At 31.8% G+C, this 112,628-nt stretch overlaps 7 protein-coding genes and 1 long non-coding RNA gene across 12 annotated transcripts; 3 read left to right on the top strand and 5 right to left on the bottom strand.

Moving 5' to 3' along the window:
- Positions 1-15,669: 15,669 nt before the first annotated feature.
- LOC109807800 (MLO-like protein 10) lies at positions 15,670-21,228 on the top strand. Its single transcript, XM_020370437.3, has 15 exons — positions 15,670-16,178; positions 16,905-16,962; positions 17,071-17,297; positions 17,676-17,792; positions 18,071-18,131; positions 18,263-18,351; positions 18,604-18,678; positions 18,762-18,850; positions 19,239-19,288; positions 19,378-19,418; positions 19,510-19,683; positions 20,084-20,119; positions 20,218-20,285; positions 20,518-20,578; positions 20,667-21,228. Exons 1-15 carry the CDS (start codon positions 15,972-15,974, stop codon positions 21,102-21,104), a joined length of 1,791 nt encoding a protein of 596 aa, XP_020226026.1. The 5' UTR covers positions 15,670-15,971; the 3' UTR covers positions 21,105-21,228.
- An 11,217-nt stretch (positions 21,229-32,445) lies between these two features.
- Positions 32,446-33,492, top strand: LOC109807793 (RING-H2 finger protein ATL80). Its single transcript, XM_020370430.3, has one exon. The coding sequence runs from the start codon at positions 32,727-32,729 to the stop codon at positions 33,372-33,374; it is 648 nt and encodes a 215-aa protein (XP_020226019.1). The 5' UTR covers positions 32,446-32,726; the 3' UTR covers positions 33,375-33,492.
- A 14,476-nt stretch (positions 33,493-47,968) lies between these two features.
- Positions 47,969-52,333, bottom strand: LOC109807792 (monosaccharide-sensing protein 2). Of its 2 annotated transcripts, none has more exons than XM_020370429.3 (5): positions 52,014-52,330; positions 51,218-51,778; positions 50,102-50,991; positions 49,113-49,300; positions 47,969-48,829 (listed from the first exon to the last, which is right to left on the bottom strand). In XM_020370429.3, the coding sequence occupies exons 1-5, from the start codon at positions 52,090-52,092 to the stop codon at positions 48,373-48,375; spliced, it is 2,175 nt and encodes a 724-aa protein (XP_020226018.1). In that variant the 5' UTR covers positions 52,093-52,330; the 3' UTR covers positions 47,969-48,372. The 2 variants fall into 2 exon arrangements, with proteins under 2 accessions (XP_020226018.1, XP_082922593.1); XM_083066467.1 differs by having other exon boundaries at positions 48,809-48,948; positions 52,014-52,333.
- Positions 52,334-60,327: 7,994 nt separating this feature from the next.
- Positions 60,328-65,181, top strand: PHT3;3 (phosphate transporter 3;3). The gene is made up of 6 exons (XM_020369872.3): positions 60,328-60,732; positions 61,345-61,694; positions 61,795-61,838; positions 62,358-62,572; positions 62,662-62,786; positions 64,772-65,181. The coding sequence occupies exons 1-6, from the start codon at positions 60,604-60,606 to the stop codon at positions 64,821-64,823; spliced, it is 915 nt and encodes a 304-aa protein (XP_020225461.1). The 5' UTR covers positions 60,328-60,603; the 3' UTR covers positions 64,824-65,181.
- Positions 65,182-73,564: 8,383 nt separating this feature from the next.
- On the bottom strand, positions 73,565-76,499 carry LOC109809202 (plant intracellular Ras-group-related LRR protein 4). 2 transcript variants are annotated; one of them, XM_020372446.3, is made up of 4 exons: positions 75,725-76,499; positions 74,664-75,577; positions 74,357-74,558; positions 73,565-73,984 (listed from the first exon to the last, which is right to left on the bottom strand). In XM_020372446.3, the coding sequence occupies exons 1-3, from the start codon at positions 76,332-76,334 to the stop codon at positions 74,403-74,405; spliced, it is 1,680 nt and encodes a 559-aa protein (XP_020228035.1). In that variant the 5' UTR covers positions 76,335-76,499; the 3' UTR covers positions 73,565-73,984; positions 74,357-74,402. The 2 variants fall into 2 exon arrangements, with proteins under 2 accessions (XP_020228035.1, XP_020228034.1); XM_020372445.3 differs by having other exon boundaries at positions 73,565-73,922; positions 75,725-76,497.
- Positions 76,500-78,525: 2,026 nt separating this feature from the next.
- LOC109807597 (AT-hook motif nuclear-localized protein 7-like) lies at positions 78,526-81,547 on the bottom strand. The gene is made up of 3 exons (XM_029273339.2): positions 80,348-81,547; positions 79,968-80,123; positions 78,526-79,819 (listed from the first exon to the last, which is right to left on the bottom strand). Exons 1-3 carry the CDS (start codon positions 80,456-80,458, stop codon positions 79,655-79,657), a joined length of 432 nt encoding a protein of 143 aa, XP_029129172.1. The 5' UTR covers positions 80,459-81,547; the 3' UTR covers positions 78,526-79,654.
- Positions 81,539-85,614, bottom strand: LOC145953158 (uncharacterized). Its single transcript, XR_014430712.1, has 2 exons — positions 85,125-85,614; positions 81,539-81,814 (listed from the first exon to the last, which is right to left on the bottom strand). It is a non-coding gene; the product is annotated as an uncharacterized LOC145953158 (long non-coding RNA).
- Positions 85,615-91,948: 6,334 nt separating this feature from the next.
- On the bottom strand, positions 91,949-108,533 carry LOC109807876 (uncharacterized). Of its 3 annotated transcripts, XM_083066573.1 has the most exons (16): positions 108,384-108,533; positions 107,905-107,981; positions 107,614-107,767; positions 105,466-105,604; positions 104,887-105,133; positions 103,429-103,609; positions 102,977-103,078; positions 102,321-102,647; positions 102,153-102,236; positions 101,860-102,018; positions 101,493-101,576; positions 100,009-100,146; positions 99,569-99,681; positions 98,761-98,924; positions 92,453-92,558; positions 91,949-92,244 (listed from the first exon to the last, which is right to left on the bottom strand). In XM_083066573.1, the coding sequence occupies exons 1-15, from the start codon at positions 108,516-108,518 to the stop codon at positions 92,488-92,490; spliced, it is 2,175 nt and encodes a 724-aa protein (XP_082922699.1). In that variant the 5' UTR covers positions 108,519-108,533; the 3' UTR covers positions 91,949-92,244; positions 92,453-92,487. The 3 variants fall into 3 exon arrangements, 2 of the variants coding, with proteins under 2 accessions (XP_082922699.1, XP_082922698.1); XM_083066572.1 differs by having other exon boundaries at positions 91,949-92,558; XR_014430588.1 differs by lacking the exon at positions 99,569-99,681 and having other exon boundaries at positions 91,949-92,558.
- Positions 108,534-112,628: the final 4,095 nt, after the last annotated feature.

The following is a 112,628-nucleotide window of genomic DNA, read 5'->3' as shown; positions in this document are numbered from 1 at the left end:
GACATCGGGATTAGCTAGACTTATTGTTAAATTATTATTATTTTTCTTTTGTAATTTTTATGTTATTTATGTTGAAAGTGTGTATTTTTGTCATATTATAATTTTACTAAAAGATTATAAGTTAATTCCTAACTAGGAGGCTCTGCCACCTTTACTGGGATTAATCTATAATCTTTATTTTATTATTTCTTGACAATTTGATACTTACAGTTTGAAAATTATGAATGTGCATCTTTTACCCAATGATACTTGAGATAATTATTTTATATTAGACTAAGAAAGAATTTATATATAGATGGTTTATATCTATTGTAATTATGTTGGGGTAGAGGGTGTCACATTTAGTGGTATCAGAGCAAGTCGATTTTATCAACCGTGTGTGTTATGTGCTTATCATGACTCTGTTGTGTACTCTGACTATGTCTTGTTTGTTGTGTACTATGATGATGATGTTCGTCTTGTGTTGATATTGTTGAGTTTGAGATTGTTAAGTTAGTTTGTAATCAGAGGAATGATAATCATGATAGTGTTAGCCAACTCGAATTATTAGAACCTTGGATGGGAGGTGATATATTGAGTGTACTAAGAGTTTATGATTGGTGAAGTTTCTGACATCTATAGTTGTAGCAGGTTGAATCTAAAGGTAGTTGTCTCTTTGGTGAGAGATCGAAATGATGTTAATTCCCTTAAGTGTTATTATTGGTATGTTAATTATTTATGGTTTAGGTAGCATGTGAGTTGTTTTGATTGAGAAAAGTAAGGAGAGACTTGAATGAGAAATTAAGTAGTGAATTTGGAAAAAGTTGAGGTATTTTGTGGCATTAGATATATTGATACATTATTGCTATTTGATGTCGAAAATATTTTCATTATAGTTTGTTATGATAGTATGAGTATTATATAGACAAAATTTATATTTTGAGGTCTTTATGAAGAATATGGCTTTAGATATTATCTTTTCAATAGAACTAGGATAAGATGAAACAAAAATCTAGAACTTCAAGTTATGACTGCCTTGGTGATTAGAAATTTAGTAAGCACTGAATTTATTAGTGGTGATATTTGAATCTTTAGCTAAAGAGATGATCTCTTGGAAATCTTATGTCTTCATAAAGAGTTGTAGCTTATTCACTTAACTTTCGTTTGAGATAGGTTTGAAATCACTTGGATGAATACAACTCGGTTTGTCAGGTAGATATATGCTAACTATATGATTCTATGGTTGAGGTATTTAGTGATCATAAGAACCTTAAATATATTTTGACCAAAGGGGTTGAATACGAGATAAAAGAAATAGTTGAAATTTCTTAAGGAGTAAAATTTTGATCTTACTATTTGGCTAAAGCCATTGTGGTGATTGATGTTTTGAGGAAATCTTTATCTTTCATTATGATTAGAGAGATGAATCTTTTTGGCTCAAATTAGAAATTTAAGTTTGGATTATAAGGTTACTTCTAGTATTGTGAGATTAAGTATCAATAACGAATGGATTGTTGAAGAAAATTATAGGAGCATAATTAGTTGATTTATTTTGGTAACAAGTTATAAGGCTATAGGTTAAGGTGATGGATATGATTATGACTTGGGTGAAGATGAAATGGTGAAACTTGAGAACTGATATGGATACCGAGTGTACATTATGCTTAGGTACCTGATCTTTAGAATTGATCATAGAAGAATTTGAATTGGTTGTAGATAGAGTAGTAAAATTAGTGATCTGATATGTGTATCTAATGCTTAGGTGTTGATGTTGTGGCAAATATCTGGATTACAATGATAACCAAATTATTATTTAAGGATTGAATTTGATTGCAGAATTTAGAAACTTATGCTTGATGTGTAAGATTACCATAGTAGCATTGAATTATTTATGTTGGAAGTAACTAATAGATGAGATTAGAGGAACTAGGAGTTAGATCCTTTATTAGTAACCCAAATAAGCAAGAAATTAGAAAGGACACAGTTGGATGTTTAGTTATAAAACTTGAAAGGACATAAGAGTACTCTTAACATTTATTTAGGAGTTACTAAAATGTATCAGAGTGGCACAGGGGAAGCGTGATGGTCTAATATGGAAAGAGAAGTAGAGAACTTGAATCAAGATATGGAGAGTGAGTTTAAATTTGGAGTGGATGGAGTTTTGAGATTTAAGGATAAGTTGTGCATTCCTAGTGTGCTAGAATTTAATAAAGCAATCCTAGAAGAAGGTCATAAGAGTATCTTTAGTATCCATTCAGAAACTACAAAGATGTACCAAAATCTTAAGAAGAAATTTTGTGACCTAAGATGAAGAGAGGAGTAAAGCAATTGTATATTTATGGTTAGCATACTAGAAGTTTTTAAGAATCTTGTAGCACTTAGATGCTCCATTTTGGAAGTAAGATGGTGAATAGATAGACCCTAGTGGAAGATTTGTCTAAGACGCTTAAGAAATTGATTTTGTTTGTGTTTAAGTGGATAAATTCGTCAAGATCTTTCCCTAAGCAAATCCTTTGAGGAAATTGATAAAAGTTGTACATCAACAAGGTAGTGATGTTGCATAAGAATTAGAAGTAAGAATGCGAAGAGTTTACCATTGCAAAAATTTCGGGGACGAAATTTCTAAAAGGAGGGGAGAATTGTAACATCCCAAATTTTATTTAATGAAAAGAAATATTTTTTTATGTATTTATTATGTGAATAAGTATTTTATTTATGTATTTTACTATTTACGTATACGTATTTTACTATTTACGAATACGTATTTATGAATAGTATTTTACTATTCATATGAATAGTAATTTTGAAAAAAAACGTAAAACTCAAATTATTTGGATGAATAGTATTTTACTATTCATGAATAGTAATTATATTATTATTTTAATGAATAGTATTTTACTATGCAATTGCACAGTGAAGGGGCGGCTGAAACGTGGGCTGCGGATTCTTTCCGTTTCAAAATTTTAATTAATTTGAATATAATAATGAATAGTGCATAGTGCATAGTAACTTATAATATTATTTTAATGAATAGTGCATAGTGCATAGTAACTTCAAAATTTCTATAAATAGGGACCTAAGGATTTTGAAAATTCATAACTAGAGAGAAGAAAAGTTTAGAGAGAAGGAATTCTAGAGAGATAGAAAGAGAAAATAAGAGAGAAGGTTCTGCCTAGGTTGTGAACAGAGGAGGAGAATAGAGAAGGTTCTGCTCTAGTTCCGGTTCCGGTTTAAGGAAAAAGAGAGGAGATTCTGCCCAAATTCCTATTTATCCAGGTAAGGGGGGGAGTGGGAAACCTTGCTTGGGGGTGTAGAAATAATTGTTAAATAGTCTGTTTGTTGGATTGGCTCCCGATCCCTTGCCTGTTGTTTATTTCTTTGAATATGTATTATTGATGTGTTTTGTTTTATATCTTATTTATTTACATATTAGAATCTGTTATTTGAATGGAAGGCTAAGCCTCCTAAGTATTTATAAATTTGTAATCTATTATTTAAATGGAAGGCTGAGCCTCCTTATTATCTTATATTACCTTTTAAGCTTCCTACTTTACTTAAAAGATCTTAATATATTATTATTGAAAAATATGATACTTAAGCAACCTCTGGATTGTTGGATTGTTGGATTGTTGGACTATTGGACTGTTTGGACTGTTGGACTGTTTGGACTGTTGGACTATTGGACTATTAAATTGGATTATTGAAATAATTCTTAATTATGAAATATGAATATGATATGTGTAACATGCTAAAGGTTGAGTCTGTGAATGTATGACATGCATCATATGCACATATTACTCCAGGTGTGCCGCTGAGGCCGTGTAATACCCATTTTATTATTATGGCATTTTCGTAAATTTTCAAAGGTATAGGGGTATTTTTGTAATTTTATTATTGGATGGCATTTTAGTAATTATCGGTGGCATTTTCGTAATTTTTATTAAAATTTTTGGGGCATTTTCGGATTTTGGAACGGGCTGTTCCAAAAGCGGAACGGGCCGTTCCAAAAGAGAAAAATGTGTGTACTGGGTTTGTGCAGTACAGGGCCGGAACGGGCCGTTCTCCAAAGGAGAACGGGCCGTTCTGCTTGGAGAACGGGGCGTTCCCCTTGCAGAACGGGTCGTTCTGCTTGGAGAACAGGGCGTTCTCCTTGCAGAACGGGCCGTTCTGAAAGGAGAACGGGCCGTTCTGCTGGGTTTCGAAACGGGCCGTTCCGGGGCCGTTCCAGTCGAAATTTTTACGTTGTTCTGAAGGGTTCAGAATGGGCGTTCCGTTTTCGGAACGGGCCGTTCTGGTTAGGTGGCGAAATTTTGCTATAAATAGGGGCCTTGGGGTGTTGGGAATGTATGCCTTGAGAGAGAAAATTCCTAGAGAGAGAAAGGGAGAAAGAGAGAGGAAAGAGGAGAGAAAGGAAGGAGAATCCAGTAGAGGAGATTCTGCCCGAGTTTCGGTTCTTGTTTAAGGAGAGAGGTGGAGGTTCTGCCCGAGTTTCAGTTCAGGTTTATACAAGTAAGGGTGGCATTTATAAAATTAATCTAGTATGCTAAGTAAGGGTGGCATTTATAAAATTAATCTAGTATGCTAAGTAAGGGTGGCATTTATAAAATTAATCTCGTATGTTAAGTAAGGGTAGTGCTTATAAAATTAATCTAGTGCGTATGACCATGATAGGAATAGTATAATTTTAATATGCTATTTTATGTGGAGATTTTCATTTCATATAGTATAATTTGGATCAATTGATGGTTGTTTTGGATATTTATATTATTATTATATTGACAAATTGGCATGGTTATGGTTATGTTTAATTATGGAATATGCTGTGTATGTGGTTTGGAAAAGTAAATAGGACTTAAAGGAGTAAGGTTATGGTATGGATTAGATCTCTTGGTGAGATCAGGATATAATCTTTGGAAAAATATGAAATTGGGAATCCCATGGTGGGGATTCCAATGTGGAACTTTTCCAAAGGTTATATGATAAACCACTTCAGATGTTAGGTGGATTCTGAAGTACTCCTTTAAGTATTCTATTTGCTACCGGTATGGGGGCCAGGCCGAGTCATACCGATGGATGAAGTGGCCATGATCACCAGGGTTACGTGACGACGTAATTCCAGCTGTATATTTTCCATGAGAGGTCAGGTGTGATTCCTGTGTTGCTGATATGTTTCAGCGTGCGTGTCAACACTTGGTGGATGGTGTTGAGGCCAACATTGTGAGGATATGTTGGTGTGAGATCATGGAATAATTATACAGTGGTGTGACTTTGTTTCTGGATGTGGAATATGTATACAAATGGTGTGGATTGTATGCATTGGATTTTAGATTTGATTTATATTTGGCATGGAAATAACTAATTATTAGGTTTATTTCCTTGGTGCGGATATATATATATTATGGATAAATATCTGTTTAATGATATTTTATCATGTACTATGGTTGGTTTTATATGTGCTAACCCTTGCATGTTTTCCATGTGGTTTGGACTGTGATGATCTCACTTTGTGGGGGAGCAGATCAGGTGTGAGGCTTGGGATAGCAAGAAGTCTTCTGATAGCTGCTTTGAGTAGTAGCAAGGTGTAGAGCTTGACCAGCACCTAGGGTGTCTATATTATATTATCTTTTGGATTACTGTATAACTTTACTAAGGATGATGACTCTGCCATAGCAGATTATATTATATATTTTGGAAACAATTTATATGTTATTGTATAAGTACACTCTAGCGTAGCTGGCTTTTGCTCTATTTTCTTTATTTTATAATAATTTATTTTGGTTGGTTATTGATGTGACGGCCTAGGGTGGGTCGTTACAATTTTGGTATCAGAGCCTGGTCAAGTCTCTTTAGGGTTTGTGGGAAATGGTCTTGTTGCATTTCCGTTGTGTGGAAATGAAAGGAACTTCATGAGTAACTCATGAGTTTCTTAATCTTGATTAGGAATTTCTTATGAGTTTAGTGTAAACTCATAAAATTCCTTGATTTTTTTTAGGATGGCTGGTAGGGGAAATCATTCTAATTCTTCTTCAAGCATGGATGAGCGGCAAATTGCTCAAGCTATGGAGTTAATTGCTGCTGCTATTGGACAACAGAATACTTTGTTAGCTCAGATGGAGACCAACCGGGCTGCAGCTGAAGCAGCTAGGGTTGAGGTACCTGATGAATATAGGGGCTTGTCAGAATTCAGAAAAGGGAATCCTCCTCAATTTACAGGTGTTAATGGACCTGAAGTTGCTGATCAATGGATTGAGGAGATGGAGAAAATTTTCATGGTGATGCAGTGTCCAGAGGAGAGGAAGCTAAATTATGCTGTTTATATGCTAGTGGGTGAGGCTAGCTTCTGGTGGAAGGGTGCTCAAGCTATGATGGAGGCTAGAGGTGAAGCGGTAAATTGGGATAACTTTAAAAAGGTATTTCTGGAGAAATATTTTCCAGATAGTGCCAGATATGCTAAGGAAGCTGAATTTTTGAGATTGCATCAAGGAAATATGTCAGTACAAGAGTATGTGGTCAAGTTTGAACACTTGGCTAGGTATTATTCTCAAGCTATCACTGAAGCCTGGAGATGCAGGAAGTTTAGTGAGGGTTTAAGATTTGAGCTGAGAAAGACTATTGTTCCTATGGAAATTATGGAGTTCCCAGTTCTAGTTGAAAAGGCAAAAACAGTTGAGAGATTTGAAGGAGGAAATAGAGTGGCAAAGGGTCCAGAGGGATCATCTGGATTTGGTAGGGGAAAACATCCTCAAAAGAGACCATCTCAGTTTCAAATTGGGAATGCTAATAAGAAACCAATGGGGACTACTACAGGAGCTGTTAGATGTTATAGATGTGGAGGCCCACATATGATAAGGGATTGTCCTACAAAGAACTATACGTGTTTTAAATGTGGCAAGGTGGGTCACATGGCTAAAGATTGCAATGTCAAAAATTTTCCAGCTAGAGAGAACCAGAAAGTGGATCGGCCTACTGCAGCAGGTCGTGTCTTTGCTTTAACAGGTGCTGAAGCTGAAACGTCATCTGAACTGGTAAAAGGAAAGGGCAAAGCTGATGGTAATGATATTTCTATTTTATTTGATTCTGGTGCTTCACATTCTTTTATTTCTTATGAATGTGTGAGAAGGTTAAATTTGGTTGTGAGTTCCTTGTGTGTGGATCTAGTTGTTTCTACCCCAGCTTCAGGGTCTATTTTGACTTCTGAGGTTTGTTTGAGATGTCCAGTGGAGGTGGAAGGACGTTGTTATAAAGTGAATTTGTTTTGTTTACCTCTATCCGATTTGGATGTGATTTTAGGGATGGATTGGCTTTCTACCAATAGGGTTTTGATAGATTGTTCAGAGAAGAAATTAATCTTTCCTACTGATGAACAGGAGAGATTTATTTCTAATAGACAGGTGGATGGGTTGTTGAAGAATGGAGCTCTTGGATTTATGATCTTATCTTTTATTAGTATAGAGAATGAAAAGTTGTTGAATAGTATTGATGTTGTTAGAGAATTTCCAGAGGTTTTTCCGGATGATGTTCCGGGATTACCACCAAAGCGAGAGTTAGAGTTTAATATTGATCTTATACCAGGGGCGGGACCAGTGTCCATTTCTCCTTATAGAATGGCACCAGCGGAGTTGTTTGAATTGAAAAAGCAGGTTGAGGAGCTTTTGGAGAAGCAGATGATCAGACCAAGTGTCTCTCCGTGGGGAGCACCAGTGTTATTGGTAAAGAAGAAGGATGGTGGTGTGAGGTTATGTGTGGATTACAGGCAGTTAAATAAATTGACAATCAAGAATAAGTATCCTTTGCCAAGGATAGATGATTTGATGGACCAATTGAGGGGAGCTTCTGTTTTCTCCAAGATTGATTTGAGATCTGGGTATCACCAGATTCGGGTAAAGGAAGAGGACATACCAAAGACTGCTTTCAGGACTCGATATGGTCATTATGAGTATGTTGTCATGCCTTTTGGAGTGACGAATGCTCCAGCTATTTTCATGGATTATATGAACAGGATTTTCAGACCCTTTCTGGATAAGTTTGTTGTGGTGTTCATTGATGACATTTTGATTTATTCTAGATCTATGGAAGAACATAGAGAACATTTAAGGGTAGTTTTGCAGGTATTGAAGGAGAAACAATTATTTGCAAAGTTGTCAAAATGTGAGTTTTGGTTATCTGAAGTTAAGTTCTTGGGTCATGTGATTTCTGCACAAGGAATTGCAGTTGATCCTACTAAGGTGGAAGCGATTTTGAGGTGGGAGCGTCCAAAATCAGTTACTGAAATTAGAAGTTTTGTGGGATTGGCTGGCTATTATAGAAGATTTATAGAAGGATTTTCTAAAATAGTTATGCCTTTGACACAGCTGACTAGGAAGAATCATCCTTTTATATGGACGGAGGAGTGTGAAAGGAGTTTTCAAGAATTAAAGGAAAAGTTGACTTCGTCTCCAGTATTGATTCTGCCAGATCCTAATAAATCTTTTGAGGTTTATTGTGATGCATCTCATCAAGGTTTAGGATGTGTTCTTATGCAAGAGAGGCAGGTTGTGGCCTATGCATCTAGGCAGTTAAAGACTCATGAACGAAATTATCCTACGCATGATCTAGAGTTGGCTGCGGTAGTTTTTGCTTTGAAGATTTGGAGACATTATCTCTATGGAGCAAAGTTTGATGTGTTCAGTGATCATAAGAGTTTGAAATATTTGTTTGATCAGAAAGAGTTAAATATGAGGCAAAGGAGGTGGATTGAATTTTTGAAAGATTATGATTTTCAGTTAATGTACCATCCAGGTAAAGCAAATGTGGTGGCAGATGCTTTGAGTAGAAAATCTCTTCATATGTCTTACATGATGGTTAAAGAGATGGAGTTGGTAGAGAAATTCAGGGATATGAATCTTAATGTTGTGATTGCCTCAGATTTTATTAGTTGTGGTATGACTACCATTACTAGTGATTTCTTAGAGATGGTGAAACAAAAACAAGTTCAGGATGCGAGTTTGAACAAGGTTAAGGAGTTGATGAGTTCTGGGAAAGCTGAAGGATTTGAACAAGGTACAGATGGAATTTTGAGGAACAAGAGTAGAATTTGTATTCCACAAGATGAGGAGTTGAAGAAGTTGATACTTGAGGAAGGTCATAAAAGTAAGTTAAGTGTACATCCAGGTATGACAAAAATGTATCAAGATTTGAAGAAAATGTTTTGGTGGAATGGAATGAAAAGGGAGATAGCTGAGTATGTTGCATCTTGTATTGTGTGTCAAAAAGCTAAAGTAGAACATCAAAAACCAGGAGGTTTGTTACAAATGATGGAGATCCCTGAATGGAAATGGGATAGTATAACCATGGATTTTGTTGTTGGATTACCAAGGTCTGCTAAGAATTGTAATTCTATTTGGGTGATCGTGGATAGATTAACTAAGTGTGCTCATTTTCTTCCGGTGAATATAAAGTGGTCCTTAGAAAGGTTAACTCAATTGTATATTAAGGAGATTGTTAGATTACATGGTGTGCCCTCCAGTATCATCTCTGATAGGGATCCTCGTTTTACATCCCGATTTTGGCAGAGTTTGCATCAGGCGTTAGGAACTAAGTTGAGACTCAGTTCTGCTTATCACCCACAAACTGATGGGCAGTCTGAGAGGACTATCCAATCTTTGGAGGACTTGTTGAGGGCTTGTATTTTGGATCATCTAGGGAATTGGGAAGAGATGTTGCCTTTGGTCGAGTTCACTTATAATAACAGTTTTCATGCAAGTATAGGAATGGCACCGTTTGAGGCTCTGTATGGGAGGAAATGTCGAACACCTTTGTGTTGGTTTAAAGAGGGAGAATCAGTGATGGTGGGGCCAGAGATCATCTTACAGACTACTGAAAAGGTGAAACAAATTCAGGAAAGAATGAGAGCTGCTCAGAGTCGGCAAAAGTCTTATGCAGACAAAAGGAGGAAACCTTTGGAGTTTTCAGAAGGAGAACATGTGTTTTTGAAAGTAATTCCTACCACAGGTGTGGGAAGAGCTATCAAAGCTAAGAAGTTGAATCCTAAGTTTATTGGACCGTATCAAATTCTCAAGAGGATTGGACCAGTGGCATATCAGATTGCATTACCTCCATTCCTTTCTAATCTGCATGATGTGTTCCATGTTTCACAACTGAGGAAATATATTCACGATCCAAGTCATGTCTTGGAATCAGAGGCAGTACAAGTTAAGGAAAATTTAACTTTTGAGAAACAGCCAGTTTCAGTGGCAGATAAGAAAGTTAAACAGTTGCGAGGTAAATCTATCAATTTGGTGAAAGTTATTTGGGATGAGATTACTAATGAAGCTACTTGGGAGTTGGAGGAAAAGATGAAGGATCAATACCCATATCTCTTTTAGAGTAAGTGAATTTTCGAGGACGAAAATTTTTGTTGTTGGAGAGAATTGTAATACCCATTTTATTATTATGGCATTTTCGTAAATTTTCAAAGGTATAGGGGTATTTTTGTAATTTTATTATTGGATGGCATTTTAGTAATTATCGGTGGCATTTTCGTAATTTTTATTAAAATTTTTGGGGCATTTTCGGATTTTGGAACGGGCTGTTCCAAAAGCGGAACGGGCCGTTCCAAAAGAGAAAAATGTGTGTACTGGGTTTGTGCAGTACAGGGCCGGAACGGGCCGTTCTCCAAAGGAGAACGGGCCGTTCTGCTTGGAGAACGGGGCGTTCCCCTTGCAGAACGGGCCGTTCTGCTTGGAGAACAGGGCGTTCTCCTTGCAGAACGGGCCGTTCTGAAAGGAGAACGGGCAGTTCTGCTGGGTTTCGAAACGGGCCGTTCCGGGGCCGTTCCAGTCGAAAAATTTACGTTGTTCTGAAGGGTTCAGAACGGGCGTTCCGTTTTCGGAACGGGCCGTTCTGGTTAGGTGGCGAAATTTTGCTATAAATAGGGGCCTTGGGGTGTTGGGAATGTATGCCTTGAGAGAGAAAATTCCTAGAGAGAGAAAGGGAGAAAGAGAGAGGAAAGAGGAGAGAAAGGAAGGAGAATCCAGTAGAGGAGATTCTGCCCGAGTTTCGGTTCTTGTTTAAGGAGAGAGGTGGAGGTTCTGCCCGAGTTTCAGTTCAGGTTTATACAAGTAAGGGTGGCATTTATAAAATTAATCTAGTATGCTAAGTAAGGGTGGCATTTATAAAATTAATCTAGTATGCTAAGTAAGGGTGGCATTTATAAAATTAATCTCGTATGTTAAGTAAGGGTAGTGCTTATAAAATTAATCTAGTGCGTATGACCATGATAGGAATAGTATAATTTTAATATGCTATTTTATGTGGAGATTTTCATTTCATATAGTATAATTTGGATCAATTGATGGTTGTTTTGGATATTTATATTATTATTATATTGACAAATTGGCATGGTTATGGTTATGTTTAATTATGGAATATGCTGTGTATGTGGTTTGGAAAAGTAAATAGGACTTAAAGGAGTAAGGTTATGGTATGGATTAGATCTCTTGGTGAGATCAGGATATAATCTTTGGAAAAATATGAAATTGGGAATCCCATGGTGGGGATTCCAATGTGGAACTTTTCCAAAGGTTATATGATAAACCACTTCAGATGTTAGGTGGATTCTGAAGTACTCCTTTAAGTATTCTATTTGCTACCGGTATGGGGGCCAGGCCGAGTCATACCGATGGATGAAGTGGCCATGATCACCAGGGTTACGTGACGACGTAATTCCAGCTGTATATTTTCCATGAGAGGTCAGGTGTGATTCCTGTGTTGCTGATATGTTTCAGCGTGCGTGTCAACACTTGGTGGATGGTGTTGAGGCCAACATTGTGAGGATATGTTGGTGTGAGATCATGGAATAATTATACAGTGGTGTGACTTTGTTTCTGGATGTGGAATATGTATACAAATGGTGTGGATTGTATGCATTGGATTTTAGATTTGATTTATATTTGGCATGGAAATAACTAATTATTAGGTTTATTTCCTTGGTGCGGATATATATATATTATGGATAAATATCTGTTTAATGATATTTTATCATGTACTATGGTTGGTTTTATATGTGCTAACCCTTGCATGTTTTCCATGTGGTTTGGACTGTGATGATCTCACTTTGTGGGGGAGCAGATCAGGTGTGAGGCTTGGGATAGCAAGAAGTCTTCTGATAGCTGCTTTGAGTAGTAGCAAGGTGTAGAGCTTGACCAGCACCTAGGGTGTCTATATTATATTATCTTTTGGATTACTGTATAACTTTACTAAGGATGATGACTCTGCCATAGCAGATTATATTATATATTTTGGAAACAATTTATATGTTATTGTATAAGTACACTCTAGCGTAGCTGGCTTTTGCTCTATTTTCTTTATTTTATAATAATTTATTTTGGTTGGTTATTGATGTGACGGCCTAGGGTGGGTCGTTACAGGCCGCATACCCACGACTAACAAGGTGTACCTTTGGGTCACCCACGATATGCTAACGAGGTGTATGAACACCAATGATAGGTGTACCTTAGGGTCACCGACAATTGTATAGGTGTGCCTTCGGGTCACCAGTGATGAATTCTGCAACTTCCGTATGGCGCCACATGCATACATTAGTGAGTCAAGTCAAGAAAATCATTATACATAAGCATATATGTGAGATTGATTATATATGTGAATTATATTGCGTGTGTGTGTGCTATTTAACTTTTATTTCTATATCTGCAACTGAGTGAGAAGTTTCTCACTCCCTTGTCATTTTTGTGTATATTTAAATTATGATGCAGATAATTAGCATGAGGCTGAGGATGTTGGTGGTGAAGCTTAGGCTTCTGTTTGGGTTTCGCTCTGATAGGATGTGACATCGGGATTAGCTAGACTTATTGTTAAATTATTATTATTTTTCTTTTGTAATTTTTATGTTATTTATGTTGAAAGTGTGTATTTTTGTCATATTATAATTTTACTAAAAGATTATAAGTTAATTCCTAACTAGGAGGCTCTGCCACCTTTACTGGGATTAATCTATAATCTTTATTTTATTATTTCTTGACAATTTGATACTTACAGTTTGAAAATTATGAATGTGCATCTTTTACCCAATGATACTTGAGATAATTATTTTATATTAGACTAAGAAAGAATTTATATATAGATGGTTTATATCTATTGTAATTATGTTGGGGTAGAGGGTGTCACACCTCCGACACCAAACTTTATTATAGATTAAAAGTATTAATAATTAATTGTCATTAAAAAAAACAATTTTACACTGTAAAATGTTTGAAAGATAAATTTTAAAACATTATAATAATTTAAAATTTACTTATCTTAAAAGTCACTTCAAACCTAGATAAATGTTGGACTAATCTCAGCTTAGGTTAGAAAAGTTTTAGCATGCAATTAATTGACCGAACAAACTAATATTTTGTTTACTAACAATGGATTGCCTTTAATAGTATTCATAAAAAAAAAAAAAGAAACTGATTTCTTCCTTGTATAATATCAATTAAGGTATTTTCCATATATTATATAATTAATTTTTGTAATATTATATTTATTAAATTTAACATGTATAATATATATTTATTAAATATATTAATTTTCATATCAATCTATATAAGTTTAAAAATATTATTAAATTAAAATATTCAAAAGACACAAATTAGTATCATATTTAATGTTATTAATATAATATTATATAAATATATGCATAACCAATTTTTCTTTGTATAATATTAATTAATTGATTGGTTAATTATAATGTAGCATTTAGAAAATAAAAATGATTTATTTTCTTCATTATATAGTGTAAATTTATTTATTTAATAAATATTATATATAACCAACTTTAGTAATACTATAAATATTATATTTATGGAATTTAATACGGTATCTATCAATATATAAAATAAAGTGATTTCTTCTTTATGCAGTATTAATTAATTAATTTATTAAATATTATGAATAATTAACATTAATAATTATAAAAATTTAATTATTAAATATCAATCTATAGAAAATTACACAAAAGTAAAAAATAAAATAAAATAAAATATTTAATGTTAGTAATAAAGTATTTATAAATCTACGAACTGACTAACTTTTCCTTATATAAAATTAATTTAATTAGTTAATAAATATTATATATAATTAAATTTGGTAATTCTTGTATACTTTTGATATCAATTGATTTTTATATTTATTATAGCAGAAAATGATTTTTTTCTTTTTGATCTTTTAGAAATTTAGGAGGAAAAACAATGCATTTGAATAAAAAATAAAGAAAATTTGTCAATAAATCCTTGTACTTATCTATAATGTTAGTAAATAAATTTTGTCTGTCCACCTAATATTTTTTGGGTTCAATTTTTATCTATATTAAAATATTATTTAACTGACAGAAGTCATATTCCACAAATATAAATTAATATTTAATTATAAATTTTAGGATACTATATGAACTATATCTATAAAAGAAAATATTAGTATTACATGAAAAACCTATTAAAAATTAAACTCAAATGGTGTGTGGAATATGTTATGGCCGATCCATGATCCACCCATAAGTTTTTTTTATCACAATACTAGTATGTCATTAATTCTTTAGGATGTCCTTTAGTAGTGGCTTACCATTTTTTTTTCTTCTTTTGATTTTATAACATAAATATATAATATATAATCTCACATCCCCTCTTGACCATGTTGCATGATTTAATCATCGAATCGAAATCCCTGCCATATAAAACGTGTCTAATGGAAGACACTTAAAAAATTCATTTACTATTTCAGTGGACTATCGCAATTAATTGAGTCAACCATTTACAAGAGCAAATCGATGAGATTGCTTCATTAATTTTTGTCAATAAATAATATCAGCACCAACCAATGAGCTAGTGTCACGTCAGTTTGAAGTTTCCTTAATAAAATAAAATAAGAGAAATTTTATGGTACCCATCTTATTTGAGTGGTACTGATACAGTTTTTTATATTTTATATTTTTAATAATTTATTTAAATAATATTTATGATATTTTATTCTTTTAAATTTTAAATTATTTAGTTATTTTATTTTTATTTTATATATTCTAATTTATTTGTAATAATATTATTATATATTTAAATAATTTAATTTTAATAATTTTTTAAGTATATTTTTATCTTTTCACTTAAAATTTTTGAATTTCTATATTTTAATTTTAATAATTTTTTAAGTATATTTTTTGTCTTTTTATCTTAAATTTTTGAATTTCTATATTGTAATTTTAATAATTTTTTATTTCTACTATTTATTATTATTTTTTATTTTTTTTTAATATTTTATAATATTATTAAAATCTTATAATTTTAATCTCTATAATTTTATCTTACTTTTTATTTTATAAGTATAATTTAGATTATTTATTTTATAATTAAATTATTTTTTTAAAATTTTTTATGAGTTTATATAGAAAAATGTATTGAGACTCCTCGATCTTTGAGGGTACCGTAACAATTTCCATAAAATAATACCTTACATAACGAATCTCACATACATATGATATGACTATTTAAAGTAAAATGTTATTAAAAAGAAAGGTAATTTCTCTAATAAAAAAGAGAAACATATTTTCTTCTTTTGACATCTAAATTTAAAATAGGTTATTTTTTTTAATTCATGAAATAAAAAAATGTTAGTAAAAAATTGAGAAATATATTTGTGAAATGAATTTTTAGTTTCCTTAAAAAATAACAAGGATGCAGAAACAATGGGGAAGCGTCTGAAACGGATATAGAAACCTGCGAGTCTGCGACTGCTCCAACGTCACATGGTTGTACCTTCCTCTCGATCTCCAAACACGCACGCGCTTCTCATCTTCTTCCGTGTTTTAAATCAACACTGTTACTTCCTACTTCCTACATAAGACCTGTTTCTTTTTCTTGTCTTGACAAGGGACGACACCGACACATAATTCGCACATAAGACCTGTTTCTGGGAACCAAGTTTTCCCTCATTCGCACATAGTTTTGTGGTCTCTAGTCTTGTCCATGAGTAGTTCAAAGTTGAGAAACCTGTTCTGGGGTGTGTTGTTTTCATGGATATGGTTTGGAGGTTTGGCCATGGCGGCAAGTGACAGTAGCAGCAGCAGCTCCAGAGACCTGGACCAGACACCAACGTGGGCCGTTGCTGCTGTGTGCACTGTTTTCATTTTGATATCCATAACATTGGAAAAGAGTCTCCACAAACTTGGCACGGTATGCAGCTGCAATCAATGAAACTTTTAACCTCTCTTTTTCCAATTATTGTTACTACTTCTTAGCATTAACTCCATCTCTCTGCGTTTCCCCATCAATTCAACTGTCTTCTCTCTTCATTTCACAAAAACGTACATGTCCCCTTTATTTTAATTGACCTTGGACCTACGGAGACGAATAATTTTCTCATGTTTTTGTTTCTTTGTGACAATTTTTTTTTTCTTCCAAATACTGGATGCTTTGTTGTTTCATTTGAATTGAAAATTTGTCCACTTTGAATGGTTTAATCGATTCATCAAATTTGGAGAGCTGTTTTGTTTCATTCAAATTAAAGACTTGTCTTATTCAATTCAAGGTTACTATCGTTCATGCAAGTTATTTATAACACTTGACTTTAAGATTTAAGAAATGTTAGAATTATGAAGAGTTTTGAATAAATTTCTTCAGAAATGCTTCTACGAAGAAAAATTAAAATAAGTTATATATAAGTTTAAATTAGCTTATGTATGAATTAAAAATAAGATTTCGGAGAAATTAATTCAGCTTATGGAGAAACTAGTTTCATTTTTTCTTCTTATTTTTTTCTTTTATAGAGAAATTTATGCAAACATGTGTTATATCAAGTTGAGGAATAGATGTAGATCTGCTATGTTGTTGGCAGCATGATATGTGTTAATTAGAATTATCTTGTGTACTCTGTCCCTCACCCTTTGAAATTTTCTTTAGTGGCTTGGACAAAAGCATAAGAAGGCTATGCTGGAAGCTCTGGATAAGGTCAAAGCTGGTAAGGATTTTAAGTCAAAGCCTCTTTTTAACTTTATGTGCAATAAATAATCATGTGTCATACATACTTTAGCCTATTTTATTCATTCGTTTTGTTTTTTTCTTGCAGAGTTGATGATTTTAGGGTTCATTTCACTTCTTTTGACTTTCGGGCAGAGCTATATTGTCAAAATATGCATTTCTGAAAAGATCGCATCCAAAATGTTGCCATGTCCATATAACTATGAGAGTACCGATAGTGCGTCAGATACTGAAGAGAACCATCGTAGGAAACTTCTGTCATATGAACGTAGATATTTAGCTGCTGATACTACCTCGTACAAATGCAGCAAGGAGGTATAACTGTGCTTCAGTGCTTCCTCATTCTTTTTCACTTATAAATTAAACTTTAGTTGTTTATCAGCATCTACTCTATGTTATTTTTTGAAAGCTGAGTAGTAGGCTAAACTTATAAGCAGTTGATGTAGGGTTTTTGTTTGATTCGTTGTTGATGTATGTTGAAACATTAAGGTAAGCTTGCTGTAGAGGATAATAATAGTTCTTTTGTGAATCCTTTATATTATCACCTCTTCTGTAAAGTTATAACGGTATTTGAATTTATCCTATTCATTTATGCAAGGACAATATATAAAAAAAATTATTTTTCACAGCCTGAATTTAATTGCAATTGTATCTCCTAACAGTAGCTGCTTATATAATTGTTGGTGATTACAGGGACATGAGCCACTTTTATCTGTCAATGGATTGCACCAGTTACACATCCTCATATTCTTCTTAGCAGTTTTTCATGTGCTTTACAGTGCTATCACAATGCTCCTTGGAAGACTAAAGGTCTGTTTGTTTTTTTAAAATTTTTGTCGACTAGTTCAAATATTTTTTCCACATGTGCAACTGCATATTAAGGATATTGAGTTGAGGGTTACTCAACCTTATGTATTTTTCTTCTTGCTTTGTTAGCCTACAAGATTTATATACTTTTGGTCATGTGGTTAGATCATTAGGTGATGTGCCTTAAATCGATTCAATTCAGACTTACCCTTGATGAAACCATAAATGCTGTCCTGTTATTGTTCCGTTAAAGTACCAAACTTAGAGTTTTCTTTCTGCAGATACGTGGTTGGAAGGCATGGGAGGCAGAGACTTCTACTCATGATTATGAGTTCGCTCATGGTATGAGTTCCAACAATGAATGCTTTTCTTCTCCTAGCGTAAAGATACTAGTATTTCATCAGTTTTACTTAGAAAATGCTATTGCCTGAAATCTCATGCCTATATTTGTGTTTTACTATTTATGCGTTCAGATGCTTCAAGATTTAGGCTTACACATGAAACATCATTTGTGAGGGCCCATGCAAGTTATTGGACAAGGATTTCCATCTTCTTCTATATTGTAAGACCCATCTTACTAATCTCTAATTTTGCTAACAAGATAGAGGCACCAATGTAGACATCTAATATTTCTTAAAGAAAAAGAAAGGTGGTAATCTAGTGGCATTGATTTGAATTATAAATTGAACAGTGATTTAGAAAATCAAATTTGTCTATTGTAGAAAATTTTGTAAGTCAAATGTTCTATTCCTTCTATTTCTCGTGCTTATTTTTAAATTCATGATGTAACATATCTTTTATTTTCCAATTTCAGAGCTGCTTCTTTAGGCAGTTTTATAGGTCTGTCCGTAAGACTGACTTCCAGACTTTGCGCCACGGGTTTATCAATGTGAGTCACACTCCCTATAGAAGAATATGTTGTTTACATTATTGATTTAAGTAACTTCAATATTAACAGTGAATTATGTATAGGTCCACCTGGCTCCTGGAAGTAAATTTAATTTCCAAAAGTATATCAAAAGATCATTAGAAGATGATTTCAAGGTGGTTGTGGGAGTCAGGTAACACTAACAACAAAACAGTGGATTCAATTACATCCTTATATTATTAATTATATGGTTCAATTACCCATTGGTCTCTATAATTTTATAAATTTTACCTTTAAGTCCCTATAATTAAAAATATTTTATTTTAGTCTATTATAGATATCATTTTTGTTTCTTTGTAGATCTTATAGTTTTGTAAACTTTATTTTTTAGTTCCTATAATAATAGAATACATGAACTAAAAAGAAACCAAAATGACATATAAAGGGACTAAAATGGGACATTTTTAATTATAGAAACTAAAATGTAAAGTTTATAAAATTATTGGGATTAAAAGGATAATTAAACCTTATTATACTATTCCTTGTATATTTGAAATGTGTGCTAACTATGTTGTTAACAGTCCTGTCCTCTGGGCATCAGTTGTAGTTTTTCTACTCATCAATGTTAATGGTAAGCAACTATGTTGGTCGGAGAGTCCTATGGAATTTATTAATTTTGCAGTTGAAAATTCAACTAAATTCAATTAATATATTTTCCAGGATGGCGTACTCCAATTTGGGCAGCCTTAATCCCTATTATTGTAAGCATTCTGTTGTTCTCTGTATATGTATTTCTCAAATTGAATAGGATCTACAATTATAATGAATACCATTTATTTGAATTGGTTACAGATAATTTTGGCCGTTGGAACAAAACTTCAAGCCATATTGGCCAGGATGGCTCTTGATATCACCGAAAGACATGCAGTTGTCCAAGGAATGCCTCTTGTCCAAGGCTCAGACAAATACTTTTGGTTTGGTCAGCCACAGTTGGTTCTTCATCTTATCCATTTTGCTTTGTTCCAGGTATTCTTTTAGCAGAAACTAGAACAAATGTTTTTTGATACGGAATAGACGATGTATAACTACTGAGATTAGAACAAATGACCATTTCTCTTGTATAATCTATAATGAAGAAGATAACATATGCTTACCTTGAAAACTAGTCTGTCTGTTCAGGCAAATCTTATTTTTTTTTTTATAAACAGCTTCAAAGTGATTAACTTCTTCAGTCACTTGAATTTGCAAAATTTAAATTGGCTGTATTCAATTTGAGATAGTTTGATGGATATCCTGTTAAAAATTATATCAAACTTCCTATATTAACCTTTGTTCTTGTGAGAGTTAAAATATTTATCTGAAAGAGTTTTATCTCCGTTTTTGTTTGTTAAAAGTTAGCAACTAACTGACTTTCTTACACTTGCAGAATGCGTTCCAAGTAACATATATCTTGTGGATATGGGTAATGAAGTTCATGACACTAAGTTGACAATTGGCTAATATGATTTTATTTTCTATATTCATGAATTGTATAAGAACAATTTCTTTCTTTTTTTGTAGTATTGTTTTGGGGTGAGAAACTGTTTCCGTACTGACTACAAGCTTGCCATGATAAAAGTAGCTATAGGGTAAGCCTTTCATCTGAAATTCTCTTTCCGGCCTAAGAATACATTTCATGTTTTAACTACTACTTTTATATGAACATATAGTTAGTTGAGGCTATCTCTTTGCTAATAAGAACAATATTAAAGAGAGGAGTCTTATACAAAATGTGTGTTCCTACTAGTATTTGTCTTAGAATTATTGACGTCCTCTAATAATATCATACGTTAATATGATTAATTCTGACGGGGTTTGCAGGGTTGTGATGCTATGCCTCTGCAGCTATATCACCCTTCCATTATATGCTCTTGTAACTCAGGTATATAACTAGATGTTTTTATTTGCAAGTTATGAACATTTGAATTGGTGTAATTGGTGAGTATGAGCATAAACATAAACACATGCAGATGGGTTCAAGGATGAAGAAAGCAATATTTGATGAGCAAACAAGCAAGGCTCTAAAGAAATGGCACATGGCTGTGAAAAAGAAGCATGGAGCAGTGAAGCTGGGAAAGTCGAGTGCACGTACCTTAGATAATGGAAGCCCCATTGGTTCAACAATGAGCTCCCCTGGGCCCACACTGCACCGTTTCAAAACAACCGGCCACTCAACCCGCTCTTCAACGTACGAGGATCAAGACGATTATGAGTCCGATGATGTTGAGGTGTCTCCCGTGTCGCAAACAACTAGCTTCATTGTAAGAGTGGATCCTGGTGAGCAACATGCAGAAGAAGAAGAAGAAGATCATAAACACCATAGTCATAGTGAGGGAGAAATCAACGATGAAGCTGAATTCACCTTCGTCAAACTCAAACCTCATCCTGGGCAAAGAACCACCACGTAGCATATATATATTCATTATTTTAATTAGCACTTTCTAGATTATGGTGTCTTTAAACTGCATGAATTTGTACATTATTGTGCATAATTCACGTGTCCGTAATGAAATCATTGCCATTGCATTATTATATCCATGCTTTTAGGGACGTTTGCTAGCAATTTTTTTTTAATTGAAAATTCAAAGGAATTATGAAAATTTGTTGATTATTTAGAAATTAAATTTGTACACTATATTAAATAAAACAAATAAAAATAATATAATATTTTCATTCTATATATGAAAACTTTATTTTTATTTTTAAAAAGTTAATTTTCACTTCTCATATAAATTTTGGGAATATTATTTTTTAAATAACAAATTAAATATAAGAAACTAACCATTTGATGTAAGATTTTCAAAAAGTAATTTTTTACAAAACGCCTTAATTTAAAGTTCAAGTAGAAAAAGGCTTTTGTAAAAAAATACTTGAGAAACTGAATTAATTAGGAATGTTTAAATACAGGTAAAATATTAACAATAATAAGGAATGAATTTTTGCTTTATAAGAATATTTTTATTGATGTCTTTAATGTGAATGAAACTGAATTCTAACTTTTAAGATTTTCTTATAGCATAAGAAAAAAATAATTGGAAAAAATAATCATCGATTGAATTTCTTGACAACTAAAAATTATCAACAAAACTAAATATACTCTCTCTCTCCCTCATTTTAAAGTATTTTCTTTCTTACCGTTAGGAAGAGATTCTATGTCTTGAGTTGTCTGCTGTTTAGTTTTCATTCTTTACAAAAAAAAAAAAAAGTATTTTCTTTCCTCTTTATAAATAAATATAAATATAATTACCTCAAAAAATGTAAGTTACATTTGAATCCCTTTTAATCTAAATTATTTTTTTAGAGTTTTTTTTTTCTTTGAAGTGATTTTTAACATTTTTGGCAGATAGTTTTAAATATTTATTATCAATTTTATGGCTTTAGGAAATAATTAAAATAATATTTTAGATAAAATTTCAGAATCAGATGTCCAAAACTAGTTATTGGTGACTCTGTAGTATATACAATTATGTGAAGTCGATAATAAGTAATAAAGGTAAATATTTAAAATTTTAAAACATCATACCTCAATGATATATTGTCAGCAAGTACTATACCTAATTAAATTCTTGACTTTTCTACGTAAATAAAAGATTCAGACTGATCCAAAAATATATAAATAAAGAAAAAGATAGATGTAAATTTAAGTTTACTTAAGAGAGGAAAACGTAATTTATTCAAAATATAATAAAAAAATATTTAAGAAAGAATTGATTGAATTGATTAATATTATTTGCTTATAGTAAAATAAATAAATAAATGAGAACATAAAAAATAGAAAAAAGTTTGAAAGCTTTAGTTTTGAAAAATAAAAAATGAAAACTCAGTTAATTTTTTATTGAAAAATTATTTTACCGATAATTTAAAAATATTCCATTAAGTTTGATATTGGTTAAAACAACTTAATTTGATACACAATTAATAATCATCATCTTCCAAAAAATTTAATTATCATCCAATTTTATGTTGACTATGAGTTCATTTAATAAATTTGATTGTATAGTTATAGTTATACAAAATGTCAAATATGTTGAATACAATATTATAGTTCATTAAGTATCATTATTAAACATTTTTATACTGGCATTGAATCAAAATTAAATTCATTCATATATAGTGCAGTAAATTTACAGTGTCTTACACCAGTGATCTACATAAGACGAGCACATCACCAAGTTTACACAATATCTTACAAATTTCGATTGATTTGCTTGAAACATAAAAATGATCATTAAAATTGTATTTGATGAAGTATCTATCAATATCATATGGGTGGAATCGTGTTGTGATTCCAATGATGAAGATAAAATGTCATAATATATTGACATTTTGCCGAATAATTAATATGTTGAACTGGGTGATACGTGGACAATAATATCTGCTATGTAATCATCACTTAATATCTTGTGACTTGTGAGATCGACGACGCCGTTGAAATGAGTGAACGGAGAAAGTCGAAAAGGAAAGGAAACCGTAACGAAAAATATCATCTCAGGTCTCAGCCCGCATGCGTTGAATTTAAAAACAAAATTAAGTGAACAATCACTTTACATGTTTTTTTTTTTTGGTGCACTGGAAAATTAAAAGAATCTACAAACGAAGGAAGGAACGTCCTCTAGCATCATCACGTAGAGCTTCACATAACGAATGAGGAGGAGAGCCAAAGACAACAAAAGGCCTATCAAGAGACCCCCCCATCTTTGCCAAGATATCTGTACAAGCATTCCCCTGACGCAGAATATGAGAAAGTGCTACCCTCCAATCACGCCTTAGCAATTCACGTATCTGCTGAATAACCACCCCAAAGTTGTGAAATTTGGGAACATGTGCCATAGACACCAGCCTAAAGGCTTCCAAAGAATCTGTTTCACATTGCACCTCTCTAAAACCAGCATCCCACGCAAGCAACAATCCATGTTTCAATCCCAATAACTCGGCCAGCAGCACTGATGTGGTTTGATGCCGCCCAGAAAACCCCGTCTTCCAAGTCCCTTCGTGGTCCCGAATAACTCCTCCAAAGCCCACGCAGAGATCCCCACTCTTATAACTACCATCTACGTTGACTTTCACCATTGGGGGAGTTGGCTTACACCATGTGACTTCCTGCACCTCATGAGAATGCACTTGCTCGCCTGCGAAAGCATTGTTCCAATCACACAGTGTGGAGTTAATCTTATAACGGACCTGCTCCATATTCCACTCTTCTCCTCCTAACACGTCCATATTACGCCACCGCCATGTCCACCACATAACAGCCAAGAACTTGCTACATTGATCGCTATTCACCCCCCTTTGAATCCAAGTTCTCACTTCATGATTGAAGAAGTTTATATTTGAGAAGCCAAACTGTAGCCAAAGCGCTTTACTGTACTTGCAGTCCCGCATGCAATGTAAAACCGATTCAGTATCCTCGCCACATCTAACACAAAGGGGGGATAGAGCCAAGCCACGGTTGAACCTGAACAAATTAGTAGGCATTGCCACATGAAGCATCAACCAAATTATGACTTTCACCTTCTCAGGGCACTTAATCTTCCAAATCCACAGCCACTCACCTTCAGCAGGCAAAGGACGGTTTTTGTTACACAACCACTTATAACCACTCGCTGCGGAGTATTCCCCATCCGTTCTAGCTGTCCAACTCCAAACATCTGGAACATTGCCAAAGCCCATTATATCAACCTGGTTTAGCATGTCCTTGATGTTATCTGGTACCAAGGTGTACAGGCTATTCCAATCCCACGACCCATCTTTCCACACGTCATTGATCTTCCTTTCAGTATCAGAAATATGCACATAAGGCACATGGTTACAAAGACGATCCATAGCGGACCATGAGTCAAACCAAAAGGACGAGTTACCATCTCCAAACCGAATCTTAAACCCATCCCTAATTTCATGTGTAGCCCGAACAATCCCTCTCATAATATTAGACATAGAGCCCGTGCTGGTTAAAGACAAAATACATCTCCCCCTTAGATACTTGTGTTCCAATATTTCCCGCCAAAGAGAAGGTTTACCAACAAGTAGCCCCCAAACAAGCTTCCCAAGTAGAGAGATATTGGCCATCCTGGTATCACGAATTCCAAGCCCCCCATACCTCCTTGGCGCTATTACTTTCTTCCAACTCACAAGGTTCAAGCTTCTAGTAGCACCCTCCTTCCCCCAAATGAAATTCCTGGACACCTTGTCAATGTCATTACAAATGGTTTGCGGTAACCACAAAGTTTGCATAGTATAAGTAGGCAAAGATGTCAGTACCGATTGAGCCAAACAGATTCTACCCGCCCTATTTAGCATATTCCTTTTCCACGATGCAAGTCTAGAATGAAGCTTTTCAACCATCGGCAGAAAATGACTTCGACCCATAATCACTTTACATGTTTAGATGCATGCCAACAATACCACCAAATATTTATCATAATATATACTCTTATAATTTTCATATTCTTTGAACATTATTTTATTCTTATACTAAACTATCTCTAATTAAACCACCCATACACCTTTCAATTACAAATTATTCTTATACCTTACATTTTAATTTAATCTAATTTTATATTTTAAATAAATATATAAAGACTAAAAGTATCTCTTTTCTCTTAGTATGTATAAAAAAATATTTAAAATTGTGTCCTAAAATATAAAATAGTGACTATTTTGAAAGAAGAATATTAATTTCAAATTAAATGTCCAAAATATTAATTTAAATGTCCAAAATAAACCAAAATAATTTTTCCTTTAAAACACCAAAAAATATATTTTTGCTATAAAAAAATAGATACTATCTTGTTATAAATATTATCATTCTTAAAAAACAAAATCTTTTATAAAAGATATATATGATGTTTGAAAAAATATCAGGTTTACCTAAAATAGTTAAGTGGAGCAAAAGGTAATAATTAAGTAAATAGGGTGCTAAAACCACCTAATAAAAAGCATGTGAAACTTTAGGTGAACAGTATTACAGTATGGAAAGGCAAAGATTATTCCTATTATATGCTAAACGGTTCATGATTATCTTCTTTCTTACCTTATGGATAATCATATATATGTCATAAAGTTACACCATGGATATCTATCTACATCATATTCATATCCACACTGTTATATTCACCTCACAATAAGGTTCCAACTGGCAAATTTTAGTCAAACAAACACAGCGGGAGGTGTAATACCCAGTCAGGAACCGTGTAATTTGGTGAGACCTTTCTTTAAATAATTTAAACTAGATATACTTTTAAATTCAACTATTACTATTAGCATTTATATGACCTACCACTTGAAAGTTTTTAGTTTATAAAAATTGATTTTATTCATATAAAAGATATTTATTAATTATATTATATTTTATTAATTTCATGCTTTTTTTATAATATTTTTTTTTGAAATTTTTCTTATTATAAATAAGAAGAAAAAAGTTACAACCAAGTTCGGATATTAAAAAAAAATAAGTTAAAAAGAGTAGTATTAAATGAAGTAAAAATAAATAAACTTTATATAAAACATTTTTTTATATAGAAAATAATATAAAGAGTAACACAATAACCAACTTATTGCCCATATGCTAATTAACATGCAGAAATGAGGAATAAAATCACAAAGTAATAGATGTAGGTAGTCGGATACGATGAATTTCAGACTCACATATCAAAACTAATATAATTTACTAGCTGTATTATTTAGATTCCAACTCCAACAAATGGTTTATTGATTTAAGCGAATTTCTATTTGAGAGGATCTTAATTTTAATGGGTGATTTTTTTATAAATAAAGATATATTAGACTTTAAATCATTTAATTGATTCAAGTAAAATTTTTATTTAATTTATGATATATATTTTTTAAAAGTTTTGTATCTTTATATATATAGTCATTTAAATATTATTTATTTTATTTAAATTTAAAATGAATAAAATTATTTAAGTTTTAAATAATTTAAATATTATAATATTTTTATAGGTACATGATACAAGGAAAAAGAAGTTACAAATTACATAATTTTTTGTACATCAATAATAAAGATTAAAGATGATATAAATAAGTTAAACTTTTGGGTTTGAAAAATAATTACTTTGACTTTTATTTTGTTTGGACGCTTGAGTTCAAACCTAGATAGATTCAAAACTCGAATTAAATCTAACAGAAATTAATCATTTTAAATTATTTTTTTAATCCACCTAAATCATTAATTTGTTCAAATTCATCCATTTAGCTTTTCTTTTTCTTCTATTTTTTTAATTTTTGGATTAGGTTTGAAGTTGGTGCTTACCCTAAAAATATGTTTCAAATCGTTATACTCAAACTCCAAGAAAATGACTAAGAGTATTTCCAAAACCTCATTAGAGATACTCTAATGAAAGAAATGTGAGGTCAATTTTATTATTTGTGATAAGTATGATAATAATTATATTATATATTATTTAAAATAATATTATATTACAAATAGATTTATTACTAAATAAAAGTATAACACAAAAGTAACAAAATTATAATATTAATTTATTATAAATTAATTTATTATTGATAACAAAATTATTTTATTAGCATATTATTTTATATTTATTAATTAGTAAAATTCCTAATAAATCTATTTATTCATTGTTATTTAGTAGATAAAAATAAATATTTATTAATTAATGTGTTATTTATTAGTATATATTAATTTATAAAAATATTAATTATGATGAATTATTTAATATTAATAATAAATAATGATATAAACTAATTTATTATTTATTCATAAATTAATAAATATAAATTAAATTATCGATGAACTTTTACAAAAATATAAATTAATAAATATAAGTTAACATATATTAGTAGAGCTGTAATAATAGACTACCAGATCTAGCCCATCACGGTTTGGTTAATGAGTGGACCAATCTAATTCGACTAACCTTTTAGCGAATTAACAAAAAATGAGTTTAGTCTGATTCATTATGGGTTGATTCACTTAATTTTGAAAAAAAAATATAAAAAATGTATTTTTTTAATGTCCAACCATATATTTTTTAAATATCAATTTTTTAAATTATATTTTTAAATATCTAACCAATTAAATATATTTAAAAAAAACTATTTTTTTAATGTCCAACCACACAATTTACTCTTTTTTTAATTTATTTTCTTTTTTTTTCCCATAAAGTGAGTTCCTAACCCAGTAAAATAATCCTTCTTGTGTGACATTTGGATGAATCAATAAAAAGGTTTTATATTTTAAATTTTCTTTGAATGGATTGTGGATTTTTAATTTTTTTTTAGTGGACTCATCACGGATTTATTTTGAGTGACTCATATTTTTAATGAGTCAGGTTAAATTTTCAATAATACTAAAATTGTAAAATATTTTGAGTCCAACCTGACTTAAACATACGGGAAACTTGATTAATTCATAAATTGTGACTCGTTTTAATAGTTTTATATATTAGTATATGTTGACAAAATGTAAATATATTTTATATGATATATATATATATATATATATATATAACAAGGTTAATTAAAAATGTTTTTATTTTAAACCTTTAGTTTTTAATAATTTTTAAAACTTCTATTACCTATTTTGTGATAATTCGAAAAATAATTGACTTAAATATTTGCTAAACAAATATTTATATAAGAAGAAAATAAAATATATTATACCTCCAAACTTATATTTTGCTCATATGTGTGGAAGAGATTAATACCTAATGCACTCCCAACTTCTTATGCCCAAAGGACACATTTGGTAAGAAGAAAATTCTGGTTTCAAAAGAACCTAAAGTTAGGAATGTTATTTTATTTTTCTTTTTATATTTTTATTAAATTTTCAGCGCTTACTTTTTCTTAACCACTATAGTTAGGATATTTATTTCATGAGTGAGAATTTGGGATATTCCTACGTACAAGTTTAATCTCCAAAATAATTTTCAATATAGAATTGAGTCACCCTTTAAATTCTTATCTCTTTCTAAAGATGTTTTGTGCGAGAATTAAACTTCTGTTCACTCTTTCAAGCTTAAGATATTTGTCACATGAGTCACACGTCACACCTATTGAAATTCAATACCTTTTACATTCTTTTCAATTTTATTTTATTACATATTCATATATATTTTTAAGGATTTTTCTTTAAAATTAAATTTTTTTTCTTCTTCTTTTAAATTTGAATCCTCTTTCAATTTCTTTCCACCGATCTTTACAATTTTCTTTTTATTTAAATGTTTTCAATTTGATTAATTTCTTTTAAAGTTCTACATTTTATTATAAAGTTCATTTACAATTAATGTCAATCTATACACTTGGTTTTCATTTAATTACTTTCCTCTTTTCAACTTTCAAGTTACATTCTTAATCAATTGCAGAATAAGAGTTTCTTTTGAAACTTTTTTGACTTTGCCATTTTAAGTTGCAAGTTGCAATTTTGATCAAGTTGAAAAGTAATTTGATTTACTTCAGGGCTGAATAAGAATTAAATTAATGCTTCGTGTACAAGCATTTATACTTATTAAAAATAACAACGTTGAAATAATCTAGTTAGATTATATTATATTTAGATTTGACTATTTAGATTTGACTAGTGTTAGGATAATATGTACAAAATCTTAAATTCAAATTTTATTTTTATTATTATAATTTTTTAAATAAAAACTGGTACTAAAATTCATTTGGATTAGTTATTAATGAGAGTCTTGATCAAATAAAGTGAAACAGAAAATGTTAAATTATACTTTTTATTTTTATTTTATTTTTAAAACTCATTTTAATCCTTTCCATTTTAAAATATTTGTTTTAATAACTTATTTCCTAATTTTGAATCAATTTGATTCCTTTGCAATAATAATTTTTTGATTAATTTAAAACTTAAAATATGTTTTATTTAACTCAATTACATGAAAACTATAAAAAAAATGCAATTCAAATTAAAAGCTATCATAAAAATTGTAAAAATTACATAAAAATAAGTCTAAAAATAATTAAAATTTTCAAAAATTTAATTTCGTATTATTTAGATAAATATTTTACATGATTTCACTATGTTTATAATCCTATTAAATTCAAATAATTGAATTTTATAATTTTCATATAAATAAATATAATATTATAAATTTTATATTTTGAATTAATTATTAAAAATTATTCAAAAATGTATCTGTAAATTAAAAATAAACATTATTTTGAAAGGATCAAATTTTATAAATATAAAAGATAAAGAATCATAATAAACATTTAAACAAATTAAAAATTAAAAATATAATTTCACTAAAAAAAAAAAAAATCTATTACCAAATATATATCTGATAAAAGAGAAGACTAATTGGTGGGAGAGATGGATGAATTAGTGAATTAGAGCAGCCCCTTCATGGGAATGAGACGTGGTTTCTCTTTAAACGCCATTGTGACCACCTTAAAAAGGATAAGCCATCGCAGCAACTTAAGGATTCATCTCCTTTCTTGTCTGTCCTGACCTTGATACATACTCGCTTGTTCGTTTATGAATGTTTCTTATCTGTGACTGTTCCACATAAAGTTTCTACCCTTTTCCCACCACTTAGTTCCCAACATGTTCCATAACGCTAACCAACTAAACAAAATATAACTCGACATACACCACATCCTCTACTAGATATTCTGATATATATTATTTATTTTTTTCTTATTGTTGTTTTGCTACCATGGACACATGCTCAATGGGGAAGCCATGCTTTTCTCTGCACTGTCACACATCCACTGCCGAATTGAGAAAGAAATGGGGCTCACGCTGCCTTTAATCTCTATCAATCATTGATTTGGGGATTGCAACATTAATTATATAACAAATGTTGTATGCAACTGAAAAGGATCGAGTTCAGACCTTACCCTACATTGTCAGACACTAGCACATGTTCATCGATCCTTAGTGGCTCACTCATCAAAGTAGTAGAAAAGTCTATAAAATAAAGCCTTCAAAAGACGCACTCTCTCGCCTTACCTGCATTAAATCCATCCATCCTCTCCTCCTACCCACTTTCTTTCTTGTCACTCCTAATACACATTTCGTCCTTATTTTATGGAACATTGTGATTTTTTTTTATAACAATAATATTAATATATACCAAATATTATTCATGGTCAAAATGACTAATAATAACACACATAACTTAAATATTTTTCTATTAATATAGTCTATTCCAAATCTAACTTTAATTTGGTTTATGAGATATTATGATATAACCGTTTTATAATTTCTAAACATACAGAAACCACTACGGGGACATTTTTATGTGCAATAAATTCCAGCCATCATTAAAGGTTTTTCTTTTTTCCCCTTAGTTTCTCCCAGAAAAAGGGGGGGATTCCTTGTATGAGAAAACGAATTTAGCTGAAGAGATGGGGTGGATTAATGTTGAGATTAGACATCTCTCTACTGGCCAAAACAAAACCCTGTAGTTTGAGGTGAAATTTCCATCAACTTTTCATAAAGGACAATACTTTCCATCTGTATCTAGATTCTATGATTTCCAATGACGGAAACATACGCCTATTGCTCCGGTGCCCTCTTATTTGAAGGGATTTTGGTGTCCCTCAGTACAAAAATTGGGTTTTTAGGAGCAATAAGGTAAATTGATCAATTTATCAATTTACCTTATTGTCCCTAAAAACCCAACTTTTGTACTGAGGGGCACCAAAACCCCTTCAAATAAGAGGGCACCGGAGCATTCCCCCAAACATATATTTCACGTTTGGAAAACAAATCACGAAAGAGAGCTTTATTTCGTGCTATCAATTTAGTGATGAAGGTAAAGACCGCGTTCTATTTTTCAGTGTCATATATTTTAAAATTTAAAAAAAAAATAACGATAAAAAACTAAAGTCAGGACACAAATCTTGAGGAATAAGGAATACTACGTACGTAAATATAGGTTTTCGTTGGTATGTACATGCAGCGTAGTATCAAGTGGCGAAACAAATTAAAACTATAGGTTATGAACAATGGTACTAATTGATTATGTCTTCCTCCAAGAAACACGAAAAGAGAGAGAGGGCCACTTGCTATTCTCGGTTCTTTTAAATTATCAACTCTCTTTTTGAAACTCTAAATAAAGGTATACTTGTGGTTTTGAACGCCCACAAGTTGCTAACACAATCAGCTGCGAAGATACACATACAGCAACAAACACGAAACTTAGAATTTAGTGGCACCATTGGCTGCGAATTCATATTTCTTTTCCGGTTAGAATTTTAAATACCCGAAATAGAGATTCGCATTTATTCGTTGATGATGGATGGGTTATATATTCACTTCGTGGTTCAGTTGATTTTCCTCATTCTCTTTCATAGAACGTATTTTTAATTCTTCACGTCTTTTAGTTCAAAAGATATATCCTAAAAAAAACAAAAAGAAGAAACTGCCATCTAGTATGTATCCTCTAGAGTCGAGAACCCTCCAAAAAAATTTACTTGTAGTTTACACTTACATTACATATACATGTTCCTATGTTGCAAATTTGTTATTGTTATCGTATATTTTTTTTATCTAAATAAAAATCAATATACAACAAAGAAAATGAAAGTATTAATTACTATCATAATTGTTTTGAAATGTAAAAAATATGAATTTATTATGGTTGCTTAACAACATAGTAGGCCTAAAGAGATAAGGTTAGAGCATTAAACAGGTTTGGGCAAGGGTAGAGTTAAGTCCAGTTTTGTCCCTTACCTCCCCACCCACTTGCCATAAGAAGGGTCCACATAATTGTATGTACCTACCAAACAAACAAAGTACGAGTACGCCTTTCTCTTTCTATCTCTACATCTCACTCTTTCTTTCTACTCATGATCTTGACTCAAGTCTTCTCACAACCCTTAATCCCTTATCTTCAACCGCACTAACCTCAATATTTCCCACTATCAAACCCCAAACCCTCCATCAACAATAAATACCTACCCCAATTATTTAAGCCCCCATTTCCACTCCAAAACCTAAAACCCCTCTTCTCTTCTTCACTCCCTCCCAACCCCAAACCCAACAAAAAATCACTATTTTTTTTTTTATTTCTTAAGATACAAACATGACGCGCACGCTCAGAATTCTGAAATCGGCGGAGAACGCAACCGCGGTGGCGGCGGCGGCGCCTCCGCCGGAGGCGGTGGCACTGGAGTCGGACTTCGTGGTGATTCTGGCGGCGCTGCTGTGCGCGCTAATATGCGTGGTGGGGCTGGTGGCGGTGGCGCGGTGCGCGTGGCTCCGGCGAGGGTCCGGCGGCGGAGGGTCGGCGATGCAGGCGGCGGCGGCGAACAAGGGCGTGAAGAAGAAGGTGGTGCAGTCGCTGCCGAAGTTCAACTACGTGGACAGCAACCCTAGCAAGTGGGTTGCGACGTCGGAATGCGCGATTTGCCTGGCGGAGTTTGGCGCCGGCGACGAGATCCGCGTGATGCCGCAGTGCGGACACGGCTTCCACGTGACCTGCATCGACACGTGGCTCGGATCTCACTCCTCCTGCCCTTCCTGCCGCCAGGTTCTCATGGCCGCGCGCTGCCAGAAGTGCGGCCGGTTCCCCGCCGCCGGCTCCTCCAGAACGCCGGCGACGGAGCCGGAGTTGAAATCTCGAGAAGACGACAATGCCGCTTCTAATAGTAACAGTAATCATAATAGTACCAGTGAGATGGAACATCATCATCATCACAGCCACCATGCCAACACTGGGTTCTTGCCCTGAATTAACATAGTTTTTTGTATTTATTAGCTGTTTCTTTTTTCTTTTTCTTTTTTTACTTTTTGTAACTTTTTTCCTTGTTATCCCTTCAAGTTGATCAAAGAGATCGGAATTTGGGCCATTTTTCTCTTTTGTGTGTATATATCTTGCAGAGATTAGATTGGTGCGTATTATAATTTTATAATATAATGATGTATAAAGTTGTAATTAGCCGAAATGTTAAAGTTAAAAGTGTTTTAAAAAAGTGAGGGTTTTTTTTTATTTTTTTTATTTTACCCTGTTAGATACTCCAGATGAGAGAAATGATTGTGTAAGAATGAAAAGTGAAAACTACTCCACGCATACTTGTATTGCTGAAATGATTGGAGTATGTTTTTTTGAGGAACAGGGTTTAAAAATAATATAGGGAAAAAGACAGCTTTTGATGTTGTTGAGTTTTTTTTTTCTTCTTTTAAATCATTATAGATGCTACTTTATTTTTTTGACGCAGATAAGTTTAGTAGAGAAAAGTTAATTAAATTAGAGATTTTATCCAAAGCTCGCTAGTTACCATCATGATTTAGTTTAGTGATAGAATAAAATAGTTAGCAAATAAATTATCATATGTAAGGATTTTCTGCGATTAGAATTTAGATGTTTTTATGAAATTGGATTAAAACTTGAAATCCATTATTATAGGGCGTGTTTGAATTAATGTGAATTCTTGCATTAGAATCTGAGATGAGAGTAAAAAGAAAGGCATGATAGTGTTGAATTTGATGATATGAAGAACCTTGGAGTTGCAATGGTGCAGCAGGAAACGCGGAGCATTGATTTTGTCGTTTTGACGAGGGAAAGGAGGAAGCACATACAAGTACTGTGACGTGTTTCATGTCAGACAATTTTTGAAGTATTTTTAAATTATTTTAAAAAATATAAGTGAGATATCATATCAATTGAATAAGTATTTTTTTACTAATAAGAAAAGTTACAAAATCATTACGAAAATCGAATCTAAATCCTTTTATTTCTACTTTATCTCCTTCTCTCTCAACTACCGGATTAACTTAGTAATCTTAATAGTATGTCATTTGATTATATAAATTTATTAAAAAATAAAAAGATTCATCAATTTAGTTAAAGTCATTAAATTTAGAAAAACAAAATATATACCAACAATATTGTAAGAGGAAATTATAGAGTCATTTAATTACAAATTAATATATGTTTGAAGTTTATTATACAGATACATATTTATTGAACTCTTATATTTATCCTAACATTTTAAAATTACCTTAGTATTAATAACATATATTCTTATTTTTATAAAATAGTTTTATTATCTTTAATTCTTTTTTTGTACATTATCTTTAATTCTTTAATGCTCGTTTTAACTAATTTATTACTATTTTAATTTGTATTAACTATACATGTGAAGAAACACAATTAAGAGTCGTCTGAATATACAATACAAATAAAGTAAAAAGAAATACAAAATGAAGCATATATGATGAAATAATAAAATATATAACCATCCGTACTTAACATCATCCATATTGAGCATTATGTATTACCAATTTCCTTCATTTATTATTCTCGTGTATTATCATTTTACTTCATTTATTATTGTTATACATTTATGATTTGTTTGGATAATGAAATATTTTAAGAAAAAAAGAAGTGAAGTAGAAAGAATTAGTAAAAAAGAGAGAGAACTAATTAGAAAAACAAATAAAAAATTTAAATTATTTACATTAGAAAAATAAAATAAAAACGTAGAAGAGAAAGAATATATATATATATATATATATATATATATATATATATATATATATATGTGTGTGTGTGTAAAGACATAAATATGGTAAACTATTTTTATTTCTAATGATGCATTTATATAAATAAATAAAAAATAATGTTTAATCAGTAGAAATTATATTTATTAAGTGTATATTAGTTGTTTGAAATACTATATGAATCATGTTTATAGACTTTAAAAAAATTAATTATCTAATGAGTCTACAATTCTTTTTTCTTTTTCTCAAAATATAATTATATTTGAATTTTTTTACGTGATTTTCACCAAAAAATTTTTTGGTATTTTTTCAATTTTCTTACTGTATACTTTGTTAATGAAAGGGATAGAAAGAAATAACAAGAAATAGTTGAGAAAATGATTTGATAGAAAATAAATATAAAATAAAATACTTTTTAATTATTTAATGAAGTAAAATTAAGTGAAAAATTAAAAAATATATTTTAAAATTGTATTTTATATATTTAAAATTTGATGAAAAATTAATAATTTAAACAATTACTAATTACAACTATCTAATTAAATTGTCTCACTCACCTCTTCTCTCATATATAAGAGCTATTTCCAGTATTCCAAATATAATATCAAGAAATTTAATCGAATCTTTCACTTCTCTCATATGTTAGTTTCTATTCTCACTTTCTTTTTTATGACTTTACCTTTTATTCATTTTTTTTTATATGAAACTTTAGAACAGGATTATTTATCAAAATGAAGTATGATATTTATGCAGTTGACAAGTCACATCAAAAGCATTTAAAGCAATCACGTCTCAAGAGTAATTAGAATGCTTAATCACCAACTTGACAAACAAGTTATGAAAAGGAAAGCATGTATGTTAGCCAACCAACCTTAACCAGCATCTCATCCCACCACCACACAGCCGTGGTTTTCTAATTTCCTCTCTTGTTTGCTCCCAATGTTAATTTTCTTACACCCTTTCCTTTCTTTTCCCTTTTTGTTCGCTCCTAAGTACTAACCATTGCCTAATAAGTCATGCAAGTACTCGTAGCATTTATTCCCATCACATTAATCATTTCCCTTAGTCAAAGGGAATCACTCAGTAACATGCATTATTCATTCACCCCAAGTGCTGACCCACGCAAGTCGCAACGCAACCCTTCTACTTGTTCATCAAGCTTCATTTTATTTCCACTATCCCCTCATTCTCTACCCGCCTTCATTTTAATACCAAAAGGAAAATAAAGAAACATTACTTTGATGGGGGCAAAATCAAAGTAAATATATAAAGGGAAGATAAGACAAAAGAGTGACATAAAGGTAGCACATGTGTGCATTTTTTTATGGGTTTGAAAGAAAATAAAGTTTTAGATGCCCTTTGCCAACATGGTCCTCTTCCGCATCTATCCCAATTCCCATCTACTCAACGAGGGACTATAACCATTGATGCCATTACAAAGATTTATTATTGATGCCATCTTCTACTTTTGTTTTTTTTTTCTTTTCATTTTGGTGGGACATGTGTGTGACTCGTTACGCCCCACACATGACACACCATTTATCTTCCTAGGTTTCACTTCTCCTGTCCTGGCCCACTGATAGTGTGAACAACTCAGCACAACAAATTGAAAGTTAATTAAAACTCCCAAAAGCTAACCATCAAAGATATGTGATTTTTCTTTTCATAACTATGATATTGATGTAAAGCATTTAGTTATGACTAATTTTTGTCTAAATAATCTATCTAATTGTCTTTAATAGAGTATTTTCTCTAACCACTTTTTTTACTATATATCTATATAAACTTAGAACTGGATATTTTAAACCACATGTTGTATTTCAATAAGACCCATGACTTTATATATGGGATTTGAGATTGAGTACAAAAGTTGGGAGATATTATATCCAGTTGTCACCATTAAACCTTAATTACAGTCGTGTTTTTTCAATCAAGTTGTGATGAACTTGGTAGCCACTTTTTGCAAAAGTTTAGTTTTAGTACGTGAAGGTGACTTATGAGAAGGTGACATCTCCGCGGGCAACTTGTTCGTTTGTAGTGTATTACATGCTTTGCTACCTACCTTTTTCTCCTCCTGCGAGTGTCTAAACAAACAGGCCTCAAATTTCAAACTGATTTATCCCTTTTAAGTGACTAATACCTAAATTCATGATGCCTTTCTGTCACGCCTTCCTCCATTTAATTATATAAGCTCCTACACTTGCTAATTAAGAAACACACATCCACCATCAACCATGAATAAGGTAACACGCATCTTAATTTTAAGGAAATTCTTTTTTACTTCATTTAGTATATGTGAGTTAAATGATCAACATACTTATCAATAAACAAAGAGTGTGGTTATTTGTGATTTTGTTTTTGTCCTATGAAAAAATTTGTTAAACCAAATCATTTAAAAAAGCATGCTTTAAAGTAAATAATGGAAGACGATGACTTTCTTTCTCAGTCACTAGATTTTAATATCTATAGAAAAGCCTGCTACCATGATATGGTTCTCCATCCCTCAATAAACTACTTCCTTCAGATTAAAATATTCCATACTCAGTAAATTCGATCTGAATAAGGACTAACAGAAAAATCTCCAAGCTTCAGCCTGAATTGGTTAACCTGGAATGGAATCTTTGTTTCCCATTCAAAATATCTCAAAGTTTCAAATATCAGTCAGTGCTTGCTACCCAATCTTGAAGTGCAGTTAGGAAGATAAATGCACTGCACATATATAATACAGAATATATCACATGAAAATGTCACTGCCGATGCATAATTATGCAAAACAGCTTTCTCGATGGATTAACTTTTTGAATTAAATGAAAAAAATACACTACTTTTTTATAAGTTAAAAACAATTTTATTTATTTGATTTTTATAAAAACTCTCTGGTTTAACTTTTTAAAAAATAAAGGTGTAATTATAAGTTAATTAAAAAAAATTGATTCATTTTGAAAATATGATAATGACAGCAAGAAATTCATGAGGAATTTATTGGATAGAATGGAAGGAACTGTGTGCGTTACCGAGCTACCAATCACGTTACGCCACATCGTTCCTTAATATGTATATATTCGATTACGTGTTATATACGTATGCACAAATTAACTAAAACTAATTAAAAAAAAACGTTTGAAGACTGAAAACAAAGTACAAAAGTTCATGACTAAACACATATATAATTCAATTTTCAATTAGATTTTTCAATTCGTATAATTTAAGGTAGTAAAAATCAAACCCGAAATTTTTCACTAAATACATTGTCGCCTTATGTGTGAGTACATGATATTTAACTATATTTCAATTTATCAAATTAATGTTTTTTCTTCTAATGTTTTTTCTTGTAATTTTTATTTGCAGGTAATACATTCGTGGATAATATATTTTTGCGAATTTTAAAATTTGCAGGAAATTTTTCTGCAAAATTTCTTGCGAAAAAAATGCGCAGGAAAATTTCCTGCAAAAAAAAATTTGCAGGAAATTTTCATGCAAAAAAAAATTCGCAGGAAATTTTCCTACAAAAAAAAAATTCGTAAGAAAGTTTCCTACGAATTTTTTCGCAGGAAAGTTTCCTACGAATTTTTTCGCAAAAAATTTTGCAGGAATATTTTTTATGAAAAAAATTTAAAAAAATTACAATAAATTCTATATTTTAAGAATTTATAATCTTTTATTTTTATGCCTCATACATAATCTTTTAAATTCTAAGATTGTAGATTATAAGTCTAACACTCAACCATACAATTCAACTTGTAAGGTAAGTGTTACTCCAACTTATATACTCTTTAATTATTTTATTTTCAATTGATGTGGGACTTGAAGATTTTTTAAAATATTAAACTTATGAATTTAAATTTATTTTTTTATTTTTCCTGCGAATTAAAATTTGTAGGAAAATCCGCAGGAAAAGTTACCTACAAAATTTTTCTACCATTTAGTAAACATTACTTGCGAATTTATTTTTGCAAGAAAATCTGCAAGAAACAAAATAAAATTCTTATAATATTTTCTACAAACTTTTATCATGGAAATTTTTTTCCATAATTATTAAAATTGTAGCAAAATTTGTAAGAAATATCTGTAAATTATTTTTTGCAGGAAAATTCGCAAAAAATTTCTGCGAATATTTTTTTGCAGGAAAATTCGCAAAAGATTTCTGCGAATATTTTTTTGCAGGAAAATTCGCAAAAAATTTCTGCAAATATTTTTTTGCAGGAAAATTCGCAAAAATTTTCTACGAATATTTTTTTGCAAGAAAATTTGTAAAAAAATAACACTTTTCTAGTAGTGAGGAAAGCATACAAAGAAAGGCACCCCAACCCAAATTTGACTGGGCTCTTAATATGGACTATGAAAATTCGGTGTTTATAGTTTATACCCTCCTTTCTCAACTTTTTATTCGAATTTGCCATTTTGATTCCAGATCGATGGCTCAGCCCAAATAGTCTGTTTCTAAAGTTAAGACTCCCCTTATAGGCTTTTTTATTATTATTACTATTTCATGAGTAGTCATTTACGTACGACAATTCATACTATTTTTTGTTGTTGTATATCTCTTCATCTTTAATAAATAGAGATAAATATATATATATATATATATATATAATATTTTATGAACAATTTAGTTGTAGAAATATCATTTTCTTGATTTGATGGATTTATGTTAAAGTTTTCACGTCGATTAGAGAAATGATCATATAGTTATTAGTGCATATAAGTGAGGAATAAACTTACTTTATAAATTAATTTTATAAAATTGAGTTAAGTTTCAATTCACTTTCGCAAAAATGGTATTAGAGCTCATTCTAGTAAGTGTTATTGTATCTATCAAGCACCCACTATTAATCTATTATTGAATCACTCACGAATGTTTAGTTTTGCAAACTTCATACTTAATATATCTCATCTTCAATGTGAGAAAGTGTGTTGAAGATCTCACATTAATTAGAGATAAGATCATAATATATAAACAAAGAATAATCCTTATCTTATAAATTAATTTTTTGAAGTTAAGTTCGATTTGATCCATTTGTTTTAGGATTATATTTTAGTGTCCAAAATTTGAGGAAAGGTTCAATTTAGTCTCAAAAGATTTTATGTTCCAATCCACTTGTCTTGCAACATCATGACCCATGCCCATGCACTATCATTCCTTGATTGATTTTGATTGTTAAGGGAAGGGAAAATCAGTGCTGATTGCCTGACTCACGTGATAAAAGCTTAGATGATCATGCTATGATAAAGGAGACAATGATGTCTCAATGAAAAGGTTTAATAATTTATAGCAATGGATGCATACCTCTTTGTGAGTAAAAAGGATATTCAATAGTTAGCTTAATAACCCTCTCTATTTGTATATAAATACACTTGTATTATGTTACTCATAACATACAGTCTCATATTTCAGATTCAATAACTCTCTTCTCCTGACTGCTCTCTTATATGGTATCAAGAGCTCCTATTTTCTTTCTCGGGAAAAATTTTTCAAGGCTTCCGGAACTAACAAACAGTTCATCCCACAAGCATTTTCAAATCCCATCTCGTCCAAACTCAATGAGGATAATTTTCTCACATGGAGGCAACAAGCCGAGTCCACCATAAGAGGGTATCGTTTAAAGAAACACATTCTTCGAGCCATTCATGTTTCAGCCCAGTACAAGACAGCAGAGGATAAAGCCAATGGAGTTCTCAGTCGAGAATATGAAGATTTCAATCAACAAGATAATCTACTCAAATCCTGGTTACTGGAGAGTATGGAACTGCAATTCAAGGTAAGGATGGTTGGATATGAGTGGTGTCATTAGATTTGGAACAACCTAGAAACATATTTTGTCTCGCAAACCAAGGCCCGTGTGAAACAACTCAAGATTTAGTTGAGAGGAATCAAGAAAACCACGGCCATAAATCAGTACCTTCTTGAAATTAAGAAAATTGTAAATAATCTTGCAGCAATTGGGTCACCTCTGAATACAGCTGAGCACATAGATGCTATTTTTGATGGATTATCGGAAGAGTATGAAACATAAAGGATATAAATGTTTTACGACCAATGGCAAAATTATTATATCCAGGAATGTGGTCTTTGATGAAGACACATTACCTGGTACATCCTATTTCAGCACTAACAATATTGTAGGACTGTCACCGTCTCACGTACCACAAGCCGTGCCATGTATACATGTTTTGCCATCTCAATTACTGGCACCCAATTCAACTACCATTGTTCCATCAGCTTCTCCATTTGATGAGTCCCTTCAAAATTCTCCACCCACTTCCACTACTGATACCTCACAGGATAACCTGACCACATCTTCTTCTCAGCTAAATTCACAACCAACTACCACAACAGTAACAGTTCAAGCACCACCTACAACAAAAACAACAAATCAACACCCTATGATCACTAGAGCTAAAGTTGGCATTTTCAAACCTAAAGTCTTTCTTGCTACATCTGAACCAACCAATGTTGTCCAGGCTCTTGAAAACAAGTACTGGAAACAAGCCATGCAAGATGAGTACAATGCCTTAATGAAAAACCATACATGGGATTTAGTCTCCTTACCACTAGGAAGAAAAGCAATAACTTGCAAATGGATATTCAAGAATAAGTACAAACAAGATAGCTCAATCCTTAGACACAAAGCTCGATTAGTAGCCCGAGGTTTCAACCAACAGCAAGGACTAGATTATATAGACACTTTTAGTCCTGTCATCAGACCTGTCAGCATTAGAGTAGTTCTTGCTCTAGCAGTTTTGAAAGGCTGGCCAATTCATCAAATAGACGTGGATAATGCGTTTCTAAATGGTGATCTAAAAGAAGACATCTACATGCTTCAGCCACAGGGGTTTCATAATGGAGCTCCAAATACAGTTTGCAAACTCAGGAAAGCACTATATGGCCTCAAGCAAGCTCCAAGAACTTGGTTCCAAAAACTCACTCTAACTCTAATTCGGCTGGGATATAAACAGGCTAGATCATATACTTCTTTATTTACCTTTACATCCAAAGTCAATTCTATATACATCCTCATATATGTTGATGATATTATTATAACTAACAACTCGCCTACAGTTATACAAACTCTGATTCATACTCTTCATAGATCCTTCCCTCTCAAAGATCTTGGCAGTTTGCATCATTTCCTTGGAATCGAAGTCAATTTCGATGGTGCAGGTGGCATTCATCTCTCTCAAACCAAGTATCTTGCAAATATTCTTAACAAACTCAACATGTCAAATGCAAAGTCTGTCAAAACCCCCATGACACTTTCACTCAAGCTAACAAATGATGGGACGACAGTGTGCCAGGATCCGAGTCTCTATAGGTCAGTCATTGGTGCCCTGCAATACCTAACTATCACCATACCAGACATAGCTTACACAATAAATAAGTTGTGTCAGTTCATGCATCATCCCCTTGAAAACCACTGGAAAGCAGCAAAGCGACTGCTCAGGTATCTCCAAGGTTCTCTACATCATGGATTACACTACAAGAAGTCAAGTGATACTGAAATACATGCATCTTGTGACTCGGATTGGGCGAGTGACCAAGAAGACATGAGATCGACATCAGGGAATTGTGTGTATCTAAGGCCTTATATAGTATCTTGGATGGCAAAGAAACAAAGGGTTGTATCTAGGTCTAGCACAGAGGCAGAATTTAGAAGTCTGGCAAGTCTAGTCACTAAGATTCAATACATTCAAAATATGCTTTCAGAACTTCACATCAGCAGCACACAACCACCTCTCATCTGGTACGATAATCAAGGGGCGGTTCTTCTATCCACCAATCCAGTCTTACATACGAAAACTAAACATTTTGAGTTGGATTTGTGATTTGTTAGAGAAAGAGTGGCTCGGGGACAAATTCAAGTCAAGCATATCCCATCAAGGTTTCAAGTTGCAGATTTATTGACTAAGGCTCCAAGTTCAGCTATCTTCCTAGATTTAAGGCACAAACTTACTGTAGATAAACAATGCACACTAAGTTTGAAGGGGGATAAAAAGGATATTCAATAGTTAGCTTAATAGCCCTCTCTATTTGTATATAAATATACTTGTATTATGTTACTCATAACATACAGTCTCATATTTTAGATTCAATAACTCTCTTCTCCTGACTGTTCTCTTATAGTGAGACGGTGTCTCATGGAGATTTTGGTAATGCAATGATTAAGAATTTATTTGTTTGATTAGTCAGATTTAGTTGGTTTTGTGCAGAATAGAGGTTGATAATGGGTAGTTTTATGGCTTCAAGTGGTTCACACTTCACAACTTTGTTAACAGTAGTCGGTAGTTGGGGATTATTTCAAGTTAGGCATGTTAACAGTTAGAGCTGTCAAAACGGGCTACCTGGCCCGGCCCGGCCCGGCCCACCACGGGTTGGCCATTTGGTGGACCAACCCAACCCGGCTCATTTATCAGTGAGCTCAAAAAAATCGAGCCCGACCCGGCCCACCATGGGTTGGTGGGTTAAACGGGTTGGCTCACATTTAAAAAAAATAATTTTTTTCATTTTTTTTTTCTTAATATACAACTAAAGCCCAAAAATTTAAACTTATTTTAAAAATCTGAGATTCTTAATTAAGACATCCTTAAATGAATTATTCATCCCAAACATTAAATGATAATTTTAAATACAATCAAATCAAATCTAAATAATCTCAAATAGATAAATATAATCCAAAATTATCTTAAACTTCAAATACAATCCAAAATCACAAAAATTACAAATCACAATCTAACATTAAATTATTATTGTCTCATGTTGGACTGCTCCATGACCCAATAATTATTATATTTTTTCAAAAAAAAATAATCACAGGTTGGTGGGCCAGCCGGCTCACCACGGGTTCAACCCGGGTGAGCCGGGTTGGTGGTGAGCCGGGTTCAAATTTGACCCGTATTAAAATTTTCAAATTTTTTTTAACCCAACCCGGCTTGAACCCGTGGTGAGCCGGATTGGCTCGCCAAACCAAGCCCATTTTGACAGCTCTAATAACAGTAATAAGTAGTTGGAAATTATTTCAAGTTAGGCATGGTGGATATTGAGTTTGTGTTGAGAACGATGTTCTTGTCCTTTTTTATAAACTATATGTATTTTCTACTATAGACAATTATATTCAAATAAAGAAAAATCATTATGGGCGGTAAAGAATTTTTCCGAATATTTACTTATTGGTTAAGATAGAATAATCTCATTCTAGTTAATCCATGATCACAAGAGAAGTTTTCTAAGTTCTGAAAAATATGATAATGACAGCAAGAAATTCATGAGGAATTTATTGGATAGAATGGAAGGAACTGTGTGCGTTACCGAGCTACCAATCACGTTACGCCACATCGTTCCTTAATATGTATATATTCGATTACGTGTTATATACGTATGCACAAATTAATTAGATCCTCATAAACATAAATGCCGCCAATACGTAATAATTCCGCAGTTATCATCTCTCTCTCTTGCAAACACCTCCATAGATATGTTAATTTTTAAGGATTAAACGTCAACATTTGTTGATTTTTTTAACACATTTTATTTAATTTATGCCTCTAAAATTTGTTTTTGTAAAAAAAAAAAAATTAACCATCAGATATCAAACTGTAAAGAAAAATAATTTAAGATTAAAAATAAAAGTTGACAAAAATTTATTAACTAAAACTAATTAAAAAAAACGTTTGAAGACTGAAAACAAAGTACAAAAGTTCGACTAAACACATATATAATTCAATTTTCAATTAGATTTTTCAATTCGTATAATTTAAGGTAGTAAAAATCAAACCCGAAATTTTTCACTAAATACATTGTCGCCTTATGTGTGAGTACATGATATTTAACTATATTTCAATTTATCAAATTAATATTTTTTCTTCTAATTTTTAATTATTTTAGCATAATTATTGTAAAATTAAAAATAAATAAATTTAAGAAAATAATCATATTAATTATATTTCTCAATTTTTATAGAAGAAACTTGAACGAAATTAAGAGAATAAGACCATCTAGTAAAATATAAAGACGATTGGTGTACAGGAAAGCACACAAAGAAAGGCACCCCAACCCAAATTTGACTGGGCCCTTAATATGGACTATGAAAATTCGGTGTTTATAGTTTATCCTTTCTCAACTTCTTATTATGCATTTAATTGTCGAGCATTGATCATATTCATATATCTTTGAAAAAAATAAATCATATCACAATTAATGGATATTAAAACTTTTAAGAAAATCAAAAATTATCAACCAAGTCATATATTTTTTATTTATTAAACAAGTCATATTATTAGTATAGGAGTTTAATTTCCTCCTATCACTTATGTCGAGGAAAAATCAAACCTTAATAAACAGAGCTTTTTTCTTTTTCTTTTTTCATATGATAGTCGCTCCGTTTATTTATACATATATATTGTTCGTGTAAATAGGCATGGCAATCTAACTCGTCCCCGTGAGTAACCGTCTGAACCCGCCCTGATTTGGACGGGGAAAACCTGTGTTTATCGAGTTTGGATTTTCCTCGATTGATAAAATCAGGAGCGGGAGCGGGGACGGGGATGTTAATACCCACCCCGCCCCCACCCCCATACCCGCCCCCGCTCCGCTTAATAATATAATTAAAAAATTATTTATATATATATATATATATATATATATATATAAACCAAAATTAGAAATATTTATACGTACAAATTTATATTATTTTACTTTTCTTTTATTTTTTTTAAAATTATTCATATTTATTTAAAAGAAAAAAGAAGAAAAAAAATAAGAGCTGGGGCGAGGGCGGGGCGAGGAAACCCGAACCCAGCGGGAGACGGGGATGGAGACCTAGATTTTACCCTCGGCGGGTATCAAAGGCGGGGGCGTGGGCAGTTTAAATTTGCGGAGTAAAACCCGCCCCCGCCCCGCCCATTGCCATGCCTACGTGTGAATACATGAAAATAAAAGTTACAGTGGAGTCAAATTGAAAATAAAACAATCAAAATTCAAATTTGCCATTTTGAGTCCAGATCGATGGCTCAGCCCAAATAGTCTGTTTCTAAAGTTAAGACTCCCCAAATAGTTATTATTATTATTATTATTATTATTATTATTATTTCATTTATTTATTTATTTATTTATGTACGTATCATCTGATGAATGTATTATTTCATGAGTAGTCATTAACGTACGACAATTCATACTATTTTTTTTTGTCTATCTCATCATCTTTAATAAATAGAGATAAATATAAAAAAATATATATATTTTCTGAACAATTTAGTTGGAGAAATATAATTTTCTTGATTTGATAGGTTTATGTTGAAGTTTTCACGTCGACAAAAGAAATGATCATATAGTTATTAGTGCATATAAGTGAGGAATAATCTTATTTTATAAACCGATTTTGTAAAATTGAGTTAAATTTTAATTCACTTTCGTAAAATGGTATTAGAGCTCATCCTACTAAGTGTTACTTTGTCTATCAAGCACCCACTATATTTTCTTAAAAAAAAAAAGCACTCACTATTAATCTATTATTGAACCACTCACAGATGTTTAATTTTGTAAACTTCATACTTAATATATTTCATCTTCGATATGAGAAAGTGTGTTGAAGATCCCACATTAGTTAGAGATAATATTATAATATATAAACGAAGAATAATTCTTATCTTACAAATTGATTTTTTAAAGTTAAGTTTGATTTCAATCCATTTTTTTTAGGATTATATTTTAGTCTCCAAAATTTGAGGAAAGGTTCAATTTAGTCTCAAATAATTTTATGTTCCAATCCACTTGTCTTGCAACATTATGATCCATGCCCATGCACTATATCATTCCTTGATTGATTTTGATTGTTAAGGGAAGGGAAAATCAGTGTTGATTGCCTGACTCACGTGATAAAAGCTTAGATGATCATGCTATGATAAAGGAGACAATGATGTCTCAATGAAAAGGTTTAATAATTTATAGCAATGGATGCATACCTCTTTGTGAGACGGTGTCTCATGGAGATTTTGGTGATGCAATGATTAAGAATTTATTTGTTTGATTAGTCAGATGTAGTTGGTTTTGTGCTGAATAGAGGTTGATAATGGGTAGTTTTATGGCTTCAAGTGGTTCACACTTCACAGCTTTGTTAACAGTAGTCGGTAGTTGGGGATTATTTCAAGTTAGGCATGGTGGATATTGAGTTTGTGTTGAGAACGATGTTCTTGTCCTTTTTTATAAACTATATGTATTTTCTACTATAGACAATTATATTCAAATAAAGAAAAATCATTATGGGCGGTAAAGAATTTTCCCGAATATTTACTTATTGGTTAAGATAGAATAATCTCATTCTAGTTAATCCATGATCACAAGAGAAGTTTTCTAAGTTCTGAAAAATGATTTTAGGTGTTGAAGTCTAGTTAGAAAGTAGAGGATGTGTTTTTCTTTTCAGTTGTCTTCTAAGTGACTCAATCTAGCAGTAGCTGAGGAAATTTTTAGTATGGTAGTTGTGACATGTGATTTTGATTTGGATTCTATACATGCTTCTAAATTGTACGAGATAGTGATGCATACCATAACTACCTTGATTTCTTCACTAAGTCTAAAGTTGAACCTAATGGTCCGTTTGAGTATCGTGAAAGAAAGTGAGGGAGAAGATAGACGTTTTAAATTTGAATTAAAAGAATTTTTTTCAAATTTTATTTTTAAAAGTCAACATTTCGACTACTTTCTTTCTAACTAAACAAAAAAAAAATGTCTATGTTTTCTTCCCCCCCCTACCAAACAGCCATAAGTTTTAATTTAATGCATATTGGGTATATTGCATAACATTAAAGTTGTCACCTATATAAAATCATAAGTTTAGATGAACACAGATACTTTAATATTACTAGCTAGACATCATTATAGAAGAACACAACCAGCGTAGTGATAACCTTTTCATACCTCAAAATTCACTAGAGCACATCATCCCCCTATGCAAAGCAAGGCGAAAAACCAAATAGCAAATGCTAAGGAATGAAAAGATAAAAGAATACAAGGAATACTCTAAATATGAATCATAATATTATAAATAAATGACTATTATACTCATTTTCTCCCAAAAGCACCAAAAGGGAAGTCGCTAGAGCCAAATAGTTTCAATCTTCAACCAAATCTTCTCAACTCAATTTAGGAGGAATCAAACCAACTGAACTTATATGCTTATTGATGATCTATGCTGCTACTTCTTATGGTGATGATGATATCACCATTCACCGAGGCATCAAACTTTGATTCCCAGTGTGGAAGGATCAGTGCCAGGCTTTGCACCAATAGCAAAAAACTCAATAATAACTTCTAAAGGCATGCCTTTTGTTTCAGGAACTTTCAAGTAGACAAAGATCCATGAAATGATGCAGCCAACAACAAATAATATAAAGACACCGGCGAGACCAAGAAGCTGGAGCAAGTAGGGGAAGATCAAAGTGACAATCAAGGTGCAACCCCAATATGTAAGAGAAGTCAAAGAAATGCAGATTCCGCGAACATTTGTTGGGAAGATTTCAGCACATATGATGTTCGGAATAACGCCCAACCCCATGCAGAACACACTTTCATAAACCACAACACTAACAGCACTGATCGCTGCATCGAGGACAGAATCGATCTCAAAGAACTGCTTGATAACTAGTACCAGGAGACAAACTATCAAAATGGGTATTGTGTACAGCATGATTGACCTGTTATGAGAAAATACGTAATGTCATTGTCACCAATTGTTGCATTTCAGTCCAATTTTTGTTTTGAGAATCTTGTAAAGACCAGTAGTTAAGCAAATCTTGCACTAATAGGACCCTGTCTACATTACAAATGCCAAAAGAATAGGATGAAACAATTGTGACTGTAGAAATTAAACAATCTTGTTTTGATTATAATTCTGTAATACGGCTATGGCTCTATACACGAAGCAGAACAGAAACAAGATCAACATGAAATTCAGGCCAAACCGTAGATTAAACATACCTCCTGCCAGAAATATCCATGAGTCTTATGGCAAGACCTATACAAGGAAGCATGCAGAAGGTTGTAACAATATTTACAAGAAAAGAAGAAGAGGCTGAACTAAGGCCCAAGTTTGATAAAAGAGCCCCTACTCCTGCCTGCTCAAGAATCTGGGGAGCATAGTAGAGAAACCCATTTATGCCAGCAGCCTGCAATACATGTTACATTTTCAGAATCACATAAGAAGCTGGAGTGTAGGAGCAACTCTTCAATGTGAATATCATATTATCCTTTGCTTCAGCTAATTTTAAATTGCAAGGAAAAGAACACCTAGAAACATGCATATTTTCCAAAAACTTTGTCAAAATTGTTAGAAAGATGAGATGGGGAAAAGGAAAGGAGAGAATACTAATAGTGCAAACAACTAAAGGCTTGTTTTAGTTTGTGAAAACCTTTTCTATTTCTATTTCCTATTTTCAGTAATTAACAAAAATTCTATGGTGGTTTTATTTTGTTTTTTGTTTTCAAAAGATTTTCCCAGCAAATGGTAGTAATTATTAGTAAAAACAAGAAATGAAAACATGAAACGTTTGCTTAAACTAGACAACTCCTAAGATCCACAAGGCATTATTGTGCAGTAACTGCAAAGTAAGAGTAGATTGTAATTTTGTATATTGAAGGATAGGATAAGGTACACCTCATAGCCAAGAGTTAAAGTGGGTATAAAGATATCCATTTGAAGTAGACTTGTAATTCTGAAATGATAAAATCAACAACCTATAGCTAAACTATAAGATTATTATCTTCACGAATATTAATCCTCTACCTCTATGATGTTGATACTGATAAAACATATGACAAAGTACAACAGACGGCAAATAACAACTTCAGAATAGGGAACTGGATAACCATTCATGATCCAATTTTTAGATGAATGCATGGATATCAATTATAAGAGGAGACAATATAGTCAAGTGATGCAATACTATTACAGTGCCAACTAATTGTACCTGTTGAAGAATTTGAAGTCCTATTCCAACAATTAATGCACGCTTGACTCCTGGTTCTAGCAGACCTCTCCATTTTGGGCCCTTTGCTGCAACTTCTGGCAAATGCAACAAATCATGAGTACCTATAACTGATTGGCTGACAAGAGCAGCTGCTTGGAAAGCTTCGCCACCATCTATCGGTATGTCATAGCCGGAAGTTGAAACAAATGAAACATGTTGAGAGTGAGACACAGCAGCAGGATCTGCGTGCAAATAAACCCTTTGGAGTCCTTCTCTTTTCCCACCCACAGCACCATCAGCTGATTTATACACCAACTGCCAACCTCCACCAATGTTTGTATTTTTGGGTGTTTCAACAGCAGTCCCATGAAAGAAACTACTATTACTTCTCAGGCTGCTAGTGCTCCTCATGCCTAACATGTCCTTAGATCCATAAGCCCTGTCCTTCTCCCCAGCACCCCCTTGGAATGACATCAGTGGAGCATGCAAGTTGTCACTGGTACCAAAGGGACTGGACTCATGCAAGTTGTCACTGGTATCAAAGATACTGTTGGCATTATGAATTAGCATACTGCGTGAACCTCCACTCTCAGGGAGAGTATTCTCATGCAAACTTCCAAAGAGATTCACAATAGGATCCTTAAGACCACCACCAGTCAGAGTTCCAAAGCTTCCTTGCTGAGACAACATACTACGCGATGCAAAGCTACCTTGTCCATTCACTGGCTGAGCAACCATTGCAACTCCCTCATTAGGACCATATAACTTGATATAATCTTTTGCTGCTTCCTGGTTAACAAGAATCTCATTAGCTGGGGCAACCATATACTCTTCTATGGAAGTGGCTTCACCCCCAGGACTGAGACCCTCCGCCAGCAACGCCAATTCCCCTACAGACCAAAGTTATCTCCTAATCAGCACAAAATGATGTTTCAACAAATTCGAACCAACAATAAGAGTCTGTTTGGATAAACTGTCACTCTCCAAGCACTTATAGGAGGAGTAAATATGAAGGAAAATTAAGTTAATTTTAACTTATGGAGAAACTAAATTCATTTTTTCTTCTAGAATAAGTACTTTTAGAAAAATTAATCCAAAGTACAAATTCAGTGTCACCTGAAACATCTTCAGCACCGCGAAGCCTTTTCAGAACCTTTTCAGCCTCATGTAGCCGGCCTTTGCTGACAAGCCACCTAGGAGACTCAGGAAGGTAAAACACAGCCAGCAAAAAGTAAGCAACAGCAGGAATAGAAATGACTCCAAGCATGAGTCTCCAACTGGGTGAATCCGCCAAGGACATTGAGAACACCATGATGTATGCCAAGAACATTCCACCAGAACAAGCAAACTGAGTAAGAGTGTTCAATTGGCCTCTGATATCAGCCGGTGCTACCTCAGATATGTAGAGAGGGGTAAGAGTAACGGCAAGAGCAATGGCAACCCCATCCACTATCCTCGCTAGCAGAACAACAATAACATTAGGAGTCCACAACATTATCAGACCGCTAAGGAAAAACATGACAGAAGATGTTATCAGCATAGGGCGTCTTCCAACCAAATCACACACTGTTCCAGAGAATATTGTCACAACAGTACCGGTTATAAACGACATGGACACTATTAGCCCTTCAAGTGTCGCATCCAAGTCGAATTCCTCCTTGATGTAGGTCATACCCGCTGCAAAAGGGTAGCAACATGTTTGTTCAGTTTCATTAACCAGTTCTAACACACCCTTTTGCAATTCCCATTCTATTAGAGAATTGGGGCAAGCAGCATCTCAGCTTCATGTCCCAATCCCAAATCATAAACACAGAATCATGATCATATCATACATGACCTTGAGATATATTTTCACACACAACATAATTAAATAAATAAATAAAAGTAGGAATGGATAAAAAAAAATACTAACCTGCAATGGTTGAACTATCCCAACCCATCAGAAGATTCCCAAGTGTTGCAGCAACCGCAACAATCACAACCTCCATCATTTTTTCTTGTCTGAGAAAAAAGAGAAAAAGGCCAAAATCCAAAGTGTATGAGCAGTTGAACTCAAATTGAAAGCTTTGTAACCCTTTTCAGATCTTCATATGTAACGTGAAAATTGAGAGTTGATGGGTACTACTGAGTGCTCCCTAGAAAAATGGTAGTGTTGTCCAGAGAATGGGACTACACACGTAGGATAGTGTGTTCGAGATGAGTACGGTTAGCATCAGTATGTCGGGAAAGCTTGTTTACTTCTTATTATATCAAAATAAAATCCTAAGTGTATCTAATTCAGGCTTAGCTGTACGAGGGATTTTTTTTAAATTATTATTTATCATCACATAAAACATCAACAATTAGTTAATCAAAAAGTCAAAGGAATGATGCCAGGCTAACCCAATTTTTATAATCACAAGCACATGAAATTGAATTGCTTCACTCAGGAGTCGCCACGGTTGCATCTTCCATCACGGTCATTACCATTTTAATTAATTAATATTAATATTGGTATGTGGGAGAATATATTAAGCAAGTTTGATTTTTTTGTTAAAACAAGATTGCTGGAGAATATATTTATTTTAATTTATTAAAATTTGAAAATATTATTATTGGTATGTGGGAGAATGTATTACACAAGCTTGATTTCTTTTTAAAAACAAAGTTCATCGGAGAATATATCTAGATGTATTAAATATGAGAACTTAAATTTAATCTTTGTTACGATATTTTTATAATTTTTTTATTTTTATAAAAAAATATCTATTCAAATTTGGAAATAATGTTATTGTTAATAAAATTTACTTGATACATTTTTCCTTTTTGGTAGGAAATAAGAGTTGATCTTTTTTTTTTTTTTTTCTATTTGAATGATTTGAATGGCAAACATTGCTCCTCCCACGTCTTAGTATTGACCGATCAATCGATGATTTGATGAGTTGGTTAAAATTATTAGATGGCCAGCAAATAAAACGATTTGATTAGGATTTTTTAAAAGAAAAAACGACAGCTAAAAAATAGAAGATATTTTATTACATGATGGAAAGTTCAAAATTGAAGGATCCTCAAACCCTAATCTTATCCAACCACGTGTTTCACAATCACATAAAAATCAGCGAGTGCTTTTCGTATAGAAATTTCAATTTTTTCAAATTGAAGTAAAAAAATAATAATAATAAATATATATATATATATATATATATATATATATATATATATAGAAGTACTTTAATCATCGATACCATTTCAAATTAAAGGTATATTTTATGAAAGATATTTGCTAATGACTATGTAAATATGAATGCCCACGGTAACAATATTGAAAATCTTGGCATATCAAGATTTGGAAACTTCATTAGAAATTTATGTGATAATTGATTCTTGAATTTTTTTTTATAATTTTAGGAATAGTTTCAGATGTTAGTTTATGGAAAACTAATTCTTGAATTACATAATTTCATCCAATAAGGTTATCATTCTAGACATACATACATAGTTCTCATTAATAGAATCAAATATGTTAGTGGACATCTTTAAAAAGTTTCATTTCATTACATCTTAAGAAAAAATAAATAAATACTTATTATAGATCAATTGATTAAATAATATTTTTCTTGTTCATATCTTTTTGTAATATGATAGACTTTTATTTAAAGTTAAATTTTATTACTTTGACTGATATTATCGAGGTAATTTTTCTTATACCTTAATTTATCTCGTACTTTTATACGGATATGGATTTTCCAATCTCCATTTGGCACTTGAGCATTTGGTAAACTAATTTTATTTAGTATTTTTTTCATTAAACTTCACACCTATCATAAATTCACAATTAAGGTGAAAATTTATCAAAATTTGTTAATTTGAGTAGTTTGACTAAGAATAAATTTTGTACTTTATATGAGTATTGGTCCATAAATATAAGAATAAAATAAAAATAATTAATTGAGATTTCCAATTTAATTGATGAAAAATATTTTAATTAAAATAATTAAAATTTTAATTAAAATACAAAAAATAAGAAATACAATCTATTTAATATCAATTATAGATATATTTTTTGTTTGTATTTAATGCTAACTAAAAGTAGTTTTTTATGCATTGCTAATTAAAAGTATTTAAATATTGATAAGACAAATAAAGGCGGAAAAATCTCATTTACTTGAATGATTAATTAAGAAAAATATATTAATTAGATTAAATTGAATGTTAGATATCAAAATAGATGTTTTTATTTATATATAAAATGTGTTTAGTAAAATTAGTTTATTAGTTGGTTGGAAGCTTAGCTATAAAATTAAGAATTAAAAAGTAAAAAAATTATAAATTAACTGATTAAATTAAAAATACTTGGTAAAATGGCATATGTTTGTGTGAAATGACATGTTTATTTATTTGATAATGAGTGTAGGAGAACAACACAAAATAATTTATAAATTAAAAATGATAATAAAAGGTTTTAAGTAAAATAATGAGAATAAAAAAGTAAAAAAAAATGTTTATAAGCTAACTCAAAGCCACTTTAATTAGCTTGTAAAAATAAATTTATGAATTAAATAAGTTTATTTTGGTTAAACTAATTTATAAATTAGTAAAAAGACTTATAAACTCATTAAATATAATGTGAAATATACTCATAATACAATAATAAAATTTAAATCTTAAATTAGTAGACTCTTCGTCACTAAATTAATCCTAGTATAAAGAAAAAGACATGTGCTTTTGTATAAGAATGAAAATATGATATAACTTTGTGAAATAAATGTTACCATATAGAAAATTCTATAAGAGTGAATTGTGTAAATATAATAAAATATTATAATAGTTAATCATCCATATATTGCCAATATAAAATTTTTTAGACTGACAATCAATCATATCCTTTAAATTATTTTATTTTATTTCTATTTTATTAAATAAATAACTGACATGACATTATTAAAAGATATGATTAATTATCAATATAAAAAAACTTTACACTAACAATATATAAAAATTTTACACTGACAATATATAAGTAATTAACTGATATTATAAACCCAATCATAACTCTATTTTTGCACGTAGATGAAAACTCAAACCAAACATACACCTAATTAAAGGAAGTTTTTAATGTAAAGAGTTAGAAAATGACATGTAATTATGACTTTCGCTGCAAATTTAATTGTCATGTAGTCGGTAAAATATTGGAATAAAATATAAATACACAGTGTAGTTATTTTATGTTTTAATTACATATTTTTAAATTAATTTCGAATGAAATTAATTTTGAAGTAACATAATTAATGTGTATTTTTTTTTATAAAAAATTTTCAATGATAGATGATAAAATTTGAATTCAAAATTTTATGTATTGTATTCTAATTATTTATTATTAGACTGACCTTAATACGTTATTTTATTTTTTATTAGTTAAATTGGTCCGATTAATTTACAAGTTTCTCCAAATATTTGCAAACATATTTAATGTACCTTATGCATGAAAATAAGTTAACTTACAAGTTACTAGTATTTTAGCATGTATAATGCATAAGTTAAATATTTATTATATATAATTAAATTTTAAAATAAATTTTATATATAAAATAATATTATATTTAAATAAAAAATATTTTTAAATATATAAATTATATTTAATATTTATAATAAATAATTTATATTGTAATGCAAATTTTTTTATTTATTGATAATTTATTTAAACAATATTAAAATTTAATTAATAAGTAATTATGATAAATTAAATTAAATTAAATATGAAGTTAAATTTTTTTAAAAAACTCTCCTATTGAAAAAACATCTCTAAAAATACTCTCGTACACGATAATTATATATGTTTTATGTATAGAGGTTGATCATTTTTTTATATTTTTACCCTTATTAATTATGTAAAATGTAACACCATGACTTTTATCAATAATGATTGATTTTATTAATTTAATTGACATTGTGATTAATTGTTTAACTGTTGTGAAATTCTAAGGATTTAGGAATTTGAATGAGTATTTGTTATTTTGAATTTGTTTTGATAGAAGGTTAAGTTGACTAGTTAGGGGAGGATGTATGAGGTCTTTCTTAAGAAATTGATTTCATAAGTTCATTTCTTTAGAAAACTTAAAGAGAAGTTAGAGAGAGAAACTTTGGAACTCAAAGAGAACCATCTTCTCTTTTGACTTCATGAAATTCCTCCACCCTTCCCGTGAGAGTAGATTTGTTAGTTGGAGATTCAAAGCTCCTAGAGTATAAACTTATAGTGTTGTAGTAATTATGCAGAGTTAGCTCGAGAAACTCTATTTCCTTCTTCTTCCTTTGTCTAGAGTGTTCAGAGGTGAGAGGAGCTTGTAATTTGTTGATTCAGTGTTGTCCTTGTTGATTTCTACTTGAATAATTCTTGAATTGATTGAGTAGATTTTGTTGATTGGAGTTAAGTTTGAGATTTGCTATTTACTCTTATGAGAAGTAAATTGATAATAGCTAATGATAGATGGTTGTATGTTAAATCTAAAGTTGAATGAGTTGCTTAAGATGTGTAGTAGTAATATCTGGTATTGCATGTTGGGATTTTTCCAAGTTTCAAGTGGATTGAGCCAAAATATGAATCTGCCAAGTGCAAAATTCAACTTCGCACCAAACACAACTTCGTAACGTTGAGCATGATGAAGGTCAAAGGCTCTCTACCCTATTAACATAGGGTGCAAGATCGATAGTGTCAAGCATGAGTTAGAGGAGAGCTATCTAACTTAGTCACGCCAGGCATGGGTTGAGGGGTGTCAAGTGTGAGTGCCTCGAGAACTCTTTGACTTGATGACATCGGGTCTTAGTTGAGTGACATCAGGCGTGATCAAGGCAATATATAGCTCTCTACTTAGACGACATTGAGGCTAGTGTTGTAACATTGGGCGTAAGTCAGATAAAGGCTTTTTACTTAAATAAGGCCAGACATGAAATTAGTCATGTTAGGCGTGACTGATACAAGGGTTCTTTATCTCATTCACATTGGGCATGGGTGAGCTACAAACTCTCTATCTCACTAATACTAAACACAATGAGAATGACACTGGATGCGAGATGTTAATGAAAATGTGTTGTTTATTTGGCTAAATGTTAAACATGTGGTTTGTAGATTGAGTTACTCACATGTTGTATATTGTTATATGGTACTAGTTTATTGTATATTGTTATAGGATGATGTATGTTGATATATAAGTTGCTTAAAGTGGTAAGTAGAACTATAGTGGAATTATATGTTGTGTGGTGTTGAAATAGCTATGTTGACAATGCTTATTGCATAGAGTTGAGTTACGTTGATTGACTTAGAATTAGAGAAGAGGTGTTTAGAAAATATGAATATCCCATTGTGAGGATATGGTGTTATGGTTCTCTATAATCCTAGTTGTTGAAAATCTTTCTTGAAAAGTTGACTCTTAAAGTGAAATTTTGAGTCTCTTCTAGGTCTTTAATTGATACAGTATGGGGGTCAAGTCAAGCCATATTGATTATAAGTGACCAAATGTAGATCTGTGTGGAAGCAAGGTCGAGTCATACTTGTATAAAATGACCAAATTGAGTAAGGTATAAGATTGGAGACCAAAATTTTTAACTAAGTTTTTGGAAGGTGGTCGACTGGTTAATTCCATAATAGGCTTTATTATGCATACCAAGACTATAGTAGGCTCACACTCAAGTTTTCTTAACCTTAATAGGAATACTGGACTTTCATAGTTTAAGTGAAAAAATTTGATAAATCATATTGTGTTGTGGAATTGATATCCATTTGGATAACAATCCACAACAATATGATTTCTCAGATTTTTCCACTTAAGTTAGGAAGGTCTAGTATTTCTATCAAGGTAGGACAACTTAGGTGTGGACCTACCATGACATTAGCATACATAACTAAGTCTCTTATATGATTAATTCGCCAATTACTCTTTAAATACGATGCCCTTTTCAGTACTTAGTTAAGAATTTTGGCCCCCTACCTTGTACACATATGGTTCGACCTGACTCCTATACGGATCAATATTGGTCGCTTTAGAATCAATATAACTCGCCCTAACCCTTATATTGTGGTCACTTATAGACAGTATGCATCAACCTTACCTACATATCTCATCAACTAAGATCTTAGAGGAGATTTAACTATCTGCTTTAAGGGTCAACTTCGCAAGAAGAGTTTTTAACTAGGCCCGTAGAGCATCACAATAATATTCTCAAAATGAGATATCCAACTTTTAAAATAGTTTTTCTTCTAATCTTAAGTCAATCAACATAACTCAACACCATGCCTTAAGCATTTTCAACTCAACCACCTCAATGTTCAACATACAACTATCAACAATTTAAGCATCAATATATATTATCCCAAATCAATTTATTAAGATTCAACATCATACATCAACATACAACATGTAACACCACTACTTACCCACATTATGTTCAACACTTAGCAAAAAAGAACACCCTTTCATTAGGTAACCCATGTTTGACACCATTCTCTTTGCACCTTACGTGAAATGGGACAAAGAGCCTTTGGCTCATCCACGCCCTATGTCACTTAACTTGCACTCGATATGGATGAGGTAGAGAGTCTATATTGTTCTCATGCCTGGCGTGCCCAAAACTCACATTCGATCTCATTTCAAGTAGAGAGTTTTTGCTTAACTCATGCTCGATGTAACTAGGCTAGTGCTCAGTGTCATATAGATAGAGAGTTTTTGTTTTGATAATGCTTGACACCACTCAATTAGGCTCTAACATCACCAAGTTAGAGAGCTCCAAAGGCATCCACATTCGACACCATTCAACCCTCGTCCAACGTGACCAAGTCAGAAAGCTTTCTTCTAACTCGCGTCCGACACTATCAATCTCACGTCTGATGAGAGTGAGGTAGAGAGCCTCTAGCTTACATAATGCCCAACATCTTGAAGTTGAACTCGACAAGATGATGAATTCTACACTTGGCAGATTCACAAAATTGCTTAATTCATTTGAAACTCAAGATTCTAAGCATGCAACACAATCATTCATATCCAATCATCACATACAACTCATTTCTCACCAAAATAACAACATGCAACCACCAATTAGCTAAAATCACCTCAACACACTTTAAACACCCAAAACTCATAAAAACATGAGTTTTAGCACTCAATCACCAATACAACTACGATTTGGATACAATTCAACAACATACAACTTAAACAATCAACAAAGTTTCGACTTCTAGCTTCCCTTGCCTCCAGATCGAAGAGACACAAGGAAAAAGATAGATGAAAATGAACTGGCTATCATCGGGAAGCTCTACACACCCCAATCACACCTCTAATTCTCAATGAAGGAGCTAGAATCACTACTTAGTCACCAAGTTTATTCTAAAAGGAAAGGAAGAAGAAAAAGAAAGGATCCTAGCTTCAAAGCTCTTCTTTCTGGTTTTTCTCTAACTTTTTGAAAAAATAAACTTATAAAGTCATTTTCTAAAGTAATGTCTTGAATAAATTCCTTCTTACAAATCAAACTGAATTTCTCCGAAGAGAAACCTCTATACAACTAAAATTCTTTATAAATTTCTTAATTTTAAAGTTCCTAAAAATTAAACAACAAACAAACACAACATATTTTTAATAAAATTAACGGCAACTAACAAAATATACAATGTAACAATATTATTAATAAATATTAATTATATTATAAACAAAAAATGTTAATCAAAAAGTATTTTAAAACAAAAATTATAAGATTTTGAATTATAAAAATTTAATTTGTTATTAATTTGTGAATTAAATTTGTTAAAAAATTTGCAAATAAAATTTTTAATTATTATATAAATAATTTTAATATATACCATTGTTGTGTGTATAAAGGCGACTTCAAAGTAAAGTCGTGTTTATATACAAAATCTCTTACTTAAAATCGACTTTGTTATATATATATATATATATTATTTTTCGTTAATCAAAACGTGTCTGTAACTTTTATATAAAAAATTTAAGTCGACATATTAAACACGACTTAACAAATATTTTTTACGAATATAAAAATAAAAAAAAACAATTTATAATGTAACGTGACTTCAATTTTTATTTTAAAAAAATTAAAAACAAAATAAATTTTGTTCATAGATTTTAAAAAAAAAATATTGATGCTTATATTGATTATAATTGGAAAAAAAAAATAAGTAGGGTTTTTGAAAATTCCTATTTTGAGGTGTACCTGCCTAACTGGACTAACTTTTCCGGAAAGGGCGAAGAAATTCCAAGAAAACGGGGTATAAGTTTTATTGGGTTTTGCGTTTCTTTAGAATCAGATTCAAACAACTGCGTGTCACTCTGACAACCTTAAATTTTGTTTCCTTCTCAGCCGGAAACTTATGAAGGAGCAAAATGACTGCCCTTTTTCTTCTTCATTGATTGGTAAATAAAAAACACGTGAGTGTGGAAGAATACATGGAGTTGGGGTGTGGGTTTTACACTAAAGCTATCAACTTTCGTCGTTTAGAGGGGCTTTGAGAGCGTGTCATAGTCATGGATAGAAGAATCTGCGAAGAATTAACGCCTAGGTATTATGCCCTTTGTGCCATTGGAGGAATGCTCAGTGCTGGCACCACCCACCTTGCCATCACTCCTCTTGATGTCTTGAAAGTCAACATGCAGGTGCACTTCAAACTTTCATTTCATTCTGTTAACTCAGTTGTTCCACAAATAATGTTTTATTAGGGTAGAGAAACAGGGAAAGTTTCTAGTCTCTTATGTTTTAGTATGTTTGATGCTGAGGGAGGTGAACACCTTAAATGGGTTTTCGTACTTGGAAGTATCAGTGTATGGTTCTGGGTACACAAAAGAAATGGGGGAAGTGACAAAAAAAAAATTGAAGTGGGAATCACTTTACCCTTTTGTTACACTTGTTGTGTTATAGAAAAAATATTGAAAGATTGAATTTTTTGGCTGCTCCTATGGGATGACGGTGAGATGAGTTATGGGATGTTTTTTCACCCTAATGTGTAGACATAATAGGAGTAAATTGCACCCACATTAGATTTCGTTGATTGTTTAAAAAACATTACACTATAACACCCCTTATACATTACATTAACCATCCTTAATGATTTGAAAAACATTATATTGTGACCCCTATAAGGGATAATGGAGGTTAGTGTATATGTTAATTTCATGAAAGTTCAGGGAGGTGTTGGTGTAATTTACTCAAATACTAGTTGTTGATTCGATCATATTTGTTGACGGGGAAGTGATGTTGATCATATGTAGGTGCACCCAATTAAGTATTACAGTATTTCCTCATGCTTTACTACCTTATTGAGGGAACAAGGGCCTTCTGTCCTTTGGAAAGGTTGGACTGGCAAGTTTTTTGGCTATGGCGCTCAAGGAGGATGCAGATTTGGCCTCTATGAGTATTTTAAAGGGGTTTATTCCAACGTATTGGTAGACCAGCACAAGAGTCTTGTTTTCTTTCTTAGTAGTGCTTCTGCTGAAGTGTTTGCCAATGTAGCTCTGTGTCCATTTGAAGCTGTTAAAGTGAGGGTTCAAGCACAACCCTGTTTTGCTAAGGGCTTGTTTGATGGCTTTCCAAAGTTATATGCATCAGAAGGCACACGAGGGTAAAGAAAAATTTAGTTCTTAGTTTTTACTTGGAGTGCATCTGTAATTGGGACATGATTATTGTGATTATTTATCTTCTATTCAATCTACTACTTGCAGATTCTACCGTGGACTAATTCCACTTTTGGGTCGAAACATTCCATGTAATTTCATAATCTCTTCAAGTTTAATTTAATTCTACACTAGTCAGGGTAATATAATTTTATTTAGAAAGTAAAGAGACATCAGTAATATTTTCACATCAATATGGATGCCATTCTGTCTTGGGTAACTTTTTAGGTTTTACCATTTTAGCATATAGCTGTCTGCCAGAAAATTACTGAAATTGTAACATGTGGCTTTTGTTTGCAGTATATATTCCTGTATCTTTATCATTACTGCTATACTTCCTGAAAAAAGTTCCTTTTCTTTGTTAAATCGTTAAATTATTATGTACATTGAAGTTTAAGTAACTATTTGACTGATCTGGTTATAGGCATTAGTTTCCATTAATAAAAATAACAATTGAGTTGCATACTGAGTATCCAAATATATATCGGGCCATGTTCTTGTGATAGGTAGGATGGCGATGGAATATGTAGTTTCAGTGAGACTGAGCTTAAACTATAGCTGCTGTCCATATATGAACTGAATATTAAGTTCTCTGCTTATTTTTTGAGCAGTTTCCATGGTTATGTTCTCAACCTTCGAGCATTCTGTTGATTTTTTGTATCAAAACGTGGTCAAAAGAAAAAAGGAGGACTGTTCAATTGGTCAACAACTTGGTGTGACATGTTTAGCTGGATATGCAGCGGGATCTGTTGGTAGCTTTGTTTCTAATCCCGCTGACAATATTGTATCTTCTCTTTATAACAGAAAGGCTGATAGTCTTGCACTGGTATTTGTTTCGTTACAATTTAGTTTATGATATTTTCTTTGGAGGTGTGAGAGATCAAACTAAATGTGTTCTATTTATTCTGTGCGCAGGCTATCAGACATATTGGACTAGCCAATTTATTTACCAGGAGCCTTCCTATTAGAATGTTGCTGGTTGGTCCTTCTATAACATTGCAATGGTTTTTTTATGACACCATCAAAGTTTTAGGTGGATTGTAAGTGTATCACTCCCTAAACTTTTAAGTGAGATTCAATAGTTTGTTTTATAATATTATTATCAACTAATTTTGAATCTGCAAGTTCATATTCTAAGTCATGATTATATTTTATGATGTACTCTGTCTCGCCCTCTCCAAAAACCAAAGGAAGAGAGCAAAACTGGAGAAAGATATAGATAATTAATTAATTTAATGGTTACAAAATAAGAAAGCCTTAATAAGTTTGGATCTTGATATTGTTACACAATCATTTCCACTTATTGCACCTGGTATATGAGGCTGCGGCCTTGGAGGGAGAGGAGGTTGGGAGTTGATCATGTGATTTTTTTAGTTGTCAATATGAAATATATTCTCGTTTGATATTGTGAGAAATCATATTGTTGTTTATGTATGCATTTTGTATTGCATGAATTACATATATATTTGTATCACCTATGTTTATGGTTTTCTATGCCTTTGGTCTTGACTTAACCAAATGGTCGTGTTGTTTTTGAAGTGCTATTTTGAAAGAGTGATCGAGTTATTTGCACAATGCTTTGCTTTAGAGAGAAGTAAACTGTTAGACCCCCAATTAAAAATGTACACTGTAGAAGGATAAGGAATAAGCCCAAATTTGATGGGATCAATCCAGTTAGTGTGTAATTAGATGGGTCCATTACTGTCATTGTATCAGAATTGTTAGAAATAATAGAAGTGATATTAAAAAAAGGGACATCAAGGGGAATGAGAAGGAGGAGGAAAATTGTAACATAATTGGGGGAGAGACCAAGCTCTCAAAGTTCTGGGCAGTTATACATTCTAGTCTATTTTGGGCATTCCATTATCATTTTTTTTATCGGTTTGAATTACAATGACAACAATTCAAATGTAAAACTATGTGTATACTACCCTATCTCCCACCAATAGCCATTAGGGGTTTTCCATTAGGAAAAGAAGGAAGACGGACAAATATTTATAGCAGAAAAACATTATAAATACTTACATCTGAGAGATGTTATTTATATTTACAGCACATTTACATGAAATTGTAACCTCTAATTAAAACAGAAATGATAGAATTGTAACGTCTAATTAAATAATAATTAACTCAACTGATTTGCATGACTTACCATTTAGCATGCCAAAAAATATGGAAAGGCTTTATTGTAGTTAAGCATGTTGATATGCTAGAGTTGCTGTAGTAAGGTTGTGGTAGTAATATTATAGATAAGGTAGCTCATAAAATTAGGCTAACAAGCAAAAATGCTGAGAATGGAATACCATGGCTTGCAAACTTCTTGCCACCGGCTGGTACTGCGTGGTCACAAATGTGCTAGAGTTGCTGTAGTAAGGAGGTAGTAATATTATAGATAAGATAGTTCATAAAATTATGCTAACAAACTAAAATGCTGAGAATGGAATACCATGGCTTGCAAACTTATGCACTAGCCGCTGGCTGGTAGTGCTTGATCACAAAGTATCTTAAATGATGATAGAGACCTGCTCTTGGGCCCAAATAATGAGAAGCCCAAAAGTTTGGAAAGTGAAAATATGCATAAGAAATGAAAGTTGTAGGAAGGGAGAATAAATAGAATTGCCGAGCTGGCAAGGTTGTTATGCAAGGCAACTTAGATAGTGGGTGGGGAGGAGGGCTATAGAAATTAGTCATTTTGGGTTATTTTCTTTGGCAGAGAAATACTCTTTCACATAATTCATACTTTGGTGAACCATCATAACTTGATAAATTTGCAAATTGTCAACTGTTATGCTTTAATATAATAGAGATTTTATAGGTTCATCTATCTTAATATTTATGCTATCGACCAGTGGTTTTTTTATTGTTCTATTTGATAAGCTCAGAACCAACCCTAACATTTGGGCCTTTTGTTGCCTACATTTATGTCAACGCATCCTGAGGATCTGAAAGTAAATCATGTGCTGAACTAAACATAAGCTTTAATTCTCTATTTTCTGAAATATGTTATTGTTTTGAAACTCTGCAGGCCAACTAGTGGTGAAGTTACAACTGACATAAGAAGAGACGCGGCAGGCTAGATTCATAAAAATGGAAATCACAGTCACAATTTTGATTTTTCAGGCTTGTATGCTTGCAAGTCATTTTATACCATATAGGAACAATTTTGTGGTAGCTTTTCTTTTCTGCCACTATTTACTCTTTTGTCGTTATGGGCTTTCATTGAAGCCTTGGGATTTGCTTTCCAAAAAGAACTAGGGGCCCATTTATGTTATCACGTGTACTAGCATACTAGTAGTTGCAAAATAAAAAGAGAAAACAAAAATTTACTAGCAATGCTTGTGCTGGCCATTACCAGTTAACGCCCATGCCTCGTGGCTTATGTATGACCTTCAGTTCTTCTAATCTCATACTTCCATCATCAACATTTTCTTGTCAGGGGTTTCCAGTCTTTACATAATCTTTTGATATTATTGGACGAAAGAAATTTCATATTAACTAATGAGATAAAAAATAATATGTATAAGTAAAGGGTAATTCTCACCTTCTTCACTAATTTTTATGTTCAGTTAAACCTAAAATTATAACAAAAAATAATATATATGCACTAATTTTTGAGGATGGGTTAAATTTAAAATTTAAATTATAAGATGATATTACTATCTACCATGGTGAATAATAATCTATTATTGGGTGATTATCAAATAAACATAAAATCATATATTTTAAAGTTATAAAGATGTTTAAACTTTAATATGAAGGGGATCTGATGGCAGTGATATGATCAAAATAATGTTTTCTTGAATTAGTTTTTAAATTAGACTCAATATTGAATAATAAAATATGGATTGTGTTTTCAAGTTTTAACATCCAATGAAAGGAGCATTGCACCACTTAAATGGATATCGGATAGTGAGGGTAGAATGATCCATCTTATTCTTAGCAGGCAGTGTTGTATTTGTCTGTCTACTATAAGCAAGTGAATCATAAAGGACAGTATTATTGAAGGTGATGGTGCTAGCTCATAGGTCACGAGTAGAATAGGCAATAGCTGGTAAATGAGGAGATATGAGGAAGCACATTGTACTGGTTAGTGGTTACCATTCACCAGATGTCCTTAAAAGCTCAGCGTGATATGGTTTGTTATTGAAGGGGCAGTCTCACTCATATGTCACAAATTCGCTTTCAGGAACACGTTGGGTTGGCCCCCTTTATCTATCGTCCTTGTTAACTCAAGATTCATGATCAAGTCCTGAAAATCGGGTGATGGGTCCACCCAACACTATCACTCTCTAGACAGTGACAAATAACTGATGCTGAATGCCAAATTAGGAACTCCACTGCACAAACTTTATCCTACTGCGCCCAAAAACATTATTCCTTAGTAAAACTGTTAAAGACGGGAAAGCTAGAACTGAGAACTTGTACTCAGGTATGAAAAATCACGTCCATGTGTGACCAAACTCACTATGAATGAACAAGAGGATGCTATCATCATCATCATAATACAACAAAGAAAGGATAATTGGAGGGTAGTTCAAATAACATCCTGCGTCTTCACCAAAGTCAACTCAAAGCTAAGGTTATTAGGGCTCAAGTGTTTTTGTCACACACTAAGTTATTATGAAAATATCTTACTACTTTGTTTCCGAGTTAAATTTGTGAGGTCTAGAAGGATGGGGTGTCACAGGAAGCATTCACGAGATTCATCGTAAAGTTAACTTTGTCTATTGATTTTAATTTCTTTCTTTTTTTTTTCTTTTCCGAAACTGCTACAACAAACGGGTTATGAGCATGTATTGAACCAGGGTGATCTTCTATTGATAACAGTTCCAGTAATGCTAAAAGTCCCACATCACTCAGGAGTCAAGACTAAGAGTAGTTTATAAACACCCTTCCTCCTTAACCCACTAAGGTACCTTTTCAAGGACAAAACCGTGACGGCTATGACACATGACATCTCGACAGGCAGATGTACGCGAAGGGCGGCACAAACACTAACTTGAGCATCAGAGAGGGATTACTAAGTTTTAGTAAATTTATTTTATTTAATAACTCATTATTTATATTGAGTTTTAACTATTCATTCATTAAATTAAAAAATTTTAATGTATAAATTAAATTTATAAATTTTTAAAAAGATTAAAAATTATTTAATATTTTATTTTACTAATTTAAATTAATAAATAATTATAAAAGTATTTTTGACTGACCTATTAAAAAATTAATGTGGATAATTTTTGGGATTAAATATTCTTAACTCCCTATGGTATAATGTTCACTTTTAATTACTAAAAAAAATAAAGTATATCTCTAGAGCCCATTATCAAAATGCGTCATCCGTTATCCTTATTTTTGAAAATGATAAACTCAAAATAAACGGCTTTTATTAAGGACAATTACTGCATTTAACATATTTTCATAAACAAGGAAGCAAACAAACAATTTATAAATAAAAGTGAATTAGAAATCATGATAAAAGTGTATCAATAATATTTTTTTTTATAATTGTTAAGTAAAAAAACGATGTTAAATCTCTCAAAATTTTAAATTTTAATGATAATAAACATAACTTTTTTTAAGATAAAATGTTTTTGTTAAATGTTGATCAAATGAAACATAAGATGTAAATTATTAGAGAGATAACATCTTATCAAACAAAACATACAATCAGTCTTTATAAAGTCTTATATGTTTATTATTTATAAGTCTGTCTAAGTGATTTTTTAACGGATCAAACTAAGAAATTTTTTTGGAACTCGTAAATCTATGAAAAAAAAATGAAAACATTCTTTGTATTAGAATCAAGAACAAACAAATCATTGAAATCACGAATAAAATTATTAAAAGTTGATGCAAAACCTACTTATCATTGACACACGCTATAAATAATTCGTTTAATCAGATAAGAAATGATAATTTGGTGAAACACATTTAATGCATCAATGGATACTTCTCACCTTAAGAAACCTATACGAAGATGAAATAAGTTTGTAAGGAATTCTCAAGATTTTGCAATGGTCATCTTCATCCAGATTACTATATAAGAAGCTTTACGATAAAAAAGAATTAATGTAGAACCTTTTATTGCAAACATTTGCATTAAACATATTCAAATTCTTTTATTCTTTCTTTAAAGCTCTTTGTACTTAAACTCATTGTATCACGAAACAACTTTTTTAACCTTACCATCATATGACTGTTATTATAGGGTTAAGCCTAAAGAGACGTGTTTGTAAAAGAACACTTATTGTTTAAGTTTAGAGATATTTATTTGTTAAAGAATACTTGTTATTTGAGTCTGGAAAGAATTGTCTTTAAAAAAATACTTGTTTGATTTTGGAGAGACTTAACTATAAAAGAATACGAACACTTAAATTTGAGCTAGAAGTGATTTGTTGAAAGAATATTTATATCTAGTTTAAGATAGTGCAATTCAATTTAGTTCTATTGAAAACTAAGCGTAATTTCGGTAATTTTGAGATGGAACAATTTAAAAATATCATGTATTCCATCTACTTTCTTTTCAACACTCTTTATAGTTAGCGTTGCTATTTCACTATTTGAAAAAATGTAAATTTTTTATTGATACTAGTCAACTCTTTTTATAGTGTCTATATTTTATTTACAATAACCTTTTTAAAAATTTAATTCTCAATTAACATTATAAAAACATTTGTTAATTAACATTATAAAAAGCTGATCTCTTAGATAAATCCTGATACTTGGAGAAATCAATTCATAAATTTCGGTTAGAGAATAGCTTAGTTAAAAAAATACTGTTAGTATTCTCCTTTTATACATTAATAAATGAACATATCGTACAAAGTGATGGAATGACATGGAATAAAAAGAATCCATGAACAGTTATACATTTGCATGTACTCTTCTGGCAACCAAGTGGGCAGATATATGTTATACTGTTCTAGAGGTGCACAAGAATCCACCTGGAACTTAATTAATTAAGACATAAGCAGACCAAATATGTTCAAACTTCAGACTAACTAATCTTATCCGCAAGCTTTTGGATCTGAATGTTTCCATTACACTTTAAAAAATTGTTTTTTCTCCACCATCTGCTACATAAATTAAATCTTTCCAGATAACTATCATTAAAATCAAAACTCCCTTTAATAGATTCATTTTATTTTCCCATCTGAAAAAGGTTGACTTGGTACTGCGCATTGTGCATAAATGTGATTCACTTAGTGTCGGTATTACTATTGAATATTTTTTCAAATCATATTCTTCCTAATCGTATGAACAGAACAATTTCATTAAACTCATTAAAACGACCAATGACTAGAGTTGTTAGAAGTTTAAGAACTTTGTGCTCTATGCAATAATGCCCCCTTATTGCTTCAATTAAATAATACATGACAGTATATAACTTTGAAAAACAATCTGATCCCCCACATAAATCTGATAAACGCTAAAAATTAATATCTTTCTAATTATTGTGGGCTTTTATTTTATTTTTCCCTTGAACAGAAGAAAAATTAATCCGTCATTGATAACAATTAATATTTTTCATTTGCCAATTAACTCTTGTCTACGTCATTCTTGTTGTAGTTGTTATTATTTATATATATAAAAGGAAGTACAATTCTTTTTTAATGAATGTCTCTTATTAAAATAAAATGATATCTTCAATTGTGTTAGATTGTTATAGTCATAACTCATAAGGCTGTCTTGCAGTACGCTTGACAAGCCATCCGATTTTCTTTCATTTTTTTTTTTTTGTTGAAAATGTTAGTTGTATACTCAATTTTTGTATAGCATTTTGAGTAAAAGAGTAAAAAAAAGAAAGAAAGAAAGAAAGAAATGTGTAATGTAATAAAAAAATTTACACACTCTATATAAGTGAAAGTTTATAAAAAGTTTTATAAGATAAAAAAAAAAAAAAGTATTGTAGTGAAGTATTTTTGATGTTTGAAAATTTATGTATTGGAGTAGACAAGGAAGAAAACATCGAAAATACTTTAAGGTAAAGATGAATTAAACATTTTTTTCTTATTAAAAATAGTGTGATATTAAAAGATAATATTTTTGCTGAAATATATATATATTTTTAATTAAAAAGGACAAGAAATTAAAAAATGCAATCAGGTTGCGATTCCACCACTTTTGGACATCCATAAATGTTTTTTTAAATTCTTTTAAAAAGTTAAAATAATAATTATTTCTCCAAAATAAAATGAATCCAATTAATACATAGAGTAAATAAAAGAAAGTCACATTATAAAGTCATGACACAAGTCAAAGACCCAAATCGATAAAACTTTGAACTCATTTATTGAGGTTTCACTCATTCCAAAGATGATCCATGATCCATGGTTTTTACTACCTTCATTTATGAGTCATTTAAGGTTTTTACATACACACATAAATATAATATTTTTTCATTAAATAGTTTAAAGTTTCTTATTATATTTTTTTTTTTCATTTTTACCTCACAATAAATATGTACATTAATTTATTTTATCTATTTATGAAATTTTCAATGATGACAACAAGTAGATTCATATATACAATCTCAACTCTTCACTATTATCTCAATTCCAATAATTTGTATAAAATTAATTGAAATTTAGATAAAAATAAGGATATGTGTAACAAGTCCCACATCGGGGAGGTCTCCTTACCAGGGAGGCCTTATAAGGCGGGAGGTTCTCCAACCTCTTGGGCCGGCTTTTGAGGGATGGTTCCCCTCCTTAGCCTTATGCTCGTTATAATGGTGCTCTCGTTGAGAGCCAGCCAAATCGAGAAGGGCTACCCACGGAGGGTTCTGACCATCGGAGGGTTCTGACCGGCAAGGGCCGAGTGAAGTGCCGATGAGTGAAGTACCGTGGAGTGCAGCCATCGAGGACGCTGGCTTTCGAAGGGGGGGGGGGGTGGTAATGTAACAAGTCCCACATCGGGGAGGTCTCCTTACCAGGGAGGCCTTATAAGGCGGGAGGTTCTCCAACCTCTTGGGCCGGCTTTTGAGGGATGGTTCCCCTCCTTAGCCTTATGCTCGTTACAATATGATTGACAAAAAATTAATTAATATTATCTTTAACTTTAAAAAGAAAAATAACGAAATCCAAATTCTTGTTAAAAAAACTGAGAATTGAAAAGTAATAAAAAGACTACTCTCATTTATGTAAATATTAGCGCGTATATAGTTATGTCTTCCATGAATGTTATATGAATATAAAAGATCATAGAGAGAATAGAAAGAGATACATGCGTATATAATTGATTCTCTATCAACACTTTCTTTTTTATCTTAAAAGATTCATAATTATATTTGAATTTGACACGGTGTTATTTCAAATTCTTGTTAAAAAAACTGAGAATTGAAAAGTAATAAAAAGACTACTCTCATTTATGTAAATATTAGCGCGTATATAGTTATGTCTTCCATGAATGTTATATGAATATAAAAGATCATAGAGAGAATAGAAAGAGATACATGCGTATATAATTGATTTTCTATCAACACTTTCTTTTTTATCTTAAAAGATTCATAATTATATTTGAATTTGACACGGTGTTATTTCAATTTAAGTTGTCTTAAAATTTTATATATAATTATATTAAATACTTCGAAGAAAAAAAATTATTGTTTATAATAATAAATTTGTTTAACTCAAATAAAATTGTTTCGGATGAAAAAATAGATGTGTCAACTTTTATATTTTTGGCATCTAGGTTCCATGGAGAAGCCATACTAGCTGGCATGTGTGAGTATAATCTTGAATTTTCAGATACCTTCATTCATTATCCCGTAATTAAACATGTTTGAAAGCAACACTTGAGTATGTTTTAGCACTTAGGTTTGACATTTTAGATTTTACATTTATTTGGTTAAAGGAAATAATTAGTGGCTGCCATCCCCATCCACCTGCTAGGGTTGGAGTGAAAGTTGTCTTAAATCTTTAATATACTTGCCTAGGGAAAGGGATTGATCGATTACCTATGGCTATGTTTGATGAACTTGTGGACCCTTTCCATAAACTCAGACACTTTAGAGAACTAAGAAATTATGATTATGATCAAGATTTATGTAACTACATGGTAACAGAATTTGACAAATGGTCGAGTCTTAATAATAGACAGAGCCAGTATTTTGTAAACTATATTCCATAATGCCAAATTGTCAAATAGGCCATTCTAAAAGATTGGATGGCAATCAAGGAGGCATAATTATTAATAGAATCAGAATTAGGAATTATGTTTTTTTTTTTCTTTCAAGAAAATGTTAAGGACTTGAAAATACAAAAAAAATACAAAAAAAAAAAATCATGGAAAACTCACCTTTTTTTTGCTTCAAGTTTTTATTATATTAAATAAAATAATATAATCAGTGTGCCTAAGAAGCTCATCTATTGTTTTATTGGGAAGTTTGCTTATAATTTTACCATTCACGCATGTCTAGAGCATTTGAGGTGTGATGCTGTCTATAGAATCCAACTAAAATAATACATTGGAAAGGAAAAGTGTAGACGGCACTAGGCTACAACTGGCGAAAGCTTCGGCCATGTTGTTCTTTATAAATATATTGACTTGCTTCTATGACTTTTCCCTCTCATAAAGTAATTTCCTTGAAAGGTTATTTATGAAACATGTAAAATTAGTCTACAGCTGCCCACGTGATTAAATGAACTAAGATGGCTGCTAAGTGATTATTAACTGATAAAAGATGATGATATTTTTTTTTTTTCAAAAAGTTTCCTTTTCTTGATCAAGTAAAAGATGATGATAGTGGTTAATGTATTTACCTTCTTCTCATTGTCATCATTGGTCTCTAGAGGCGGAGCTTAGTGTAGTGTATCTATGAGGGGGGATAAAATTTCTAGGAATTTTTTTTATACGTGTATGATTATTAAAAAAATATTTTTATTTAATATACTAACAAAATTTAGCATAAATATTCAAATATTATTTACTTTCAATTATTAATAATATTAAGTCGTGATAAAAAAAATTTACAAAATAAAGTTATTTATTTCTTAGTTATTAATAATTTTAAGTTAGAGCATGAAAAAATTTAATTAAAAAATATTTAATCATTTAAAGAATATAAAGAAAGTGATATTTAGTCATTCTCTATGTTATTATTTTTTTAATAGTTTTTATATCAATAATGCACTTTTAAGTTTTTTTTTAATTTTAATGACACCAACCATTGTAATTGATTTAATAACAATTTTATACATTAGCTATTTCATTATAAGTTTATATAGTATGCCTTGAATCTATGAATTTTTCTTGCACACAATATTTCATGTGAGGTTTTTTTATACAGATTTTTTTTATGATTTTTTTTTTTCAAAAAATTTCTTCAAATTTTACTATAATTATGACAAAAATATGGTTATTTCTTTAAATTTATTAAACACATTTTTTTAATATATTCTCGCACATTATGTTTTGTATACAAAAAATATATTTCTTGTATTTTTTTTTGAAAAATTGTTTCTAATTTTTCATATTCCAAAATTGAAGGAAATATAAAAGTCTTAAAAAAAGGATAAGGATTGTTATTAATAAAATAGAAAAAAAATATTTTAACATAATAAAAATAATTATTTAATATTTAAATAATATTATTAAATATTAAAAATATCTATAAAATTATATTATCAAACTATTACATTTTATTTTAAGTTATTGTGGCCCCTCCGAATAATTTTCCCTAGCTCCGCCAGTGGTCCTTGGAATATTTTTCAATTTCTTCCCATGTAAAAGTTTTGGAAAAGTAAATTTCATTCATATTAGACTGCATTATAGCATTAAATGGCATAATCCGCTGAAAGAAGACATTCTCTGGAAATGGTACAAGGGGTAACTGTAATTCGTAACAGAGTGAAGTTACAATTGTACATACATAACCACAGTACATAATCATCTTCGGTTTCTTCCCCACTATCCGTCTCTGTTTGCCTGTTGGATTGTGTACACTTCTTTCTACTTTCAAGACAACAGAAATACAAATGAAATAAATAGAAAATTCAAATTATACAGGGAAAAAAATCAGAAAATATTGAACAAGAAATCTACAATTTGTGCCACCAAGTCAAAGAGAATTATAACAGCCTACAAAGGCTCTCAATTCATTCCTGCCCGATCCATATCTTTGCATATTATTGACGGCACATAGATATATTTGTCTCTACTTTAAATGCATATCCCTGTCACATAGGAAAACAGTAAACATCAGCAGCCATGCCTTCCCACTTTACTAGCATTCCCTCTACAGAAATCCAACCGTGCAACAAGTAGTGAGCAATGGAGACGGGTGTTTGGAAGAGCCTATGTGAAGCTTATTTAATCTTATGAAAATAAGCTCTTATTAATTAATTTCTTGGTTAAGCTTACCAAAATAAGTTACTTTAGTTTATTTCAATTAGTTTCATGGTTAAATTTATGAGATGAGCTCTCACATGATACGAGAATATTGAATCAATTCTTAATCAAGCTGTTTATACCTAAATGCACCCTAAATTAATCAGAGGGATAAACAATTAAACACTAATAAATTATGCCTAGAACAACTATTTTATGATTAACACCCAAACACCAATTTTAAAGTAGATGCATAAACCTAGAAAACAACTCAACTTACACATGGAATCTGTCGCTTGCCAGCAATGGTGTGTCATTGAATGAAATCAGGTTTTCACATAATCAACCCCGTCACGCTTTCTTTTGTTAGACTTCGAAAAGAAACAGATCTGAGCCCAACTCTTTTTCTGCTTAAGAGGCTGTGATTTAACATCCTTCTTTTCCCTCTTCTCCACAAGCTCAGCCATGTACTGGACAACAGCCTAGGATGCACCAACACATGAAAATTGAGATTAAATAAACAGAAAGCTCTTATTTAAAATACCAAAGGAACAACATCAAACAAGAAAACCAAAAGGGCAGTTTACCTGTGCTCCCTTGTCAGCTATTTCTCTCGGCGGAACTTCAAGAGGATTCTCTTCCGCTCGCAGAACACGTAGTCGAGTGAGCATCCTAAACGATTCAGGAAGCACGCGTATTTGATTATTGCTGATATCCAATTCCTCAAGCATTTCAAGGTTCCCAATGGATCTCGGCAAGGATCTCATGTCGGCAAAATTGTTTCCTATATTCATTTTGACAAGCGAGGTGGCAAAACACAAGCTCTCAGGCACCGACTCTAGCTCATTGAAACTCACATTAAGTTCCTTGAGGTTTGTTAGAGACGACATTGTGGTAGGTAGTTGTTTGATGTTATTGTACCGCACAGACAAAATCTCTAAGCTCTGAATCTTGCCAACAGCTTCAGGCAGTGCCTTAAGCCGGTTATAGTCAACACGAAGCTCCCTAAGGGAAGAACAATTACCAACAGAATGCGGAAGCTCATCTATATCATTGGTTTCCACATTCAATATTCTTAGGCTAACAAGTGACCCTATAGAGTCAGGAAGCGCTGAAAGCTGATTTGAACTCAAATCAAGCTCCTCCAAGCGCACCAATCTGCTAAAAGAAGCAGGCAGAAGAGTTAACTGGTTTCCCCTTAGATCAAGATAGACCAGACTTAGAAGATTCCCCACAGAATCAGGAAGCTCCGTGATTCTATTGGAATGCAAGTCCAATCTGGTCAACGAAGAAAGTCCTCCAATTGTGGCCGGCAAGGCCATAATCCGATTCTCCGACAAATCAAGAGTCACCAAACTCGACAACTTGCCTATAGAATCAGGCAGCCAATCAACTTGATCCATCAACTTATTCTGCAATTTGAGTTCACGTGTTCCTTTCTTTGCACAAACTTCAATCAAGCTAGCAAGTTTTATCAAACTCAACTTATCCCCATCTTGACCTACACAACAAAGACTGGGTGAATTTCGTTTCCAACACCAAAGCAACTAAATAACAAAGGCACCCAATAAAATCCAATTCGTTACTCGACTAGTACTAGCAGGAACAGCATTAAGAAAAACGTGAATTGAATATCGAGTAGCTTTACCTGCGGCGATTGTGGGTTTCAAAGATGAAGCGAATATATGGGATTTGGATTTGGAAGGGATAGTTGGTTGAAGTTGAAGTCCATGGCCATTGGAGTAAAACGATGAGTTGGAGTTGGTGACATAAGTGTCATCGCGTGTGACCACTCTTGTAGAAGCGGCAGTAGCGGGCGGGGGTTTGTGAAAAACAGGGTTGGAAACGGAATTAGAAAGGAAATTGTGAGAGAAAGTAAGGGAAAGCGAGGATGAGGTGGAGGCGTTGGAGTAAGAGGGTGTGGAAACGCAATTAGAAGCTCTCTGAATGAATTGATCGAAGAGGGAATGAAGGGTGTCGAGATCGAGGAGTCTGAGAGCCTCTCTCTTCTGCTCCTTGCTGTGGAAGTAAGTCGCGTTCCTCTGCATCTCCTGGAGCACCATGAAGAGCTCTTCGGGAACCTCCACGCCCTTGCTCTGCCTCGCCATGGACTCCATCCTCGCCTGCTCCTCCTTCTCCACATTCACGATCAGACTCTTGGCCGCCTCCACCTCGTCCATGGCCGGCCTCGGCGGCAGCGAGCGGTGGATCCTCATTATCTCCTCCACCACCGCGTCCACCGACGTCCAGCACTCCATCTGAAAGGTTTGGTTGAGTTAGTGGTGCAAGATAATGGATTGTGACAGATGATGAGTTGCCAGTACTAGTACTATCAACAACAACATCTCTGCAGACTGCAATTGCATCCTCTCTCTCTCTCTCACTCCTTTCTTCTTCTCTTCATCTTCCTCGCTTCTTCTACTCCTTCTTTATTTTGTCTTATGCGCCACTTTTTTTCTTTCCTTATTTACCCTTCTCCTTTTCCTTAAATAACCACTTAGCTTCTCAACTCTCGACGTGGCAATAGTGATGGTCAGACAGGTAGATTGGTGACTGGGTTAGTGTGTGAGGGTCACGTTGTGTCATGCTCATGCATGTCTCAAATAATAATAATAATAATAATAATAAAATATATATAATTTTCTCTCTAATTCTATAGTCCCATGATCTGATATCGCATTCAGACTCACGTGCTGTGTCCCCTCAGGCTGAGGCGAAGCCCATCTACATGTTACCCTCTTTCTCCTACACCTATTTATATATATGTATATAACCATAACCAACCAACCAACCACCATCATATGCATCATGCATCATGCATCATGCATCATGCATCATCCATCATCCATCATCCACTCCTTCATCTTCATGGCTCACTCTCATCATTTCACACCTCTTCTTCTGTGAATTTAGTATTTACTACTTCATTCATTCACATGTTAGGCAATCCGAGCAAAACTAGCCTGCACCTTTCAACTCTCTCTATTCTTCTCTCCCTTGCCTCCTATCATTCATGCAATCATATGCATATGTTTCTTATTTCAACTTTCACTAAAACTATCAAATTATTGAGGTATGGGTTTCCATAAACGCTTCACCACAAAAACTATGCCTCTTCTTCATATCTCGCTCCATCTAGCAATTCAAGTTTAACAAATTAGACTCAATATATTTTGAGAATACATTTAGATTATCCTTCTAATATCATACATTTAATAATTTTAAATAATTATGTATTTATAATATACTTTTTTAGATTAATATATAAGTCATATTTTACCTAACATAATATTATATTTATATTAATACTATTATTTTGAAATATATATTATTAAATATACCTTAATGTAGTTGTAAGTTTTTTAATTTTACAATTTAACTACATGTAATGTTAAAATTAATATATTCAACCAATAAATTAAGTTGACTTAATCTTGTTCTTGTATTTATCAGAATTTTATTAATCAAGTAAGTTTAAGCTTACAAAATTAACTCTAGAATACTTTTGGACCGAATAAGGATCCAAATAAACTCATCCAATAAACATCTTAATAAAAATACCTTTCAATAATATTGGGATGAAACTTAAGTAAATTTTTTTAAATATGACATGTTTAAGTTTTTTCAAATATAATATTGGGATGACATTTATATCTTCATTACAAATGTATAATTTATTATTATTATTATTATTATTATTAATTTTTCGTATTCATCTTTTTAATTCTTAGGGAAAAAAATAACTAAGTAAGATTATTCTCCATTTCTTTGATATAATATAAGTAAATTTGGTGATCGTGGAAAAATAAAACTATGAAAAGTTTTTTTTTCTTTAAATATTCTCGAGAATATAATATTTCTATATTCTTCAACGCATTTTAATAAAATTTTCAAATATTTTTTATTTAAATTATTTTTGAATTTGAAAAATATTCCTAAAAATATTAGAATGTAACTGAACATGTTTTTTAATTAACTCATAAATAACATTTCACTTAAAATATTAATGGAAATGTGATTGCATGATGTGTATTTCTAAGATTAACATCTAAGTGAATTATTGAAGCTTGTGAACAACATATTCTTTTTAACACGTTATTGAAAATAGCCTTATATAATCATTAGTGGTTTTTAAGTAGTTGAATATTTTATATTGACAATGTACATGACCATTAAATCCTATTCTTATTGACTAAAGTTTAACTAAATTAATATAACTAGCTAATAAAGAAGTGTATGTTCAAGAAAGTGTTTTGTTAACCTTTTCATTAAATATCATTGAAAAACTTAAAATTAGTATCTCAAAGTTGTCATGTGCATGAATGCATTCATTAAAATATACAGGTAAATAAATGATATATCGTAAAGAAAAACACGCAACAATTACTTGTTTTGAAAATGTGCACTATGCGTTACATTGTTGATGAAAGGGACATGCTTTACTAAGTTTAATTCATTTAGTATAGAAGCCATGTTTAACAAACACAATTTATAGGCAAGTTTAAGCATTATTAGTAAATTTTTAAGCAAAAAGATGCAACTCCACCGCTTTGATGAGTTATATGGGTTATGTTTCGATACCTCTAAGTTGAATAGTTTAAGTGTTTATGGTTGAAATGTAAACATACTAAAAAGTAATAACGATAGATGTAATGAAAAAATTGAGAGAGTAATTCACCCAAGTTAACTTTTTTCATCCTATGAGTTAGTAAGACGAACTAAGTTAACCTATAAGAAAGTTAACACTTTTTTTATAAGTTATATTTATAGTGAGTTAAATTTAGTCAAATTGACTCATAAGCTAGAAGTTACTTTCACATTTCTATTTTTTACTTCATCTTACGTAATCTATAATTTTAAAGTATCTATATGAAAAGCTACTAACATAAATATGAAGCTAATCATGTTAGTAATTAATGGTGTAAGATCGAGTTGTTGTAAAATATTGTTCATGGTGAAGAAAAGTGAGTGATTAGATATTTTATTAATCTCTTTTTTGTTTACACATGTCAGAAAAAAGTCATGTGGACTTATAACATGAAATTCATTCTCGAGAGTGTGTGGACTTCGATATTTGATGTTGAATTTGATCTTTAACTAGAGTAATACAAAGTACTTTCACTAATTTTTTTTATACAATGATCACAATAATATTAGAATTTGCGACCTTATGCATACTTTCAGTAAGGTATTGAATTGTGACTTCTAATTCAATCATCTATGAATTATGTTTGCGATAAATATGAAAAATAAATATCAATTTAAATTTTAATAAAATCAATATTTTTTTTTCTAAATTTCTGTAAAAAAATATTTTTTCCTAAAAATATTAGTTTTACAATACTTTTTCCTTTGAAAAAAATCTTGTTTCTAACATTGACAACCAAGTTGCAACTTGTTTTTATGTCAAGCAGTTTGTAACATATTAAACATTTTGATGGGCCAAATCGACTTATTTCTGGGAATCAAAATGTCACAACCTAATATTTATGGGTAATAATGAAAGAAAGCATAAAAAAATGAAGTAAATTAATAAGATCCAGAACATTGGGGTAGTTGGACACACCCTCCCTAGGTATTAATTTGTTTGATTGAGCTCCTTCAATGTTTCCTTATAAATCTGATCCACTACATCTTCCAAACGTTTAGCTTGGTCCTCGAATGGTGGATGCCTATTTCCCATAGGATATTCTTTACTTACCATGCCATGTACATCACATTTACTCGTTGTGCTCACAATCACCTGCACAAATTTCAAATTTTAAGAATTAATTTGTTACCTCTCAATTAATGAAACAATGCAAGGTTGAGACAATAAGCATAAATAAGTTGTGTAGAATGTAGAAAGTAGAAAGTATAAGGAACTTAGTATTATGCAAAATGAAACAAACCTTAACTGAGGATTTAGCAATTAAGCTTCGTACAGGTCCTCCTCGAATCCGACCATCAGTTCCGGCCACTAAAACTGTCACCTCACTCATTTTCTTCTTGTCACCGTTGTATTGTCGTACAACATTACCCTCCATTGCGGATATCTCGAAATTTCCCTGCAAATCACTATTCATCTCATTATGTTATAGAGACAAAGCTATATGTATAGAATTTAAAATCATGTCTATAAATAAAAACTTGGCATTACACATAACGAAGGAAATACTAATTAATATACATGAATAGTAAAGTATGTTCCTATGTTGATGAAAATAAAATATTCGTTGCAATAAATAAATAAGATATAGTTATCTGTAATGAAGAAAAGGAGAAGACAAACTTGTAAAACAGTGTTTGGTACGGGAGCCTTTTGTGGATTCACAAGTTCAATGTACGATACTTCACCATTCCCTCCTAAGATGAAAATCTCATTCTTTGCAGCATATGGCATTATTTTCTCTAAAACATCCTGGAAAAAAATATATATAATAGGTGAATTTTCCAAGAAAATGATAATTTCAAATGTATATAAAATCAATTTTATACTTGCAGTATTTAATAATTTTCTGTAAAATATAAAACTAATTAATTTAACTGTTAAATTGAAAATTTTTATAAAATAAATTTCATTCAAACAAAAAAAAAATATTTATATTTCATTACACTATTTTATTTTAACAAATAGTATATTATTAAAATATAATTATAAATGCCTATGACTAAATAACATATCAACAAATACTAAATTATGTAACATTTGATATGAATAACTAAAAATATAATATCAAATAATTCAAAAGTGTAAAAGTTTAACACTTGTTTTGTCACGTTGTTGATAATTTTACAGTGAGTTGTTTCTAGGCCTAAAACAATTTTTAAAAAGCAAAACCCATTTTCTATAGTCTTGAAGTCTGTAGAACCCACATTTCCTTCCTTAAATCAAAGTGAAAATGCATGTCCCGTTACCTCATTTTCATTGTTAGTGCTAGATATATAAAAACAAAAATGTGCAAAATAAATAAATAAATAAAGTCAAACTGAACTCTTACGAAGCAAACCATAGAAATCGAAACCATATATTCCTTAAGAAAATGGGATGACTCTAACATCCCTCTCAAGTCAAACTGAACACTTACGTTGGACTAAATCTACTTTTATGAGCTAGATAATTGAAACCATATGTTCATTCATGAACATCATATGCACTTGAAAAATGGACCATATAATTTCATGTAAGACAAATTTGTTACTGAACTGTTTCTAATTTGTAAAGCAGTTAGATTTGTTTTGTTTTTGAAAATTTGAACCACATGGACGAGATAAACAAAGAAAACCAAACCATAAAACCAAATTGTTTGAGAAAAATCAAACTAAACCATTTTTATAAAATATTTTCAACTCAAACCAAATCATTTTATTAAAGAAATTTAACCATACACCGCTCTAGATACTACTTACATTGACAAGTCATTAGATGAATATGAAAATTATTCTAGTAGTATTTTTAAAAATAAAAAAAAAGTGAATTAAGAATCTAATTCAACTTTATAAAAATTTATAAAATAAAGAATGTTTTTCATTTATATATATTATTATACTTTTTTTAAGGATGTGAATCTCACGATATTTAATGGCATAATGCAACTTATGCTTTATTGTAAAACTGTAAGAAAATTAAAAGTGGGTATAAAAAATAACACATGCATCGGTTATGATATGGGTTTAAGAAGGGTACATGAATTTAAAGTAATAACCTCACAGCAATCCACTTCCACCACCGTTGCCCGAAAGAAATTCTGATTTGATCCTGCAAAAGTTAAAATAATTAAATTACTTGCAATCAACATGCATTGTATGGTAACACACGTACTCAACATATATATATATATATATATATATATATATATATGATAAATACAAACCAACTCCAAAAGTGAAATGATGCAGTACTATTATATATTATTCTAGCAGAAAACACGAATAAATAATAAATTAGTCCCATGGGGTTGCTTACATGCCAATTACAGGAATAAATAATAAATATAATAAATAATAGACTAGAACTCAACTTGATTACAGGATAAAAAAACAACCACAAAAATATCTCTAACAATAACACTAAAAGAAGAGACACCTCTCTCTTTAATCGCACCATCACAGTTTAATTACAACATCATTTAATAATTTCATAATAATAATAAAAAAGTTATTTGTAATGGTTTAAATTACAGTTTCTAACACTTAAAACCTAATCATCCGTGAATTATAATAAATGTTTGCTTCAGTTTGTTTTATATATATAAAAAATTGTAAGTATCAACTTCAAGAGATTTTTTTAGAGGAAACTTCTTTTTATTATAAAGAATCAATAAATATGCATTTAATTTATAATGTATGTTAAGTTAGCTTGTCAAATTTATTCTAGGCAGTACAAACCTATAGGTCCTATATGATCTCAATAGGTTTGAGTATTGATTTTTAAGTTGATTTATTTCATCAACCCGATCAACACAATTTTATTTTTTAATTTATCACTTTTTATTACCTATATTTATAGAAAATTTAAAAGTCTTAATAATTAAATAGAAGAGGAGAATTAACTCGTATTCAAAATCAAATTTTAGTTATTTAATTGTTGAATTAAATTTTTTTAATGTATAGATTAAGTTTATAATTTTTTAAAAAATTAAAAATTATTTAATATTATATTTTATTAATTCAAATCAATGTATAAAATATTTTTATAATTATTCATTAATTAGAATTAATGAAATGTATAAAATCTGGTCAAGTAAAATGTCAGGTGTCCATAACCTAATTTGTTTAAAGTTTGGTTTGATTTGTTTATTAAAAATACCAAGTCTTAAACTTTAGAAAAAAAAACATTATTGTTAACATTATCTTTAAAAGAAAGAAAGTTGTAATTACCTCTTTTCAGGTCTTTTTAAATTACACATATTTCCTTTTTAATTTTAATTAAGAGAATATTAATTCCTTATTTATTTATCTAAGTAACATATATAATTCTTTATATAAAATAACATTATCCGTGTATTATTAAGATAGAACAATTTTTTAATACTAGTACCAATAATTGAATGAAACTTAAAAACATCATGTACGTTGTGATTTAAAAATATATCATCTTCAACGAAAAAATTCAAATAACAGGATGAAAAATTATTATTTCTAAAATTGAAGAATAAATGAAAATTCTCATAAAGAAAATAGAACATTATATGTAATTCAAAAACAAAGACATACATATGATTGGTCAATATTAATTGACTTTTATTTTTTTTCTTTCTTTCACTTTAATTAATTATGTTATTTTAAGAGAAGTTGATTTTTTTAAAATTTAGAGAGAAATATATATCATTTAAACATACCTTCAAATAAGTGAGTGCAATTTTCCTAAAAAAAAACATGGTTAACTTAGAAAAACAAAATTCAAGCTTTCAAAAGAAGTTTAATAGATTCACATATTTAACATGAAATATAATATTATATATTTGTAAATATATTTATTTATTATATTTTAATTTATAACTAATATTGATTTTAATATCAATAATAATATTTTTAATACTTAGACTCGTAGACTTATTTATAGTCTTTGTATAGAATTAAGCCACATAAACAAATTTTTAAGCTAGGTTAGATATTTAAACAAGTTACATCAAATCTTAGAAAATGGTTTGGAAAATAAAAAATATGTCAAGCTAATACTTACTTTAGTGATTTTATTGTTTTTATTGCAAGTGAGATGTGGATTTATCTCCATCATGTTTTGACTTGTTTTCATTCCTAATTATTAATTAATTATAAATCATCATTAATGTTATTTTAAAGATAATTATTATAAAAATCAAAAAATTTAATATAACTTTTAAAATAAGTATTCACTTTCTAATAACATAATAATTTATTTAAATTTATTGACTTTTATAATAATTCTTAAAATTCGTATTAACTATAATTGATGTAAGTTTCCATAATGAAAATGTGGGGTCTATTAAACTCTCATATAACATGCATAAGTTCTTAAATTTTGTTAACATAATTAATATATATATATATATATATATATATATATATATATATATATATATTAATTTGAGATGTGTCAACTTATATCTATAATTAATTAGAGGTGTGTCAATTTATATCTATATATTTTTAATTAGAGTAAGTTGATAAGTTACACGATAGATTATTTTAAAATAGCTTATTTTAAAAAAGAATTATAAGGTTTAAATATATTATTGACTCTTTTAAAACGAGTATATTTAAATTTTGGTCCCGTAAAATTTTTGATTTTAATTTTATCCTCTTAAAATTTATAAATATTATTTTTACTCTCTATTATTATATAATTTTTTAAGTATTTATAAATTTAATTAGAAGGTTAAAAGGCAATCACATGTGGTACTCATAATTGTGGGTAATATCTTATGCCACTTCTAAAATATTTTATAAATCCTTAAAATAAGTGTTATATATGTATCTGTATTTGTGTACATTAAAATGATAATTAAGGACTTAAATGTAATTTTAGATTTTACAGGTCAAAATTAAATATTAATAATAATGACAAAAATTAAATATTACTCATTTTACAAGGATAAAAATAATGTTTATAAATTTTAGAAGAATAAAAAATAAAAAAATATTTAAAAGAACTAAAATAAAAAATCATTCATTTTATATGAATCAAAATCATATTTAAGTCAAATTATAATTATAATTTGTTAATATACCTATTTTAAAATATAAAAAAGTATATATTAGCAAATCCCACAAATTTACGCTAAAACTTACTCATTTATTTATTTTTAGTTCACTTTATTTGAAAATAATTCTAGATATTATTACAAACTTATTCTAACTATAAAAAAAAAAAAAAGTTATCTTCAATCAATAGTTAATAAAAAAAATCAAATTAAATTCAATCTCTAAAAAATAGTTAATCAATAGTTGATTTTTGTGTAGCAAAAATCAAAAGATTAATAACATAGAGACTAATTAAATTTAAAGTCCGCCATAGTATTTACACATGCATATATGAGACTTGTATGAAATGTGCACAAAATGAATAGAAAAAGAATGATGCATACCATTCATTCCGATAGGTGCCGCCGGAAACAATGAGTTGCTGGCGGCGGCAAACGGCGGAGGAACTTCAGCACTGGGCTGTCCCATCTCAAAATCGTAGGTGACAACAACATCAGATAAAGCCATAGAATCCATGTTGTTTTTGTTGGAATCGGCAACTTGGGATTCCTTAGTGTCCTTCATTTTTCTCTTTCAAATCTGAATCTACACTTGTGCCGTTGCTCTTGTTTTATAGAATGAACAAAATCAACCATTCCTTTTTTTTTCTTCCTTATTTTATATTTTTATCTCTTTGATTAAAATTATATATCTCAAAGAAGGAAAGTTATTAACAATTCCAAGATATATTACTATATAGAAAAAAGTTTTTTTTTTCTTTCAAAAATGTCAAAAAAATCAATTAAAGGGGTAATAATTAAATGAACAAAAGTAATTAATTTAAATGCTTGTTATTTTTTCATTTGTAGAAAGAAAAATCCTTAGTGTGACAATCACTTTAATTTTATTTATTTATTAAATAAAGAAAGTACTAAATATTTTACATTTTAAGAATTTAATGTTGTTTTATAAAGTATTAAAAATTAATAAAATATTATTAAAGAATATAACAATACTCTGTTTTGAAATTTGCAAATTTATGGAAAATAATAACTAAAAAGATGCATATTGCACTTTTGCAATGAATCGAAAATATGGAGAGTGCTCGAATATAGAATGTAATATAGGCTAGAACGGAAAGATATCCAGATATTTATGAAAAGATAAAAATATCCATAATATTTAAACAAAAATATAATAAAATTTAAATTTTAAAGAAGAACGAGAAACTATCTCCACCTATAAAATTAAAAATACATTTAAGTGATAACGGATTTTTAAGTAAAATTTTGAGTTTAAAATTTATATATGGGAAAGATGTGGTTGGGAGGATAAATTCCACTAAAGATGACTAATATAACGACTCATCTTAATCTCTCTACATTTAACAGAATTGACATTTAACAGTGAAAAACCACCAAACATTACATAAGGTTAACACATGAGCAACATTTATACAAATGGTTACATTAGAGTAACCCAACAAGATCAACAACTTCCAATCTCTGAGCATGACCTCACAAAAGCTTTAACCTCTCATGTAAACATAATCATCATAGTCTAACTACCAGGAAAACATGTAAAAGTAATCTAGTTTTAAAAAAAATTAACATAATACAAATATAAAATTATAACAAATATACAACTAACAACCACATGTAAATCAAACAACAAGACTCTACATGATTTACAACATGTCAACACCAAACATCTCAACATATATAGCATCATCACCCATACATAAATAAGCAATTTACAACATATGATACATTATATTTCATTACATCGATCAATGTCATTCAACCATGTCAACAACAAGCATATGAGTAACATCAAGTCACATCACATCATATGCATACATCTCAACTAATGGGTCATTACGCATTTACCTATGAAGATCTCCTACAATAGGGTGAACTGTTAGAGTGGCTTGATTAGGGATGGTAACGGGGTGGGGCGGGTACGGGTTTTATGATACTTGTCCCCGCGACACAAACCCATCCTCGTACTGGTACCTGTACCCGTCGGGTATGTGATTTTCATCTCCATTCCCATCCCCGTCCCCATCGGGTATCGAGTATACCCGTACCCGTAAAAAAATATTTTTTTTTGTTTGTAAAAAAATATAATATTTTTTTAATTATTTTTCTATTATATTATAATTATAATTAGATTATTTCTTTATCTCATATTTTAATCAAGAGATTTCTTAATAATTATACAACTATAAATATTTCACATTATAATAAATAATTACACATAATAAAATATTAAATTTTTTTAATATAATTAAATCGAGTACAGGTACGGGTACAGGCAGATATGTATATACTCATACTCATACGCGTACCTGGTTTAATTTATCGAGTTTTACCCGTACCCATACCCGTACCCGGTCAAACCGGGTATTCCCCGTCAAAGTCGGGACGGGTACGGGTTTATTTGTCATCCCTAGGCTTGATCCTACCAAACAAACACAACTTTTTTACACCTATTAGGTCAACAACAAAATTGAGCTATCAATCTCTAACAACATAATTTCTTAAATGTTGTCACTTAAATTATAAAGTCTAGTATTTCAGGGAGTGTTTGGTACACAAAATATTTTTACATTCCAGAGAATCTTAAAGCAAAAATCTTAATTTATCATATTTGGTAACTATTTTTTAAAAAAGAGATTCCTAGAAATGTAGTTTCTCGGAAACCATTTTTATCTCATATTTCCATACATTCCAATAAAAGGGGGTGAGAATTCAACTTTTTTGAATTAGGAGGAAAGTTTAATACATATAAAAAAATCACAATATTCTTTTTGAAAATATAAAATCTCTCTCTTACTCTCACTCCCCCTCTCCTCCTCTCTCGCTCTCTCCCCCTCTCTTTCTCTCTTTCTCTCGCTCTTTCTTTTTCCCTTTCTCCTTTTATTTCTCTGTCCCCCTCTCTCTTTCTTTCTCCCTTTCTCCTTTTATTTCTTTTTCTCCTTCTCTCTCTCTCTTTCCACCCCCTCCCTCTTTCTTTCTCCCTTTCTCCTTTTATTTCTTTTTCTCCTTTTATTTCTTTTTCTCCTTCTCTCTCTTTCCACCCCCTCTCTCTTTCTTTCTCCCTTTCTCCTTTTATTTATCTTTTTCCTCTCTCTTTCCCTCCCATACATTTATTTCTCTATATTTTTCTTGTATTTTATTATTTTCTGACCTTGTTAATTTTAACAATATTATAAATCCTGTTTTGTTTTTATAGTTTAATGATATTTGTTAACACTTATTTATTTATTTGAATGAAATAATATATTAATATAAATATATATATATATAGCTTTATCCTTTTTAATTATTATGTAGCATTTTTCTTTGTTTTTTTTGTTAAACTTTTTATTTAAATAATTTTAACTATAAGTTTTAGGTTTTTAAAAATAGTTTAATGTCATATTTGTAATAAGATTTCAGTGAATAAATATATCTAATAAGTTTATTTTAATAAAAGATATTTTTAGTAAAAAAATATTTTTATTTCGAAGAATATAGTAGTGTAATCAAACACGAAAATCTTTAATTTTCAAGAATTCTGTAGGAACCTTTATGAGTAACCAAACGTATTTTAGTTATTTCCAGGAATTAGATTTGTAATTCCTAGGAATCATGATCCTTGAGTATTAAAAAATTTCTCTTTTATTAAACACCCTCTCAGAGTTTCTCAACACTACACCTCAGGTCAACACAACGCATAATTTTATTAAAAGACAATAATTAATAAAATAAAAAAAAGCTTATAGTGTTATAGCTAATTAAGTTTTCTAACAAAAATTATTCATCAATAAATTATTTTGTACTAATTACATGGTTAAAAAAATTAAAAATACAGTTAAAAACAACACACGAATACTATAATAATAGGGATTTTTGTTTTAGTCCTTCAACAAATTTTTTTACTGATTTTGGCTCTTAAAATTTGGCTAAATTTTACCTATAGTTCTTGAACTTTTCCTCTCGTTAACATTTTAGTTCCTTATATCAATTTTTTTTTGTTTATGAAAAAAGTTTCATAAACTAAAACCCAAAAAAAATTGCTCGCAACTAAAATCCAATATTACCGTTCATTGAACCAATTTAAATACTAGTTGGTCCATGTTCAAATTTATATTAATAAAATATTATTATTATTATTAATGTATAAATAATATTAAATATATAATATCATAATTTTATAACACTAAAAAATTAAATAAAACTATTTATGAGATCTTAACATTCAAAATATATATATATATATATATATATATAAAAGAATCCAAACTAAATATAATATAATATTTAAAATTAAATTTTAATAAAATATAACAATATCCATTAAAACTAACAAGTTTACATCTCAAATTAAAAGTGTGAAATTAACATAATTTAAATTATAAAAATTTAAGATATAAAAAAATTACAAATTGCATATCTAATTTATTCTAATTTATAATTTTTATTAAATATGTATGTGAATTTTTACTAAAAAATATCTAAATTAAATTTTTATAAAATTTTAAAAAGAAGAATTTTTTATTTGGATCGATTCGAACTAGTTTTCCACACCGGTTTTGAACAATTTTTCCTCGGTTTGACCGGTTCTTGATTAATTCGCACGGATTCTAAGATACTTCAATTATCGCTCATTATCATATCAATTTCCGATTTGATCTACCTATCTAGTTTTCAAATGTTAAAAAACTTTAGAGATTAAAAATATATTTAATTAATAATAACTATAAATAATAAATAACATCTATAAGGTTTAACTTAATTGATTGAGCAGTGTGCGTGAATGATTGTGACTCCTTTATTGCGCTTGATTTGTATTGGTAAAAAAAAGTGCAGCAAATTAGTTTACAACGCATGAAAGTTGTGCAATGTGATAAATGCTTTCGTGTATCATATGTATAAGTTTTTCACGCTTTTACGAACCAACGTGTTTAAATATGACAGCGATTCTTAATGCGTAAACTTTGCATAAACAACAACCGAAAGTTCATACCTTAGTGCATGCATGTAAAAACTTGGATAGCAGTTTAATTGAAAGGTTGATTGGGAAAAGGCGCAGGAAGCAATGATTTGATATGCTAAAGATTGAAGTCCAAGAAGTGCGAGGTCTAAAAATTGATGGTTTTTCATGCGTCAAGTGGAATATTGCTAGCTTGCATGTTTCTGAAACTACCAAGCAATCTATGATGAGTGGAGGTGTATCTCTTGTACAAGTATCCTAGTTTGATTGGGCGTAACATGAATATGTTATTTATATGAAATATTTGATGATGTCTAATAATCGGTTTGTGAAGGAGTGAAACAGCTGAGTATAAATATAAAGAACAAACAAGTATGTGAGTGAGAGAGGGAGCACTGTCTCCATAAATTCTCTCAATATAGAATTAAACTTTTTATAAATAAATAAATAAATACTCAATATAAACATTTTGAAAAGGTACCATAAACCAAAATATAAGTAAAACTTAATTAATTTCATCCAAATTAATGATACCTCACTCATAATGCTCTTCACATAATTGAAGTTTTGTTTTATTTCCAATAATTTTTTTATTCTCGAAATTAAGTTTTAAAGAAGGAAATTTTAATAAAATTTATTTTTTAAATGTTGGGAAAAGAAGCCTTCAAACAGCGACAGCGGAAGCATACACAACAAGAATAGAGAAACAAAAACAAACTCATTTTATTTCTCTCCACTTACAATTTTTACAAGGACTACAATTTTTACAAGGACAAAATTGTAAACCCTCTCATCACAAGTTTTCTGGAAAAACTTGGAAACTTTCATACACAAGTTTTCTGGAAAAACTTGAAAACCCTCTCATGACACACAACTACCCAAGTCCCCAATACACCCATTGGAACCTATGTTGTTGTGGTGAGTAGACACTAACTATCACCTCTTATTTATAGTAGTAGTCTACCACTCCCTTCTTCAAACTTCATGATGTGGGACTTTGGAGGATACCCACACACTTTGGGCACAACATTCCTCCCTTCAAAACTACCCAATGTGGGACTTTGAAGGATACCCACACACTTTGGGCACAACATTCCTCCCTTCAAAACTACCCAATGTGGGACTTTGGAGGATACTCACACACTTTGGGCACAACATTCCTCCCTTCATCCAAAGTCTCACATTAACCCATCATCATTCACAAGTTTTCTGGCAAAGCTTGGAAACCCTCCTTCACAAGTTTTCCTGGCGAAACTTGAAAACCCTTTCCCACAAGTTTTCTGGCAAAACTTGGAAACCCATTCTCACAAGTTTTTCTGGCAAAACTTGGAAACCCTCTCTTCACAAGTTTTTCTGGCAAAACTTGAAAACCCTTCTTCACAAGTTTTTCTGGCGAAACTTGAAAACCCCTTCCCACAAGTTTTCTGGCGAAACTTGGAAACCCATTCTCACAAGTTTTTCTGGCAAAACTTGGAAACCCATCTCTTCATATGACCTCCTCGGTACACTGCTTCTTTTCCTCCCTGGTACACTGCTCCACCATCGAGCCAGTCACCCGATCAAACCATCAGCTCTGATACCACTGTTGGGAAAAGAAGCCTTCAAACAGCGACAGCGGAAGCATACACAACAAGAATAGAGAAACAAAAACAAACTCATTTTATTTCTCTCCACTTACAATTTTTACAAGGACAAAACTGCAAACCCTCTCATCACAAGTTTTCTGGAAAAACTTGGAAACCTTCATACACAAGTTTTCTGGAAAAACTTGAAAACCCTCTCATGACACACAACTACCCAAGTCCCCAATACACCCATTGGAACCTATGTTGTTGTGGTGAGTAGACACTAACTATCACCTCTTATTTATAGTAGTAGTCTACCACTCCCTTCTTCAAACTTCATGATGTGGGACTTTGGAGGATACCCACACACTTTGAGCACAACATTCCTCCCTTCAAAACTACCCAATGTGGGACTTTGGAGGATACCCACACACTTTGGGCACAACATTCCTCCCTTCAAAACTACCCAATGTGGGACTTTGGAAGATACCCACATACTTTGGGCACAACATTAAATGAGAGCAGTAAAATTATATCATATTACCTATTTTTCTTGATTAACATAAATTATTTTTATATTTGAATTCCAAGTTGATTTAGCAAACTAGTGACTGGTTATATATATAGGACAAATACAAAAAAAACAAGATAGATAAGGAAATATCATCACGAAACCAAGGAAATAAAGGGGGAGCGACTTATACTTTTTGAAAAAGAGGGAAAGATTTGCGTGCATCATTTACAGCATAGTAAATTCATCAAAAAAAAAAACAACAAAAATACATGTTGGTAGCATTCACCCAAAGAAAAATACATTACATGTTGGTAACATTATTTACATAATGCATTTGGCAGACCTTCAAAAACTAAGACATCACTAGCGGAAAATTACTGCAACAGCGGCCTCCAAAATGTTTTCAGCCGTTAAAACCCGAACTTGAGAGCACGGAGAATATTGCGACCTTTAACCAATACTTGACTGAAAAATTTGAGACAAATCTATTAATCCATATGATCAACCTGAACAAAATTTTGCTATGATTCTCCACGCCCCTCCAAAAGAAAAAGGATTATGTTGTGTACTTAGAATCTATTTGGATGAGTTTGAAAAGTTTTTGAAAGTTTTTTATTGAAAAATATTTTTTATTTTTAATAAAAAAAATTTCAAAAACACTTTTAATTTGTACCCAAACAAATTCTTATCGGATGATCTATCATCTTCCTATCTTCGTAGCCCTCTCAACCGCTTAAGGGATGGCAATCTGACATCCTCAGAATTGACTAATTTGTCATCTGCAAGAATTGGGAATGAAAACAAAACAGTTTTACACTCTCAAGTTAGACAGAAGAACATAACGTGTCAAGATATTAAGGTTACAAAAAAATGGTATAAAAATAACAAAATTAAATATGCATCGCCCTTAACATCATATAAAATATAAAATAGCCTAATACATATATACAACTAATTAAACAAGATGTAAGACAAAGTGATATCACTTTTTAATGAGCAACAAAAGGCTCATGAAAATAATACTGATCAACTAAACTGTTGTAATGAAGAATAACAATAAGGAAATAATGTATTATATTTTTTAATTTGTATCATTTCATCTGTTGAATGGGTTTAATTTATATACATGATCAACGTAAAATATATATGAATTTACCTTATTTTTACATCATATTAGAAATAACATGACGTACTAAAATGGTTACAACTTATTGTTGGATGGGTATATGTATTTTCCACAGTATATATAAATTAAACTGAATTTTTTACTAACTGGTGACTTCTATGTAAAATGTTTAACGGACTGTTAAGTGTAACACTATTCAATACAATTTAGATAATAAGTGTGACTTGGGCCCTGGGCCTAAGGTCCTCCAATTAAGCAATCCTCTCCTTCTAGTTTCTATTCATGGGCCGTTGTTTCATGAAAGCATCGTGACATGTCACTCCTCCCATTACGTATCATCTCAGATTCTCAGGCCGAGCTAGTCTTATATTTAATGAAGGTTCTCCTTGTTGGCCGAAAGGAAAAACTTTCAGTGGTTTTTTAATTAAAAAGCGGGTCCTACATAATAAAATAATATTAAAAGTTTAGGAGAAATTACGAAAATGCCATTGGGACTTTCCTATAAATAGGGAAGCTGAAAATCATAATTTTCATCCCAAACCTTCTTCTCTTCTCTCTTCCTCTCTTATACACCTTGAGATCTGTTCTCGGTAGTAGTAGTCTCCTAATTCAAAGGAGTAAGTTATAGAGAGAGAAGTGTTGTAATTTCCTCCCTTTCAGTAAATAATATTTTTACTGTGGTTATTTTCTCCCTTGTCTATTTTTTACTCATCTCTTATTTTAGCTGTGAGTAATTATTATGTCTACTCTGGTCCTAACAGTGGTATCAGAGCCACTAGGTTGTTTATTATTCCGCTGTGGTGTACATTGGTATAGTGTCAGAGAAAATTTCTTAGTATGCTCTGTGGCTGCAGTATTGTCTGATCAGTCACATCAGAAAAGAATTATTCTTGTTACTGGATTTTATCATTGTTCCAGTAGGCGGTACTATTCTAGTGGAAGTTACTTAAGTCGGTTTAATAGAAGAAATTATGGCAGCAAAGTTTGAGATAGAGAAGTTCAACGGGAATAATTTTTCCCTGTGGAAATTGAAGATAAGAGCAATTTTGAGAAAAGACAACTGTCTTAAAGCAATTGAAGGCAAGCCATCAGATATTACTGATGAAAAGTGGAGAGAAATGGATGACAATGCTGTTGCCAATTTGCACTTAGCAATGGCTGATTCAGTTTTGTCGAGCATAGCAGAGAAGACAACTGCAAAGGAGATTTGGGACACGCTCGTAAAATTATACGAGGTCAAGTCACTTCACACCAGAATATTCTTAAAGAGGAAACTCTACACTCTTCGAATGAGTGAGTCCACAGCAGTGACGGACCACATCAACAATCTGAATACACTATTTGCTCAGCTTTCAACAGCTGATTTCAACATAGTGGAAAATGAACGTGCGGAGCTTCTACTTCAGAGTTTACCAGATTCATATGATCAACTCATCATCAACATAACAAACAATAATGTTGTTGGTCGTCTATCCTTTGAGGATGTTGCCGGAGCTATTCTTGAAGAAGAGTCCAGGCGAAAGAATAAGGAAGACAGACTGGAAAGTTCAAAGCAAGCAGAAGCTTTGACGATGATGAGAGGAAGATCAATGGAACGTGGCTCCAGTGGGAGTCAAAATCATGGTAGATCAAAATCTCGAGGAAGGAAGAACCTCAAATGCTATAATTGTGGCATGAGAGGGCACATGAAGAAAGATTGTTGGCACAAGAAGAGTGGAGGAGGGAAGAATTCTGAAGCGTCAACCTCTCAAGGTTGTGTTGCTAGTACCCAAGAAGATGGAGAAATCTTGTACAGTGAAGCAATAAGTTCCAGAGGCGAAAAACAACTCCATGAATGTTGGATATTGGATTCAGGTGCAACCTGGCACATGACTCCAAATAGAGATTGGTTTTGCACTTATGAATCAATCTCAGGAGGATCCGTATTTATGGGAAATGATCATGCTTTGGAAATTGCTGAAGTTGGTACTATCAAATTAAAAATGTATGATGGTACTGTTCGTACAATTCAAGGGGTACGACATGTGAAGGGCTTGAAAAAGAATCTATTGTCCATTGGGCAACTAGATGATCTCAAGTGCAAGATCCACGTTGAAGGTAGAATCTTGAAGGTAGTTAAAGGCAATTTGGTGGTGATGAAAGCTGAGAAGATCACATCAAATCTATACTTGCTTTTGGGAGAAACGTTGCAAGAACCAGATGCATCAGTTGCAGCAATAAGTCAAGAAGAGGCAACGATGATGTGGCATCGTAGACTAGGACATATGTCAGAGCGAGGCCTGAAAATTCTTGCGGAACGTAATCTCTTGTCAGGGCTTAAAATGGTAACCTTACCATTTTGTGAGCACTGTGTGACAAGCAAGCAACATAGATTACAATTTGCCAAAGTAACTACAAGGAGCAAACACATACTTGACTTGATCCATTCTGATGTCTGGGAATCACCAGAAATTTCCATGGGAGGAGCAAAATATTTTGTATCATTTATTGATGATTATTCCCGGAGATTGTGGGTGTACCCAATCAAGAAGAAGTCAGATGTGTTACCAGTATTCAAGGAATTTAAAGCACAAGTGAAACTTGATACTGGAAAAAGGATTAAGTGCTTAAGGACAGACAATGGAGGAGAATATACAGATGGTGATTTTCTGGCATTCTGCAAGCAAGAGGGTATTAAAAGGCAATTTACAGTTGCTCATACACCTCAGCAGAATGGGGTAGCAGAGCGGATGAATCGAACTCTCCTAGAAAGGACAAGAGCTATGTTGAGAACTGCAGGATTAGCCAAGTCTTTCTGGGCAGAAGCAGTAAGAACTGCTTGTTATTTGATCAATCGCTCACCATCAACAGCAATTGGTTTAAAGACACCAATGGAGATGTGGAGTGGAAAACCATCAAATTATTCTTCATTACATGTGTTTGGATGTCCGGTGTACGTGATGTACAACTCCCAAGAAAGAACAAAGCTGGACCCAAAATCCAGGAAATGTATATTCTTGGGTTATGCTGACAATGTTAAGGGGTATCGCTTGTGGGATCCCACTGCCTGCAAGGTTGTTGTTAGCAGGGATGTAGTGTTTGCAGAAACTGAACTGCAAAAGGAGCAGGAAAATGACAGCTCTATCAAAGACACCAGTATAGTGGAGATAGGAGGAAAATCTAAAGAAGATGACACCTTTGAAGCAGAACAAGAGCACGATGAACAAGAACCAAATGAGGACAATGATGGAGATGTTCGACGAACAACACGTCAGACGAAGAAACCATCTTGGCATTCAGACTATGTTATGGCAAGTCATGATGCGTACTGTCTCTTAACTGAAGAAGGAGAACCATCAACCTTTCAAGAGGCGTTGAGGAGTTCTGATGTTTCTCAGTGGATGGCAGCAATGCATGAAGAAATGGAGGCCTTACATAGAAATAAAACATGAGAACTTGTTGATCTTCCAAAAGGTCGAAAAGCCATTGGTTGCAAATGGGTCTATAAGATCAAACGTGATGGCAATGATCAAGTGGAGAGATATCGTGCAAGATTGGTGGTTAAGGGATATGCTCAGAAAGAGGACATTGATTTTAACGAGATATTCTCGCCAGTTGTTCGATTAACCACAATCAGAGTTGTTCTAGCTATGTGTGCTGCATTTAATTTACATCTTGAGCAACTTGATGTAAAGACTGCTTTTCTTCATGGGGAACTCCAAGAAGAAATATATATGCTCCAACCAGAAGGCTTTAAAGAACAAGGAAAAGAAAACTTGGTTTGTAGGTTGACCAAATCTCTGTACGGTTTAAAGCAGGCGCCAAGGTGTTGGTATAAGAGATTTGATTCCTTCATTATTAGCCTTGGTTACAACAGACTGAGTTCAGACCATTGTACGTACTACAATAGGTTTGATGACAATGATTTCATCATTTTGCTGTTGTATGTGGATGACATGTTGGTGGTAGGCCCCAACAAAGATCAGATCCAAGAATTGAAGGCACAATTGGCTAGGGAGTTTGATATGAAGGACTTGGGACCGGCAAACAAGATTTTAGGGATGCAAATTCACCGAGATAAAAAGGATAGGAAGATTTGGCTTTCTCAGAGGAATTATTTACTGAAAGTCTTGCGGCGCTTCAACATGCAAGACTGTAAGCCAATTTCTACCCCACTTCCTGTCAATTACAAATTATCCTCAAGTATGAGTCCTAGCAATGAAGCAGAGAGGATGGAAATGTCTCGAGTGCCATATGCATCAGCGGTGGGAAGCCTTATGTATGCCATGATTTGTACGAGACCAGACATTGCACAAGCAGTGGGAGCGGTCAGTAGGTTTATGGCAGATCCTGGTAGAGAGCATTGGAGTATTGTAAAAAGGATCCTTAGATATATCAAAGGAACCTCAGATGTTGCATTATGTTTTGAAGGATCGGAGTTTGTTGTCAGAGGCTATGTTGATTCAGATTTTGCAGGAGATCTGGATAAACGAAAATCTACTACTGGTTATGTGTTTACACTTGCTGGAGGAGCAGTGAGCTGGTTGTCTAAGTTACAGACTGTTGTAGCTCTATCTACTACAGAAGCTGAATACATGGCAGCTACGCAAGCATGCAAGGAAGCAATTTGGATTCAAAGGTTACTGGAAGAACTCGGGCACAAGCAGGAGAAAATTACTGTGTATTGTGACAGTCAGAGTGCCTTGCACATTGCAAGGAATCCAGCCTTTCATTCCAGGACAAAGCACATAGGAATTCAATATCACTTTGTTCGTGAAGTAGTAGAAGAAGGAAAAGTGGATATGCAGAAGATCCATACAAAAGACAACATAGTAGACGTAATGACAAAGCCTGTCAACACTGACAAGTTTACATGGTGTCGATCCTTATTTGGCCTATTGAAGACATAAGCAACATGAAGTATCAATGGTGTGAAGATATGATTAACTTAATCATAATCTTCAAGTGGGAGAAATGTTGGGTACAGCTGCACCGAAAGGAAAAACTTTCAGTGGTTTTTTAATTAAAAAGCGGGTCCCACATAATAAAATAATATTAAAAGTTTAGGAGAAATTACGAAAATGCCATTGGGACTTTCCTATAAATAGGGAAGCTGAAAATCATAATTTTCATCCCAAATCTTCTTCTCTTCTCTCTTCCTCTCTTATACACCTTGAGATCTGTTCTCGGTAGTAGTAGACTCCTAATTCAAAGGAGTAAGTTATAGAGAGAGAAGTGTTGTAATTTCCTCCCTTTCAGTAAATAATATTTTTACTGTGGTTATTTTCTCCCTTGTCTCTTTTTATTCATCTCTTGTTTTAGCTGTGAGTAATTATTAAGCCTACTCTGGACCTAACACTCCTAATGTTCTTCATTAGTCTCCCACTACAAAGGATGCTTCATCATACCACCTCATGATGAAAACTCTAGTTGGTATACTCAAATCCTCATCCTATTTATAGTTTATTGAGTTATCATCGTTTATCTCCTTCCTTGTTTAGTCTTATATGCTCTAGCTTAAAGGAAGTAATTGATTAATATAGTTTGTATTATTATTATTATATGTCTTGTTAAAGCTGTTTTTATATTTAATACTATTGTGGCTGGCTCAGCGAGGAATCCTTTTCTTTTGGTCTCACTGTACCTATGTCAGCTTAATTTTCTATCAATTATTTTCTATTAGAATCAAATTTCAATCTGTTTAGAATCAGATTTGAATAAAATCTTAATCCTAATCAAGTCATAGGTGATAAACTATTTGTTGCTTCCTAGTATTTCTTTGATTGTGACAAATTAGTTTTCTTTTATAAATGTTTTTTGTATTTTTTAAAAATAATCAGAAATAAAAGATTTCTTGTTTGTTCTGATAATCTAACCTGTCCCAGTAGTGGTTTTAATAACAACTTCAATCTTTTTACAATCAGAATCCTTCAGCATGCAGTCATAACCCGACCGCATTGTGGAAACATTTACCACGCCATCCTCCATCTTCTGTTCAGCATCTGCACATTGTCCTTTGAAAGGCACCATATAACAAAACCTAATATAGCAAGTAGAATTCCCAAAAGATTAGAACAACATATACAATCAAACAATATTGAGACACAACTACAAATTTTGTAATTTTCTATTCCTTTATCTACTTACGTCATAGGTAAAAAAAATATATATTACCAAAGGTCAATCATTTAACCACAAGCAATGTCATAACATTTGAATTCTAAATAAATTAGATCAAAGAAGCAAAATTGGATTACCAAACAAAATATTGATGGAAATGACATTCAACCCAATCGAAACCAGCAAACTGATCTAAAAATATCAAAACTAATCAAACCAATATATTTCTATTCCATTTGGCTTTTGCTTTGGAAACGGACCACCTTTGTCTGGTTTTTAATTTGATTTTCCAAAACCAATACAAAACCAACTAAATTGATCATTTATATGATTTATATTTCAATTATTTAACTACCTTTATAACATACCCGTAAGTTAATCTTAACCCTTGCCTTGACCCCTCCCTCATTCCTTTCTACTAGCAAATAATTAGACAAATGAGTAAAAAGAAAATCAGTATTCCATTACTGACACCAAAAAAAAAAAAAAATAACAACAAATAATGGATTCATCATTAATAAGTTACTCAGAAGATGGTGTTTTTTTGTTGTTAAAGTAACATACCATTGCATAGGTAATTTTCTACTGTCAAAGTCAGAAGGTAATACTCTCCACTTTCTGCACTTGTCACATTGTACCCACTCACAATCAGGTTTGAAGACACAATTATCTTTGTCCTGGGAAGTAATAAAAGTAAAATTAAGTTTACAACCCCCATGAAGGAAATATATACATTTGAAAAGGGAAGTGCAACTCGTACTTCTTCATCTAATATCCTATTTCATCCTTAAAAGACATCTTATGAAAAGGGGACATCTATTCACAAATCATATTGAATTACTTACTGCTACCAAATTCAATTTACTGAAAATATCTGTGACAAATAAGCAATGACTAGCAGTGTAGTCCCATGTGGAGAAAATGCAAGCATTCACAAAAATATTTTGTTTTAAGCCTAAGGAATAACAGGTGTTTCAAAAAGATCTGTTACAGAAGAGATTTACCAACTTAAGTGAATCAAAATTATTGTCCCAGAATTCATCAGCTTTTCTACCCAGCCACTCCTCAAGACATGCATATGGTTCACAATCTTGGAAACCCTGTTTGTTATTATGCACCCACACATGACCATCCTGACCATCCTATGCCAAAGGAAAGAAAATGTACTGAGTTAGATGTCATAAACAGAATTAAAAACTTCCTAATGAAAACAGCAACAAATTATTGACTAAGCAAGTTAAGTGAATACTTTGATGAAAAAATTGATTCCGGTAACAAGAAAACACGAAATATTAAAGAAGTTTATCAATATTCAAAAACCCATCAGAAAAAGTTCCATAAAAATTAGGCCGGTGAAGGTTATCCAAGTTAATTTTTGAATCGTATTAAAAATTATGCAGAACATATATAAAGAGTGTACAAGAATGAACACAGATTTATCTTGGAAGTCATGAAAGGAAAAAACGAAGGTCAGAAAAAATTCACCATATTGAAAATTGGTTTGAGATACAAAGTAGTTTGTGCATATAAAAGCCTAGTTCAAAAGCATAAAATTCTGAAAAGTATTACTTCACCAATTAGTCACATAGTGACCTTTGTTGGGATTCATCCCAAGTCCCACATCGGTAAAATGAAGGAACATTGGCTAGTTTATAAGTGTCCACCATTCCACATAGTATGAGGCCTTTTGGGAAGGAGCCCAAAAACAAAACCGTGCGGGCTTGGGCCCAAAGCGGACAATATCATACTATGATGGTGGAACAGGTGGACTATCGGGCCCTACAAGTGGTATCAGAGCCAACGGTTCGTCTGGGTTTGATGCGGGAAGACCCTCAGTGTTGTGCCTCGCGATGGAGATTCGAACTTGGTGCCTTGTGTCGAAAGTCTTCCTGATATTGTGGTGTTCAGGCGGCGTGTCCCGTAGAGTTAACGGCGGTACAAGATGGTGACGGATTATCGCTTGAGGGGAGGAGATCACGAGACATGTGGTCCTTGGTCTGAGGGGAGGTTTGTTGGGATTCATCCCAAGTCCCACATCGGTAAAATGAAGGAACATTGGCTAGTTTATAAGTGTCCACCATTCCACATAGTATGAGGCCTTTTGGGAAGGAGCCCAAAAACAAAACCGTGCGGGCTTGGGCCCAAAGCGGACAATATCATACTATGATGGTGGAACAGGTGGACTATCGGGCCCTACAACCTTTTCGGGCTGGGCCAAGTTTGAAATAATTAGGAACGATGAAATAATGTCAGTCTCATCCACTATTTAGTGGGTTTCACATGAGTTCTACCCAATTAAAATGTTTGAAAAGGTGTATTGGAGAGTATGCTGCCACGTGCTAATATTACTTAAATGAGTGAAAACATTCAACAAGCAAGCATTGCACACATTAATCTCTCAAAGGTTTCAATTAGTACTATATACAAGTAAACCGATGCAAAACTAATAAGATATTACTAGAACAAAATGAAATAAGAAAATACATACCATTAAAGTGGTTACATCTACGACACCAATTACACCACGGCCCACATCTGCATTATGAATCATGCCACCAACTCTCTTGTAAGCCTATTAATAGTCGACAAAATTAGGCTTACATTCTTAAGCAGTCTTCAAGTTAATCATATTGTTATTGAAAAGAAACTAAGCTCGCATTCACAGTAATGATAAAATATTCCTCAACATTTTGTAATAAGATTCTTCCCTGACAAACATATGTGTCACCTCAAAAAAACATATTTCAACACCAAACTTTTGGGATATAGTTGACAATTAGACGACCATAAGACAATTATTTCTGTACATATATGGCATAATATCTTCCCATTGACCCCAGAGCTTAACTCCTCACCTCAATTAAGCGACCATGCCAATATAAAAATATTCCACAGTTTGCCTGCTCCCACTCTAGTTGACTAAATCCCAAAATTAATTGAATAGGACTTCCCAATATCTCACCAGTTTCAATAACAGTGTGAGTCAGAAAATTTGCTAGTGGTCTGCTTTTAACCTAAACAAAAGACAAAATAAAAAAATTAGATATACATAAGGTCTAAACTAGCCTGGAAAACAATCTTTCACCCCCCCCCCCAACCACCCCACCCTCTCCCCAAAACTAAACTACTAACAAGAGAATGCAATTACCAGTGCCCCTTGTACACTTATCTTCATTCGAGGAACTAAGAATATAACTTCTAAATAAGCTCGTAATGAGTAATCCAATGGAACCTGAAAACCACATAAATCATGAAGGAAAAAAAAATTACAGCAAAGTATCAACTGACAAACCCGTTAGTAAAAGAGATGTCATACCTTTTGACTAATCTGGCCTATACGAGAACGACATCTTTTGCTGCGGATTACAATGTCACCTTGGTGAAAAGAACTCCCACCTTTTAATCCATCATGCCATTCTAAACAATATCTTGATCCCCATTTTTCCAAGTTCCATATGTATATCTGTGTTCCTGTACCCTCACCAAACAAGGCTGCCTTTTCACCAATAAGATACTTATTAAATGGTGAAAATTCCTTAATTGCTTTCAAATTGTATTTTGCTAAAGCTTCAGACTGCATATTTATGTCAACTTCCATACGCTGTCCTTGTCGACAATAACTAATAACGGGAATTTCAATATTCTGCAATAAAATAAAATAATTAAACAAACATTAAAAATTTAAAGAATGGAATCAAATTTCGGAATAGTTGATTAACACCAATCATCACAATGTCTAATTACAGAATCGTCTTTTTTCAAATCCACTGCCAGTTAAAATATCTAATATAAATCAATTATATGTATAAAAAAAAAAAGTTATACGTAAATATAAAAAAAATGTAAAGGAATTGACATAATATTAACTCAAAAGCTCAATTAGTCGGACACTCGACAGACATAACAATGTAGGGTACAAATGTAGCAAACATGACACCATTACGGTTGTTTAACACTTATGGTGTAACTTACATCTTTGCCTGCATTCAATGATTGTGAAATAAAAGCTAGAGATCTAGAGTTGGTTGTCTGTGTTAGAACCAGAACATCTCTCCCGAGCCTCATTGCTCCTGTCTATGGAAGAAAAACAACAAAAATAACAAGTCAAAATTTCAGCGAAGCAAGAAGATACAAGTGAGACTGAAAAGATATAAAATTTATATTTTTTTTCCAATTTTTAAGACGGTCTTGAACAAAATCATGAATTAAAATTTATCTTTGTTAGAATTAATATAAAGTGGATATTTATGGATTACCTTAGTGTAACAATGGTAATTATATTTAGTTAACTCTTGTAATTATGACTCTATATAATAAGATCTTTCAATGAGTGGATTCCCTCGTGTATAATTTATATTCCCTCACATAACAACAACCTCAGGCGGGGAGGGAGAAAAAAAAAAAGGAAACAGAGAGAAAACTACTTTGAATCCAACACCAAATTTGCCAATATGATCCTTGTCATCTTTATCAGACTGTTTGTGCCCACAAGATACCATTTTCATAACCTCGTCATGATTCATCCCTTGACCATTATCAATAACTGATAACATAGGGACATCCTGCCCAGATTTCAACTTGATCATATCTACAAAAATGTCCATCCTGTTGCATCAAAGTAAAAAGGCAACAATCAGTACGATTTAAGCAGGACAAAGAGTTCAGGTGAATTTTTGTTAGAATGTTGAGCATCAACTTGTTCACATCCCCTATCATCGCTTCTAAATGAGTAATAATAATAATAATAATAAAAAGGTAAGTTAATGTCAACGGCACCTAAACACCTAACAAAAGAGGTGTTGTGGTGTCCGACACCAACACACTGCCAACATATTATGGAACATGTCAGACACATCTTTGCCTTGTCTTATTTTTTACTTTGTTTTTTCGACTTTGACACAGTTTAGACACATCTTAAATGGCTGAATACAATAATAGACACGGTTACCTTTTTTTATCAATCTTTTTAAAATTATAAATAGAATCAAAATAAATAATTTTTTTTATTTTCCTATTTAAAGTAATTTTTTGGGACTCGTTATAAAAGATCTTAATTGTTTGTTAATTTTTTATATAAAGCGACAAAGTTCTAATATTGTAATTTTTTTTCAATGATAATTATGTCTCTTAATTATCAAATGTGATCAATTTAGTAATTTTTTAATGATATATATATATATATATATATATATATATATATATATCGTGTCCTAACGTCCTTAATTTTAAACATTAGCCATGTTGAGGAATCCATGTTGTCCCATGTCTACACCTTTTTTTACATTGAACATGAAGTTCAGATTCGTATATAAGACAAACTTATATATGGAATTCATATACTTATTATCGAAACAGTTCAAGCAGTCACTCAACAATTTATCCATAAATGTGAGAAATAAAGAAATGCAAAATCATTGTCTCAATTTCTCACACTATTCATTTTTTCTATTTATCTTCAAATTAATCAGAACCCTTAAAAAATCTTATGCCTTAATTTACAACCATTCACGTTACTTTCTAATAAAAAGGGCGATTCACATATAATGATTTGTACTAAACTACTAATGAAGAATAAAGAAATAAAAGGCAAACCTCAGTCCAAACTCCAAATAATCTAGATATCATAAATTTCCTTTACCATGAATCAAAGCTGTTGAAAATTGTTAAATAATTAATCTTTCTTGTCCTTTTACTCATCATACTGGAAGCAACAATAGAACGTTCAATTCCTATATTTCCCTGTCAGATTCATGTCATTATATCTGTTCCAAGAAATTTTTTAAACAATTACAGAAAATAAAGTAAATTAAAGAACTCAGATAATGTTTGTTAACAAGACAGAAATGAGATGACAACACAAAAAAAGAAAACAGAAAACCTACTTAGTTGTTTTGGCATCCCTGGAATTATCAACAAGCTCAGCTATTCCACCAAAAATCCATCCAGAATGAACTTGACCAAGAGTTTTAAGGTAACTTGGATCAACCCGTATGGAATTTTTCAGAGAGAGCAAAGAATGCAATTCACTAGAAGTTTCAGCTGTAAAATGATAAGCATGGTCTTCAGGTCGAGGAAGCTTAAGATCTTCAACAGTATTTGGTCCACCACATTCCTCTAAGTGTGAAGCTGCTAAGAAAATATATATTACAAATCATGTACGGTAATGTAAATAAGAGACAATAACTAAAATAAAGCATTCCATTGCCTTCTTTCCTGTGTATAAAGAAATTCCGATTATCAAGCTAGATAACCCACTAACCCAGAGCTACAAATAAGATGATTCACTTCAAAAGCAAAAGATAGAACACAACTTAATGCCCTCAACATAAATAAGTGTGCATCAATTATTTCAATTTATTAATGTTATCTTATGTATGCACATTGCACAACATTTTGTATGCAGTGTTTTTGCACTATTGGGCAGACTAGAGACAACAAAAACAGTCATACAGAAGGCACACCAGATTCACAATCCCTTGGAAGAGTATCAACAGAGAATGTATTATCTATATGATATGCAACATTGATTGGGCTAGATGTTGAAGCTATAGCAGGAGGTAGAATGTAAAACTTGTGCTGCTCAAAATTTATAACGGCAACCTGCAAATATGTAATAAATGTTAGCATTTACAAGATCATATGAAGGGAGTCAAGGATTTGACTACCTAGAGAGAAAAAAAAAACAGAAAATAAAATTAAAAAAAAAACTGAAAAAGTAACCTCTCTCATTTAAAACATAAGATCTAGCTACCATTAAAGATAGTAAAACCATTGAGACAGCTAAAGATAAAGCCCAGCTATGATGCAATAATACAATACGTATATAAGATATGACACGTTTACGATATGATGATACGATTGTTTAAAAATATGTAGGATGCGACAAGTGTCATCACATGTATCAACATTCATGAAATATAATAAATGTGTAATTGTAATTTTAATCAAAATTCATAAACATTAAATATATAATTGTTATTTTGCAAATCCAAATTAAAAACACATTTATTGTACATTACTAAAAACAAATAAATTATAAACCATTTCATCATAATTTACTTTTTATTATTTACAAATAGAAATAAAATTGTCAATTTCATTTCTTTCTTAAAATCATCAATATAGAAGACAATTTTCATTTATAGTTCATTAAGGACCAATGTTTCTATGTTTCTATATTAAACATGTTTATATGTCTTATATTCTTATTTAGTTGTAATGGATATTTCATAATTCTTTAAAAAATTAGAATATTATATCGATACGTATTACCAATAAGTATTGGTGAAATATTTGTGAGTATCATATCGGATACAGATACATCAAGCAAATTGAAGTATTGGTGTTCCATAGATACCTAATAAATGAGCATACTTCCATTTCACAACTTTTTAGTTTTCTTTTTAATGTATATATATACATAATCATAAAATACATGACGGCAGACATGCATGTTGTTAATTAAAATAGCCAACAAGGGGCAACCTAGTACTCATCTCTAGAACAAACCTATGTAGAAACACAACCAAAAATTGCATCTCCCAAGAAGATTATTAACCACTGAAAACAGATTCAAAACTGTATAATGTTAATTTATGTATGTGTATATACCATTATGCAGCCATACGTAGTTTATGATAACAAGGGAAATTGTACTAACAAAAACATCTTACTAGTCATTAGATAAAACAAAACATTATGATGTATACATATTGAAAATAAATATAAATATTTTAGGGAAATCCTTTAATTATGGTAGTTAAGACATTAGGGATCCATGTAATTATTTCATTATATTTCATTATATATATAATAGTATCTCCAGTGTCTATGTGAGCGTGTTTTCACCATTTGTATCTAATAATAGAATAACATCTTTCACCATAAAGCATTAAAAGCATAATATAAATATAAATAGAATTTTAATAATAATCTAACGCAAGAAAGCAAAAGTATTATAAACACACATATACACAAGTTTTAACAAGAGAGAGGTAGCAGCTAATTTCATTTAATAATAAACCAGAGAACCAACAAAACTTGTGTTATGCAGGAACTACTTTTGTACTTGAGTTATAGCTGAATATTGGATAATAATGGATACATAGCCATGTATGCCCAGTAAGTGCTGATATCAAATACGTACAAATTAGTACAGGTAGAAGTATCCGTGTATCAAAGGTTTTAGTCATTTTCGTTTTCTCTTTTGTTTTAGAAAACAAGAGGGCTTTTCTCTACATATCTTCCCTTGTCATTGAGTTTGCAGTTTGCACCCTTCGTCACTTTCAGCATAGATAGTGTATACTATTCACAGAAAAATAAAACATACCATCTAATAAATAAATAGTGACAAGACATCATCATAAAAGTAAAGAATTGACTGTTGTGAAAGTCAAATCTAGATTTGTCCTGATATATATAATTGAGTTACAATTAAATTTAAAGAAATTAATATTTCCTCCAAAACATGCTTAGAATCATAGCAATTTAGCAACCAACATAATTACACAAATTCATCACAAGCATAAATTTGCTATAGATCAGAAACAAAAACACGGGCTGAGTAAATAAAAAGGATTTTTTAGGGATGAAAATAAAAAGCATCATACCCTATTATATTCGTGCAGGAAATCCAAAAATCTACCCCATTCACCCTTTTCCTGTGAATTATCTGGTGCCGGAGTTAGTGAAAATCGTGGCAATCTAGAAAGACTAGATACCTTCTCTGTTGAAACTACAGAAGCGATGCTCAAATCTTTTGGCCTGGAAATATTTTCAGGATAACATATCACACCATAAATTTCATTTACCTTACAAAAAAACAGGGTACAACGAGTTTTCAGTGGCTTCTTTTAAAATAAATAAATAAAATATGAATTAAGAAAGAACAAAATCCATACAGCCTAATCGGCGGGTCTAGGCACTTCGTGGAGCATATAACTTTGTTATCTTTCTTAAGAATAATGGTCATAGCCATCTGCATAAATGTCAATAAAATAAAAATAAACAACCCATATTGCATGATACATATTTAAAAAATGAAAATACAAATACAAATACAAATACACGGCGAGGACGTGACCTAAATTGAAAAGCATACAAGATAAAGCACAATACGACGCGATTATCTTGAACGTCAATATGCAACACGCAACACAGGCTGATAAGAAACAAAATCAACAAATACAACTCAAACAATCGCAAGAGAGCGTTAAAATGCAGCGATTATGGTAATACTCATTCCACAACAATAATGCATAATATCAATCAAAAAAGTAAAGTAGAAATATAACATCATATCAATAACAACTTATGCAAAAAAATAAAATAAAATAAAATAAAAAATCAAAGGTTTCACGTTCAAAGGTAAACGACATACTTGCGAAGTAGGAGAGAAAGAGAGAAGAAAAGAAACGGAAAGTGTGAAGACGAAAAGAGTGTTAGCCGCCGGTACAGCTGCACCAAAATACTTTCGGTGATTTTTTGAATTTTTAATTAGCGGCGGGTCCCACATGAATTTACCTTATTTTTACATCATATTAGAAATAACATGACGTACTAAAATGGTTACAACTTATTGTTGGATGGGTATATGTATTTTCCACAGTATATATAAATTAAACTGAATTTTTTACTAACTGGTGACTTCTATGTAAAATGTTTAACGGACTGTTAAGTGTAACACTATTCAATACAATTTAGATAATAAGTGTGACTTGGGCCCTGGGCCTAAGGTCCTCCAATTAAGCAATCCTCTCCTTCTAGTTTCTATTCATGGGCCGTTGTTTCATGAAAGCATCGTGACATGTCACTCCTCCCATTACGTATCATCTCAGATTCTCAGGCCGAGCTAGTCTTATATTTAATGAAGGTTCTCCTTGTTGGCACCGAAAGGAAAAACTTTCAGTGGTTTTTTAATTAAAAAGCGGGTCCTACATAATAAAATAATATTAAAAGTTTAGGAGAAATTACGAAAATGCCATTGGGAATTTCCTATAAATAGGGAAGCTGAAAATCATAATTTTCATCCCAAACCTTCTTCTCTTCTCTCTTCCTCTCTTATACACCTTGAGATCTGTTCTCGGTAGTAGTAGTCTCCTAATTCAAAGGAGTAAGTTATAGAGAGAGAAGTGTTGTAATTTCCTCCCTTTCAGTAAATAATATTTTTACTGTGGTTATTTTCTCCCTTGTCTATTTTTTACTCATCTCTTGTTTTAGCTGTGAGTAATTATTATGTCTACTCTGGTCCTAACAGTGGTATCAGAGCCACTAGGTTGTTTATTATTCCGCTGTGGTGTACATTGGTATAGTGTCAGATAAAATTTCTTAGTATGCTCTGTGGCTGCAGTATTGTCTGATCAGTCACATCAGAAAAGAATTATTCTTGTTACTGGATTTTATCATTGTTCCAGTAGGCGGTACTATTCTAGTGGAAGTTACTTAAGTCGGTTTAATAGAAGAAATTATGGCAGCAAAGTTTGAGATAGAGAAGTTCAACGGGAATAATTTTTCCCTGTGGAAATTGAAGATAAGAGCAATTTTGAGAAAAGACAACTGTCTTAAAGCAATTGAAGGCAGGCCATCAGATATTACTGATGAAAAGTGGAGAGAAATTGATGACAATGTTGTTGCCAATTTGCACTTAGCAATGGCTGATTCAGTTTTGTCGAGCATAGCAGAGAAGACAACTGCAAAGGAGATTTGGGACACGCTCGTAAAATTATACGAGGTCAAGTCACTTCACACCAGAATATTCTTAAAGAGGAAACTCTACACTCTTCGAATGAGTGAGTCCACAGCAGTGACGGACCACATCAACAATCTGAATACACTATTTGCTCAGCTTTCAACAGCTGATTTCAACATAGTGGAAAATGAACGTGCGGAGCTTCTACTTCAGAGTTTACCAGATTCATATGATCAACTCATCATCAACATAACAAACAATAATGTTGTTGGTCGTCTATCCTTTGAGGATGTTGCCGGAGCTATTCTTGAAGAAGAGTCCAGGCGAAAGAATAAGGAAGACAGACTGGAAAGTTCAAAGCAAGCAGAAGCTTTGACGATGATGAGAGGAAGATCAATGGAACGTGGCTCCAGTGGGAGTCAAAATCATGGTAGATCAAAATCTCGAGGAAGGAAGAACCTCAAATGCTATAATTGTGGCATGAGAGGGCACATGAAGAAAGATTGTTGGCACAAGAAGAGTGGAGGAGGGAAGAATTCTGAAGCGTCAACCTCTCAAGGTTGTGTTGCTAGTACCCAAGAAGATGGAGAAATATTGTACAGTGAAGCAATAAGTTCCAGAGGCGAAAAACAACTCCATGAATGTTGGATATTGGATTCAGGTGCAACCTGGCACATGACTCCAAATAGAGATTGGTTTTGCACTTATGAATCAATCTCAGGAGGATCCGTATTTATGGGAAATGATCATGCTTTGGAAATTGCTGAAGTTGGTACTATCAAATTAAAAATGTATGATGGTACTGTTCGTACAATTCAAGGGGTACGACATGTGAAGGGCTTGAAAAAGAATCTATTGTCCATTGGGCAACTAGATGATCTCAAGTGCAAGATCCACGTTGAAGGTGGAATCTTGAAGGTAGTTAAAGGCAATTTGGTGGTGATGAAAGCTGAGAAGATCACATCAAATCTATACTTGCTTTTGGGAGAAACGTTGCAAGAACCAGATGCATCAGTTGCAGCAATAAGTCAAGAAGAGGCAACGATGATGTGGCATCGTAGACTAGGACAAATGTCAGAGCGAGCCCTGAAAATTCTTGCGGAACGTAATCTCTTGTGAGGGCTTAAAATGGTAACCTTACCATTTTGTGAGCACTGTGTGACAAGCAAGCAACATAGATTACAATTTGCCAAAGTAACTACAAGGAGCAAACACATACTTGACTTGATCCATTCTGATGTCTGGGAATCACCAGAAATTTCCATGGGAGAAGCAAAATATTTTGTATCATTTATTGATGATTATTCTCGGAGATTGTGGGTGTACCCAATCAAGAAGAAGTCAGATGTGTTCCCAGTATTCAAGGAATTTAAAGCACAAGTGAAACTTGATACTGGAAAAAGGATTAAGTGCTTAAGGACAGATAATGGAGGAGAATATATAGATGGTGATTTTCTGGCATTCTGCAAGCAAGAGGGTATTAAGAGGCAATTTACAGTTGCTCATACACCTCAGCAGAATGGGGTAGCAGAGCGGATGAATCGAACTCTCCTAGAAAGGACAAGAGCTATGTTGAGAACTGCAGGTTTAGCCAAGTCTTTATGGGCAGAAGCAGTAAGAACTGCTTGTTATTTGATCAATCGCTCACCATCAACAACAATTGGTTTAAAGACACCAATGGAGATGTGGAGTGGAAAACCATCAAATTATTCTTCATTACATGTGTTTGGATGTCCTGTGTACGTGATGTACAACTCCCAAGAAAGAACAAAGCTGGACCCAAAATCCAGGAAATGTATGTTCTTGGGTTATGCTGACAATGTTAAGGGGTATCGCTTGTGGGATCCCACTGCCCGCAAGGTTGTTGTTAGCAGGGATGTAGTGTTTGCAGAAACTGAACTGCAAAAGGAGCAGGAGAATGACAGCACTATCAAAGACACTAGTATAGTGGAGATAGGAGGAAAGTCTAAAAAGGATAACACCTCTGAAGCAGAACAAGAGCATGAGGAACAAGAACCAAATGAAGCCAATGATGAAGAAGTTCAACAAATAAGACGTGAGAGAAGGAGACCATCTTGGCATTCAGACTATGTTATGGCAAGTCATGATGCGTACTGTCTCTTAACTGAAGAAGGAGAACCATCAACCTTTCAAGAGGCGTTGAGGAGTTCTGATGTTTCTCAGTGGATGGCAGCAATGCATGAAGAAATAGAGGCCTTACATAGAAATAAAACATGGGAACTTGTTGATCTTCCAAAAGGTCGAAAAGCCATTGGTTGCAACTTGATGTAAAGACTGCTTTTCTTCATGGGGAACTCCAAGAAGAAATATATATGCTCCAACCAGAAGGCTTTAAAGAACAAGGAAAAGAAAACTTGGTTTGTAGGTTGACCAAATCTCTGTACGGTTTAAAGCAGGCGCCAAGGTGTTGGTATAAGAGATTTGATTCCTTCATTATTAGCCTTGGTTACAACAGACTGAGTTCAAACCATTGTACGTACTACAATAGGTTTGATGACAATGATTTCATCATCTTGCTGTTGTATGTGGATGACATGTTGGTGGTAGGCCCCAACAAAGATCAGATCCAAGAATTAAAGGCACAATTGGCTAGGGAGTTTGATATGAAGGACTTGGGACCAGCAAACAAGATTTTAGGGATGCAAATTCACCGAGACAGAAAAAACAGGAGGATTTGGCTTTCTCAGAAGAATTATTTATTGAAAGTATTGCGGCGCTTCAACATGCAAGACTGTAAGCCAATTTCGACCCCACTTCCTGTCAATTACAAATTATCCTCAAGTATGAGTCCTAGCAACGAAGCAGAGAGGATAGAAATGTCTCGAGTGTCGTATGCATCAGCGGTGGGAAGCCTTATGTATGCCATGATTTGTACGAGACCAGACATTGCACAAGCAGTGGAAGCGGTCAGTAGGT

The sequence above is a fragment of the Cajanus cajan genome, chromosome 11 (assembly GCF_000230855.2).
Source record: "Cajanus cajan strain Asha chromosome 11, NIPB_CcT2T_4, whole genome shotgun sequence".
Classification (NCBI taxonomy): domain Eukaryota; kingdom Viridiplantae; phylum Streptophyta; class Magnoliopsida; order Fabales; family Fabaceae; genus Cajanus; species Cajanus cajan.
The sequence above is the reverse complement of the archived record's forward strand: the minus strand, read 5'-3'. Positions and strand labels throughout refer to the sequence as shown.

Excerpts from the sequence above, each read along its gene's own strand:
- LOC109807793 (XM_020370430.3), top strand. The coding sequence starts at position 32,727 with ATGACGCGCACGCTCAGAATTCTGAAATCGGCGGAGAACGCAACCGCG.
- LOC109807876 (XM_083066572.1), bottom strand. The coding sequence starts at position 108,518 with ATGTGGGACCCGCCGCTAATTAAAAATTCAAAAAATCACCGAAAGTAT. Across the intron at positions 107,768-107,904 it reads CTAGACCCGCCGATTAGGCT|GCCAAAAGATTTGAGCATCG; the intron begins GTATGGATTTTG and ends AAATATTTCCAG. Across the intron at positions 101,577-101,859 it reads GGCATGGTCGCTTAATTGAG|GCTTACAAGAGAGTTGGTGG; the intron begins GTGAGGAGTTAA and ends GACTATTAATAG.
- LOC109807800 (XM_020370437.3), top strand. The coding sequence starts at position 15,972 with ATGAGTAGTTCAAAGTTGAGAAACCTGTTCTGGGGTGTGTTGTTTTCA. Across the intron at positions 16,179-16,904 it reads GTCTCCACAAACTTGGCACG|TGGCTTGGACAAAAGCATAA; the intron begins GTATGCAGCTGC and ends AATTTTCTTTAG. Across the intron at positions 18,352-18,603 it reads TTTCCATCTTCTTCTATATT|AGCTGCTTCTTTAGGCAGTT; the intron begins GTAAGACCCATC and ends TTCCAATTTCAG.
- LOC109807792 (XM_020370429.3), bottom strand. The coding sequence starts at position 52,092 with ATGATGGAGGTTGTGATTGTTGCGGTTGCTGCAACACTTGGGAATCTT. Across the intron at positions 51,779-52,013 it reads GGATAGTTCAACCATTGCAG|CGGGTATGACCTACATCAAG; the intron begins GTTAGTATTTTT and ends ACCCTTTTGCAG. Across the intron at positions 48,830-49,112 it reads ATGGATATTTCTGGCAGGAG|GTCAATCATGCTGTACACAA; the intron begins GTATGTTTAATC and ends TTCTCATAACAG.
- LOC109809202 (XM_020372446.3), bottom strand. The coding sequence starts at position 76,334 with ATGGAGTGCTGGACGTCGGTGGACGCGGTGGTGGAGGAGATAATGAGG. Across the intron at positions 75,578-75,724 it reads GAAACCCACAATCGCCGCAG|GTCAAGATGGGGATAAGTTG; the intron begins GTAAAGCTACTC and ends TTTGTTGTGTAG. Across the intron at positions 74,559-74,663 it reads TAGCTGACAAGGGAGCACAG|GCTGTTGTCCAGTACATGGC; the intron begins GTAAACTGCCCT and ends GGTGCATCCTAG.
- LOC109807597 (XM_029273339.2), bottom strand. The coding sequence starts at position 80,458 with ATGCCATATGCTGCAAAGAATGAGATTTTCATCTTAGGAGGGAATGGT. Across the intron at positions 80,124-80,347 it reads TACCAAACACTGTTTTACAA|GGAAATTTCGAGATATCCGC; the intron begins GTTTGTCTTCTC and ends AGTGATTTGCAG. Across the intron at positions 79,820-79,967 it reads TTGCTAAATCCTCAGTTAAG|GTGATTGTGAGCACAACGAG; the intron begins GTTTGTTTCATT and ends AAATTTGTGCAG.